The 115,498-nt window shown below is 40.9% G+C and overlaps 6 protein-coding genes and 15 non-coding genes across 25 annotated transcripts; 7 read left to right on the forward strand and 14 right to left on the reverse strand.

Moving 5' to 3' along the window:
* Positions 1 to 9,574: 9,574 nt before the first annotated feature.
* Positions 9,575 to 10,492, forward strand: LOC122111265 (putative vomeronasal receptor-like protein 4). The gene has a single exon (XM_042683984.1). The coding sequence runs from the start codon at positions 9,599 to 9,601 to the stop codon at positions 10,490 to 10,492; it is 894 nt and encodes a 297-aa protein (XP_042539918.1). The 5' UTR covers positions 9,575 to 9,598.
* Positions 10,493 to 17,940: 7,448 nt separating this feature from the next.
* Positions 17,941 to 18,843, forward strand: LOC122111266 (putative vomeronasal receptor-like protein 4). Its single transcript, XM_042683985.1, has one exon. The coding sequence runs from the start codon at positions 17,941 to 17,943 to the stop codon at positions 18,841 to 18,843; it is 903 nt and encodes a 300-aa protein (XP_042539919.1).
* An 805-nt stretch (positions 18,844 to 19,648) lies between these two features.
* Positions 19,649 to 19,742, reverse strand: Trnai-uau. The gene is made up of 2 exons: positions 19,705 to 19,742; positions 19,649 to 19,684 (listed from the first exon to the last, which is right to left on the reverse strand). It is a non-coding gene; the product is annotated as a tRNA-Ile (tRNA).
* A 2,800-nt stretch (positions 19,743 to 22,542) lies between these two features.
* On the forward strand, positions 22,543 to 22,615 carry Trnav-aac. The gene has a single exon. It is a non-coding gene; the product is annotated as a tRNA-Val (tRNA).
* A 4,018-nt stretch (positions 22,616 to 26,633) lies between these two features.
* Positions 26,634 to 26,706, forward strand: Trnam-cau. Its single transcript has one exon. It is a non-coding gene; the product is annotated as a tRNA-Met (tRNA).
* Positions 26,707 to 31,942: 5,236 nt separating this feature from the next.
* Positions 31,943 to 40,407, reverse strand: Znf322 (zinc finger protein 322). 3 transcript variants are annotated; one of them, XM_042684380.1, is made up of 3 exons: positions 40,142 to 40,407; positions 39,262 to 39,351; positions 31,943 to 36,337 (listed from the first exon to the last, which is right to left on the reverse strand). In XM_042684380.1, exon 3 carries the CDS (start codon positions 36,156 to 36,158, stop codon positions 34,947 to 34,949), a length of 1,212 nt encoding a protein of 403 aa, XP_042540314.1. In that variant the 5' UTR covers positions 36,159 to 36,337; positions 39,262 to 39,351; positions 40,142 to 40,407; the 3' UTR covers positions 31,943 to 34,946. The 3 variants fall into 3 exon arrangements, with proteins under 3 accessions (XP_042540314.1, XP_042540316.1, XP_042540315.1); XM_042684382.1 differs by lacking the exon at positions 40,142 to 40,407 and adding an exon at positions 39,973 to 40,095; XM_042684381.1 differs by lacking the exon at positions 40,142 to 40,407 and adding an exon at positions 39,899 to 39,968.
* Positions 40,408 to 46,496: 6,089 nt separating this feature from the next.
* Positions 46,497 to 49,420, reverse strand: Abt1 (activator of basal transcription 1). The gene is made up of 3 exons (XM_042684390.1): positions 49,169 to 49,420; positions 48,344 to 48,543; positions 46,497 to 47,408 (listed from the first exon to the last, which is right to left on the reverse strand). The coding sequence occupies exons 1-3, from the start codon at positions 49,404 to 49,406 to the stop codon at positions 47,046 to 47,048; spliced, it is 801 nt and encodes a 266-aa protein (XP_042540324.1). The 5' UTR covers positions 49,407 to 49,420; the 3' UTR covers positions 46,497 to 47,045.
* Positions 49,421 to 51,495: 2,075 nt separating this feature from the next.
* On the reverse strand, positions 51,496 to 51,587 carry Trnay-gua. Its single transcript is given in 2 exon segments — positions 51,496 to 51,531; positions 51,551 to 51,587. It is a non-coding gene; the product is annotated as a tRNA-Tyr (tRNA).
* A 1,506-nt stretch (positions 51,588 to 53,093) lies between these two features.
* On the reverse strand, positions 53,094 to 53,182 carry Trnay-gua. Its single transcript is given in 2 exon segments — positions 53,094 to 53,129; positions 53,146 to 53,182. It is a non-coding gene; the product is annotated as a tRNA-Tyr (tRNA).
* A 2,386-nt stretch (positions 53,183 to 55,568) lies between these two features.
* On the forward strand, positions 55,569 to 55,641 carry Trnaa-agc. The gene has a single exon. It is a non-coding gene; the product is annotated as a tRNA-Ala (tRNA).
* A 1,825-nt stretch (positions 55,642 to 57,466) lies between these two features.
* Positions 57,467 to 57,553, reverse strand: Trnay-gua. The gene is given in 2 exon segments: positions 57,467 to 57,502; positions 57,517 to 57,553. It is a non-coding gene; the product is annotated as a tRNA-Tyr (tRNA).
* A 1,967-nt stretch (positions 57,554 to 59,520) lies between these two features.
* Trnak-cuu lies at positions 59,521 to 59,593 on the forward strand. The gene has a single exon. It is a non-coding gene; the product is annotated as a tRNA-Lys (tRNA).
* A 587-nt stretch (positions 59,594 to 60,180) lies between these two features.
* Positions 60,181 to 60,252, reverse strand: Trnap-agg. Its single transcript has one exon. It is a non-coding gene; the product is annotated as a tRNA-Pro (tRNA).
* Positions 60,253 to 61,318: 1,066 nt separating this feature from the next.
* Trnai-aau lies at positions 61,319 to 61,392 on the reverse strand. The gene has a single exon. It is a non-coding gene; the product is annotated as a tRNA-Ile (tRNA).
* Positions 61,393 to 61,868: 476 nt separating this feature from the next.
* Positions 61,869 to 61,940, reverse strand: Trnaa-cgc. The gene has a single exon. It is a non-coding gene; the product is annotated as a tRNA-Ala (tRNA).
* A 4,991-nt stretch (positions 61,941 to 66,931) lies between these two features.
* On the reverse strand, positions 66,932 to 71,858 carry Hmgn4 (high mobility group nucleosomal binding domain 4). 3 transcript variants are annotated; one of them, XM_042684419.1, is made up of 2 exons: positions 71,639 to 71,858; positions 66,932 to 67,694 (listed from the first exon to the last, which is right to left on the reverse strand). In XM_042684419.1, exon 2 carries the CDS (start codon positions 67,640 to 67,642, stop codon positions 67,370 to 67,372), a length of 273 nt encoding a protein of 90 aa, XP_042540353.1. In that variant the 5' UTR covers positions 67,643 to 67,694; positions 71,639 to 71,858; the 3' UTR covers positions 66,932 to 67,369. The 3 variants fall into 3 exon arrangements, with proteins under 3 accessions (XP_042540353.1, XP_042540355.1, XP_042540354.1); XM_042684421.1 differs by lacking the exon at positions 71,639 to 71,858 and adding an exon at positions 71,466 to 71,523; XM_042684420.1 differs by lacking the exon at positions 71,639 to 71,858 and adding an exon at positions 70,474 to 70,543.
* A 145-nt stretch (positions 71,859 to 72,003) lies between these two features.
* On the reverse strand, positions 72,004 to 72,076 carry Trnav-cac. Its single transcript has one exon. It is a non-coding gene; the product is annotated as a tRNA-Val (tRNA).
* Positions 72,077 to 72,553: 477 nt separating this feature from the next.
* On the reverse strand, positions 72,554 to 72,626 carry Trnar-acg. Its single transcript has one exon. It is a non-coding gene; the product is annotated as a tRNA-Arg (tRNA).
* A 3,472-nt stretch (positions 72,627 to 76,098) lies between these two features.
* Trnat-agu lies at positions 76,099 to 76,172 on the forward strand. The gene has a single exon. It is a non-coding gene; the product is annotated as a tRNA-Thr (tRNA).
* Positions 76,173 to 80,830: 4,658 nt separating this feature from the next.
* Trnal-cag lies at positions 80,831 to 80,913 on the reverse strand. Its single transcript has one exon. It is a non-coding gene; the product is annotated as a tRNA-Leu (tRNA).
* A 9,709-nt stretch (positions 80,914 to 90,622) lies between these two features.
* LOC122111267 lies at positions 90,623 to 113,426 on the reverse strand. The gene is made up of 14 exons (XM_042683986.1): positions 112,695 to 113,426; positions 111,547 to 111,894; positions 107,072 to 107,353; positions 105,148 to 105,339; positions 104,442 to 104,462; positions 104,321 to 104,347; positions 102,528 to 103,146; positions 96,269 to 96,315; positions 95,661 to 96,008; positions 94,118 to 94,399; positions 92,539 to 92,682; positions 91,951 to 91,971; positions 91,833 to 91,859; positions 90,623 to 91,425 (listed from the first exon to the last, which is right to left on the reverse strand). The coding sequence occupies exons 1-14, from the start codon at positions 112,774 to 112,776 to the stop codon at positions 90,752 to 90,754; spliced, it is 3,114 nt and encodes a 1,037-aa protein (XP_042539920.1). The 5' UTR covers positions 112,777 to 113,426; the 3' UTR covers positions 90,623 to 90,751.
* Between the last annotated feature and the right edge of the window lie 2,072 nt (positions 113,427 to 115,498).

The raw sequence follows: 115,498 nt of genomic DNA on the forward strand, positions 1-115,498 counted from the left end.
AAGCACTATGAAACAAAAATTCCAAATATACTCAAGATGTTGAAGTGTGGTCACCAAATAAATACAAAGGAAAGCAAGAGGAGACGGATTTTCTTCCAAGGATGTTTTCTATCTTGAGTTTGAAAATAGTGTTCCAGGTGAGGTTTAAACTTGTGCATTACTCATGTAAATGGAAGTATAATTACAGCATGCCAACTGATGGTGCCCCTCTAGCAATCTCCCACTGCTGCTCACACTCATTACACAACAGAGTACAGAATAGATCCGTCTAGAATCACAAGGACAAGATCTCTTGCACATGTAACTGTCAGTCCTAAGACTATATTTTCCCTAGATGCCTGCAAAGGTTGACTGAGCAGCTCTGAAGCTCATGGTGACCTCAGGTTTTGAAGACAAGTTAGCATGCACTCTGTCTGAAAATGAAGCAGCTACTTCCTTCCTCCAAGGCAGCTGAGGAAAGTGAGAACACTGCCTCCAGAGACTACATGAGGATTCTCAGTGTGTCCATGTCCGTGAAAGGATCCCTAGGATGTGTGTTTGGGAGCCCTTCTCTTTTCTCTCTTCCTGGTACTTCTCTCTGTGTTGGATGGTGATTCTTTATCTGCACAAGGGGCAGGAATAGCCCTATGAGAGATGCAAATCCTCTTCAAATGTGGTTGACCAAAGTCCTTGCTTTCTGCTAACTCCCACTCCCACCTAACAAATATGTTGGAAGCTGAAGAACACAGGGGAACAAAGGATTTCACGATGGTAGATATGAAACACAGAACTTTCCTGTGTCTCTAGATATTTAATAACAATTAGGAAACAAAACACCAATTGCATACCTCAGGGAGAGTCACCTGGCATGGAAAAGCAAGGAAGGACAACAGTAAATTGTAGGCAGTAAAAAAGCAGATGAAATCTAGAAATACTGAACCTTACAGAGCACTGGGTAACATGACAGTAAAGGGAGAGAATCCCATCCTCCCCCCACCACTAGTGGGTTTACAAGGAAAAGAGAAAAGGAAAGCTTGGGGGGAAAAGCATGCAACAGATGTCACTCTACAAACATAAATTTTACAACAGATGATCAACAATACAGATAATGATAGCAGGGCTGCAAGGACTTCTTAGCTTATTGGTTGGTACTATGTGGGGAAGTTATTTCAGGAGCAATCTTAGCAAAACCTCTTGGATGAGGACACAGTGAACATTTTTATACATCCAAATTTCAAAGACTAATCATTAACTAAGCTAGTTATAACCACAAGAATGATTACGGGCCCAGGAAAGCTGTGACTTGGCCTCAGATTCCACAACATAATCTACTTGATGGGAAGTATGAGCTGAGAGCTGAACGGCAGACAGAAATGAAGACCAAAACACCAAAGGTGAAAACAATTACACTGCAGCAACACAAACTCTGAACAAATGTTGAAGGATAGAAACCAGTCAGTTATCTGCGAATATAAACCAGGATGTTAAGACAAAGAACTGGGAAGCTAGAGCACTCAGAATCAATCAGAGAACCATGCCTTAACAAGCTAACAGAGGCAGCTTTGGTTTGAAAAATCAGCTTTGAAGTGCTTTGTACACTTCCAGGTGGCCAGAGAGATTGATGGATAATAATTGCTGCTCAGGAATTTCTGCAAGGAAGCACCCAACCTGGGGAATCCCCAGGATCAACTGTCAGGACCATTCTGAATGCAGCTCCTGAACACCCTGCATCAACCCCTGCAGATCCCAATTCCCTACATACTTGTAGCACCTATTTTGAATTCAATCTAGTTAAGAAGACAGGACAGGCTCAAAGGAGTTAAAAATATTTCTGTCACACATGTAAGTAAGATGATTTTCATTCCTGATTGTAAGTAGGAAAATCCAGAGACACAAGGATATATGATGATATAATATGATATGATAAACACAAATTGAAAAGAACAGCAGTAACAATTTTTCCTTGGTGCAACAAGAAGCACTTCACTCACTTTTGTTACAGAAGTTTTTTTAGAAAACTAGTAAAAGTTTTTGATTGTTGGCATCTATATTCTTTTTTTTTCGGGGGATGGGGTCCGGTTGTGGGGCCTGAACTCTGGGCCTGGGCGCTGTCCCTCAGCTCTTCAGCTCAAGGCTAGCGCTCTACCACTTGAGCCACAGCACCACTTTCGGCTTTTTTCTTTTTGCTTATGTGGTGCTGAGGAATCGAACCCAGGGCCTCATGCATGCAAGGCAAGTGCTCTACCACTGCACCACCTTCCCAGCCCTGGCATCTATATTCTATGTACAGGTAATTTCATTGTTGCTGTTTTTGTTTCTTTTTCTTTTTGTCATGTTTGTTTGTTTGTACTGGGGAGGGTAAATAGTGGATACAGAAAAGGTGGAACAACACCTTACATGGAAAATTAACTGTACATCTTGTGGGTAGGGACCAGAAGAAAAAACAGAGAGATTTGTACTCATTACTTGTTACCCGATTCATGTAACAGTAATTCCCCTGTACCTTATGACAACAATAAATAAATAAATACAATACATACAATTAAAATTATTATGCTATTGCATCACACTTTTATCACATGATCACCATGTGGACACTACAGTGTGATCACGTGATCATCACATGGACACAGCATTTTGGGAACATGGATACCACACTTTGATCACATGATCACCATGGGGATACTGCACTTTGACAACATGATCACCACATGGACATAGTATTTTGGGCACATGGACACCACAGTAGGATCATGTGATCACCATGTGGACACCCACTTTTATCATAAGAGCAACACATGGATGCCACACTTTGATCCCATGACCACTATGTGCATACCACACTTTGATTGCATGGATGCCACACTTTGATCACGTGATCGACTCCTGGACACGGCATGTGGACACCATACTTGAATCACGTGACCACCACATGCACTCCCCACTTTGATCATGTGATTGCCACATGGACAGGGCACTTTGATCACATGATCACCATGTGGACACTGTACTTGGATCACATGACTGCCACGTGGACACTGTACTTTGAACCTGTGACCACCACGTGGACACTGCACTTTGATCATGTGATTACAACATGGACACAGTACTTTGATCACATGACTGCCAAGTGGGCAAGGTATTTGGGGCTCATGGACAGGGCCCTTTGATCACATGATCACCACATGGATAGGGCATTTTTAATCACGTGATCACCACATGAACACCACAGTTTGATCACGTGATCACTACATGGACAGGGCACTTTGATCACCAAGTGGACACCCCACTTTGATCACATGATCACCATTTAGACACTGCACTTTGAGTCATGTGGATACCATGTTTGATCATGTGATCACCACATGCACATCACTGTGATCACCTGATCACTTCGTGGACACTGCATTTTGAGCATGTGGACACCATATGTTGATCATGTGATCACCATGTGCAAACCACACTTTGATCACATGGACACCAGACTTTTACCACATGATCACCATGTGGATACAACATTTGGGGCACATAGGCATCACAGTTTGATCATGAGATAACCATGTGGACACTGCAATTTGTTCACATGGACACTGCTGTTGGATCACGTGATCACCACTTGGTTTTTGTTTTTTTGGGGGAGGGGTCCGGTCGTAGGGCCTGAACTCTGGGCCTGGGTGCTGTCCCTCAGCTCTTCAACTCAAGGCTAGCGCTCTACCACTTGAGCCACAGCGCCACTTTTGGCTTTTTTTTTTCTGCTTACGTCGTGCTGAGGAATCAAACACAGGGCCTCATGCATGCAAAGCAAGCGCTCTACCACTGAGCCACCTTCCCAGCCCACGTGATCACCACTTGGACACAGAATTTGGGGCATATGGACACCACACTTTGATCATATGATCAACACATAGAGACTGCATTTGGGGCACATGTTCATCACATGGCCATCACACTTTGATCATATGATTACCATCATATGGTTACCATTACTCATAATATGCTACCCTTATTTGTTAACTTCATTCTGGCATGATTATTTGATGGAGTGACTAACAACGCTGAAGACTAAACTTATCATTTCTCTCTCAAGAATTCTTGCTGTGAAGTTTCCAAGCTATGAATTACTATCGCCTGAAATAATTCACTGTGTTTATCATAGTTTTTTGTATCCAAAAGCAAAATCTTGGTTTCTACTTAAGAGAATTAGCTTGAAGGATGTCTTAGACTGCCTCAATAATTATGTGCTTGGTCCAGATAAGGTGTTGCCTATTTATCTGAATGCAAAGCGTGTCTTTTAAGCTGGTTTCCCAAAACAATCCTGGACAGTAGTCACTACTCCTTTCTGAAACATTCTCTAGTCAGAAAGAAAAAGAAGTTGCTTATTAGGTGTTTCAGAAGTTTTACCTAAAGATGCCTATAATTGGTAGGACTAGAGTAGCCTTATTGTTAACCAAATTGGGGAACTACATAGGTAAATCACCCTACAAAATCTAGTGAAATCATTATTTCATTTATAAAGAAATCATTTACATTGTACAATTTAATATATGCTAATAAGAAGGTACTAAACTGGATTTAATTTTTTCTTTTAAAAAAGTAATCAATAGGTGGGTGCCAGTGGCCCAGGCCTATAATCCTAACTACTCAAGAGTGTGAGATCTAAGCATTGTGATACAAAGCCCTGAGGAGAAAAAAAAAAAAATCTCAGGTCTAGAGTCCTGAGTTCAAACCCCAGGACTGGCATATATACAACAGTAAGAGGCAGTTTGAAAGTTAAAATGTGGCTACCAGTGGCCAGAGGAAAGCAAGGGGTCATTTATCCTATCCAAATCTATGTTTTGGACTTGCTGAGAAAGCAAGCTTCTCAGTAGTGATTTTCATTGATTACTTTCTTATGCTTCAAGAGACATAAGGAAAGAAAGAGCCTTATCCTGTGTTTCTGAAGCTAGTTTCCATTTTGATTCAAGAAAAGTTTTGACAAAGTGAAGGCAGGTTTGGGGAAATGGAAAACTCTAGATACAGAAACTTACCTAGTTGCTCACTGTCTCGCTGCACATCCTTTGATAATTAACTCCTAATTAACACTAAGACAACTTCTGGGATATACAAATATAGTAATTGTGGAGGGAGAGGGAAAGTTGCACTTTAGGGACTGAGATTCTGCAGAGGATTTCCTTTTCCCCAACAAAGTGACACTTGTGAAACTAAAATCTTCATGGTAAAATATATCCAAGCAAACAGCTCTTTAAATCAAAAGGTACAAATATGGCCTGAGAAGCCTCTGCTTAGCAGGACTAACCCAGGACTTCTCTGCACCACAGCTACCACAGTGAGTAGATCTGAAAATACTTTGATTGATTCATGTGTCCCATGTAAATATTTATCAGAAGCCTAAGTCTTGATTTCTTTTTTACTATGTTCAAGAGAGGGTCTATTAGTTTCAGGGTCTGCCCTTGTTTTGGGTATCTCAATGTATATACCTGGAAACAGAAGAATGAGACCATTTGGGGACAAACGCTTGAGCGTCTTTTTCTCTGGATTCAGAAACTGATAAGATTAGAAGGCTTTGGGTGAGACTTTGAATAAGATTTTACCTTTCCCTTCTTCTAAAAGTAAGAAAGACATAAGGACTTCAAGTTACTAGGAAAAGCTGAGGAGGGGAGCCTCAATTTCATATGCATTATACTTCTGTCCGCATTATTGCTTTTCATAAAATTTGCTCACCTAAATTTTGCTTCATTTCTATATTTCCATTATACACCATATGCTTCCTTTTCCATTGTGTTGTTCACCCCCTAATTGTATTTGTGCTTAATCTGAAGGCATTCTTTGTGAAATCACCTTTAAAGTTTTCCTATTCTAACTTACTATGAAACCATACATATAAATCAGCTTCACTGCATATGTACTTTTTTGATTAGTGGATCTATGGCAATTATTATGAATATCTAATTTTAGAAATTGCTAATAAGGCACCAGTGGCTCACAACTGTAATCCTAGCTACTCAGGAGGCTGAGACCTAAGGATCACCGTTCAAAGCCAGCCCGGGCAAGAAAGTCTGTGACACTCATCTCCAACTAACCACTAGAAAACAGGAAATGGTGCTGTGGCTCAAGCGGTAAAGTGCTAGCCTTGAGCTGAAGGGCTGAGGGACAATACCCCGGCCCAGAGTTCAAGACTCACAACTGACAACAACAACAACAAAAAAAAGAATTGCTAGTAATAATTTTCCAAGCTGCCACTAGAATGGAGGCATATTATTTTCATAGGACCCAAGTGTTATGCAATAAGGAGCAATAGTACCATTAGATTACTGGAGAAATTTGTATCTGCCTCACTTCCTGAGTTTTAGGTCCAGATGGGGTGTTACACATCAAGCTGAGTGCAAGCCTGTCTTTTAAAGCCATTTATGCTGCATTTTTAGATGTCTGAAAGAGTATTCATGTCATAGTCATTCCATTGCTCAGACAGTTCTTAATATATGGAACTACATCCTACAAACCCAAAAGCAGGCCTATGTTCGAACTATTCATGCTGCCAGGGACTTTCAGGATAGAAAAACTTAAAGTAACCTTTCAATATTTAGTAAAAAGTACAGGCAAAAGCTTTAAATTGTATTCCAAGTATTTCGAATGTACTCAAATCCTAAGAATTGGATTAAACTTCCAGTTTCTTTCATTCTGGACATGCTCTCTGTAGCTTGACAGATGTCCTTGGTTAGATGTGATGTTGAAGCTTTTATATGCGAAATAATAATAATCTATGCAGTCCTGAAGTATGAAAATTAGAGGTTTGTGCTGATAAAAATCAGAATATCTTTAGGGTTAACGAGAAAAAAAGGGGGAGAAGAGAGGAAGTGAGGAAGAAAAAAAAAGAAGAAAGGAAGAAATATTTGCATCATCCATCAGAAAGAATAATATTGTACCACTGGTAAGGAAATGGAAAGAATTGGAAAAAATTATATTAAGAGAAGTAAGCTAAGCCAGGTACCAGTGGCTCACACCTGTAACCTTGGCAATTTAGGAGGCTGAGATCTGAAGATTGTAGTTCAAAGCCAGCCTGGGCAGAGAAGTCCCTGTGAGATTCTTATCTCCAATTAATCACTCAAAAAACAGAAGTGGTGCTGTGGCTCAAAGTAGGAGAGCACTAGTCTTCAGCAAAAAAAGCTCAGGGACCGTGTCCAGGCCCTGGGTCCAAGCCCCATTACAGAATAGGGGGTATGGGGGGACAGGAGGAGAGAGAAGTACACCAGACCCAGAGAGACATATACATTTGCATGGTTTCCCTCATTTATGGGAACGAAAATGTGCCTGTGACTCTAGAAGTAAACATACCCAGTAGAACCAAAGTGGTTATAAATGAATTAATGAAAGTATAATAAACTTTATGGAGAGCACAACAAGTATAATTCTTTAGAAAGACTAAAGGTTTCCCTCATTTATGGGAACTTAAATGTGCAGTGACTCTAGAAGTAAACATACCCAGTAGAATCAAAGTGGTTATAAATGAATTAATGAAAGTATAATAAACTTTATAGAGAGCATAACAAGTATAATTCTTTAGAAAGACTAAATCAATGGCTAATAAAATAAGTACCAGGAAATGGGTACTTGCAGGGGGTGCACAAGGATAGAGGGGTAGAAGTATGAACAAGAGAAATGAGTAGAAATGCAGGCAAGAATGCGTTGTATTTGCCACAGAAGTGAGAAAAAATAAAGGAAGGGGTGGGTTGAAAGGTTGACACAGACCAACATACGTTCTATCCATTGACTGCTTTTTGTAATGGCAAAAATATTCAATACATAACTTAAAAATGAAGAAAAGCAAGGGAAGGGGTGAGATGGGAGGGGCGGGTGAGAATGTTCAAAGGGGTGACATTAATCAAGAGGCACTATATTCATTAGTTGCTCTGTTGAGTAGCAACTCTTTGTACAACTTCTTAAAGAAAATAAAAATATATGAAAATTTAAAAAGAAAGAAGAAGTGACAAAGTAAACCGTTACAAATTTAACTGAAAGCATTTTTTCCTCCAGCAGTTATAACATGCCCATCATGACCCCCTGAGTGATCTACAAATCAGTGATGCTACAACCGTCTCTGCTACTTGAAGATATTACTGCAGATTTCTGATTGGCAACTTTGTCTCATGACAAGTAACAATTAATTCTGTTCTCCGAATCCACCTTGATATATTTCATCACATTCAGAAGTGATCCAGGCTTCCTTTCAAAGACTCCTGAGTATCACTCAATGGAACTCAGATCTCTTCTTAAAGACTCTCCTAGGTAACATTACAGGATGCCCTAGGACACCATCCCTGACTGCAGCCAGTTAGTTATACAAGTTTCTCAAAGATTTGTTTCTGAATATCTTTGGCTGCTTTTTTTGGTCACTGGGATTTACAGCAAGAACTTAAACAATTTCAACTTCAGGCTACAGACTGAAAAAAATCACTGAATATTTGTTTTAAAAAATCACTGAATATTTGTAAGCATGGAAATTACAAATTTGTTTGAAGTTTAGATAAACTACATCTCCATACACATTAAGGTACAAGCATCAAAGATATAAAACTTAGATCCAAGACAAAAAAACTTGCTGGAAATTAGCATGCTCATCAAAATGTAAGATAAAGTAGAATATTGAAACCATAAAAGAATGTTGAACAAAACATAAGACACTATGACCGGCACTAGTGACTCACTCTTGTAATCCTAGCTGCTCAGGAGGTTAAGATCTGAGGGGCATAGTTCAAAGCCAGCCCTAGCAGCGTAGAAAAATCTGAGTCTCTTCCACCTTTAAAAAGCCAGAAGTGGAGTGGGCGCCGGTGTCTCATGCCTGTAATCCTAGCTACTCAGGAGTCTGAGATCTGAGGATCACAGGTCAAAACCAGCCCGGGGGAAAAAAGTCTACGAGACTCTAATCTCCAGTAAACCACCAGAAAACCAGAAGCAGAAGTGGCATTGTGGCTCAAATGGTAGAGTGCTCACCTTAGCTGAAGAGCTGAGGGACAGCACCCAAGCCCAGAGTTCAAGCCCCACGACTGACACAGACAGACAGACAGACACACACACACACACACACACACACACACACAAAGAAGATACTCTGGAAGCTGAAAAGTAGATAAAATTTGAGATATTAAAGTTGAAGCAACCTGATTTTACAAGTATACATGTATAGTCCATGAGAGTTACCTATGAACCTCAAGCTTTTCGAATTGGATGATGAGAATATGATACACTGTGACAAAAATAACAAAATATAACAGAAAAATTCAGATTGGGAGCAATTGTGGTTCCAATTCAATTATGAATGGATACGTTTGAAAAGGCTAGATAAAAATTTAGATAGTTTAATACTAGTAGTAAACATGATTTTTTGAAACCACATGTAGACTGTGAAAAAGGTCAGGAGAGAGACAGAGAGAGGAGAGAGAGAAAACAGAGAAAGAGAGAGTTTTCTTTGGATAAACTGCACCATTACATCCATCATGTATGTCACCTCTGTACTAGAAAACTTCTATGACAAGAAATATTTTTAGATACACAGAATCATTACTGATACTTTCTTCAAAAATGTGTTCACCAGGTCTACGTTTTTCTGCCTAAGAAGAAACAAATGGGGTTGAAATTGGTCGGAGGACTGCTTTTCCTCTTTCTAACAGTATTTGGCCTTGTAGGAAACATCTCTGTTTTTGTCATTTATATGTGTAGTTTTGGAGGAGGCACTGACAAGAAATCTATACAATTTATTCTCATGCATGTGATTTTTACAAATATTGTAATACTTCTTTCCAAAGGATTGCCAAGGACAATAGCAGCTTTTGGCCTGAAGAACTTCCTTAGTGATATAATCTGTAAAATAATTGTTTATATGTCAAGGGTGGCCCGGGGCTTTTCAATATGCACCAGCAGTCTGCTCACCATAGTCCAGGTCATCATCATCAGTCCCAGAGCTTCTGGATTGTACAGGTTCAAACCCAGGTCTGTTTGGCACATCTTTCCTTTGTTGGTCTTCTTTTGGGTAGTCAACTCCTTGATAAGCATAAACTTACTCTATATCCATTATGTCCCTATGAACACATCACAACTTAGCCAAAGTGACCACTATTGCTTTTTTATACAAGGAAAAATGAAGAAAGGAAACAATATTCCTTTCACTTTCATGGTTCTGAGAGATGTTTTGTTTCAGGGTATCATGGTTGCAACCAGTGGCTATATGGTATTTTTTCTCCATAAACATCACCAACGTGTTCTCTACCTTCAGAACGCCAAGCTTCTCTACACAACTCCTGAAATAAAAGCTGCAAAAAGTGTTCTTCTTCTGATGCTTTGTTTTCTTTTCTTCTATTGGACAGATTGCTTTATTTCTTTATATTTAATTTTCTCGTTAGAGAATTATTCCATAACTGTATATATTCAGGAATTTTTGACCATTGGTTATGCAATTTTCAGCCCCTATGTGCTGATTCACAGAGATGGACATCTGTCTGGATGTTGGTATACTCACTAGAACAGAAGGACATTGGGAGTATTTCTATTTCATTCCTGTTTTGAGTAAATGTGAAAAAAAGTCAGTTCTGTTATGCTATGTATAAGACAAAAATCACAATGAAGTAATCAAATATGTTATAGTTTATTTGTAAGTAACAATTCTCTTGAAAAAAATTATTCCCAACTAGTATACAGCAGAAATGACAGTTTCCACTGCCACCCTCCAGAAGTGGGTTTTTTTTTTGGGGGGGGCGGGGGGGAGTCAGTCATGGGGCTTGAATTCTAGGCTTGGGCGCTATCCCTGTGCTCAAGCTAGCGCTTTACCACTTGATCCACAATGCCACTTTTGGTTTTCTGGTGGTTAATTGGAGATGAGATTCTCACAGACTTTCCTGCCTGGGCTGGCTTTGAACAGTGATGCTCATATCTCAGCCTCCTGAGTAACTAGGATTACAGGCATGAGCCACTGGTGCCCAGCCAGAAATGTTTTTAATTCCATGAATGTGAGCATGCTCTTTCACTACCACTGTTCCAAAATTAGAGAACACAACAATAATTTGGTCCATTTTATATAATTTGGGGGGACCAGAAAAAAATATTCCTGTGAACTAGAGGAGGGCTTGCAGGATATTAGTGGGAAGAAACCGTGGATAATAAAGACAATGAAATTCCAGAAAGCAATATTAAATTTCAATGGTTAAGATTCTTTTTTTGGGGGTCCTGTCGTGAGGCCTGAACTCTGGGCCTGGGCGCTGTCCCTCAGCATTTCAGATCAAGGCTAGTGCTCTACCACTTGAGCCACAGCACCACTTCCGGCATTTTGCTTTTTGCTTATGTGGTGCTGAGGAATCGAACCCAGGGCCTCATGCATGCAAGGCAAGCACTCTGCCACTGAGCCACATTCCCAGCCCAAGATTCTTTCTAATCGAATTAAAAATAGCTCTATACACAGAGCTGGTTCTTGAAGTATTGTTTTCTTTAAAAATGTATGTACTGGTAACATGCACTTATCTTCAAGGCTGATATAAGTGTAAAACTCTTTGCAGTTGTATTTGTCTTTTAGTCTATTTTTTGAGGCTTGAATTCAGGGCATTTGGAGCAGTCCCTGAACTCAAGGCTAGCACTTGACCACTTCAGCCACAGCTATACTTGTGGCTTTTTTCTTTGGTGTGTGTGTGCAGGGGGGGGCGGGGGGGGGCGGCGGGGCGGGGTAGTTGCAGATAAGAGGTTCACAGATTTCCTGTCCAGGCTGGCTTTCAACCACAATCCTTAGGTCTCAGCATCCTAAAACGCTAGGATTACAGATGTGAGACATTTAGCACAAGGCAGTAAAATTGCTTTTTTAAACACTTCAAAATTAAAACATGTCTTTTATATTGCAAGAAAATTACAAATATATCTGTCCTTTTTGCCTAGGATTTCTGTTTTGAAGACCTGATACTATAATGCAAGACTAATTCAAACTGGAGTGTGTGTGTGTGTGTCTGTGTGTGTCTGTGTGTGTGTGTGTGTGTGTGTGTGTGTGTGTGTGTGTGTGTGTGTGTTACTGGGGATCAAGGTCAGGGCCTCTTATTTGTTAGGCACGTGCTCCACCAATGAGCCATAGTTCTACCCTCAACATACTATATAAATAAGAAATCTCTGGAGCAATATAAGATGACAACCTATAGACTTTGAGAGAATCTCGGTAAGTGAGTGCATAGTAGAGAAACTGAGTATTTTCCAAGTTGTCAAAAATGTGAGTATTTTTTGAAAATGAACAAATAAATTATGTTTAAAAACAAATTGCAATTTGTTTCTGGCTATCATTACTTACTGCCCAGGCACTTCCCACAAAGCTCAGTCTCTTATTATCAAAGAGCTACAAAATAACCTTGTTCTACATTAATTTAAATGGGGAATTTTGTTCTTTAGCTCTTATACAGAGATATGTGGGCTGAATCATGGCTGTAGCAATCAGATAGGTCATGAAGTAATTCTGAAAAAGAATGACAGTCTACTCATCATAAAGCACAAAAATCTTGGAATTAATACAGACAATTACACCTCATTTTTAAAAGAATGTTTCCATCTTTTCATTTTAGCAGTACTGGGGATTAAACTCAAGTGCCAAGCAGGCACTTTACCATTTGAACTATGTCTCTAGTCCCTTTGTACATTGGTTATTTTTAAGAGAGGATCTTGCTTTATGCCCAGGTAGGCCTAGCTAGTGACTCTGGGGGTAATTCTGGATAGTTATCCTTCCTTGTGGTGCCTAGGATAGCAGATGTGTACCAATGTGTAGACTTTCTGGAGCTGGGATAACCGGCATCCACCACTATATCACTACACACAGCTAGTAATATGAAATCCCACAAACTTCCATGAACCCATCTGTGCCTCACAAGTAACTAAGATTTCAGGTTTAAGCTACTCCCCGGGTACATATCTCACTGTGCCCTTCAATATTTAGGCTTACATTACTCTACTTAATAATGAGGGGGAAGGGAGAAGAGAAGAAAGAGGAGGAGAGACAGAGGGATGGGAGAGAATGAGAACTAAAGAGGATAGCAAGAAGAGAGATTAGTAGAAGGGTAGGAGGTAAGGTAATACTCTTTGGGGCTTCTCTCTGAAAAGTGAAAACTAAGTTAAGAAAATTAAAGTGAATCTAAAATCTTGAGCATAAACAAAAATAACTACATGATGATAATTGTTGAAAATCTAAGTGAGTGAAGGCTAGAGAAGAAAACCAGGACACATAAAAAATTAGATACACCAATGTGGCTAGTAGCTCTGATAAGTATCTTTCACCTGTCGATGTTCATAAATTTATAATGAAGACTATAAATATAAAAACATGAACTCTGCATTGATTTTACTCATGAAATCATACGAGACATTTTAAATTTACTGACATGAAACTTCAGATCAAAAAGTTAAGATTTAAGGGCCCAAATTCAAATTCCATCAATAACATGTAAGTGGTGCCAGAGGAACTCTTATTCACTTTCTCTTCAATATAAGTAACCACACGAATAAATATGTTTGCAAGCAGATCTACAAGGTTATTTTAAGTGGTAGATATTCTGTGGATATGGATGAGGTAGTAGCATATTTCCTGATGCTGAACTATTTCCCAAAAGGAAGCAGTGGAAAAAGTAGGCTCATGGGTGCATTTAGATAATGGATAGGATGTTGCAGTAAATATGTGGATGCTTTCATGTTATTCTCCCTCTAATTCTGAGTGCTTTTATATTGCAATAGTGAAATATTTAAAGTACCTTGCTTTTATATTTTTGTATAATTAACAAATATTCTATATAGTTCATGTAAACAATGTGATAATATATTCATTACAACCATTGATAATGAGCATATCTATTACTTCATATAGGTACCTTTCTAAGTTTTGTTTTCTTCATTTCCTTCCTTTCTCATTGACACTAATTATAAGTGGAACTTTTGGAGATTTTTGTTTTCTTTTGTTGGGATTTTTATTATTATTAATGTTTTCATTGTGAAAATACGGTACAAGGGATTACAATTACATGAGCAAGGTAATGAGTACATTTCTTATCAAGCATTGTTGCCTCCTCCTTTGTTTCCCCTTCCCATCCCTGCACTCCCATCCCCCTCACCCTTTTCATATCCATCTTTTTTTTGGGGGGGGGAATAGGTCGGTCATGGGGCCTGAGCTCTGGGCGTGGGCGTTGTCCTTCAGCTCTTCAACTCAAGGCTTGCACTCTACCACGTGAGCCACAGCGCCACTTCTGGTCTTTTCTGCTTATGTGGTATTAAGGAATCAAATCCAGGGACTCATGCAGGCAAGGCAAGCACTCTACCACTGAGCCACCCTCCCAGCCCCTCCCCAGCACCTTTTTCAACATAACATCTTATACATCTCATTTTTGCGATGGGTCCACATGTATCCTTATTTAAACAATTGGTTTTTTTCCCTTCCCCTCCCTAAATTATACCAACATCAGATACAGTGAAAACAGGGGTTATACCGTGCGGGAGAGACATACAAAGCAACAAAGAAATTATCTTATAAATATGTTAGAAACAATAACAAGAAAGAAAAACCATTTGAGTCCTTATCTTGAGGTTCATTTCGCCTAATATCAGCTTATCTGACCTTTTCTGCTTGTCTCAGACATATACTAGTTATTGCAAATAACGGACACCATGGGACCTATGCTTCTTTGGGCCTGACTTACTTCAGTTAATATAATTTTTTCCAAGTCTTGGGATTTTTTTTTTTGTTCCACTACTGGAGCTTGAATGTAGGGCCTGGGCCCTGTCTCTTAGCTTTTTTTCTCAGGACTGCTGCTCTGTTACTTAAGCCACAATTCTGCTTCTGGTTTTTGGTGGTTAATTAGAGATAAGAGTCTCACTGCTTTCTTGTCCAGCCTAGCTGAACTTTGATCAGATCTCAGCCTCCTGAGTAGTGAGGATTACAGACGTGAGCTATGATGCCTGGCTTTATTACTGGTCATTTTTTAAAAAACTCCATTCTATGGGGCTGGGAAGGTGGCTCAGTGGTAGAGCTCTTGCCTTGCATGCCTGAGACCCTGGATTCGATTCCTCAGCACCACATAAGCAAAAAGAAAAAAGCCAGAAGTGGCGCTGTGGCTCAAGTGGTAGAGCGCTAGCCTTGAGCTGAAGAGCTGAGGGACAGCACCCAGGCCAATAGTTCAGGCCCCACGGCTGGACCCAAAAAAAAAAAAATCTCCGTTCTAACAAAATGGTCAAGACAAAGGACAAAGGGTGAACCAATGCAACAGCAATACTCATAAGACACTATGTTGAAATAAACTTTACAACTTGGATTGGGGGGAGGGAAGTTGCAATAGGGGAGGGAAAGTGGAGAAAACGAGGGAGGGAGTAACAATGTTCTACAAGAAATGTATTCATTACCTTACTTATGTATCTGTAACCCCTCTGACATCACCCTTATAATAAAAGTAAATTAAAATTTTTAAATATACACTAAAGTTTGCCAGGAAAATAAATAAATAAATAAAATCTCAATTCTAATGAGTGAAAGAATATTTTGAAAATATTCAGCAAGCAACTAGTATGACCCCTTGGATGTTTGTTCCTTAGATGTTAGCTCTTGGTCTTGGTGGTGGTAAAAGAGATATGACAAGAATATAACAGTGCCAGGTGCCCATGGTTCACACCTGTAATCCTAGTTACTCAGGAGGCTGAGATCTGTGAATTGTGGTTCAAAGCTAGCCTGGGCAGAAAAGTCCATGAGTCTCTCATTTCCAATAAACTATTCAGAAAAGGCCAGAAGTGGCTCTTGGCTCAAGTTGTACAATGTTAGCCTTGAGCAGAAGCAGCTCAGGAACAGCACCCAAGCCCTGAATTCAGTCCCCGGACCTACAAAAAAGCAAAAAACAAAAACAAAAAAAACAAATATAACAAAGTCCAAAAACCTGAACCTTTTGGGAAACCATTCATTAGAATGCCTCAGTATTACACATTCACAGTGTAATTAGATTCAGCAAGTTTCTGGGCCCTGCGAATTATAGAGCAGCAGGGGAAAAGCAGAGTTGTGCCTCAGGGATACAGATGTATAGAAGGAGCCTTCCCCTTTGGTGAAGTCGAAACTCATGGAAGTGACATCTTGACAATAGCAAAGGTTGACTAAAGCATGGATACTTAGAAAAAGATAAAAAGGACCTGGCTGATGCTACTTGATCAGAACATCTACCCTGAGCCAGCCACAGAGACTATGCAGGTGAGTGATCCTTACACTGCAGACTAGAGCTGCATTTGACTTTGGAAGGAAAGCTGCTAAAGCAGTGGGACTCAGGGGCTGCCTGGTTAGAGTGGAATGTCTGAGCTCCTTTGTCACTTAGGGAAGCAGAAGGTGTCAGAACCCAGGGAAAAGACCACCTATTACTTCCCCACTACCACCCACATGCCTCTGTTTCAGTGGTCCATGAGGGACTGTGCAGCAATGTGTATGAGGCATGGTATCCAAAATGGCTCTTTCATCCCAGGACAGGAGGCCCCAATAGAATGTCATTCTAGATGTGGGGAAGCACTTACTCTCTGTGTTCTCCCTGAAGCCTTCGTATGCTTTTCCCTCTCAACAGTGAGGGAGTTTTGATTGAAGTTTGCATTTATTTCTTATGTCTTTAAGTATTTTCAGAATGGGACATTCTTGTCCTTTTTATGTTGATTTTATTTATTCCATTTTTTTAATTCCTAGAACTAAAATATAACAAAAGCTGTACCTACAGATAATTTTAGAGGAAAAAAAACAGACATCAGGACACTTCCTGTGTTGTTGTAGGGGGTTTTTGGAGGGTGGTGTATTTAATATTACCAGGCACTTACCTAAGCACTACGTATCTCAGCTCATTGAATTCTCCAGTTATACTTGGATACTGCAAAGCATCATTCCATTTATACATGAGAACACTGAGTCTTAGACCAAGTAATATATTCAGAGTCATGATTATAGGAATCGGGAAAGGCAAGACTTGAACTTCAGAGTGGCTGTCTGCAAAAGCTTGATCTTGTGACTCTTGAAGTTTATACTTCTCAAGTTTAAGGACAACATTGAAAAAAAATCTAGAATTCATATCCACATGCACACCTGCTGTAGAAAGCTCTGATATGGCTAGATTCACAGAGACGGCATTATTATATTTTATTGGGTAAAGGGAGGAGATGAAAGAGGTTCCCAGGAGAAACTGAGAGTAAGAATAAGAGATGAGGGAAGGAAAACAACAGAGCATCAATCTGATTGCACTCATGTGGAAGAATTTTACTGCTTTCCCACTCTATCTATTTAACCTCAAGGCTAGTTAGGACCAAGAGCTATACCCCATTTAATCAAAAACAGGTGAGGTGAGAAGCTATCATTCTTTAATATTCTCAATAGTCACTTGAGGAATGAATATATATTGGGTGACAAAAGGAATCTGGAAAGGTTACCAATAAACCCCACTAAAGTGAGAATTATTATTAGATGTGATGGTGGAAAGGGGAGAAGGCACCTAAACAAATACTTGGGATGGTGGCTTTGAAATTGACAAAATGATGTTGTCTTCTGTTCAGCTTTTGTCTGAGAATTAAATGGTCATGAATTTTAGAGATGAGATATTCAAAAAAGATCTCTTAGCTAATGGGCTATGCCTACAAGAGACAAAGGCAGGAGAATGGCAAGTTACAAGCCAGACTCAAGTCCAGCCTAGACTACATAGAAAAACTCTATTTCAAAACAGAGTAAATAAATCTCTTAGAAAGGTGGTTGGATGTGTTAGTATTTGTGTCCAACTGTGCTTATTATATCCATGCCAGAGGAAGCAACAGAGGAAGAAAAAGGGCAAAGAGTAAGGTACCTGCTAAGCCAAAAACTATATATGTTTAAATATTTCAGAAACTATTTTTTCATTATTCATTTGAATAAAGGCACTTACTTGGGTTTTTCCATTTTTTCCCTAGTTTGGGGAATGAAGTCAGAAGATGAATTGGAATAACTTCATTCAAAGAATAATCTTCTTTTTGCTTAATGTCCCTGGCATTATGGGGAACATTCTTATATTTGTAAGATATGTATATGTTTTTGTCACAGGTCCTGACAAAAAATCCATAGACCTTATCCTCATCCATTTGATGTTTTCAAATGCAATCATTATCTGTAGCTCAGGTCTCAGAGACATAGCCACTGTTTTTTATTTCAGAAATTTTGTGGATAATATTGGTTGTAAACTTTTGATTTATCTGGGAAGAGTGGCTCGGGGGCTCTCCATCTGCACCACCTGTCTCCTCAGTGTGGTCCAGGCCATCACCATCAGTCCCAGGACCACCCTGTGGAGAAAACTCAAACCACAGACTGCATGGCAAGTTCTTCCCTATCTCCTCCTCTTTTGGATCTCTAATTCTCTGATAAGCTCAAACCTGCTACACTACATCACAGCAGTCAATAACATGAATGGATCTGGGTTTGGAATGTACATTGGATATTGTTATATGCTACCATCTAGACAAGAGATTAGATGGCTTTTCCTCTCCCTCATGGCTCTCCGGGATGTGATCTTTCAGAGTCTCATGGGCTGGAGCAGTGGGTACATGGCTTTCCATCTGTATAAACATCACAAGAGAGTCCTTTATCTTCATAGCTCCAGGTTTACAAACAATTCCAGCCCAGAAATCAGAGCCACTCTAAGTACTCTTGTTCTCATGACCTGTTTCCTTGTCTTTTATTGGGCAGATTTCATGTTCTCCTTATATACAGGTTCTACCTTGAGAAGTGATTTCCTAACACAAAACATTAAAACATTTCTAGAACTTGGATATGCTGTTCTCAGCCCCTTGGTCCTGATCAATCGGGATGTCCATATTACTAAATCCCGGAGGGCTCACTGAGAAGTACTATACACCGTTTTGTAGGGCACAGACACCAATGGAGCATCATGCCCTTTTTACAATGTCCTTTGCTTTCTCCTGCCACAAAAGGGCTTTGCATTTCTTTCTGAGCTAATTCCACCAGCAATCAGCACAGAACAGCCATCCAGGTGAGTTGAAAAAAGCCAGGAAATGTGCATCAGCTGGTGTATATAGAACTCACTGAGAAATCACATTATACCCATTCCTTCGTAAACTATGTGCATACATATACATATACTCATATATGTATATGCATATACTATATATGTATATATACAGTATAGCTATATGGAATTGCTTTATGCTAATGTTCTAATGTAGCTGAACGTTAATCAAGGCTTATAATAATAGGTTTACTTTCTTAAAAATGGAGAGAGTCTGGGACTAGGTCACCTAAAATTTTTTTCCAACTTCCAGGAAATTGGACAGGATTCTTGCCACCCTCATTTCGTCATAACTATCTTGTGGCTTTTAGCTTTCAGGCTTCACTGGGAAAAATACTGGAGGCAAAGGTGTTTCCGGATATGAGTTTTATTTTCCCCCAAAGCCAGAGCAAAAGAGAGAAATAGGGATACTCCCTGAGGTAGGCTTGCAGGGCGGAATGGAGGTAACAATGGAAGCTTACCCTGCAGCACAACGGATCCATCTAGGGAATCGTGTGGCTTTGGGTTTCAAAAGCACTAATGAAACTAATAATAAATGCTTTTGGATAGTTTTAAACCTGTTAAGGACCTTGTCAGACAGTTTCTCCCTTCAAATGAGGCTAGATCGGAATTGAAAATGATGCTCCAGGTGAGGCTCGAACTCACAACCTCGGCATGGCCCGCTCACATACTGTTATATAAGTACCGCGCGCTAACCGATTGCGCCACTGGAGCACCCTGGCTGCACTTCCGGTCATTCTGTACACAGGCACTGTCGGCGTCTTGGCTTACGTCACAATGGTCCTGCATTCCCCCCGCCCGGCACCGGGGGAACCGGGACCACGTCTTCCCGGGACGCCCGAGGTGCGCGGCCTGCGTTCAGCTGCGGAGTCACCCGGCGCTCTGGCCCTGCCGGCGTGGAGCGGGCTCCGGCTGCAAGGCCGCCGGGAAAAGAAAAAAGTGCGGTTGCTAAGGAACCCACCGCCACCGCCGAGGTCCCCCGAAGACACTGAGTAACCACCCTTCGGTGGCGCGAGAGTCCGGCTGAGGCGCGGGTCCCCGCAGCCTGGATGGCTGGTCGGTGCCGAGAGCTGGTGGATGTGGCTCTGGAAGAAACGCGAAGCCCGTGTGTGGCGGGCGACTTCAGAGGACACTGTTGTCGAAAGGACATGGGCTGCGCTGTCTTCTGGGCCCTACAAAATGGAGTGTAGGCTGGGGGTGCACGAGCTCCATTTGATTCTAGATTTAAAAAAAGAAAAGAAAAGAAAAAATCTGGGTTAAAACCCCTGTGTGGCAGTGTTTTGAGGTGTGAGACGGAGGCGGGGCAAGGGGGAAGGGCACCCCAGTATGGATATATAAATATATGGTATATGGTATATATTTAAACATAGATGAGAGATCTACACAGTGAAATTACGTTTGATAAATATATACCAGGCGAAATGGCCCCTAAGGCAAGCCAGTTGATGTAACCATCTCCCCACCTAGCTATAATCTTGTGAGTGTAGTAGGAACACTTAAAATCTCTCTTAGCTAACTTTCAGTATTAAGTATAGTCATCAGTGCTGAGCGGTCGTTAGCTTAGTCATTCTGTGAAACCAATTTACATTCTACGAAACCAATTTATTATTTTTATTATCTTTAAGTAGTACAGAGGGGCTTCTATCCAACATGTCAGTTTGTGAGTACAATGCATCTATCATCCGTTGACCAACACCTCATTTACCCACCTCCTTACACCTGGTACACACAGATCTACTCTCTGCATTTATGCATTCAGCTTTTTAAGGATCAACAGAATGACCTTATGAAGTTGCTTTTTCTTTCCCACCTGGTCTGTTCCACTTAGCAGAATAGCACTACCTTTGGCAAAACCTCCATTTCTAAGAATAAATAATGTTTTATTATATATTTGCTTTATTCATCAGTTAATAAGGCTTGCTCTGTGTCTTGGCTATTATGAATAATGTTTCAATGAGTATAGAAGTGTAGGTATCACATTCTGATTTTATTTCCTTTGAAAATATAAAATCCTTTATTTCCTCTTATCCTTCATGAAGCAGCATCACCGGATCCTATAGCAATTCTATTTTTAACTCTAGGAATTTTTATATTGCTTCTTATAACCGTTGCACTGGCTTGCATTTCATCCCAACAGTGTACAAGAATTTCTTTTTCTCCACATCCTCTCTAGCACTTACCTTCTGTTTTGAAATAATAGTTAAGTGTAGCGATCTCACTGTAGTTTTGATTCCCATATCTCTGGTGATTAGTGATGAACACTTTTTCATACACCTCCACTCCCTCTTTCTAGAGGTGCTCTACCACTTAAGCCATGTTCCTAGCCTTTTTTGCTTTGGCTATTTTTCTAAATAGGACCTTCTCCCCCAGGGTATTTTTGCCCAGGGTGGCCTCCTATTACCACCCATGCAGCTGGAATCGTATTGATGCATACCACCTCATCTGGCTTATTGGTTGAAGTGGGAATCCTGACTTTTTTTTTTTTTTTTTTGCCAGAACCTTACCAGAGTTGAAATTCTCCCTGCCTCACATCTCCACATCCTCAGCCGCTGAGATTATAGGCATAAGTCACTGCTTCCAACTCTCTAAAAATGTCTATTCATACTCTATTTTTAAAATCATATTATTTGATTTCTTCGGTTCTGAGTTGTGTATGTGTCATGTATTTTGGATATTATCCTTTATAAAATACAGTTTCCAAATTGGGTGTTGGTGGCTCACGCCTGTAATCCTAGCTACTCAGGTGGCTGAGTTCTGAGGATCGCGGTTCAAAGCCAGCCTGGACAGAAAAACCCTTGAGACTCTCATCTCCAATAAACCACCAGAAAACCGGAAGTGGCGCTGTGTCTCTAGCGGTAGAGCGCTCACCTTGAGCTAAAGAGCATAGGGACCGCGTTCCAGCGACCGACAAAACAAATAAGTAAAATGCAGTTTGCAGATGTTTACTTCCATTTTGTCTCATGTCATTTATTGGTCCCTCCCCCGACCCCCGGCTTGGGCAGAAGCTTTATAGTTTGATCCTTTTATATGTTTTTGTTTGTATTACCTGAGTTTTTAGTGTCCTGTCCAAAATTTATGCAGTTTCAAGGACATTTCTCCTATTTTTTTTTCTTATTCTCAAGGTTTTAGTTTCAAGTCTTTCAGTATTTTATGCATTTTGAGTTGCTTTTTCTGCATGGCATAAGGGCCCAATGTCATTCTTTTGCATATAAATACCATTTCCCAATCCCATTTGTTGAAGGCCATATCCTTTCCCTGTGTGTATTTTTTAGGTTTGTTTGTAAAAATATTTCGACTGTGTATGCATGAATTTACTTCTAGACTATCAAGAAAAGCATGATATATATGTGTGTGTGAGAGAGAGAGGTAAGGATTATATTCAATTCACTTGGTACAAATATTAAACATTTCACAAATACATTACTACTAATGTAAAAATATATTAAGCGTATTTTTTTTAGAATAGGTATGTGTTGAATACATCTGAAATTCAGAAAAGTGCCTCTCAGAGCTGGTTTCCGTAGTGTAGTGGTTATCACGCTCGCCTAACACGCGAAAGGTCCTCGGTTCGAAACCGAGCGGAAACAGAGCTTTTTTTCCCCTCCCACTCCCCAGCTTAGTTTTGGGCTTTTGAGCAGCTATCAGAATGAACTGGGAGTTGACCTCCCGGATTGGCCACGCCCACTGTTTTCTCATAGGCTAGCACAGCTCTTTGGATCCAATTATAATCCAGCTTCTTCCAAGAGCAAGATTTAGTGTTGCCTTTTAGAGAAGGGTTTCCCTTACTGGGCCTGCGCTCTTCACCCAGGAAATCTGTAAAATGAAATTTGGCGAAACTGTTTCCAATGTCTTTTAATTTTCTAATTATCTTTTCTTAGATAATTTCTCAGTTATTTTTGCATAGATAATTTTTGTCCTGGGCTATTTTTTATTAAATTCATCCTTAGTGGAGTGTATTTAATGGCCTTCATTTACTGTGTAAAGATTGCTGGAAATAGCAGATAATGAAACTGGCTCAGCACATGGAGATTTTGGTGGAGAATTAGCTCACATGGAAGAGTCTAGTTAGCTTCTGAGAAGTAGTGGAATCAATACCCACTTTGTCCAGAGTTTACTATTGGGACATACCATTCTACTGGACAACCTCAGATTTTCTGATCTCTCAGGGAAAAGAAAAAAATTTTCAGACATCTTTATTAAAGATCTATGGGAACAAGAAGACAAGGCTGATAATGGACCCAGAAAGCCAGGAAAACAAAATGTAAAAATAGAGATTATTAGGGACTAGGAAATAAAAATGGGGAATTATTATTTAGTAAGCACATACTTTCTGTAAGATAATGAGAAAGCTCTGGAAATAAGAGCTACTCAATATTATGAAGTTTCTTACTAAATTGAACGCTTAACTTTTATGTTCTTATACTTCTATCACAATGAAAAATTATAAACTTTTGTTCTTCCTTTAACTTTGCCCATATCCTTAGCAGTTTTTCTCCATTCCAGCTTATTTTCTTAATGAATACTTAAAACCATCCAAACTTATGCTTTCACTCATCAGACTCAGAAATTCTTCTGTATCATCTAGGTTTATTATTTCCCCACAAATCTCTACACTTAATATTTATAAATTTTAGATACTTCCTTCACAGATTTTCTGGAATCTTTCATCTTCTCCATTCTCCATCTCTTTATCCATTCTACTGTTTGGGATGATGGATTCCGCACCACACACTGAAGTGGGAAGTGGCCAAAAGACTTCACTGTTCAATGACAGACTTAACAAAAGCAATATGAACCAACCTCCATCCTTAAATATATTTGTAATTTCACTACCTTTCTCTCTAGTTTCAGGTTCCCATCTCCAAGCTCTGCAAAATTCAAAACTAAAAATTGTGTCCTAAAATATTGCTTTAATTAGTTAGGCCATCTGCTCAGCTTCCACCCCCCCCTCCCAAAAAAAGTCTTCAGCTTTTCACACACACACACACACACACACACACACAGCCACTCTAACTGAAGAGATATATTTCTTCACACAAAGACTTCTTCCTGAATTTTGTTCACTCCTCATGTGCAACCTTCATTTTGCTATTATCTTGACTCTTTTTCTTTACAGCCTTTATCTGTAATTTGTTTTTGCTGTTCCCTCGTTAATTCTATATGTGTAACTTCTACATGACATGACTTACTTAGCAAGAAGCGGATACCTAGCTTGTATAGAAGGGAATAACAAAAGTAGGCATGGTGGTTTCTTAGTATAGTGGTTATGCTTGCCCTGCACATGAGAGGTGTCTGGTTTCAAACCAAGTGGAAACAGGTGGGCTTGGTCTTTTGTCTCTTCCTTTTCCTTTTTCTTTTTTCCAGAATTCAGGAGAAATCACACACACACACACACACACACACACACACACACACACACACACACACACACAGAGCTCTCACTAGTCCAGTCTAGGGCTCTAACTACAGGAAACCAGTGATAGTTCCACACCACCCCCTCCTGTTTTGCTAAAGAAGCATTTAATCCTACCAGAATCTCTTTCCCCTTTAGCCCAACCTTCTGGTAGATTTTTTTCAGCCTGGAGCATGCTTTCTTCAGATCTGGAATATAAGTCTTGAGGTCATGGCTACTCCAGAGTTTTCCTGCTGTGACTTTTTCCTTTTACCTTCTCCCTCCTCTCTCCTATCTCCCGTCTCCTCTCTCTGTACTCTTTCCTATCCTCTCCTCTCCTTTCCTCTCCTCATGCACAGCGTCACCACCATGCTCTGGTCCTGGGTCATGTTATTGAGGAAGATTTGCCCTCGATCCAGCCAGTACCTTTGCAGTCTTCTGTTCTGGACACTCAGGAGAAGGGGAAAAGCAGAAAGCTCAATGGGGAATTAGCTCAAGTGGTAGAGCGCTCGCTTAGCATGCGAGAGGTATCTCCAAATGACAGCAAGTTCTCTAATATCTTATAATGCAATGGCAATTTGGATGCTTTTCTGCTTTATGATGTGCAGATACAACACAGGTCTGGTGATGGACCTGATGATATATGGTTTGTAGACCTATCAATGTGTTTTCTAGACCTGTGGCACCATTAATGTGTTTCTGCTTTTTCAAGAAGTGATCCCAAAACAAAGAGAAATAATTTTCCAAACTCAATAGTCAACAGGTATAGTCTGTAGGAAGTGACATATACCAGTGTTTCTGCTTTTTTATTTCCTTTAAAATTGCTCTTCAGTCCAACCGAGGCAACAATTGTATTTTCACTTTAAGTTCCCTCACAACTGCAGTCATGACTTACCCCGTTGTTATGTTTGGAAAGAGGATAATCAATCTTCCAGAAATGGGGGCTCTCGTAGAAGACAAGAAAGGATGTTCACCTTCTGACCACAGACCTGTTAAGAATGGATTGAGACTGCCTGGGAGACACCAATCTTTGTTACTGGTAAGAAGCAGATAAGGAGTTGCAGGCTGCAATAGCTGTGCTAGTTCTAATTTATTTTGCTTTTGCTTTGTTCTTTCTCCATCTTCCTTTAACGTCTTTACATTTGACTGATAATTGACTTTTTTTTTTCAAATGACTAACCAGATTTTGCTATTTTATAAGTAACTCATCTGTTTGTTTTTCTTGTGTCTTTTATTCTTATGTTGATTGCATTGACTTTTTTCAGTGCTTTGCAAATAAAGACATAATTTTAGAGATCAGTTTTTGCAAAATCCTAAAAAGCATGCTATTTATAGATATTCATTTTCATTATCTTCTAAGAAAACAAAATGTGGTTTTGTTTTTTTTTTCCTAAAGTGAATAAAAACTAATCTCTTTGGGATGCTTTTGTGTCCATTATTTCAATAATACCTTTAAATTTTACTTAATTGTATTGATCTTATGTATTAACATTTTATATATGTGTGTATGCACAATTGAACCCATATGCCAGTGTCATTAATGGCTACCATATTGAAGAGTACATACAATCCCATACAGTTTATTTCTCCTGGCTTCAACTACAGCTGCTGTCTGTACTCTGAAAGGCCATCTCACCAGTGTTCCAGTCTTCTTCCTGCCTCCCTTAGTGATATCTGCACTTGCAGATTGCATGAGTATTTCAGAACAGGATATCATAATAACCCAGAACTTTATCTCTTCAAACTTGCTTTAGTAGAAAAAAAAATCTACTTCTGCCAAAAGGCACCATCATTGATACAATTACCCAAGCCAGAGATGTATTTAAATTAAGAAATGTATATTTCAATTAATGTATCTGTAACCCTATTTAGGCATGTTGGAAAGCTATTCATTCAACTGCTATTCAGTGGCAACCTACAATTCTAGCAGAGCATAATTATGCATGGTAAAAATATTTATTGATAAATGTCAGAGGACAAAGATCCAGATTAGTTAAAAGGGGACAACATAATATAGATTAGAATATATCATAACTTCAGCATGAGGCTCTTCTGAGTGCAAGATTTCAAAAGGAATACATTGTCTTCTTTGGAAATATCTCTGAGGACTACTGAGCCAGAGCCAAGAAAATTAGATATCCAGAAAAAATAACCTGGTTAGAGAAAGAAATTAGATGATTCTTGTAAATTCTGCCCAGGCCTTATGTCCTGTTGTCCTCTTAGCGCAGTGGGCAGCGCGTCAGTCTCATAATCTGAAGGTCCTGAGTTCGAGCCTCAGAGAGGGCACTTTTGAAGTCAGATTTTGTTTTCTTTGTACATAAATGGTACACATAGCTTCTCTTAGCAATAAGATCACCAGAATATTCTACAATACCTCCCTTGGTTAGAGCTGGGACTTAATGCCTTCTTTCCTAAAACATGGAAACAGTACAGTTGGGTCAACCCAGAGCCTTCATGGTTGGGGAGGGAGTCTGGATTTGACTTGCTTTAGGATCCAATCCTTGTTGAAAATCTACAGATTTCTCTGCTTTCAGTCTGGTGCTGGATTATGCCTTGGTGGTAGTGGAGCTCTGGAGTATTAAACAGTCCCCAAAAGCCAGGTGAGGTGTACAATACACTAAACCAGAAATAACCAAAAGAACAAAAGCAGGACCGCAAGTCGCTAGCACTGCGGGATGAGCCTGGAATGCCCAAGTCGGTGGCTCGCCGCTGAGCTCCTCCATCCTTGGGTGGAAAGGTTGGTTGATTTACCTCCGTTATGCGCCTGGATAAAGATGTAGAAAACACTGAATTTTTAATTTTATGGCACACAGAACAGGAAATACTGGACTTGTTTGACGTACAGAAAATCCGATCGTTTCTGGTTTTCCTTCCAATGAGTCCGTCCGTACTGCAGGGCTGGAAACGTCTTGATGGACCCAGCAACAGACTGTAAGCAGGGAGATGCAGAGGGCCAGAAAAGGGCAATGGAAGGGAACTGAGCAGGCAGAAATGGTCGTAGGGGAAGGGCTATCCCCGGCTTGTCATTTCCATCTCAGTGATGTTCCATGCTTTGGGCATCTGGGAGGACAAGCCCCCAACTCCCTATTATAGAACTCATTGTAGAAGTTCATTTTAATGATGACTGAAGGAGCCCCATGCTAGCTGGAACTGAGATTTACTGACCCCGGAAACAAGGAAAGCCAGCGACGCGAATCTAGAGTGTGGGAGAATATGTGCATTGCAATCTCAGGGTAGTTCTGAGCTTGAAGGGAGATTGATTGCAAAGCTTCATAGGTTCTCACACTCGGTGACATATTTATAGGAGATAAATTCACCCAGGAACAAGTTGGGGAGGGCTGGGAAGCCTGTCCTTAAGGAGGAAATATAGCCCACCTGCTGGGTTCCCGTCATCACCAGTCTTGTCACCTGGAATGCTAGTCCAGCAATAATCTCAGAAACTCTCCAGGAGGATAAAAGGAAATGTTATAAAGTCAGGACTATCTGGGAAAAGTGCTGATGGTGCCCGGAAAACAGGGATGGCTAAAACTACCAATGCTTCATGTGGATGAAGGCAGCGACATCTTGTGGTACTAGTTGTTACTTGTCCTTGTCCTTAAATGTCATGCACTCAAAACACACACACACACACACACACACACACATACACACACAGATAAAACAATCAAAAATAATGTTCTTTATTAAATCTCCATTCTTAGGTGGCGATCTATGATCCTGTGTGAACAAATGGAAAGTGAAATTAAAGCACTTCAACTATCTACTTAAATAAGACAGTTGTTTCTAGGAAAAGGTCGTGGGTAGTTCTGTGTGTGTGTGCGAGAGAGAGAGAGAGAGAGAGAGAGAGAGAGAGAGAGAGAGAGAGAGAGAGAGAGAGAGAGAGAGAGAGAGAGAGCGCACGTGTGCGTGCGTGCCCACACACACACACACACACACACACACACACACACACACACACACACACACACACACACACACACACACACACACACACACACACACACACACACACACACACACACACACACACCAGTACTGGGGCTTGACCTCAGAACAACTCAAGGCTGAAGACATACCACTTAAGCCACAACTCCACTTCCAGCTTTTTGCTGGTTAATTGGAGGTAAGTCTCATGGATATTTCTGTCTGGAATGACTTCAAATAACAATCCTAAAATCATGCCCTCCACAATAGTTAAGATTACTGGTGTGAGCTACCAGCACACAGCCTTGGGTGATTTTTGAGCTGCAAACTGCTCAAGCTGAGTTTTTTAGTTGTTTTCAAGTGAAAAATTAGCATTTGGAAAATTTAATGAGTTTCTAGCTTCACAATCATTAGACAACTGATGATCCTGTGTGGTATTAATGAGCGTTCTGTTTTTTGATACTATATACTGAAATGTTTCAACACCCTGAAGAACTAAGTATCAGTGGAACAATATTACCAAAATGTCACAAAATCACACCTGGGTAAAAGCCTTGATCACTACTATAATCCAACCTTTAAAGACTAACACCTATCACGTTTTGTTGTAAAATTAAAGAATGTCCTCAATCACTCAAAAAAGTAAATAATTTTAATATCATATATATGTAGATGTTTTGCTTAAACCAAAACCTATCTATCTCAACAATTTGAATGTGTAAACAGGCATAAAAATCTGTCTTACAGAAAGTTAATCATTCAATATAATTAAAAATATATAGTACCACGATGTTGGTGGCTCACACCTGTAAATCCTAATTAGTCAGGAGGCTGAGACCTGAAGATTGTGATTCCAAGCCAGTCCAGGCAGGAAAGTTCATGAGACACTTATTTATAATTAACCACAAGAAAAGCCGAAAGTGGAGCTGTGGCACAAGTGGTAGAGCTCCAGCCTTGAGTGAAAATGGAAAGCCCTGTGTTCAATAGCCAGGCCCTGTGTTCAAGTCCAGTACTGGTACAAACTTTGTATATTTGTGTGTGTGTGTGTGTATGATCATAAGACCTATGAGAGACACAGACCTTATTGGAGTTAGAAGAGAGCCAATTCTTTTTTTTTTTTTTTTTTTGTCGGTTGTGGGGCTTGAACTCTGGGCCTGGGCGCTGTCCCTCAGCTCTTCAGCTCAAGGCAAGCGCTCTACCACTTGAGCTACAGCGCCACTTCCGGTTTTCTGGTGGTTTATTGGAGATAGGAGTCTCACAGTCTCTCCTGCCCGGGCTGGCTTTGAACTGCGATCCTCAGGTCTCAGCCTCCTGAGTAGCTAGGATTACAGGCGTGAGCCACCAGCGCCCGGCTTAGAGAGCCAATTCTTAAAATGTGTTTTTCTAGGGATTGAACACAGGGGCTTGGACATGGTAGTCAAGTGCTGTATAGTGCACTGACAACATCCTCAGCTTAGCATTAACACATCTTTAATGTCTCTGCTTTCATGAGCATAATTCTCCACTGAAATACCAAATACAAATACCAACAGCTGGGAGCCAGTGGCTTAATGCCTGTAATCCTAGCTACACAGGAGACTGAGATCTAAGGATCAGTTTAAAGCCAGCCCAGGTGAGATGATCTCCAATCAACTACCCCCCCCCCCCCAAAAAAAAAAGATGGAAGAGGAACTGCAGCTTAAAGTGGTAAGAGCACTAGCCTTCAGCACAAGAGTTCCAGGACAGAGCTCAGGTTCTGAGTTCAAGCCCCAGGACTGACACCAAAAATAAAAGCCCACAACAAATGCAGTTGTTATATTTTATATGTACCTTGTAAAAGATTAACTATGCAACTTGTGAATAGAGACAGAAGGAGGGTAATCGGAGAAAGTGAAAGGCTGGCATTGTCTAAGAAGCACTGTAGTCATTACCTGGCTTATGGAATTGTAACCCCTTGGCACAACTCCTTAATAATTTTTTAAAGCCCATAGCAGGTTTTTTCATAGTACACAGAATTTCCCAAGTAGTACAATGATTTGTAGGACCCCAGTAGAACCCCAGGACCAGTATCACCTTCACTGAGGAACTCCTTAAAGATGTAGAATCCACACAACCCAAACCTACTGAATAAGAAACAAGGAATCTTAACCCTCTAGTCTTAAAACTAGTCTTAGAGACCAGGCAAGTAAGTCCATGAGACTCTTCTCTCCAATAAACTACTCAAGCCTCAGTACCAGAAGAAAAAAAATCTTACTCTTCACACTTTGAAGCAGAGGTTTGAACTCGGGGCCTGGTGCTTGCTTAACAAGTGCTTTAACTACATAAGCCATGTCCTCAGTTTTTGCTTTTCAGTTAGGGTCCCATATTTTTCAGTTGTGGGGCTTGAACTCCTGACATGAGCGCTGTCCCTGGCCCTCTTTGTGCTCAAGGCTAGTGCTCTACCGCTTGATCCATAGCTAGTTTTTGAGTGGCTAACTGGAGATGTGTCACAGGGGACTTTTCCACCCAGGCTGGCTTTAAGCCACAATCCTCAGATCTCAGCCTCCTGAGTAGCTAGGATTACAGGCGTGAGCCACAGGCACCCAACCTCTCACATTTACTTTGCCCAGGGACAACCTCATATTACAATCAAGTATCAAGTATCAAGTAGCTTGATACTTTATAGTATGAACCAACACACTCAAGCTTGTCCTTGAAGACACAGTCTTGCTAATGTTTTTGCCTATCTGCCTCCATGTTGCTGGGATTACAGGCATGATACACTGGTCTTGGCCCAATGGCTAATATTGAATTCTTTCTCATCTCAATGTTGGAAAGTAATATTATTTTAAAATAGGAAAAGCAGCATTAGGGCTGCAGAATTTAATAAGCCATACCATTGTATGAATGTCAGAAGGATTTGCAATTATCACTTCCTCTTCTTTTCATCTAGCCAACTGTCACAAGTCCCTCTCTCCTCACAGTGGACGCCACTTAAAATCCTAGAACCTGTCTTCTAGCAAAGCACATACATACTAACTGGGGAAAAACATGAGTGTTTGCATTTGTGTGTGCTAGTGCAACCATTTTTATATCACCTCCCTTGACTCCAACTCAACAAATAAGGAGATGGGTTGGGAAGGTGGCTCAGTGATAGAGCTCTTGCCTTGCATGTATGAGGCCCTGGGTTTGATTCCTCAGCACCACATAAGCAAAAAGAAAAAGGCTGGAAGTGGTGCTGTGGCTCAAGTGGTAGAGCGCTAGCCTTGAGCTGAAGAGCTGAGGGACAGCGCCCAGGCCCAGAGTTCAGGCCCCACAACTGGACCCCCCAAAAAAAAAAAGAATTGAAGCCAAGTATAGAATTTACTAGAAACTGCAACTTAAGATTCTTCCTTAATTTTGAACATGTCAGATATGCACATAAACAGATGTTTTATTAGCTACTGAATTTCAGAACCCCAAACATACTCAGTTTGAGCTTCTGCTCCTTTCTATACTAGTTATATAACACACTAAAAGGATTTGATGTCCAAAGAAAAGTCTAGACAACATTTCAGGTCTTCAGTCCTCTTTGCTTCAGTATGACAAACTGAAATTGTAGAGATGGTCCAATGATTACCCACATCATGGGGCCTAAGCATCACATGAACATCTGCTTTATTCTAATGCAGGTATAGGGAAATGCTATTTTTTCACAGTACAACAGAGACAAAAAAAAAGGAGCTTTTCAGAACAAATGTTTATTTAAGGATTAAAGGAAAACAAAAATATTAAAGCATAAGGAGTACAACTGAATACAATTTACCTCATTTGGTCGGAATCTTGAAAAAGTTACTCTAACTACTTACCTGAGGTAGATTTAGGTTGGCACTGCTTCAAGGGAACCTCCATCCATCCCAGAAGTTACCATCTAGCTTTAGTTACAGGCTCCCAAGTGGTCCTCTCCAACCTCAGGTTATGCTATATGAGTAATACCAATACCTTTCCTTCCATGGTTAAAAAGCACTCAGACCTGTTTCATATCCCCAAAGTTCTCCATTTGAGGGATGGTTCATTGTTAATTTACAGACTAGAGACAATTATCAGTAAAATTAGTTGAAAGAAGGGGCAAATCATTGCCCTGCTAATGATAGCAACTGTCCCCTTATTTAAAGTCTCTCTAGTGATTAATACACAGCCATAAGGCTAATCTTCATTACCAATATGCCACACACCCAATATTCTTTTTAAGTATAACAATCGTCATAACTTATATGAATGATAAAGCATGAATTTTCACTAAAGAAAAAAATACAACTTGTATTTATAACAATGGGCAATTTTTTCATGGTATAAACTAGTTATAAAAAGTATTGAAACATATCAAATTAACTTACAGTACCTGTGTTCTAAAAGAAATCCTAGAATCAGATTATTTACTATTATTATAAGCTATATCCACTGACCCTAAGATTATTATGATCATGACATCATTAGGATCAAAGCTCACAGCCAGATATAAGGTAGCAGCAGCCAACTCCATGAATCCAAATACCAATAATTCTTCTCTGGAGTTCAGGTATATGTTGGATAAATCAAAGCCATCAGAGTCTGACTAGCAACAAAATATATATTCACATCTACAGTCACATATGCTAAAGGAACCCGAAATGTATTTTAAAATGTCTTTTAATCTGAGGGAAGAAAAAAAAAAACAGAAGTAACCATTTACACACGCAGATTACAAAATTTCTAGAGAATGTTCAAAACCATAATTACACTGTTAAATTGGAGTCATATGCTTATCCTTACAACTCCAGGGAATCTGCTAACTTTTTTTCCCTTATAGCACTTAGAATCCTTATTCCAAGCCAAATATATACCTTATTATTGTGGTGACTGCAATCCTTCCCCTGGGATTAAAGGGTATTGTTCTCTTTTCTTGGCAGAACTGAAATAAATGAAAAATGTGTCATTATGTGGCTTAATTTGCTATAAATATTAGCAGGAGAATGGAATGAAAAGGACACCATCTTTGGAGTCAAGATGCTCAAAGTCTTACTCTGATACTAATAATGTATTATGCATCTTTTCTCTGTGCTAATAGTTAAATTTCCCTTATTTCACAGGAGACAAGTGAGGGTACTAATCATTGAAAGAGATGATAAATCAAGTCATAAAAGTCTGCATATGAACACTATAACCTTTATCCTGGAATTTGTATTTTGAGTTGCAAAGAAATAAATCTCTCTAGTTTGATATCTCAAGTACCAATAATAACTTGGAAGACATCTTAGGGAAAAGAAAATATTTGGGAGTAGGCCTCAAACTATACTACATAAAAAAAACAAACAAACAACTGAGTATTCTGCTGTTTTATGAGACTGATTCTAAAAGGGGAAACCATTGGAATAGTTCTGACCTATTATAACTACTCCTAGCTTTTCATTCATTCTTTTCACAGCCTGCAAGAGTCCCATGTTATTATCAATACACTATTCCTACTGTAGCCAAGAATAAAAAGGAAATAACCAAGAAGCAAAATCGATAGTCCTTTTCCCCAACAGTAACACATGCCATATCTTATATCACAAGATTCCAGTCCCTTCCTTTACTGGATGATTGAATTTTAAAAAGTGAAAGTAAAACAATCATTAAGTGGTTCAGATAAAAGAAAAGCATCTTTACCTGAGTAACCCATCAGGTCTACTTTGACCTGCCTTAACTCCTTCCAGAACAAGTGTCTGGGTATAAGAAAAATTATTTCCATACTGACTGCATTTCAAGTTATCTGTATCACATGGTTCAACTATGAGAACAGTTCTCATACAAATATGTACATAATTTCTCACCCACAATTAGATCTCACTGGAGCAAATTTTTCCAGAGAACAGGTTCTTTGGGGGCTCAATTAAGTAAGACAGGAGTTTCTAGCAAAGCTTTTTTCAGACTCAAAGTGTATATGGATTTTTCCCCCACTTATTAGAGTTCCCTGATGTACCACCACAAGAGCTGATCATTAACAAGCTTTTCTCTTTCAGATACTTCTAAGGTCTTCAGATTTTTTTCTTTTGGTACAAACAAGTAAGGCTTTCCAACAAATGTTTTTGTCACACTCAAGACAAATATATAATTTTTCACCATTACGGCTTCTCTGATGGGTAACAAAGTCAGAGTTCTGTTGGAAGCTTTTTCCAAATTGATTGGGTTTTGTCCTAAGGGTGGGTTTTCAGATGTCCAATGAGATGTACATACTGTCTGAAGCACTGTTGACACTGAAGGTATTTTGTTTTCTGGTATGAATTCTTTTACGAGGAGGGCTGAGCACTGCTAGAAAGCTCTCTCATACACACACAATCAGGGTTCCCTACCTGTATGAATTTTTCTGTGAGTGATCAAGTTTGAACTCAGACTAATGGTTTTCCAAAACTCAGAGTATTTCTGGAGTTTCACTGGACTAATGATAAGGTGTTGTTAGGACAGCTCTGTAGGTAAAGCCTTTCTGACACTTCCTACAAGTGCAAGTTCTCTGGTCCCCACTGAAGTCTGAGAGCTGAGGAAAGTCTGAGATTCACCAGAGATCTTCATCTTATTGAGTTCTATGGCATGTAAATGCATTTTGTGTGTGTTTATATGTATGCATGGTGGTGTAACTTATTTTCTGGTCAAGATATCTGTGACACTTCAGATGCATGTGGTGGGCTGAGCTCAAGATCTGTCTCACCCATGTTACAGACATACGGCTTTTCGCCAATGTGTACTGTCTGATGTTGAAGAAGGGCAGAGCTCTGGTGGAAGCTTTTTTCACATACACTGTATTTGTAACATAGCTCCTCTGTTTGAGTTCTCATTTTCTGTTGGGAAACAAAGTCCATACCTAGGAGGAAGCCACTCTCACATGTAGACCATTGATGATGTGGTTTCTCTTCCATGTGAATTCTCTGATGTACTATAAGGTCTGAGCTACAGTTGAAACTTTTTTCATATTCAAGGCATTTAAAAGTATGAGTGTGAGTGGCCTGGTGTCTAATTAGGTTGGCACTCCGAGTAAAACTTCTCATACATTCCAAGCATTTATACGGCTTCTCACCTGTGTGGACTCTCTGGTGGACAATGAGGTCTGACTTCTGGCCAAAGCATTTCTCACAGGCACCACACTTATAGGGCTTCTCCCCAGTATGGACTCTTTTATGTACAATGAAGGCTGAACGGTGTCGATAACTTTTCTCACACTTATTACATTTGTAGGGCCTTTCACCAGTGTGAGTTCTCTGGTGGCTAATAAGATCAGATTTCCCACTAAAAGCTTTTTCACACTCCAAACACTTAAATGGTTTCTCACCTGTGTGAGTTCTTCGGTGCCTTATGAGGTTGGTACTGCGACTGAAACACTTATCACACTCACTACACAGATACGGTTTCTCGCCTGTATGGCTTCGCTGGTGTACAAGCAGATCCGAGCTCTGACCAAAATTCTTGCCACAAATGTCACATGTATAGAACTTTTTACCTGCATGGGTTCTCTGGTGACCTGAAAGGGCTAAATGGTGCCAAAAGCTCTTCTCACATTTGCTACATTTGTAAGGTTTCTCATAATTGTGGATCCTCTGGTGTGAAATAAGATCTGAGCTTTGGACGAAGGTTTTCTCACACATATCACATCTATAAGGTTTCTCCCCAGTATGGATTCTTTCACACATAATAAGTGCTAAGTTTTCACAAAATTTTTGTTCACGTTCAAGGCACTGGTATATTTGATGATCTATTTGAGTAATCTCATGTACATGAATAAAAATCTTTTTACCCTTCTGAGGGCATACATGATATAATTTCCTTTTTGGAGTTCTCTGATTATATCTCTCTTCTGAAGTGTACATTTTCTATGGCTCTCTCCTAGGGACTTTTCCACTGGTCCTCTTGACCCATCATTGCTTTCATAGTCATTTTCTCGATAAGAACCTGGAAGATACATCTGTTTCAAGCTTTTCAGTCATAACTTCACTTTTACCAGTTTCCAGCATCATCCACATTATTTTCTTATTTGGTGTCTCCAAATCTGTGAGACAAAGTAAAAACATTAATATTCCTAAAACTAAGAAAAGAGTTCTCAAAATTAAAATCACTGTAGAAAAGACATAAACTTTTAGTGTCCGTAAGTGTTCTATGTTTTGCATGGGCTCGTTACCCAAAATGCTTGGAAATGGAAGAGTCTTGAATTTCAGAATATCTACATAAACATTAAATGCCTCTCCCATTCAAGTCCTCACAATTGTCCCAGAGGCCAGATGGTGAATAAAAAAATAAACCAAAAAAAAAAAAACAAAAACCTAGGGCTAGAAAAAAAATACCGGAAATACTGTTTTTAACCAATTGACACACATTCAAAGGAATGACTACATACATACACACACACACACACACACACACACACACACACACACACACACACACACACGGAAGCAAACATTCACATGTTGCTGGAGGAAATGCAAATTGGTACAACCTGTCCAGAGGGGACAGAATACTTTTAACACTTGACTCAGCAATAATAAGTATACTTTTAACACTTGACTCAGCAATCCCATTGTGACTGAATATACACTTCCAATAACATACAACACAAATGCACAGTTATTCACCAGGTTTATATCTGAAAAAACTTAATGTAGTAGTTTAAATAAACCATAGGATATAATTGAATAACCTTTGCATATCTAATGTAATGGAGTACCAGGTAGCTATAAAAGTATAAAGGGAAATTTCATAAATTGACATAATTTCCAGGAAAAAAAATCATAAATTTTAAGGTGTAGCCAGCCTGGGCAGGAAAGTCTCTGAGACTCTTTTTTTTTTGCCCACCATGAGGCTTGAACTCTGGGCCTGGGCGCTGTCCCTCAGCTCTTCAGCTCAAGGCTAGCGCTCTACCACTGGAGCCACAGCGCCACTTCCGGCTTTTTCTGCTTATGTGGTGCTGAGGAATCGAACCCAGGGCCTCATGCTTGCAAGGCATGCACTCTACCGCTGAGCTACCTTCCCAGCCCCTCTCTGAGACTCTTATCTCTACTTAACCACCAAAAAGCCAGAAGTGGAGCTGTGGCTCAAGTAGTAGAGTGCTGGCTTTGAGCAATAAAAGCCAGGAACTATTTGTTTCCTGGCCCTGAGTTTAAACCTCAAGTCTGGCATGCACGTGTGCGCACACGCGTGCGCACATACACACATACACAAGGATTTTTAATGCTATATTTTGTGTAATAAAGTAAAATTAAAGCTATGTAAGAATTTATTTAGCCCTTTGGCCAAAAAGAAATTAAGAGACTCAGATCTCAACCTCCAGAGTAACTAGGATTACAACCATGAACCAATAACTGTGCAGGAAAGTCTGTGAAATTTTTATCTCCAAGTAAATACCAAAAAGTCAGAAATGGTGCCGTGGCTCAAAGTGGTAGAATACTAGCCTTGAGCATAAAAGCTCAGAGACAGAGCCCAGGCCCAAGTTCAAGTGCCAGGCCTGGGGCTAATTATTTTAAAAGAAACATGAGCAAGTCTTTGCACAACAGGCAAGTACAGAGGATAGGCTCAGTATATATTCGTGGTTTTATGCATGTGACAACAGAATTAAGAATAAAACCTGTTGCTTATTGAGCATCTCATGAGAGCAGGCATTGAACTTTGTCTTTTACCCCAAGTTGTCACTTATAATAGTAACTCCATGAAGCACGTAACTTATCTAGTTTTGCAAAGGAAACATTGCAAATGAAGGAAGTTAATTTCTCCCCAATAACACATCAGTATCCAACTATGTGGTATGAAATTTACATATGCTCATTTTTCTCTCCTACTAAAAATATAATATCTATTAGGATTAGGACTCCAATGTCCCTAACATTTTTTGAATGAACAAAAATACAAATATTAAAACAAGAAATTGGCCATAATTATCCTCAGATCTCCAGTAGTTACACATGATGCTAAGCCAGTTGCCCTGAACAGGTCCATCTGACAAAACCAAATATAATCCTTTAAGTTTTTGATCAAAGGTACTCTCCACCATAATGCTTCTCTTACCCCATTCTAGGAAGAGATTAGTATTCTCTTATTTTTTTTTTTTTTGTAGGTCATGGGGCTTGAACTCTGGGCCTGGGCGCTGTCCCTCAGCTCTTCAGCTCAAGGCGAGCGCTCTACCACTTGAGCTACAGCACCACTTCCGGTTTTCTGGTGGTTTTTATTGGAGCTAGGAGTCTCACGGTCTCTCCTGCCCGGGCTGGCTTTGAACCGTGATCCTCAGATCTCAGCCTCCTGAGTAGCTAGGATTACAGGCGTGAGCCACCAGCGCCCGACTAGTATTCTCTTTTCATTTGTAAGGTCAGTGAGCACCAGAATAAACAGGCAATAAAAATCCAACCTGTTAAAATGAGCCATAGAATTTAAGATGTCACAGTTATCTTTATAGTTAAAGGATGTATAGAACAATCAAAATCAGCATTTTAAGCATTATCTGAAAAACAACTAATGGTAACTATAGATAATAATCACTATTACGGATTATCATCTCACTTCTTTTTTCATTGATTACAGAAACTATCTTATTTAGTCCTCCTAAGAAGGCTGTAAAATAGAAAGCATGATACTTAGGACAGGTATCAATTTACCTAAAAACGCACAGCTAGTTAGGTAGAGAACTAGGGTTTAAAAATTCATCTGACTTCAGAGCCTGACTCCACATTGGGCATACTGCCTTCTTTGGGTGTCAATCAGCAAGCAATTGCTGCAAGCCTATCTGTGAATATATATGTGCTCACTGAAAAAGAGTAAACAGTATATTTACTTTGGTAGAATAGGGTCCAGTTTTATTACTGCTGTGTAAGAGCCTAACAAAGAACTGTTCCTGTTTTCCATGTATCTTCTCCCATTCCTTTTGATAGCATCCCTATCCCTAAACCCACAGTTTTGTAAAAATGTACAGCCTAGAATATCACTTACCATAACAAGAAACTGAAGACTGACTCTTTTACTTTGGATGTCAAAAGGTCTCTAGTCCAGAACTATCACAACACTCAATTCTTCCCTCTCCTAGAAGAAAAAAAAAAATCAGTAATATGGAAGACAATTTTGTTGAGTTCATTTGTTTTTCTACAGCTGGCCATTTAAATATTGGTCCCATTTACTCTTTAGTCTTGTTAGCATTCTTTATACTTTACCTCTTTCTACCATTATTTACATGGTTTCCCTGGCAAAAAGTTCATTCCTTATCTGCTCTACACAAAACGTCAAGAACCCTTCTAGATGACAAAATGTAACTAACAAAGCCTTAAGCCTTGTTTTGTGTTCATTTTTCTCCTTCAGCTAATTGCTTTTGTTTGTGTTATCTCAACTGCTGCAGCCAATAATCCATTCCTGGCCTACAAACAGTTAGTGCATGTGATAAGTGTATATAATACAAAATTATACTTACTACAGGAACCCCTCCCCCAGGGAAAAATTAGCATGAAACCATTAAATAAATGGTTCTGCAAATAGATTACACTGTAACAAAACTAATCCCTTCATAGAAGACTGAGGAAGGCTCTGTTCAATGTCGTCCCCCCCCTTCCCAATATATACGAAAGCTCTATTTTACCTAGAAGATTAATATCATCTCTGGGATCCACTGAACTAAAATATCTCCTTTTAACTTCCCACTGGACATCTTACAGTCAGGTCCTCTATCCCCAGGGCGCCGGATCCAGGTCCTTACAGACTCCGAGAACTGAGCTACTCTCTTCCGGGGGTCTTGGGTGCTGCCACGCATTTCTACCCCGACCCAGACAAGTGTCTAGGCTTTGTAGGCCGCATCCCTTCCAGCCCCAAGCGCTGCGCTTACCCGGGCAGCGGCCAGAGCCGCCTAGGGAGGGCACTTCCGGTTACTCTCCGGACTCTCGAATCTGAGCTTTCCGGCGGCCACAGACTCCGCGGCGGTGGACCAAAGGGCCCGGCTTTCGAAAGACAAGGAAAGAGAAGTTTGGAAAGCTGATGTCAACTAGGAGCAGCTCCTTTTGCACGCCTCGGCTAGAGGCAGGCCGCTCAGAGGGCGCTTTAAGGGCCTCCCAGGCCAGCAACGCTAGCCCTCACAAGCCAGCTGAGAAACCACCGACGCAACCCCGCCTCCGAAAGTCACGTGACAAACCCCGCTTCAGCGACCTGGGCGGGCCACCCTCAGGTTTTGGGCCAATAGGGTCCGAGATTCCTAAAGGGGGTTGGGCCTAGGGACGCCTGCGCCCCAGGGTCTTGTCTTGTGCGCTGGGGGCTGTAATTGCGCAGTGAAAGATGGAGATGAAGGGAGGTCTTTGCGGCTACCCTGAGAAGCAACGACGCCACAACTCCATGTCCAGATTTTTGGTGGTTAATTGGAGAATCTCTCATATTTGTCTACCTGGGCTGGCCTTAAAACCTAAAGGTCTTTGGTAAGTTTTTACTGGAGAAGTCAACGGTACAAATACTGACCTCAGAAGAAAAAAAATGAGAAAGTCTTGAAATGAGTAGGAAAACTAAAAGAAAAATGTATTTACAGGGGTTCCCTGGTCAAATAAATACCAGTAAGGACACCATTTTCTTACTTTCAAAAAGTTAAATGAGGGCTGGGAAGGTGGCTCAGGGGTAGAGTGCTTGCCTTGTATGCACGAGGCCTCACGAGTTCGATTCCTCAGCACCACATAAAAAGAAAAAGCCGCAGAAGTGGACCTGTGGCTCAATTGGTAGAGGGCTAGCCTTGCGCTGAAGAGCTGAGGAACAGCACCCAGGCCCAGAGTTCAGGCCCATGACCGACAAAAAAGAAAAAAGAAAGTAGTCAAATTAAACAATAAAATTCATGTGTTTAGATTTTTCAACAAATGTATCAAGAAAACTGATGGATTAAAAAGGTATTATAGAAGCAAACAATGAAAATACAATTACAACATGATGCTGCACACCTGTAATCTTAGCATCTGGGGGATAGAGGCAGGAGGACTCTAAGTTCAAGGGCAACTTGGGCTACATTGTGAAACATTTCCCTTTTTCTTTTTCTTCTGGGTATCCTCTATCCTTTCAGTCACCTAAAATGTTGTCATTATCTGTTTTGCTCCTGCCATACTAAGTTTATCATACTATTATTTTTTAAGTACACATTCAAGTTATACATTCCATATTTCTTTTGATTTATGTCATTTTTATGTAACAAAATGATTTTAAAAGTGCTGATTAAAATAATGCATGACTTTGGAAATGTATTAAATATTTTTAAAAGGTTTAATAAAAGAACTCCTGCAACTTAATGAATACAATAAAATCAAAAGTATGCTGAGTGGGGAGAATGCAATCATAATACCCAATTATATCCCACAAAACTAGAAAATTGAAAGGGGTTAGGACTAGGGAGAATGATGAAAAGTGTGCTATGGAACAAGATGCACATGTTGAATGGTAACCCCTTTCTACAAATACTTAGATCTAATAAAAATATAATTCAAAAGAAATAGTGAGCTCAGTGCTGATGGTTCATGCTTGTAATCTTAAACTACTTAGGAGGCTGAGATCTGAGGATTGTGGTTTAAAGCCAGTCCCAGCAGGAAAGGCCATGAGAATCTTATCTCCAATTAACAGAAAACTGCAAGTGGAGCTGTGGCTCAAAGCAGTAGAGTGCTAGCCTTGAGCACAAAAGCTCAGGGACAGCACCCAGGCCCAGAGTTCAAGCCCCACAACTGACAAAAATAAAATAAATTAATAGTGAGTTGATAGAATAAATTATTTCTCAGAAGTGGCACTGTGGCTCAAGCGGAAGAGCGCTTGCCTTGAGCTGAAGAGTGCAGGGACAGCGCTCAAGCCCAGAGTTCAAGTCCCACGACCGACAAAAAAAGAAAAAAAATTATTTCTCATAGTCTAACTGTAAAATCAATTAATAGGTTACTTCCTATTTAATATATAATTGACTTATCAGAAGGTGTTTTTAATATGTACATACATTCTTAGGAATAAAATTCTAACATGTTGTTAAAGCATAGAGGTCCTAGCATATTATCTATAATTTGTATTAATTAGAATAAAATGGCTATCTGTTGGCTGGCTTGCTACATCATTTTGATGGATATATATATTACCACTAATAGAATTCTTTGTCAGATGTCACCAAGGTAACCAAATGGCTTTGTCCTTTGGAGTCTGCTAATCATAGCAATTTCTACCTCACTACTTGGTACTTGGCTTCTAGGTCCCAGGGAAACACATGCAGTTTTACACTTTCCCAATTAAGTAGTTATTTAACTAGGCTCCCTGGGTCTTCAACTTTGTCATACTCATTAAAAGTTTTCAGCTCCCACAAGGTACTTCATTTAATGAACCACTGAACACTGTTCTTACCAAGAGTGTCATTCTTTACTGACCCATGTTTCTAGCAGTCATCCATCTGAGATGATCACCTTTTTGATGTCACAACAATAGGACAACTTGGCTTCTGGAAAGTTTGAAACATACATATAACCAATCTCATTATGAAAGATATAATCAGAGATGACAGTACTTAACCTATAATGGGCTGGTACAATTTACAAGTTCAGACAAATCTTTAAGAAATCACTTTTCCGCCGGGCGCTGGTGGCTCACGCCTGTAATCCTAGCTACTCAGGAGGCTGAGATCTGAGGATCACGGTTCAAAGCCAGCCAGGGCAGGAAAGACCGTGAGACTCCTATCTCCAATAAACCACCAGAAAACCGGAAGTGGCGCTGTAGCTCAAGTGGTAGAGCGCTCGCCTTGAGCTGAAGAGCTGAGGGACAGCGCCCAGGCCCAGAGTTCAAGCCCCACGACCGACAAAAAAAAAAAAAAAAGAAATCACTTTTCCCTTTATTATATTCAAATAGTTGTACAAAGGGTTTCAATTTAACATCCACTTACATATACATCTAGTCACCTAGTCCATCATTCTTCCTCTCCCTTTTCTGTGTTAATTTTTTTCTCAATATTATGTTCTTTCAAACTTTTAATTTTCCTTTTATTTACCCTATTGCCTGAGTTCTCTTCCTCTTTGCCTTTTCTTCCGCGATTACTTTCCTACTAAAGTTTTTCCCTTCTACAGCTGTTTTTTCCGTCTTTTTCTTCCTCTCTCCCATACTTGCTTGACTTTTAATTCCCATGCTTGTATCTCCATCACACTTCTACTCTGTTGCCTGTTTCACAAACTTTCATTAACAGCTAAACTAAAAAGCTGATACTGTCACCCTTTAGCTACTTTGAAGCAAAAATTATGTTAAAAGAACAGTCTCTCAAATCACAGTGGCAGGAATTTTCACACATAAATCCAGATGAGAAAAACAGAAGACAAAAAAAAAAGCACGAAAGCATTGTTACATATCAGGATAATATAACAAATGGGAAAGTTGAACCTCACCTAACAAAGCAATAAATTCAAGAATCAAAGTAATGAACACCAGTTTCTAAACTGCTTAGAGACAAACAGCAGCAGATTAACTCTTGAAGTGGAGGGAGTAAGGATGAAGGATGCGGTGCTAAAAACCAGAATTGTATCTTCAAACCCTTCCCATTCCTTCCATGTGCCTTCTGCTATCCTGGCAGAAAGCTGAAAGCTTATTATGGGCAGAGAAAAGCAAAAGATTTGTGGAGTGGGAGACACACTAGAGGTATTAAGTAGAACACAGAAAGAATTCAGTTTATCCATTGTGCATAGTAGGCACAGAAGATTCCCAAGCTTATAGCCTACAATCTTTTTGTTGTTGTTGTTGGTCATGGGACTTGAACTCTGGGCCTGGGCGCTGTCCCTCAGCTCTTCAGCTCATGGTGAGTGCTCTACCACTTGAACCACAGCACCACTTCTGGTTTTCTGGTGGTTTATTGGAGATAAAAGTCTCACACAGCCGGGCGCTAGTGGCTCACGCCTGTAATCCTAGCTACTCAGGAGGCTGAGATCTGAGGATCACGGTTCAAAGCCAGCCCGGGCAGGAAAGACTGTGAGACTCCTATCTCCAATAAACCACCAGAAAACCGGAAGTGGTGCTGTAGCTCAAGTGGTAGAGTGCTCACCTTGAGCTGAAGAGCTGAAGGACAGCGCCCAGGCCCAGAGTTCAAGCCCCACGACCGACAAAAAAAAAAAAAAAAGTCTCACACATCCTTTTCTGCCCAGGCTGGCTTTGAACCGCAATTCTCAGATCTCAGCCTCCTGAGTAGCTAAGATTACAGTCGTGAGCCACCAGTGCCCAGCAAGTCTATAATCATTTTATAGCTCATTAAAAATTTTTAATTCCAATAAATGCAAGAAAAAATACTAAACATGTAAATATTAAAAACATTTTAATAACCAACATATAATTAATCCAGCCTGAACTATATTTCTTAACTGGTTACAAGAATTAACATTGTCAAAAACTTACAAAACTCCTATAACTATGGGTGCCAGGACCACAGTAAACAGGGATGTTACATGTTCATGTGTCTACATTTTGGAGGAACTTTTTTTTGCCAGCCCTGGAACTTGAACTTTGGTAATGGGTGCTATCCCTGGGCTTCTTTTGCTCAAGGCAAGTGCTCTACCATGAGCCACAGCACCACTTCCAGCTCTTCTGAGTAGTTCATTGGAGTTAACAGTCCCAAAGTTTCCTGCCTGGGATAACTTCAAACTGCAATCTCAGCTCTCAGCTTCCTGAGTAGCTATGATTACAGGCATGAACTGGCTTGGAGGAAATTTTTTTGATTATCATGGAGAAAGATTCTTAGCCAGATCACCCTAGGTTAAAATTCTGTTGCCATCCCTAAAAATGTACTTGGTTTTTCCAAGTACAAGTTATTGTACTTGGTGTTGGTCGCTCATGCTTGTGATCCTATGACTCAAGACACAGAGATGTGAGAATATTGGTTTGAAGCCAGCCTGTGTAGTAAAGTCCATGCAACTCTTATCTCCAATTAACCACCAGAAAACTGTTAGTGGAGCTGTAGCTCAAAGTGCTGGAGTGCTAGTCTTGAGCAGAAAATCTCAGGGACAGTGCCCAGGCCCTGAGTTAAAGCCCCACAACTGACATAAAGGAAAAAAAAGTCCCATATAGGTTCATTAAAAAAAAAAAAAAAATCCCACAAAATTTTATGCTTATTTTGGAGGGGAAAACATGGAGTATGTAGATTTGGTCAGATTGAACCCATAAATTTTTTAAAAAACAAAAGTTTGCTTTCAGAACTATTCTGATTTTTGTTAGCAATCACATATTACAGTTTTGATTCTGCAGACTCAACAGAAAACAGGTAATGTGCTCAAATTAGGATTCATAGAGGAAAAAGAATCAAAGTGAAACTCAAATATTTATAATCATAGTCTACTACTTCCACTATGGATAATTTAATCTACATGAGATTTCTTAGTTTATAATGACACCCAAGTTTTTAGCTCCTTTTATTAAAAATATTTATTATAAAAGTGAGGTACAGAGGGCTAAGTTACATAAGTGAGGTAAAGAGTACATTTCTTTTTGGACAATGTCACCCTTTCATTCCTTTTAATAGCTTACCCTGACCCAGTGAAGCCATCAGGACTGTTTAGATGCTTGCTTGTGAACCCCTTATCTAAGCCACAACACAAGTGTCCCTCAGAACACTATTCCCAACTCCCTTCCTAGGCTTTTCTCACCTTTACACACTTTATTTGACGCACTTTATACACAAAGTACTGTTCAACTGTTGGGGCACATATGGATCTTTAAGATTTCTACTGTCATTTTCTCAGCTCAGTTTCCAGGAATGAACTAGGAAAATTTCAAATCTAACCCATCCCTGAAGGCTAATCACAAAGCAAAAACATACTGAAAGCATTCCACTCCTACCACGGGCCCCTACTCTATCCCTTACATGTTTCTATCCCATTGCCACTGTTTCCTCACAGAGTGGCTTAATATATGTTGAATTACATGATTGACAAACTGAGCTAAGAAATTTGGTGGGAAAAAAAATCTGGATTTAGAACGATGGACTAAATATCTCCAAGACAAGAAGATAGAATGAGGGATCAGAAATATGGCTTAGTGGTAAGAGTGCTTCCTAGCATGATGAAGCCCTGGGTTTGATTCCTCAGTACCACATAAACAGAAAAGGCCAGAAGTGATGCTGTGGCTCAAGTGGTAGAGCGCTAGCCTTGAACACAGAGAGGCTCAGGAACAGTGCCCAGGCCCTGAGTTCAAGCCCCAGAACTAGGGGGGAGAATTAATATAAATGACTGGAACAAGATCAAAGTTGAAACATTCAATGACTCTCACCCCTAAAGCTAAAAAAGCATCTATAAACATATTTTAATTTTTTTCTTCTATAAATACATCTTGGAAAAAGGTTCCCCAACCCAATAACTACAATACCTGAAAACCTTTTCTAAATACAATAGACGTTGCTGCTACCCTTACCTGTAGTCAATATACAGACTAATGTTAGTCACTTTAGTTGAAAACAAAGGCCATTTGGGAGGCCAGAAGTGACCCCAGTGAAAAAGGGGTAAAGAACCACAAGTCAAACAAAATGAAACAGGCATTTACTATAGTCATAACCATGTTAGTATGAAATAAGTTATTTCATCCTGGCACTTAAGAGTGTTGGAGCAGCAAAGAGGTTTAACAAAAGCTCCATGTCTGAGACTTCACCAGCAACTCCTGGACTGAGAAAAACAGAAAATGTGAGCATGGGCAGTCATTCATCATTCTAGCATGAGGTAGACAAGAAGCAGGGCTGTGCTAGGTGAAGACCACTCTGTCTCTTAGAAGTCCCTGGCTTGCTAGGATTCCTCCACATTCTCTGAAGATGAGGGGGCTCCAAAAATCCTGGCAAGGAGACCTCGGTTAGAACGGGCCTGGTCCTCGGCATTAGCCAGTCGAGCCCTTTCCCGTCCTCCTGGGCGTGCAGCTTTCTTGGCCCTTAGCTCCTGTTCTGTGGGACGCTGGGCAAACGCCCAGGAGCTATCAGGACGAGCTGTATCACCATCAGCAGCAAGGAAGCGTTTTCCTCTTTCCACACTTTGAAGATAGAAGTCAGTCTCACGCTTGGCCTGAGCCACCTCTGCTCTCAGACGCTGCCGGCGCACCTGGCGCTCAAAGGCAAGGTGTTCACTGAGATGGGACCATGTGAAACGGTGCAAATACTGTTGGCAAGAAAATTTAAGGAAAAAATGTTCACATATTTTCCCATTTCCCTCTGATTCTGTATCATCCTCCTAGCTTCCCTCAGATATGCACATATATGTATATATACGCATATATATGCACATATATATATATGTCATATATGTGGTCAAGAACATGGAGTCATTTAGAAATGAAATGATAAAGTGAGTGGAGGTCCTTCGTTTCTCCAGTCCTGTTTGTCATATCAACAGAGGGGACTAGCAGCTGTACTGGACATTGATGAAAATGAACTAAGAAATTCAAGAGCAGTAATGGGAGGGAGGGAATGAGAGGGAAAAGGAATAGTTTACACTAAGCAAAAGGAAAGAAATGTACATATCATCTGATGTGGAAGAAATAGTTCTATTGTGAAAGCTCATAGAATTCACACACATTATAGACCATGATTATGACAATTTCCTATGTAGATTAAAATGTTTGCGACTTTAAGTATCACTATCTCACTATCTAACAATACTGTGAAATTTATGTAATCACTTAATCTCAATAAAAAAATTATTTAAAAAAAAATAAGTAAAGCTCCTGCCAGGCGCTGGTGGCTCACACCTGTAATCCTAGCTACTCAGGAGGCTGAGATCTGAGGTTAAGTCCGTGAGACTCATCTCCAATTAACCAACAGAAAACCAGAAGTGGTGCTGTGGCTCAAGTGATAGAGCGTTCACCTTGGGCTGAAAAGCTGAGGGGCAGTGCCCACGCTCAGAGTTCAACCCCACGACCGACAAAAAAAATAAAAATAAAAAATAAAGCTCTTGTAGAATTCAGCTGTGGGGAAAAAAAAGTTCTAAATAGTGTAGATCAAGAAGGGAGAATGAGCCAACAAGAGATCACAGGATCAGGATCTCTTGGGGAAGAGGGGAGATTAGAAGTATAGCACTCTGACCTATAGTCTCACCTTAAGATTCCAAAGATCGTAACGGAAGGGGCTGCGCTTGCGGGCACCCATAGGCGTGTTGTGTAGACTGGCTGCCACCCGCTTGGCTATGCGTTTGTCTCGGAATTCCACCCAGCCCTCAGTATAGTCTTTGCTGTACTTGGATCCCTTTTTTCCTCCCGAAGCAGCTGCCGCCTTCTTCTTGCGTCTCACAAACTGATCTGGGGAATCAAAGACAAAACAGTGGTCTAGAAGTCCCAGGCAATACCTGCTCCCACGCATGTTCCACTGGCCATGATGTTTTCCAAACCTGACAGCGGAGGTCCCAATTTTCCAATTTGATGGAAAGGAATAATCTGTAAGGTCTCATTCAACCCTCTCTTCAAATAATATCCCTTCATCAGGCCTCTGAATGGACCCGAATCAGCACCTAACCCCAATTCCGTATAAGGTCTGCAAATGGGGGCTGGAAGAGGGCAATCACACGCTCTCTTTTAACAGAGATGTACGTGTTCAGCTTGGTAGAAATACCAGAGGCTTATTCCAGTTGTACTCATTGAACAAATTGTGAAAAACCGTTCCGGAGAGGTGTGAGGAGCCAGAATTAGAACCCAAGCGTTAACAATCCAAGAATGAAGGCCCCACAAGGCACACCTGCGACCCGCCCGCCCCTTTTCCCTCTGCCCCACGCCTTCTCCTCCTAGGCTGCACACAACCGGTTTACCTGCCAGAACCAGGGAACCAGCCCCTCAACGCGGCATCGCAGACGGGGCAGCGAAGGTGTGCACCCCCTGGCCTTGGTGCCACCCACCCGCCGCCCTTCCCCATCTGGGCCTGTGAGCTTACCTTCAGCCTGGAAAAAGACGCGTCCGACCTCACCGTAGGCGCTGAGAAGGTTGCGGACGTGCAAGGGCCGGAATCGCGGCGGGATGTGGCCCAAGTACACAATCCCTGGAACGATCCGCTTCTTGCTGCCGCGAGCCGCTTCGTCGGGTTCACTCTGCTCCTCCTCCAACTCTGGCTTCTGGTCTGTCCCTTCCAGAAGGTCCGGCTCGGTGGGGCGCAGCGACTCCTCTCCCTCCATGTTGGCCGGTACGAGTTAACACGACACCCGTAAAGCAGTCAGTGCCGACTGACGCGCGTCGTGTGCGACGGCCTTTGGGGGCGGAACCGAGGGATAATTACCCAATGAAAGAAAACGATACTGCTGCCTGCGGCGAGGGGCGGGGCCTAGGAGGTAATTACCCAATGAAATAAAATGATACTCCCGGGTCCCGGAAAAGGCAAGAACATTGGTAGCCAAAGGAGGGGGAGTCTCCCGGCGGTGAGGAAGTTCAGAGTGCTGGGGACAGTGTGAGAAGTTCTCCAGAGACAAACCCACGTAGTTCTCGAGTTGGAGTAGCAGAGGTGGAAGTAGATATTGGGATGTTACCAAAGGCGGAATGCCTTGTGACGTAAAAAGGGCGCCGCGGAATGCCTTGTGACGTAAAAAGGGCGCCACAGGGTCTTCCAGGAACTCTAGAACTTCACTTTGGAGTGTCTGTTCTAACGGCCAGGGGTCCTGGTACGAGTGCGAATGTGGCTGACTCACGTCTCGACGTTCATAAGTTTCAACTTACAAATTTAAGTGCTGATGTTGTACTTGGTTGGTTTTTTTTCCAAGTTCGAGTTGTGAGGATCGTGGTTCCAAGCCATCCCGTGGCTGTGAGGCCTGGGATTAACCACCGACAGTACTGGACGTGAAGTTATATTATGGCTCAACGAAGTCCAGAGTTCAAGCCCCAGGACCTGAACCAGAGAGAGACAGAGATTTAATGTAGTTTGTCTTTTGCAATTGTAGTTCCCTTTGGGGAATTTAATTGAATTTTTGTTTTTAACTTAAAATGTAGAGAGAGGGGAGAGAGGTTTAATGTGGTTAGTCTTTGCAATTGTAGTTGGTGATTTTACCTTTTGGGAAATTAAGTTTTTGCTTTTAATTTAAGGTTTTTAATTTGACCCTGTGGCCTTTTTTAATGTAGCCTGAGTGATCTAAAGAACTAGTTTGGCTCCTGTTACGCTTATGGGTTGCTATAGTGTCCACATAAATACATATATATTGAAAATACTCGAGCTTTCCTCCCACAGCGGTTTCGCTTTCCTCTTTTCCCGGGGTCTGACTTTGTTAGCCGACAAGACTAGACTGTAAATCCTTTTTCCCGCCCCGCCCTAAGCAGCCGCAGTCCTCACCAGGCTTCAAGGGCAGCGATCTTCTCCGGGGAAGGATCGGAGGGCGTACCGGCACACACATAACCCAACCCCACCCTACCCTTCTACAAAGGTGGGGGTTCCGCCCCTTTTGGAAGCTCTGGGTCTCTTCTACGGGCCCCAACTGCTTGGCCAATGCAGAGACAGACAGCATTGGGAACTATGTATTTATATAGTCTATTTTCGCGTGCTGGCCTAGGATATTTAAGAACCATCGAAGCACACCGCCCCTTGCTGTGGCTTAACTTTCCTCCCATCTCCAGCCAAGTAGCCCAGAGTACAAAAATGTGTTCAAAGTTAAGAGAGGAAATATTAGCAGGAAGGACCCTGAGCGCATTTCTAAAGCACCAGGGGCCCAGCGCTCTTTCGTGGAGTATCTAAAGGTTCTCAGATGGCTGGTTGCATTCATTTTACTGAGAACTTTCCAGCAGTTGCCCTGGATTCCTTTCAAGACGGTACGTTTTTAAATTCGTAACACTGAACGTCTTCAAACAATATCCATGAGTAAAACGGCACATCTTGGGGTTACTTCAAAAGATCGGAAACTTAAGGGGCGGGAGATGGGGGAGGGGGATGGAGACACATAGAGACCGATAGTGCGAAAGTGTGTCCTGTGTGTCGGTGTGATGCTAAATGGTAGCCTTCGATGATGGTTTTTTTAAACATTTGTGTATGTTTGAAATTATTAGTAATAACATGTTTATTAACGTTAAATAGTAATGTGACTGAAGGTCCTAAAGGACCATCCAATCTCCAAAAGAAAGTGAAGAAAGTATCTTGATGTCAAGATGTCTTTCATTCCCATTCCTGCTGTTGTTTCTCTACCCGGAAAACCTACCTGGTTTTCGAGACTCCTTCCTTAACAATAGTGGGCAGGGATTCTTGATTTTAGTCTGTAAACTTAGCTGAAAGCCATTCAAAACATTTGTTCCTTCGAGCCGGATTCGAACCAGCGACCTAAGGATGACCACTGGTCAGGAAATTCTACAGTCCTCCGCTCTACCAACTGAGCTATCGAAGGATCCACAATTGACTGTTTTTAAAACAGACTAAAGCAGTTTAGTAATTTAGTTTCTTTTGCTAGATAAACTTCAAAAGTCCTTTAGGATGTTAGAAATGTTTAAAAACTGATCGGACTAGTAATTGTACAATCATTTAAAAAACTTTCCCCATGTAATTGTAACCCCTCTGTACAGTATTTTCACAGTAAAAAATAAACAAAATAAAAACTTTCCTCAAACATTTAAGATGTGTGCTTTTTAGTGTGTTTCACATAGGTCTTTAATATGTTCCCTGTTTGTATAGTATAAATAGAACTATCTCCGGTATTGTACTTGTCCTCCCGACTTGCCTCCTGAGCAAAAGTGAGGCCTCAGCCTTCCATGCTTGCCCCAGAAGCTCCCGTGCTCCCGCTCCTTCGCCCTCACTGTGGAGCCCACTGAGAGGATCCCCTTAGTGCCCCCCACCCTTCTTTTCGAATTCATGCCTACATCGTTCATATCTATTGCCGTTGCTGGAGTGTGGTTGAGGCTCCTATAGAATGTTTCACTCCGTTGTAATCACGAAACTACTAAAATATTCAAATATCTACATTATAAAAACACCGTTGTGGGTTTTTTCGTTGTTTTTTTTTTCTTTTTAGTTTTGAGACACGGTCTGGTTATGTAGCTGTGAACTCATAATCCTCCAGCCCCAGTCTCCACAGGCAGGACTGGGACTGGGATTACACATGTACACCAACGTTTTCAATTTTTGCCCCCCCCCCACACTCCTAGTAAGGAGGAGGGACAGGACTGTGAAAAAATGGATTTCATCCCCCTTTTCATGGTTATCCCTGACCTTTTCTAAACAATGCAACAAGGGGCGGAGAATAAATCTTGAATAGGATTGGGGAAAGATGAGGGTCACGTGACGTCAGTGGGCTGAACCGAGGTTAGCGCAGCGGTGGACTCGCCCAACTTTCTTTTGGTTATTTTTGAAATGGTCTTTAATAAAATGTATTCAAAAGACACCATGATTACAAAGGATCCCAAAGGCTGTGCTGTCTCATATCTTAATCTTGAGTAAAGAAAAAAAGAAGTGAGACTCTTACCAGGCGTACGCCTTTCGTATTTCTGAACTTTTCAGGCTCCTCTCTAAACTCGTCCACCAGGCATTGGCTCTCGGTTGCTTGATCCATTGTTAACTCAGTTGGAGGAAGGAGAAGGAAAGAAAAAAAAACTACATCTGGTTCACTGCAGAGAGAAGGGAGCTGAAGGGGGCGGGGGGCTGTAGGGGGGATGGTTTAAGGAGGGAGGGTGCTGTGAGAAATGAAAGAAGTTAACACCTCCTTCGAAAATATCTTTTTCAAAACAAACTACCCTTTCCGTATTTCTGGTTTATTCTGGACATAGACATAAATTTAAAAGGCCAGTTTATGTTTGAAAATATCTGAATGATAATTCACTTCTTAGTTCATTCTAGTTTTATTTTAAACAGTTTTGGACTACGGGTTTTTATAAAAAAAAAAAAAAAAAAAAGGTCTGTGTCCTTCGAGCCGGATTCGAACCAGCGACCTAAGGATAGCCATGACAATCCTACTACAGTCCTCCGCTCTACCAACTGAGCTATCGAAGGGCACACATCAAGCCCTCCTCTGGAATGTCCTAAAATAAAGTCTATCTGGTGACTGTTGCTTGATTATATACAAAGTATAGGTAAACACTTTTAAATAAGTGTTCTCTATAAATATGCTGATAGTTTATTTCACAGGTTCACATAGGTAAAACCCATTTTGGTTTTGTAAAATTCTTCATTTTAGACCTCAAGATATCTAATGTACATCTTAAAAATCCTAATAAGATCCTCCTCCTCCTCCTCCTCCTCTTCCTCCTCCTCCTGCTCCTCCTGCTCCTGCTCCTCCTCCTCCTCCTCCTCCTCCTCCTCCTCCTCCTCCTCCTCTTCTCATATTTTCTAGAGTGAATCTCTCAGGTGACACCAAGGTCCTGCTGTGCTGATTACTTCTCATTTGTCCCTCAGAAGTACCTGAGTTTGATAAGTGATGTGTTTGTCCTAAATTCAGACAACTAAGGTGAAGAGGATTCCAGAACTGTGAACAAATATTGGCAGGTGTGTTTTGGTACCTCTCTCTTCCCGAAATTCAAATGGAAAACAATTATTAACAATTAATAAAACTTGAATGTGAATTGTAAAATGCTCCAGTTTTTCACATACTTCTGGACATCCAAGAGGTTGGAGAATTTAATACTTAATCCAATGTTAAGGAAAATCAGAACTCCCAACTCATGGCTACAAGACTCAAACTAGCCAGTTTAGTCAGACCAAGCTATGGGATTGGGCTAATATTCTTTCACTAAACCTCTGATAGATTCTAGAAAGAGAGTAAACAAAGCCTACACCAGGTAAAATTCATTGAAGGACAAGTAAGGAGAAATTTTAGTTGGTTAACAACTTTTGGTAAGTATTAAAAAATAAGATTTTCCAACATTTTATAATTTATAATTTCTTCACTACAGTAACAATGTATCTCTGCCTATGAAAACTACTAAATTGGTGGGAGAGAAGTGGGGAAGGTGGGAAGGGAAGGCATAGTGTGAGAAAAAGAAGGGAGATACAGAGCTCAACAAGAAATGTACTCATTACCTTACTCATGTAATTGTATCCACTCTGTATGGCATCTTTACAATAAAATAAAAATTTATATGTTAAAAAAAAATCAGAAATGGTGCTGTGGCTCAAGTGGTAGAGCACTACCCATGAATACAAAGAGGCTCAGGGACAGCACCCAGACCCTCAGTTCAGGCCTTAGAACAGAAAAAACATAATATTTGAACAATTTTTTAAAACTACTAAATTAAAGGAAATATTCTCTATATTCAGCACAAGACAAAGACATCATTTTACTAAAATTATTTAACCCTTCCACATTCTTATTTACTAACTTTCCCTGTTGAATCGCACCTTACAGTGAAAACATTAACTATAAAGCATTTTTTGAAACATCAAGGACATATATGTCAGTCTGATACACACTTTTCTAGGTGGTTTTTAATGGGGGACTTTATTGTCAGTCATTCTTCCTTTAAACATGAGTTTCGAACTCTTTCTGTGAAGGAAAGGAAGGGCTTCTTTCCACGGAGAATTATACTCTGCTTGTCAGCCCTGTTTGTAATGAAAAAGGAAAACAGAGGAGAAAGAAGAAAAGGAAAGAAAGATGACCAACCACCAACTATTAAGGGCAGTCTAAAACTCTTTGAAAGTCGTCTAAGAATGATGCCCTGCACAGCATAAAGGCATGTAGTTGTTTTCTTACATAAACTTCACCTCGATTTCGATTTTATCATCTTGCTCCAATTTCACTAAACCCAAAAAAGGAAGTCGCTTTTGATGCAATTTCAGGAAAAGAAGCAATTGAGATGTCAAATCTGCTTAAATCTCAAGCCATAAATAGACTAGCTTGTTTGTCTTTTGATCTGTTTGTATACTCTTGAACTGTGGATATAGTTGTACACCCTTGAAACTTGGCCTACAAAAGCCAGAATGAAGAGAAATTAAATGGTGAAGCGCGCCCCCTCGTGGCTATGCGGCCCACGAAAGGCAGGTCTTCAGAGGCTGGTAGTTAACTCGAAAATCTGCTTCCGGGAGCAGTTTAACTAGTAGACATTTTAGGGGTTCGAGGTTTGATGGAAATGTATGATGTGGGCCAAAGCCAAGCCTCGTTGCGTGAGAATTTTTTTTTCTTGGTTGACTCCACTGTTTCCTTCCAGGACCTGGTTTCCATTCATAGGACCCCGGCATTGAATTCTTATCTAAGATTCTAGCTCCCACCCACTGGGTGAGCAACCGACACTTTTAAAGATTTCGGGTGGCGTTGATTGTCGAAGATCTGCACTTAACCCTTCTTCTTATTGGTCAGTGGTAAGTGTCAATCAAAGTGTCAGCGAGTCCTGAATTACTTCCTGATATCAAAAAGGGTAAAGGCTGCAGCCTAGCGTACTCAGGTGGGGAATTAGCTCAAATGGTAGAGCGCTCGCTTAGCATGCGAGAGGTAGCGGGATCGATGCCCGCATTCTCCAATTTTGTATCCTTTACTTCCGTATTTTTGCTACTGTCTTCTGAAACACAAACAACAACGGGAACCCATCTTCCAAAACAGATGGTTCATTTTTCCTTGAAGACCTAGAATTTCCCCTCAGTAGCCGTGAAGAGCTAGGGGCTAGTGGATGTTTTTCTCATCTTAAGTTTTACTATGAACCAAGCTGAGTTCTTTGGGATTTCTTTTATGCTTTGCCGATGCAGATCTGAATTTTGGTTCCTGACAACTGAATTTGCGAAGTACACGTCCGTTATTTGCGTGTTAATATTACATTTTTTATTCACAGACTCTATTCATAGACTTCAAATTCTTATAAGTAGCAAATGCACTCACGTTACCTTATGAGATGGTGGGAAAGCAAAGATTATGTATGTGTGAATTTTGTTTTATTTTGTTTTCCCGTACACTATCCCTAGTTCCTAGTTGCGTCTGTGTGGTGGTGGTAGTGGTGGTGATTCATGTTTGCTACAGGCAGAATGCTACCCAGATGTGGCCAAGAATTTTATCTGGGTTGTTATTTATTTCTCCTTGAACAGAAAGCCTAGTCAGGACTATCTAATGACATTCATATTCATGACCCAAAAATTGCCTATGAAAAATAAATATAGCCATTTTCTTTTGCCCTCAACTGGCTTTCAAAGAGCAAGCTGCCAGGTTAGACCATTCTCTAGCCTAGTGTAAACAGGAATAGTGTGCAATGCATTTTAGGAGAGTTCTCAAACCACAACCCTAATTCAACAAGCTTGGGCTTCTTTCTATATTCATTATTAATTCTCAAGATGAGTATGATGCACTACAAAATAAGATAATTATTTGCTTACAAAGTAAAAGTTATACACCATGGGAAGGAAAAGAACAAAACTGCTAGATACAAAAATCTTTATACAACTTTTCTGTATTTTGATCTAGTATATTTAGCGTTACTTTCATGTAATACCTGCATCATCAAGGATTCTTCCATAGTATTTAAGATCACATTTTAAAGTGAGGCGTTAGATTAATTCGAAATTGGCACAAAATTAGCAAGTGGATTCTACTATTTAGAGATCTCTATTTTTTCCTCAAATCATCCCCTTGTGGGTAGGAAATCCGCTTATGAATTATTTTCTTAAATTGTTGTTTTCTCTTCCAGCAGGATTATTGAAAATCCACCTGTGCTATTTGAACTACCACCACCTGTCTCAAATCCAAAGTGGCCCAAGCACAGAAGGGCTGTGAAAAAGAAATCTCCCCCAGGTGATTCTGATGTGCACCATTTTTCACAAATGCCACCCCCGACCCCCACCAAAAAAAGACATAATTAAACAAAACAAAACAAAAAAAGGCAAATAGACCTCCTGGATTTTATTCCTGCCCCAGGCCCTGTGCGAGGCGCGTGCACTGGCGTTCCAGCCACTCAGAATTTACTAGCCACAAGGGGGCACGCGAATACCACCTATTACCGGCTGGCCCGAGGGTTTTTCCCACCTGTAGTCTCCACCGCCTGGCTGTGGACCCAAGGTTAAGGTGTGAAGACGGTTCTCTGGACCCCATAACACAGTGGGAACCGCCTCCGATTCGCTTTGTCAGGACTGGGGGCCTTCCTGAAGATTGAATTGTGTGAACTTCAGGGTCGAAGTCGGATAGCGAGTATGAAGATCTGTTAGAGGCTTCATGTTTTAAATTAGTTTCGTTGCAGATCGATAACAGTTTCGAAGCCATTCTTTGGACGATCGGTGCAACTGGAATACATCTGAGGGCGAAAACCCTCCTTAGAAGGGAAATGTTCTATAAAAACAAAGAGAAACGGCCAAAAGGATGGGAGTTCCTTCGAGCCGGATTCGAACCAGCGACCTAAGGATGACTGAGCTCTCCTCTACAGTCCTCCGCTCTACCAACTGAGCTATCGAAGGACTCACGCGGAAGGCCTCTCCCGCTGGGGATGCCATCTCTGTGCGAAGCTGGGAACTCGCGAGCACTCTTCGACCAGCGACGGTTATCTCGCTCTTTAATTTCTCTTTTTCACGTGTTTTCTTATGACCCAGCCCCACTTTGAAACACGATCACTAGTCCGAGTGCTGCGGCGGGGGACGATTCTGCTAGGGAGGCAACCGACAGACTCAGCCATGCGTTTTGGGGGTGATGAGAGAACCCCCTTTTACTCCGTTTCAATGATTTAATCTACAGTTTCAGCGAGACTCACTGGAAAGAGGGTTCAGAGGAGGAGCATGAAAAAGGCTGACGAAAGTCTTCGATACCTACTGATGTCCTTTCCTCGGTCTTAGTTCCTGTAAATCAAATGATCACAGTGGTTCTTCCCGCAGCCAAATCCTACCCAGGTGGGGCTAAAACAGTATCTTTTTAAGGAGAACACTTCAAGTAGTTGTCAAACCTTAGTTGACCTTGGCCTGTATTAGTCGATTAGTATTAGTAAATACCGATTGGTTGATGGTTGCATCTCGCTTTGCTTCTGGTTTTCTGTGGCTCTCAAAATGGCTACTTCTCCCTGCAGACCGTTGATGAAGAAGGCGTCTCCATGAACTATTTTAGTAAGACCGGGGTAGAAAGACAGTTGCTTGTGGCACATCACAAACCCAGCAAGTTTGTTCCTTGATATTAAAAGGACATATGTCTTATTAAAATTAGCAATAATTTTCTCTTATTTGGGGCACTTCTTTAGAGTGCTTAGAATCCTCAGAAAATAAATATTAAGCAGAGATTACCGCGTGTGTAGTGAGTTTTGAACTCTACAATGAGACATAGAATTTATTAGTAACTACAACACAGATTAGTTATGGAATAACTGTAGTAAGTACAATATTCCTATGAGTCAAATATATTGCATTTGCTTCTTAGATTTTACTAGGTAGACATGGAAGTTTTAAACTATCCAATCTCATCATTATCTTTCCCTCCCCAGCTACTCCCTCCAAACATCATTATTTCCCAAGGCCAGCGAGTTAGAATGCATCTGGGGATTTAATTTTTATTGGATATTATCAGTTGATTGCCTTAGGCATTATCTTGAAATCAGGGGCTAAGTTATATTCATTTACAATATCCAGTACAGAAAAGATACTTAATAAAAATGTGTTCAACTGACAAAATGTCAGAAGACACCTTGGCTTCTTTAAAGGAGTCTTGGAAAGCAAGTGTCAGTGAACTCTAGCAAAGTTACGTCTGTGGTTAAATTCGTTTCTATATTGGCTCGTGATTTTTGTGTGTATTTACCAGTAATACCTTCAAATACTAGAGAGGCTATCCATCTAGTTTAAAACATCTAATTCTCTTTGCTAAACTATGGGTGCCATTTATCTAATAGGTAGCTCTGCAATCGTTTTTTATTTTCTCTGAAGGAATTGTTTTTAAACTGGATACAATACACCCCTTGAAGCAAATTATATGTGAATCTAATTTGTCATCTTTTATCACAAGCAACTTCTCCCTTCCTCCCCCAGCAAGTTCTTAACTGGGACCTTGTTTGTATTATTGTCCCCTTAAGCTATGTTCTAAACACAAAAGGCAGGAGGGGGCAAAGTTGACAAGTGGTGGAAGAACAGATGCAGAAAGCCGCAGTGGATCACAAAAGGGGCCAGGGGCTTGATGAGGGGCCTGTTTGGGGCTTTATTACGAGCCAGATTAGCCCCGGAAATACCGTTGTTGGGGACACTTTTGTGGCACCCAGAATCCTATCTTAAATCTTGTCTATTCAAAGCGGCGATAAGTAAGATGTAAATTAAAGTAGGCTACATGTACTAGGTTATTATTTTAGTTTTATTTCATTTCACCTATAAAACTAATGAAATTACCATACTTGCACGCTGACGACAATAGATTACATAGTCTCCTAATATACTAAGGACAAGGTACGAGAGCGGGTGCCCGGCTAGCTCAGTCGGTAGAGCATGAGACTCTTAATCTCAGGGTCGTGGGTTCGAGCCCCACGTTGGGCGCTAAGTCTTTTTGGCCTTTGATAAAAAGTTTCCAGAACGGCTGCCAAAGAAGAACTTTTTAAAGCCGTTGGTTCCTTGATGGAGTGAGTCTTGGAAATGTCCTGATCGGCTCCTGAAACAATTGTACTTCTACAGCCTGCTCTTTCACTTGTACAGAATGTAACCTCAACCGTCCCTGGTGGATAGGCACTTGGCTGGCCGCTTAGAACTTTCACCACCAGACGCTCGTCGGATCTCTATCGGGTATAGCTCATCAGGTAGCGCTGTGGTAAGGGATGAACGAACCCTTTATGTTGAACAAGTTCTTCAGGTAACTATGAAGGATAAATCTGCCGAAAAGATTACGATGCGGGGAAAGTCAGAACTCCCCAAGACAAGAAGCGGTCGTGTAAAAATGGACAATACTCGCCTTTCAACTAGAAGAGATGTCAAGAAAAAAATGGAACCAAAGTGCGAGGCGAAACAGTACTTTAAATTCCAACTAGTGTGCTGGGATTCGTTAGTTTTATGGAAGCTACTGTAATTAAGACGATGAGAGAATTGCTTTAGTTTGGTGGTAAGAATCCGCGAGAAGCGATGAAAAGTTTGGGCTCGTCCGGGATTTGAACCCGGGACCTCTCGCACCCTAAGCGAGAATCATACCCCTAGACCAACGAGCCATACAGAAAAGGCTGTTCCTTAAGGCCTTTAAATATGTAATGAAATTTTTCTCCCTAGTGCCTCTGAGTACAGTTCTAACTGTATTCCTTACTAAGGTAATATAAGCCTTAGAATTTTCCTGGATAATGCTCCAATATAATTTAAAGGACTATGTGAATACTCATTTTACAAAAGGGGCCTGGCCTATTCTTGTAAAAGACACAACCCTGGCATTTATTAAAATAAGGAAACCCGAGTTCTCTAAAATCTACGGAGTCAACGCCTCTGGAGTGTTTCTGATCGGATGCGTAACTGACCCACAGAGGTGAACCTGAGACCGGTCGGAGGCCCCCTCGGACGTTGCACCTGAGCCTCGTGATTTCATCTCGGCAGATTTTGTGGACAACAGTAAACGATGAAAATTCACTCAACAGGATAGAGCGATGAGACTGAGTTAATAGGGAGGGCTCGATGGACAGGGAATAAGCCGATATATAAGTAGGATTGCATAATTAGGGTTTACAATGCAGAAATTGGATTTGAATAAAGCATGCGCTTTCTACAAAGGCGAGAAGCAGTGGGCCGAGCGAAGGAGCCAACGCGTACGTGACGGACGCTAAAGTAGGGGTTCTGCAAAGGCTGCGTTCTCTCTCGCCTGAGAAGATAAAGATACACACATTTTTAAGTTTTTGAATATTTTTCTCTATCGGACTCGTGCTGGTAAGTGCAGAGAATCTTTAACTAGAAGACTGGAGACGAATAGGAAGTGCCTTCGGACACAACCCCATACTTCATAGTTACTCTCGGTTTTCAGGGTACTTCGAGGGCAGTGTTTGACCACTACACAGACTGACGACGCCTTTCTCCTACAGAATTTCCGTCTAGGCCTGCTTCTGCTAACTCAGCTCTGTGACAGTAGGAAGTGCATCCCTTAAACACCCCCAGTGAATGTGACGTGAGCTCGTTTTTCTCTTTGTAAAAATAATCTGTTTGAAAGTGGTAAGATGTTGAATATGAATGTTTTACTTTTTCTTAGTGAAGATTTGTGAGAGGATGGTGGGAAGGGTGAGGCGTGCAAAAGTTATCTGGCCCGTACGGGGATCGAACCCGCGACCTTGGCGTTATTAGCACCACGCTCTAACCAACTGAGCTAACCGGCCAGCGCGCTAGGAGAGCTTAAAAAAGGGTTACTGCTGCTCTACACTTTTTAGTAAATTATTTTGTTGATAAATGTAATACATTGTATTTGCCCTTACTAAGCTACACTTCATCCTTTCCCAACATCTGTCCTAATTTTTTCGATCTATGACTTAAGAAACTAAACGATTTCCCCTCATGTGTTTTCAGTTTCCTCCAGCCAAGATTATTTCCAGCCGTACTCCGCAAATGTTCATTCATTCGTGCGTTCGGGTCAATTTTCCAGACTGCTCCACTTCTTATCATCTCTGCACTAGATCTGGTTTTCTAAGTTCCGAAATCCGTTTGTTTCACATACGATGGCGTAAAATGCCTAGAGAGCAATCCCATTTCCCTATTTACTTGCGTTATTCTGTACACGGCAGCAGAAAAAGAGCACTATAGAAAATAATGAAGCGAAGGATATAGAAATAGCAATTCTTTAGTGACAAAAGAACCCTGGAGATGCCGGGGATCGAACCCGGGGCCTCATACATGCGAAGCATGCGCTCTACCACTGAGCTACATCCCCAGTGCCTCCATAAAGTCTTTACTGATCTCCACACTTCTTCGAAACTGGCTTACTCCTTTCTCCTTCCCACGCCCCCTTCTGAAATTTAAATATGTGAGCATTGAAGTTCAAATGTCCTTTAGCTGCACAAAAAATCCTAATATAATGAGACCTATCTAGTCATTGGATATTTGTCAAAAACTTAGGATATTAGGGAGAGAACTACCTGAAAATATGGCCAGACAAAAAAGGAGAGTGAGCCTCAAGAATTATTTCTTTCCTTTTTCCTTTTCTTCAAAAGCAGCTGAAACCAAGCACCTACTAAACTGAACAGCTCCTTCTGTTTTTCATTTTACATTGAGGTCCAAAATGTGTTTAAGTTACTTCCAAAAATCGTAGCAACAGATCAATTTTTGAAAATGCCCAAATGTAGTGTGTGTGTGTATGAAATTTAGGAATTGTGTCTTCTATTAGGTCTTGATTAGGCAGAATCCTATATATTGTATGTATTTATATATGATATATGTGGTATAGCAGTATAGCATCTGCACATATCTACTGTTTATCATATCCAATTTCTTTTTTTTTATTGTAAAGATACTATACAGAGGGTCACAGTTACATGAGTGAGGTAATGAGTACACTTCCTCTTGAACATTGTTACCCCCTCCATTGTTTTCCCCCTACCATCCCCTCCCTCCCTCCCTTTCATATCCAATTTCTACAGGCAAACAATTTATATATTAGTCAGCCATTAACTAACAACAGATTAAACAAATAAACATTGTTTCCATTTCTCACTATTCTCTTCATCTCTAGTCCTTTGTCCTGTCTTTAAACCCATCTCTAAACCATTTATCTTCATTACCTTGGATATCTTCAAAAACCTAAAAACTACTGACAAAAAATTTATTGTGGAGAATTATTGGGAAATTTCGTGGTGTTTCTTAACTTTGAGGCTGGTGAAGCTGGATGCGGGGGAGGGAGGGAATTTTAAAATATTTATCCTGTAATGAAATTTAATGTTTCCTTCGCTTATGAATTTAAGACAAAAACCACAGTCCAAAGAGAAGTACCTACCTCTTTGTTACCAAAAACAACCACACCTTTTATTCCACAATACAGTTCACAAATATGGAGTAAGATAGTTCTAGGAAAAGTCTCGGTGTTTGATATCAATGTGTTAATGAAGTACACAGATACTTGTACCTTGTTTGATTACTTTTTTCAAGTATAATTGTCTTCTTTAAAATTCTTGGTATTTTTTAAAAGTATGATTCTTGAAAAGGACCCTGGAGTATTATCCTGATGGGTTACCTGGAACTTTAAAACTTAAGACGGCCCGCAGACATCCCCCACCCTAACCCTCACCCCAAACACTACCGTTTCCCTGGTGTGCCTTCTGCTGTAACTCCACTGAAGAGTGCTTGGCGTTACCAGGCAATGAAACCTGATTCACGTTTCTGATGGGGCTGAGAAGCAATAATACCTGGGGAGAAGTCAGAGTCCTAGCCACTCCTATCAAACTAGGGAACCAGGACGCCAACCAGAGTCATCCGCCGAGGTCACATCCAGAGGTCTAGATCTGCCAGTGCCCTAGAGGAGAGAAGAGATCTAGCCTGAAGGAGACAGTTTTTCCCACTGCACCCTGGGGCAACTCAAGAAAGGAGCGAATGGGTCCATTTTTATGAGCTAAGATGAACCATGGGAGCATTTTGAGACAGGAGTGTCAGGATTTTACCAGGATCATTGTAACCAGAGTTGAGGGGGAAAAAAAATGGAGTGGGACAAAGACAGATACAGAAAGATAGGTTTCCTTCCCTCTTTAACTCCTCCAGGGCCAGTGCCTGAGATGCATAGGTCACTAATTTTTTTTTAATCTAATTCATTTTAGAATTTAATTATTAAAAACTCTGGATCTCTTCAGGTTGATTCATAACAAGTACCTGGTGATTATAAGCCAGGATGTGAATTATGAGTTTACAGATAGGACTATTGATCAAAGAGATATGAAAGGAGATTTATGTTCCTAATTTAATCTTCCTCACCTCAGGAATATTTCCTGTGTAGGTATATTTTTATTCTTAGTAGACACATAATTGTAGATATTTATAAGTCACATTTCAGGAAATGCACATCAATGTGTTATGATTAGATGGGGTAATTGGAATTTTGATCATTTCAGACATTTTGCCACTTCTTTCTGTTAGGAACATTAAAATCCTATTATTTTGAAATATCAAATTAAAGATTATCAACTTATCTGTGCTATAGAACACTGTAAGTCTATCCTTCTATCTATCTCCCCCTTCAAAAATACAACATCTGAGGGTTGTGGCTTGAAGCCAGGCAGGAAAAGTCCAGAGACTCTTATCTTCAATTAACCTCAAAAAGTCAGAAGTAGAGCTGTGGCTCTAGGGCTAGAGTGTTAACCTTGAGCAAAAACAGATCAGGGACAGGAGACAGCACCCAGGCCCTGAGTTGAACTTCCAGTACTGCCACACACACACACATACACACACACACCCCATTATGATCCTTAAGCAGAAATCAAAATTTGTGTTGCTGGAGAAAAACTAAAATCATAACTTCCATAACTATGTTTCCACTGCCATTTCACTACTGCCCTTTTTAACTAGAAATTACTATTGTTTAGTTTATAGAGTACTGTCATTCTATTTGATGGTTTCCTAATGCTGTCTTGGAAGTTTCTTAACTTACTCAAACACATCGTATATAAATACAAGTATGTATTTGTTGTTTACTGAGTAGGGATAATTGAACACAGAAAAGATGGTAAAACAATGTTTAAGTAGAATTTCCAGAAACTCACTATTATAAAGGAAAATATTATAAGCCGGGCGCTGGTGGCTCACGCCTGTAATCCTAGCTACTCAGGAGGCTGAGATCTGAGAATCGCGGTTCAAAGCCAGCCCGGGCAGGAGAGACCGTGAGACTCCTATCTCCAATAAACCACCAGAAAACCGGAAGTGGTGCTGTAGCTCAAGTGGTAGAGCGCTCGCCTTGAGCTGAAGAGCTGAGGGCCAGCGCCCAGGCCCAGAGTTCAAGCCCCACGACCGACAAAAAAAAAAAATATTATATAATGCTAGTTTTAGTATATGCAACAGTGGCTTTAATAAAGGACCCTTTTCACATAAATTTGTAAATGTTCTTTACACCTTCCTCCCATCTGGAACATAAGCTTCAAAAAAACAGGGACACTGTTGTTAACTACTGTATCTCTAGCACCTGGAGTATACTGAGCAGTAGAAAAAAGAAAACAAAGTATAAAGACTGAAACTAATTGATATACAAAGAATATATGGTTGTGAGTAGAAGCTCACAAGAATACAGAGATAAAGTTTAGTAAGGTTGCTAGATACACAAAGTACAATCAGCAATTAGCTTAACGCAAAAAAAAAAGTAATATGTATCAGATATAACATCAAATAGTATAAACTCTCCAGGAAATATTAACACAGGAATTTATGGATTATATATTTTATTAAATTTATTTAAAGATTTAAAAGGCTTAGAGCATTCTACCATGTTCATATATTGGAAGACTCAACATTATAAAAATGACATGGCTCACCAATTTATAAGTTCAGAAAAAAAATCTATCAAAATTCCATGTGATTTAGAACTTGTTATTCTAAGTAATGAGTTAGAATTTGTTAATCTAATATAAGTAGTATGGAAGAGCAAGTAAAATTGCCAACATACTCCTTAGGAAGAAAAATTTGATAGTGACATTAAAGGTAGAACTGGTTAACATTGTGATAAAAATGTACAGACATCTTTTTTATTGTTTTTACGAAGATGATGTACAAAGGATTATTGTTTCATAAATCAAGTAATGAATACATTTCTTTTCTGGTTTTTTTTTTTTTTTTGCTTTCTGTCAGTTGCAGGACTTGAACTCAGGGCCTGGGTGCTATCCCTGAGCTCTTCAGCTCAATCACTTCCGGTTTTCTGGGGGTTAATTGGAGATAAGATTCTCTGGGACTTTCCTACCCAGGTTGGCTTTGAATCATGATCTCAGATCTCAGCCTTCTCAGTAGTTAGGATTATTGGTATGAGCCACCAGTGCCCTTATTTCCTGCATCTTGGTTTTTGCTAAGATTTTTTTAAAGCTGTAATAATTAGGAGTGAGATTAGACAAGATTAGACAAATTGGCCGGCAGTGAGCTAGATAGGAACCATCAGCAAACTCATAATTACATAGAAAGTGGATTTACAAAAGATCAGTAAGGGGAAACATGAACTTTTCAGTTAATATCATATGGAAAATTATGAAATTGAATTTTTACTTCACACTTTGCACAAAATCAAGAAAAAGTATTCTAAAGAAGTATAAAAAGGAAAAACTATCAACTTTTACAAGGCAGTAAAGAATATTTCTCAACTTTGAGTATAGAAATAATATCCCTCCCCACAATCCAACTTGTTTTGAGCTTTGTAAGATACTTTTCAGAAGTTACTTCCTGTAGTACTTAGGCAACTTTTTTTTTTTTTTTTTTGGTCGGTTGTGGGGCTCGAACTCTAGGCCTGGATACTGTCCCTGAGCTCTTCAGCTCAAGGCCAGTGCTCTATCACTTGAGCCACTTCCAGTTTTCTGGTAGTTAATTGGAGATAAGAGTCTCATGGCCTGTCTTGCCCGGGCTGGCTTTGAACCCTGATCCTCAGATCTCAGCCTCCTGAGTAGCTAGGATTGTAGGAATCAGTCACCGGTGCCTGGCTTTGGACAAGTTTTTATATCTTCAAAGCTCCAATTTCCCATAATATCACTGTCAAAGACAACAAAAAGTCCTTTGTTGCTGCTTGGAACAGGACAAGGTTACTGAAGGGGTGGGGGGTGGGGGGCGGGGCATGCCACATGAAGCAAACATATAATTGCTTATCACAAGCAATAGAAGAAATGGACTAAAACCTTCAGGATTCTCACTCATCAGGATGATTCTACTAAAAGCCAGAATCTTCGCTCTTTTGAGCTACACCAGCTTGATATCATTAGAAAGCTTGAGTGTTGTTCCTAACACGGCTGATTTCAGGGGTGCCAAGGCCACATCAAGACTGCCGGCTCAATGCAGGTATGACCTATGCTCATGGAATGAAAGAAAAGTCAAGTTCTGCCCCCCACACTGTAAGGCTTATTTGTCAATGGCTAAAATGAGAGACTCTTAAGAGACTCTTTCCCAGGAACTGAGGACAATCTTCAAAGACCAAGATAGGAAATTCTAGTTTCTCTCATTTCAGTTCAGCTTCTGAGACACACTTTATTAGTGGTGTTTTCCCTTTCCACAAAAGACAACAACAAAGTGTTCTGTGTACTAATAACATAAATTTGAAAAAAACCCAAAATTTAACTTTTTTATAAAATTTTTTAAAATGACAACAGTATTTCAATGGTAGAGTTACTAAGTACAAAGCTATCAAAAATATACACTTCACTTGGCATCCCCAGTGCCTTCTGCTTTCTGTGACTGGACTGTGGACGCCTCTTGGGTTTTTGCAGGGTTGTTCCCATCTTTGCCAGCATCTGCTTTCCCCTTTCTCCCTTTAGGCAGCTTTTCTCCTTTCTTTGCAGGAGCCTTTTTAGGCCTGGGCTCTGGTTTGGGAGGGGCAGGCTTAGCAGACAACCTTGCTGATCTCCTCTGTGGCTCATCCTTCACCTTGACTTTATCACCTTTAGCATCTCCTTTGACCTTTCTCTTGGGCATGATGGCAGCAGGTGGCTTACCAATTGACAGGATGCTTCCTTTTCCCACGTTTCTGTGAAGGGTTATTGAGCAAAACATAACATGTAAACCATAAAGGGAAATTGTGGTCAAATTTAACATTAAAAGTCAAATTAGAAGGTGGAGGCATAGTTTTGCAGTAGAAAGCATGCCTAGCAAGTGTGAAGCCAAATTCAAACTCCAGTAACATAAAAAATTAAAAATATACATATATATTATATAATATTATATAATAAATAGTTATATGACATATAATTATATATTAGATATTTATATATTAGGGTTGGGATGTAGCTCAGTGGCAAAGCACCTGCCTAACAAGTGCAGCATCCTGGGTTTGATCCCTAGTATCAAAGAAAGAAAAGACAACAAAAAAAAAACAACAATTAGACTAAATTTGAAACCTAAAGAAAAAGTGACAAGGGGTTGGAGGCGTGGCTCAGTTGGTAGAGTGGTAGCCAATGAGTCAAAGCTTCACATACTAAGTTCAAGTCTTGGTCTCGCACCTTAAAAAAAAAAAAAAAGATGACAAAAAGTATTTTCTTAGAAGCATAAATGGTGAACACACACACACAAAACATGTAGTTGGGAAATGACATTGAAGCAATGGTATACATTTCACCTCCATCAGACATGAAAATTTATTGGTTTAACAATATAAAGGGGTCATCAGATGCAGAACAATCAAAACATATACACACTGCTGCTGGGGCTATAGGTGTGCAAATTAGTGTATTCACGTTAGAAACAGTGAAATTATGTAAAGCAATTTTATTGGAGCCATGCCTACTGAGAGACCCCTCTAAAAATTAAGGCAGTATTATAATTGTAGTGTGTGTGTGTGTGTGTGTGTGTATGTGTGTCTGTGTACATGAGTACTGGAGATGAGGCTCTATCATTTAGATTTTTTGCTCAAGGCTGTTGCTCTACCACTTAAACCATGGCTCTACTTCTGTTTTTTTCCTGGTTAATTGGAAGTAAGAGTCTCTTAGCCTTTTCTGTCTAAGCTTGCTGGCTGTGAGCAGTGATTCTTAAATCTCATTCCCCTGAGTACCTAAGATTACAGATGTGAGGCACGGCACACAACTAGCAATATTATAATTTAAAAAGAAAAACAACAACTAGAAACAACCCAACTGTCTTTCAGTGGAATGGATAAATACATTTCAGCAATATTTATAGAAAAGAATACTATTCAGTAGCAGAAACAGATTACAGCTACATGCAAAAACAAGGATACAAAATACAAACATGATGCTGAGTATTGCAAATTGCAGAAGAATGACAAGATAGATCCATTTATAAGTGTGACACTATGGCAAGTTTAGACTATAGACAATTAATAAAGGTAAAATGAAGCCAAAGACAAATATAAAATTTGGAATAGTGATCAATTTTTACAGGGTTAGAAAGGGCATGGGGATTAGTTCAGGAATATGATGAGGGGGTAGAGAGTCACCTAGCTGGTGTACTCTCCATATACTACCCAGAAAAAAAGTTGTGTTTACTCAAGAATATAAGTACTAAAAATTATGTATAGTCTGTAGTATAGATTAATAGCCCCAGAGGCAGGAATCAAATATGTTCCTTCTTCCCTGTAGCTGCTGATGGTAGAAATACCTTTCCATATTAAAAATTAGCAGACTAGGGCTGGGAAGGTAGCTCAGCGGTAGACTGCATGCCTTGCAAGCATGAGGCCCTGGGTTCGATTCCTCAGCACCACATAAGCAAAAAGAAAAAAAAGCTGGAAGTGGCACTGTGGCTCAAGTGGTAGAGCACTAGCCTTGAGCTGAAGAGCTGAGGAACAGCGCCCAGGCCCAGAGTTCAGGCCCCACGACTGGACCCAAAAAAAAAAAAAATTAGCAGACTAGCTGAGCGTGTGTGGCTGAGGAGGGGGTAACTTAGTAGTGGAGCATTTACAGGGGGAAGGGAGGAGAGAGGAAGAAAAAGAAAGAACATGAGTTCAATTGGAGAATTTCACAAGAAATATCCAGCTCTATGTAATGTGATGATACATGATTAAAACTCTCACTCACTTTTACTTTTCTCTGTCAACAGAATTTTTCCCTTGAATTATTGTTACAAATTTTTGGTTAGTCCTAAAAACTGGAAAGTTGTTGCCATGTCTTTGAAAAATAACTTCAGTATCTCAAAGTTTCTTGCCCTTATACTCTGTTCTCAGGTTGAGGCAGGAAGACATGAGAACATACTAGTTTGTATTCTCAAGTCTATCTCAAGAGACTATGGACTAATTCTATCTTATCTGACACACTCACTCACTCTTTTTCCAGCAAGGCTTATTTTACACTTGCAAGGCTTATTTTAGCATCATCCTTATGCTCTTTGATGGTTACTGAACTGGGTATGGGGGAGGTAGTTTTATCTTGGATTCTATCCTCAATCCTACTCCAATATCAGAATGCTACCCTCTTCCTGCCAGTCTCTTAATAAGGGAAACAATGCTCTGAGCTTAGAGGAAACACCTGGAAGACGTTAATCAATGCCAAACTTAGGAAGAAGAGAATAAATGACACAATGAAAATGAATTTTTTAAAATTCATATGCATGATATAAGTATGTTTCAGGAGAATGAGGCTCATAAAGTCAATCATCTCCAGGGCTTATTTGTTGTTCTTCTGAAGCATTAAAACATCAGGAAATCTTCTCATGGAGTTGAGAAAGATTGGGGAAGGTATGGTAGTTAAGAAATGGGTGAAGAAGAGCAAGGTGGCTAAAAGGATTGGAATGCCGCAGTACTTTGCACAAATACATATCGATTTTGAAGAGTGAACCACAGGTACCCAGTCACCCACCTGCAATTGCTGGTTAGGAGCACACAGCTTCCTAGCTGAAGTACTCCTGTCCACTGCCATTAGAGAAAGAAAGACTGGGAAACATACATTGTTGACACATTTTTAGGTTCTGGGACTTTTGTCCCCTTTCAGACCACCACATTAATTTGTATTTCTGGATGACACAAAAGGAGTTCAAGTGAAAATATACTAAATAAAACTGCTAAGGAGTATAACCCCAAACTTATTGTCTTGTTAACCAAGATATGATCTTAAAAGAAAAAAACCAACGGGACAACAAATGTGTATTTTTCAGAAAAGGTATGTCAACAAAGACTAATAACGCAGGGTAAAGTAATGACTATCCAAGATACCAATTTAAGATAAAATGATAATTTTAAAAATTCATTAGATAAGAATTTCCCCCTCCTTTTTTGCTTATGGTCCTAAAATCATCACACATTCTTATCAGTTACGAGGAAATTCTAAGTTGACACCTGAGGCAGTTAGATGACGACATAACAAAGCATTTTTGTCATCAGTTGTTTGTTCATCCAATGAAGATGAGAGCCAGCCATCTGTCAAGGCGGGGGTCGCAGGGCCAACACCAGAGTGTTCTCAAACCCCAAAATCCCTGAGTGGTTTTTCTCAAGGCGCAAGTTAAGCCACAGAATCCACAGTTGTTCTATTTTTAACTTGGGGGGGGGTCTGTCTTTGTGTATGTATGTATGTGTTTGTTTTCATGGGAAAACAGAAGACCAAAATGAAATAAGACTTAGGCCCCTTTCGGTCAGTGTCTCCTGGGGGGCTTCCTAAAGCAGTTTGCAGGGCCTAGGCTCGGCTCCCCCAGTCCTCCCCCCAGGACCTCTTCCAGGTCACAGCTTTGAGGGCTCGATCCTTTCAGATTTCTTCCTGTCCTCCTCCTCCTCTGCCCTATGACGGCCAGGAGGGTTCCTCACTCCCCCCGGATCGACTGATCCGCCCTGTGGCCTCTGCCTGGCGCACAGACTCACCACGGAGCTCAGGATGGATCCCGCGGTTGCTCTGCCCGGCGGAGGCCAAGGAGGGAAGGGCGGTCCGGGGCCCAGCAGGGGTCCAGGTTCACCGAGGGCGGGGCCCCGGCTCCAGATCCCCCCCATTTTTAATGATTTTTGTGCAAGAGCACCCTACCCCCCCCCACGCCTACCTGAGCCTCGTGGGCGCCGAGGGATCCGAGCTACTGGTAAGGCCGCGCCTGCGCCTCGGCAAGGTGGGTCGGCGCCCTCACGGATCGCGGAGATGGCAAAGGCCACGGAGGCCCAGCCAGGCGGGCAGGAAGACGAGGGCGAGCGAGGATGCTCTTCCGGGGCTGAGGCCCGCAGGGCCACTCGAGCGAGCCCGGCCGAGGCCGCTTCTCCGCGCGCGAAACGCCGCCGCTGCCTCGGCACGGAGGCCTCGAGCCGGCCACCCAGGAGGCCGAGGCCGACGTGTCGCTGAAAGAGGAGGGAAATTATTCCTACCGTTTTATTACAGTTCAGTATAAGGAGGGGGGAAAAAAGAGACCGCAACTTGTGTTTCCGCCCGGTTTCGAACCGGGGACCTTTCGCGTGTGAGGCGAACGTGATAACCACTACACTACGGAAACCCGCTGGAAGAAGGCCTCCTCTAGCTCATAGTTCACGCAACAAGACACTCCCTCTGTCCGCTAACGTGTGTATTGTTATAGGCTCATGCGTCCTCAACAGTCTCTAAAATTAGCAACTACGGAGAAGAGCGTTGTAATGCCTTTACTACTTCGTTCTACAAATCGCTCAGTGAAATGCAACTAAAGACCTTTCGTTGTTATGATCGCTTAATCTGAATGCCCAGATTTTCATGTCTTCCCTTTGCTTACTTTATTATTCAATCAAAATGGACCAGCAACTTGGAGACAGCGCGCATTTCTTTATCGAATAGTGGCACAGAGAACTTGCGCTACCAAGAAGTAATGATTCCCGCTCTGGTCCAAAGAGCACAGCACTTACGTTTCTGAGAATTCGGGCTAAAACTTGATCGTGTATGAATTTTCCTACGCTATTAAACTGCTGTGGCATCTAGAGGGAAACAAAAGGGCCGCTTGTGCCGAGCCAGCCAGGAGTCGAACCTGGAATCTTCTGATCCGTAGTCAGACGCGTTATCCATTGCGCCACTGGCCCCACACGTGAACGGCCTGCTGGCGGATGTCAGGTTATAAGAAATCAACAAGCTACACCTGCACTGTCTGACCTTGGAATTTCAAGCTACCAAGCCCACCTGGCCTAAGCTCGTAGATTCCCAGCTACGTTTGCAACAAACGCTATCTTTACTCATTTCTTGCCTTGTTTCTGCCAAAAATGGACTGAGTGGCAAAACTAGCATCCTCTCTGCTCCATGATCACCTCTCCATTTATGCCTGTAGTAATTCCACCAAAATCGCTGCTCAAAGCCCTGCAGATAAAACCTCAAAGAGATGATACGCTTGTCCTCTAACAACAATAATAACAACAATAACGACACGGCAGTGGGTGAAACAGGTTGTAAGACACTAGATAAATAAAACAGCCGTGAAAAGACTTGGAGGAAAAGATAATAAAACAAGGAAAGGTTTAGGAAATTGGAAGTCGTCAGAGTGGTTTGATCTTACTTTTTTCCTTGTATCTCTGTATTTTGTTAAATCCTCCCAAAGTTTACTAAGCAAGACTTGGCTAGGAACTATCGTTGCCTGATCTTCCTTATCACAGGACCTTTGTCTGATAGCTTTAAAAACAGCATAGTCAATTTTCACACATACACACACACGAATTCTTTCAAACAAAAATGTTTGTCAAATGTGCATATTCCAGTCGGTGTTTCTGAAGAGGCATTATCTCTGTGCCTGGTAAGCATTGGAAATAACTTAAGGGCAAAACTGATGCAGAGAGCATACACGTTAATATTAGAACAATATTTGCTTTGGGTTCATAGTTTCAACAACCCTTTCCCCTCTCCCTTAAAAAAGTGCATAAGCATTGAGGTAGAGCTCATTCCTCCTCAGATAATAAAATAGGGGTCTTCTAACCAGGTTTTATACCATGGAGCTCTATGGCAGTTTGGTGATTATGGATGCCATCTCAGTATAACACTTTTAAATACAAAGAAAAAAATTAACTATCTGCTAGTCTATCATCTATTTTATTTATCTATCTATGATTTCAGATAGAAACTAATTACATTGAAATATATTACTGAATATTTCTGTGATATTTGGGCTCCTTTATTAATGTACTAGATATATAGTCTCCTCTAATAAATATAGATTTTAAGTTAGTAATACCATAATTGACATTTTAAGAAGTTGGTAACAATTATATGTTAGTGTGAAAATGTTTATGATTTCCAGTAGTGATACTCCTGAGGGCTGAAATACTGTTGTGCTTTGATGCTGGCATTCACAAAGGAAGAGAACACAAAATTATAGGAATAAGTTAGTCAGATATGTATCTTGCCATTAGCTTAGCAGATTAATCTCTACCTATTAAAAACAAAAAGGAGATTTCTATTCTGAAAAGGGAGCTTGTGCTTGAAGTTTCAGAAATGAAGCAAATTTGAGGTAATTCCTGGGCCTATTATCTCCTCATTGCATAGCAGGATGAGGAAGGCATCTCTAAAGTCACAGGTCCTATTCTGCTTTTAACACTGTCCACATTTGCTGTCCTCAGTGTTTAAATTTAAAAAAAATCCTCGTTATTTTGCATATTTTGAAGGCTGACTTAAATTTTGCAACCATGTTCACAATAAGATATGTTTTTCTTAAGTTAGTGTTATTAAGTAGTTGTACAATTCCATAAGTCAGGTTCTAAGTATAAAAAATCTTGATCAATACCATCTTATTCTGTGAATCCTTCCTTCCTTCCTTGCTTCCTTCCTTCCTTGCTTCCTTCCTTCCTTCCTTCTTTCCTTCCTTCCTTCCTTCCTTTTCCCCCCTTGTTGGTTGTTGGGCCTAAACTCAGAGCCTGGGCACTGTCCCTAAGCTCTTTGGCTGAAGGATCGCCCTCTACTTTCGGGTTTTCTGGTGGTTAATTGGAGATGAGTTTCACTGACTTTCCTGCTCTGGTTGGGCGATCCTCATATCTCAACCTCCTGAGTGAGTCACCAGTGCTCAGCCTGTGAGTCCTTCTACACAAGTATTTACGTAATTGAAATTGGTTTATAGGATTAGCAGGCCTGAAACTTGTGTTGAGTCAATCTCTTGAGCAGCTGCACTACTACACCTGACTAGATTAGTGTTTAATTGAATAATCATGTACTACAGTCTAGTCACTCTGATATACAAAACTATGAAAATAATGGATTCCTTTCCTGCAGTGCATTGGGTTTTTGTTGTTGTTGTTACTGATGTTGCTTGCTTGCTTTTGTTTTTTAAGTTTTGCTCCCATGTAAAAACTCTCTGCCACTCCCACGTTACTATCAGCAGTACAGGACCCAGATCTCCAAATTCAGATGTGTGGGACGGAGCCAATATAATATTTCCATGGTCCTTTCTGGTCATAGTGGAAACTGAATAGAAAATAGGATTCACATTCAAAATTACGTGTAGGATTCAATTATCTCCAAGACTTATATCTGGCTAAACAATTCCTTTGATTCTTGGAAATTCTGTGCAAACATGTCAGCAGCTAGTGAAATGAAGAATGAACCCAAATATTAGTTCTGTTGTTTGATATATGCCACTATTGGGTGAAAGTTATATTAGGTGTGACTATGCTGTTTATAATAATACTACCTACTAATACATTACTAATATTACAGGCCTCAAGTCAAACAGTTAATCTCATTGAAATTTCACTTGGGAAAAGCTTGTGAAAAAAGTTTCACTAAATTCTTTGTTAAAATTACATCCTAATAACTAATTTAATAGAGACCTGAATAAATTGGGAACAAATACAAATAATCCCATAAGCCCCCTTGATAATTTAGAAATTCTAGAGAATGTTCTCAACTTGACATCAAATCAGATCTTTGAGCAAGCATCAGGACAAGAAGCCCTCTGTCCCTTTATAGTTGTGATGTAATTAACAATGTTAATTGTGAAGTATTCTTAAAACAAGACTCTAGAATTCCATTCATCTTAGTCTTAGAAGCAAAACCAGGTAGATGAAACCCAACTGGGGTAAGGAATGGTCGGAATATTTAAATCCAGTGTGATTTACAAGTCACATAAGGAACAGCTTGCTTCTTGCAGGGATCGGTGTTCCATGCGGGGAGTTTTCCGATACAAATGGGAGTGTTCTTATAAAAAGGTGACGACCTCTTCTCGCCCACACACTCACACCCACGCCCACCTCCTACTTCCACCTCCCCGGAAGCTCCAGGTCAGTCTTTACTTACCTAAACGTGACCTGCAGAACTCAGGCCCTTCGGGGCAATTTCTCCGCTCAACTCGGAGTTTCAGACCGAAGCGCGTGCTTCTCCTAGCCCACTCGGAGCGGACTCAGTGTGCCTACACGTGGGAACCGTCTCCCAAGTCTAAGGGAGGGAGGCCAAACTGAGTACATCTTTAGCATTTAGGGAAACATCTGCTCTGCTCTTCAGTAACAAGATAGTAAGTGCTCACAACAAAAGCAAAGATCATTCCTTTTCTGTGTTGATTTGAAAAGCAGGGAGCGTGCTGGCTCCGTGGCTTAGCTGGTTAAAGCGCCTGTCTAGTAAACAGGAGATCCTGGGTTCGAATCCCAGCGGGGCCTTTTTGTGGTTTCCTGGCTTCGTCTTAAATATAATCTCAGAGATGAATTTATTCCCATGGAGAGAATTCACCAAACCATTTTGTATGGATCGGGTATTTTCAAATGTTCGTTCTACATGCAATTCTTTTATGCAAATCCAAAAACTAAAATAAAAAGGAAAACAATGTCTTAAACTACAAAGAATATCATAACCTGTGGTCATTCTGTTTTCTTTCCTGATGAATTCCCAACTAAATGCGCTCTCACAATCTGTAGGCTTAAAAAAAAGAAAGAAAAGCCAGCCTTTGGAATTGATAGATCTATTGCTAAGTAATTGGAAGCATCTCTGACATTTCCTAACTTCTATCAAAATAGAACCATATAAACCAAACCACGATCAACTCTTTGAAAAGATTATATTATTGGGAAGGAGGAATTAAGGTGAGGTATATGGACAAATGAGTAAAGGTAGGCAAATATAGTCATAATACTCAATGTACATATAGGAAAATGGAACTAGGTAACCAGTGGATGGGCAGAGTTGATATAGATGCAGAAGGAAGAATAATAGAAAGGGTGGTAATAAACAAGATGGATGTTACTATCAATTGACCTGTTGAATTGAAACCTTATGTACAGATAATAAAAATAAATAATATTTTAAAAGATTATATTGTGCTCAGAGTGTTGGAATGAAAAAATATAAGTGAAAACCAATACTTGTCACCATGACTTCATGAAACCTGTCAAGGACAATCTATCTGATTGTCTATCACAGATTGTGATTGTCTATAATATATTAGAAAAGGCAAAATTGAAGAACTAGAAAGGACTAAGCCTTCTCCCAAACTCTTCAAGAGGCAAAAAATGAGAAGTTCCCCACAAGAAGTCAGTTTTACTCTTAGCTGAGCTTCTTCACAAAGAAACACAAGACCAGAAAAATAGACATTCCCCATAATAATTACTAACCACCTAGTTATTTTTTAATATCTAGCCTTTACCACCTAGCACAGAAATTTCCATTAGCTTGGCTTTTATCTTCCGAGTGTTTATTATATGGGGATTGTGATGAGTTAAAATAGGATCTCTAATTCTTTCTATGGAAACAAAGCATCTCAATATTTTGTGTAGTTTCTCAGGAAGCCACTCTACTTTTATGGAGACATTCTGCACCCATTTTACAGCTTAATTTACCACTTTTCTTTGTGAGCATCAGGCAGCAATGGAAAGACAGACTCTTTTTCACTAGATGTTTCTCTCTTCTGCTTATGAAACCTTTTCTTCTAGGCTCAGAGTACAGACCTCTCTCAAATTAGTCAGACTGGGTCACTGGTATAAGTGTCATCCTGTTACAAAACTTGCTTTATCTCCACTCTACTACTCCTTCAGGCTGGTAGAAATTGAAAACACATGTAGCATTCTTTTCATACTCATTGAAATAGAGTTCAGAGGTTATAGGAAGAAAACATTCTGGACAAGAATGATCTTTCAGAACTGCTCTGCTAAGCCAATACAGTGCAATAGCCTACTCTATTTTTAGGATTATTATTTATTGTTTCTAAGCAACTGTTAATGAATTTTCCAATTTGCCTTTAGTTTACTACTTCTAGGATTAAGGTATGGCTCAAATGTTGGGACCTAGCAAGTATGAGGCCTTGATTTTAAACTCCAGTACCACAGAAAATAGACTGCTGCCCAATGACAATCAGAGCTTGTCAGTTTACTAAAGCATTGAAAGTGTCCGTGAAGTTTCTTTCACAATAATTTGTATAGATCTCTCTGACCTAATAAAACCCTTAAACTTTCCTTCATTCCAGAAGCTACTCTGTTCCATGCATATGTGTTCTGAATAGCTTTCTAGTCTTCATTCCCAAATAAGTTTCTTCACTGGTGGGTCTTCTCAATATTTTTTTGAAAAACATCTTTATAGGGATACTTCTATCCAAGCGTTCCCCCACAGATTACATGACCTCTATCATTGAGAAAGTGGTGGCCACTGAAGCTATAATGAGAATTTTCATCCTCTTTTGACAAAACCAATAATTCTTCCTTTCTCTCCATACATCAGTAAATCATGGAAGCAATATCTGTGTAAAAGTGGAAAAAGGTATGGTGTTTTTCCCCCCCATTCAGTGGCTGTTTGTTGAGGGCTTATATATAACCATCACTATGTTAATCATCCCATATAAGTTGTGTTCCAGTCTAAGGAGGCTGGTAGGAAAATGAAACAATTCAACAACATTACAGTATAGTAATATACTATAGTTCACAGTACTGGATGCTATGAACCACACTTGGATAATCTACACTGGGTGGAGATAAAGAGGTAGAAAAGACTTGATAGAAAAAGTGACACCCAAACTAAGCCATTAGAGGGATGCAGAATTTATCAGGCAAGAGAGTAGGCTAGGAGTTGGGGTGGGAAAGGAAAGCATGTAAATAAAAAAGCGAGAAAGAAGCTGCTCAGTCTAGATAAGGTGAACCAGTTCAGAGAGAGCATGTGCAGTTCTTGAAATTTTTATTTGTCTGAATATAACCATAGGACTGAAACCATATTCATCATGTGCAGCCTTCTATAATACACAATGATAGTTGATCAGAATCAAGTGTTTCATGCTTTCTTTAAAAAAAGATGATGTACACCCTAAGCAGATGCAGATGGTATTTGAATTTACTAATTACAGGTTTATTGGACCTCAAGCTGGTCTACCAAGGTTCTACTAGGGGCATATGAAGGTAGATTGGTCTGTGTGTCTCATTCTGTCTTAGATAGTAATACTATTTGTCTCATATCTGTCTTTGTACCAGCCTGTTTACTCCTGGAGAAAGAGGCTCTCTGTCCTGTTTACATTTATATCTCTAGAAACCAGCACAGGAACTGATCACCAGCTGTGGGATTGTTAATTTAATATGTCAAGAGGCCTCAGGATCTATAGATTAAACACTATTTCTGGGTACATCTCTGAGGCCAAAATTAGCCTTTAAATCAGTGGACTTAGTAAAGTAGGATTCCCCGCCACATTCTGGGTGTGTATCATCCCACCTATGGTTAGGGCTGAAAGACTGAAGAAATAATAAATTTCCTTCCATGTCCTTCAACTTCACTTTGGCCAGTCATTTATTAATCAGCAGACACTTTTATAGAACATTATATAGAATAAGTTAAGCAAACCTCATAGCATACTTCTGAAGTAAGGTACAAGTATTTCCTGCATTTTAAAGTAGAGGGCATTGGGCACAGATGGAGTCAGTAGCTTGGGAGGTCATATATCTCTCATAAGTGACCAGTTGAGTTCACAGCTGAGTCCAGCCAGGATATCTCAATTGAATCTCAATTGAATTGCACCAACCTGCCAGCTTTCCAAATTGCTTTTTATTTTATTTTTTTTCCTTGTCAGTCTTGGGGCTTGAACTCTGGGCTGGGTGCTGTTCTTGAGCTCTTCAACTCAAGGTGAGTGCTCTACCACTAGAGCCACAACACTACTTTCGGTTTTCTAGTGGTTTATTGGTGATAAGAATCTCAGGGACTTTCCTGCCATGGCTGGCTTTGAACTGCCATCCTCAGATCTCAGCCTCCTGAGTAACTAGGATTACAGGCGTGAGCCATGGGGGGGGGGGGGGGGCATTCATCTTAGGTTTGGGGTTACTGAGGCTTTGCAATAATTAATTCAAAATGGATACATTACATACTTTTTTTGTAATTACAGCTATTTATACTTGAGATGAACAGGTGAGGCATTAGAAAAAACTTGAATTTGAGGGATATTTCTGGAGTCATCATCTACTATGAACTTCTGTGCCTTTAAATGATCCTCTTATTCTAAACTATAAAATTAGAGGATTGTCAAGAGTCCATCACCTGAAATTCATTCCTATTGTTCTTTTGCTCAAGTAAAATCCTTGTACAATCTCAATAGAAAATACAGGAAGATGTATATAGATAAAACCCTACTTTGTAGTGACAAAGCATTGGACCCAATCTGGGAGCCATTCTTGGGGAAGTAGATGATTTCACACAGTAGACCTCTCTGTAGAAATTAAACGCAATTTGTTTAGATCATACTCAGCAATATAGCTCAGAACAATAGTGCCAAAGGAATAAAGTAAAAAGAGGAATAAATCTATAACACTATAAATTATCCATCTTAAAGACACTTGAACATAAACCAATAAATATATGTTCTACAAAAACAAAATAAGTATAGCCATTTCTGGGTAGTGGGGGCTTGGTGTTGCTATTGTTAAAGGCTGTCGGGGGTAGAAGGGGGGAATGAGACTGAGGAAAGTGAATTAAAAAAAGGAGAATATAAGTAAATTTAAAAAAAAAAAAAAAGGGGGTGACCTGTGGTCATCAATAATGAGTATGGACCCTAAACGCCAATTAACATTCACTCAACATTGCATGTTCAAGAGAGAAAGAGAAATAGAGATAATAGAAAGGAGAAATGATTAAAATGACTACTTTTCAAATGAGTGAGTACAGAATACTTTCACTCAATTGCTTAAATAATGAATTTGTTTTTTTTTTATTTTTTTTTATTGTAAAGCTACTATACAGAGGGTTACAGTTACATGAGTGAGGTTATGAGTACACTTCCTCTTGAACTAAATAATGAATTTGTAATGAGCACATATTAAATAATAGTTCTAAGAACTAGACAAAGAAAATAAAAGCTTGCTGTCAGGAGTGGGATTCGAACCCACGCCTCCAGGGGAGACTGCGACCTGAACGCAGCGCCTTAGACCGCTCGGCCATCCTGACTTCTGTAGCACCCCGTTTTCAAAACTCCCTTTTGTCTCTTTCTGTTATTACAGCGTGAGCTACCACCTGGCGCAGAGGGCCCGAGGGCAACGCGGGATGGACTGGGGTAGTCCGGGCGGCTGGGCGGCCTGGTGTGAACGCCGGCTAGAGTGCGGGCACCGGGCCGCTTTGGCACTGGGAGCCCGGGCTGCACCGAGCCCCCACGGTGCATGAGGATGCTTTCTCTCCACTCTACCGAGTTCTCCTTGAAACTCCGATCCCCAGGCTGAATTCAAATTGCTAGAAGCCTTGCTTAAATCGACACCTACTCCGGGGAGGTTTTCTGCTTATTCCTCTCCGTACTGAAATGGATGCTCTCCTGCCCCAGCTGCTGTTGACCCTAACCAAGGGCATTTAGGGACGAGCTTGTCTTCCTTGTATATACTATTTGTGCCTTTTCGATGCGGAGGTCATCGTGTATTAAAAAAGAAAGAAAAACACTTTTGAAAAAGCGAAACCAAAACAATAAGTGGTTTTCGTTATCTACTCCATCTAGAGCTGGGTGCCCTGGATACTAAGCTTTGATGGCAGCAGATCTAAATCCGAGGTGACCTACTTCAATTTAGCAGAAGCCGTCAGGACCCAGTAGCTGCGAACGCCTAGGGAGCCCGCGTTCGGGTTTCAAACAGTCTTACCTCTAGATGACCAACTGCCTGGAGGATCTTAGATAAGTCATTTGCTTCGGTGAACTTGAGAAACCGCTTTTTAAAGACACTTTCCAATTGTTAATTCAGTTGATCATTACATGGCTTAATCCCTTAGATTGTGCATCAAACGTTCATCTCCGGAGAATTAGATCGATGCAAATTCTCTGCTCTTCCTGGAACTACTGGGTCTGGTAATTACGGTTCCCATTCTACTTGAAAAACTTTCTCCCCACAGTAGCCAGTGAGAAAAGTCACCGAGAATGCTTTGGGCACTGTCCCTGAACCTCGGTGCTCAAGGTGAGAGAGAGCTCCACCACTTGAGCCACAGAGCCACTTCCTGCTCTTTCTCAGTAGTTGGTTGGAGATTAAAGTCTCTCGGACTTTTCTGCCCTGGATCCTCAGATCTCAGCCTCCTAAACAGCTAGGATTGCAGGCGTGAGCCTGGCCCATAATGCTTTTCATAATCCTCTAAAACAGTAGTTCTCTTCTGAAGTTTTTTTTTGGGGGGGGGGGGGATGCGGTCCTAGGGCTTGAACTCAGGACCTAGGCACTGTCCTTGAGCTTCTTTTGCTCAACGCTAGCACCCTACGACTTGAGCTACAGTGCTATGAAGAGATTTTTTAAAATACCATCTTCCCTACCTCAGACCAATGAAATAATGTCTGGGAGAGCCACTTGAAGTCGATTTTTTTTTTTTTTTGTGAAAATACTGTACAGAGGGGTTACAATTACATGGGCAAGATAGTGTCGTTTTTTTTTTTTTTAAGTAGCCCTTGCTACTTCCTTGTATTTCTAATAGTAAGACCATAATAATAGGGTTCATTTTTGAGAAAAGTCTTTCTTTTAAGGATGAGTGTAGCCACATTCATTAAAAAAAAAATACCCTAAGCCTATATAATACAGAACTCCAACCCCAAATATTTGTAAAACATGGTATAGAGCAGTAAAAACCATAACTTACAGTGGTTGCTCAAAGTCTGCACATACCTGTGCATCAACATTGAAGTGCCTGGATATGAATCACTGTAAAAAATCAGACATGACCACAACCAAAGGAAAGTGTTTCTTACTGCCTGAAACAGTAGAGTCTGGATGATGATGTTTTTCTGGGAGATAAAATGGAAATTATCCACAGAGATACCAAAATCCAATTGTTAGATTCAATTAGGGAGGATGTGTGATAATGTTTCTCTTAATCTGAATGTTTGGTCTCTCTTAGATAAGGCAGGCATCTTCTAAACACATGACTACCAGAATTGGCATTTGTCAGGGTGAAATAGCTGATTTCACAGCTATTATTATTTTAGTGATATATTCAATTAGTCTGATAGTATAGTCTGGTAGTAGAGTGGAAATGCTTTTGTCTCTGGTTTAACTGGATTATTAGAAATTAGCAACTACTTCAGGTAATCTTTTGTTGAAGTGACAGATGCCTTTAAAGTGCTTCTGTCATCATAATATTGACTGCCTCAAGAGACAGTGACAATTCTTTTCTTTTAGGAGACTTGGAAATAGAACCAGACTACCGAGTTGATTATTTCCTCATCATTGGGCCACAGCTCTGATACCTGGTGCCAGCTGGACAAGGAACCACTGGCAGGTTCATGTATCTGATAACTTCTTCCTCTGGGGTGTGACATCCAAAGGGGCTAGAACTGGGATACAAAGAGGAAGAAACACAGTGTTCCCTAAGATTCTATCACACACTTAGTCTTTTTCCCAGTGATAATTTTCTTGGAAGGTCATGGGGAAAGGGAAAGAGAGGAGGAGTTGCAAACTTCATTGAAACCTGCCTTCCTCGCAAGTACAAGACCCTGAGTTTAAACTCTAGTACCACCAAAAATGAATGAATGAATGAGTTAAGTAAAACCTGAGATCCTTTTCACCCATTTCTACTGGCTGAAGGTAAAGAAGCAATTAGCTCTGTGGATCTTCCTTCCTTCCTTCTTTCTTCCCTCCCCCCTCTTTCTCTCTCCCTCTCTTTCTCTTTCTCTTTCTTTCCTTCTACTTGTTAGTTTAAGGTAGTTTGATTTTCATGGGCAGCAACCACCTAACAGTCACCTGTTCTGGTAATCCATAGCATTCAGGTCCAGGGAGGAGCCTTGGATCATCCAGAACAGCACTGCTTGGCCAGTTGTATTCCCTACGTAGGTCTGTCTTCCCTGTTTTGCATTGTTTCAGTCCCACTTGTTGGGATAAAGGAAGGAAAGTTCAGAGATTGCCTTGATCAATCAGACTTATTTATTAGGTAAACATCATGGATATAACATCCAACTTGAAAGCTAGAAAAATACCTTGGAATTGGGAGTTAGGAGCCTGAATACATTCAGTCACTGGCAAAAACAAATGAACAAAAAACACCCTCAGGTATACAGAAAAAGCTCAGGGACAAATGTTAACAGGTTTGATCAATCCAACTGTGCTGAGCACATAGTGCAGCATTTGGGGACCCTTAAGTGAAGCAGCATGTAAAAGGAGGGTAGAGAGCTGGGAGAGGAGAAAGTAAGCAGTGGCACAGTGTGGAAATGGATGGCAACCGAGACTAACTGAAGGTATGACAAGTTTGGACATTGGACTGAGGACTGAGAGGCAAGGGGTTGATTGCCGCGGACCCGCTCTGTCGGGACAACGGAGGACACCTAGAGGAGGAACTGGAATAGGTGGGGAGATGGCAAACAGACAACTCACACACAAGAGGAGTGGATGCTGAGTGCAATTTAATGCAGAGGATAACAAGCTTTTATAGCAAAAAGTCTCCATGAGAAAGGGCAAAAGGTTACACAATCTTGCTGCAAGGCTTCATTCTTGGGTGGTCACCAGCTGGTCGCCTGATAGGCACTTGTTTCCGGCTTATCTCTAAGAAATACAATGGGTTTCGATGTTTGTCACCAATTAACCATTACCTATTTTTATAGAGGCCTTAACTGTCCCATAAGATCTTTCCTGTTCCTTCTTTAATAGTAAGCGCCACAGAGGCCTAGATCTAGCAAGTCTCTTAGTAAATGAAAGAGAGTAACAGGAAATTCTTTCTCCTAAGTAGTTATCTCAGCAATTGCCATACATTCTTTCTGTTCTAGCCGAGCCAACAGCTTCTTGTAAATCTCTTACAAACAATTCCTTCTGCTGAAGTGACATCGTGAAACCCCCAATACTTTTGTATTTACTTATGACTTGTCTACTAGCCTCCATAAGAGGGGCTTCAGGGTAGCACTTAACTCTGGTGAGTTAGTCATATTTTTAAGACACTCATCAGATATTGGAGTCGTCAACACTCTTAAGAAAGAGCTTTAAATAAAGGAATGTTGAGCATGAGTAAGTACAATGAGCAGCAGAAACAGTAAAAGATTAATAGGCACTCTTATACAGTGAAGAAAAGAAAAACAGAAACACACCTTTCCCAGGGGTTTGCCAGCCTTTCCAGGAGTAGGCCTCTTTGAAGCCCTATTCTCCGAGGTAGACTTCGGTGAAGTCCCAGAACTCAGAGATAGGTCTCTGAAGCCCCTATCTTGGTCTGATAGATGGTTTCCCATGCTAAGCAGACTCCACTGGAGTAGGCGTGGCATTTGCCCCTTTTTTATTTTTTAGATGTGCCAGAGAAATTTCTTCTCGTATAGAGGAGATGGAGTGGAAGACTAGTTTGAAGAGGACTGGAAAGACAACAAGAATACATATAACAATTAGTGTTATGACTCCAAATGTAACCAAATAGTGCCACCAATCTAAAGGATTAAGACTTTTTAATCCTTTCTGTAAGTCTTCTGCCAAAGAATTTATCCCCACGGTTTCCAAATGAGCTTGACTAAGGGCTGAGATGTCTTCCTGTAGCTGTCCTATATCATGAGTTAATCTATTGTCCTTCCAGATTCCTTGTAAATGCACTTTGGTAGCTTCCCAATCTAAGCTCTCATTATAAGGCAATGGAGTAACACAAATATATTTAAATGACTGATGACATCTAGTTGTCAGCTGGGTTTTAAGATTATTGACTTCAGTCCCTAACTTTAAGACTACTTTCTCCAAAGCCTCTAGTTTGCTTTCTAATTTTTGATCAATAATTTGCTGCTCTGTCAATGCTAGAGAAACATTCTTATTTAACTCATTGACAAAATGTGCCCAGTGCACTTGTTGTACTAACGCAGTGGTGGATACGGCAAGTAGAGAGAGAGTCTTCATCTTCTGCACCAGTTTTCTCTTCTGATGTATTTTCATTTTCTTCCTGGCTCTTTTTTGGGCCCAAGAAAGGCCTGATGAGTCTGTCTGGGACCCAAATGGGGGATTCTGCATCCTGTGGGAAAACACAAGCATAGCCTCTCCCGGATGTTAACAGGATGTCTGGCCCACGCCAGGTTCCAGTGAGTAGATCCTTCCATTTTACTAAAGGAAAAGTTGTAGTTTTCTCCATGCCCCAATGTCTCATCATCGGGGTTATTCCTTGCTCATCAGCATTGAAATGATTAAGGACAAGTAAAGCATGGTTAAGAGTGTAATGGGGGGAGTATTGCTTCCCTCCTCCCTGTCTAATTCTTGTCAATTGATTTTTTTTTTTTTTTTTAAATTTTATTTTATTTTATTTGAGAACATACTGTACAGAGGGGTTACAATTACATGGGCAGGATAATGCATACATATCTTACCAAGCATTGTCAATTGATTTTTTAAGGTCTGATGAGCCCGTTCTATGATTGCTTGGCCTTGTGGATTATACGGAATCCCTGTTTTGTGCACGATTTTCCATTGTGCACAAAATTTAGCAAAAGCTTTGGAGGTGTATGCTGGTCCATTGTCTGTTTTTATTTCCTTAGGAATTCCTAGGTCCACAAAGGCTTTAACCAAATGTTGAATAACATCTTTCACAGCCTCTCCAGAATGGGCTGTAGCAACCATGGCATGATAATAAGTATCTATAGTAACATGGACAAAGGCGAGTTTCCCAAATTCTGTTATATGGGTAACATCCATTTGCCACAACACTCTAGGCTTTAAGCCTCTAGGATTAACTCCCATTTTCTGTGGATGAAAAACTTCTGGGCATGCCTCACATTCCCTGATAATTTGTCTTGCCTGTTCTCTGGACACTTGAAACATCTTTCTTAAGGCATTAGCATTTTGATGATGTAGTCTATGATTTTCCTGAGCTTCTTCTAAAGCTGACATTACATGACTTCCCTTAGTTAATAAGTCTGCAAACTTGTTCCCTTGAGAAGAAGGTCCAGGGAGATTGCTATGCCCCCTGATGTGTCCCACAAATACCTTTGCCGTTCTTTGTTGTAATAGCTGTTGTAATTTTACTAAGTATTCTTTTACTTTAGATTGACCAGTAACTAGGGCTGTTTCAATGGCAGGAAACAAGGAAACCACATAGCGGGAATCTGTGTAAAGGTTAAACTCCTCTGAATAATTTTGAAAGGCTAGCAGAACTGCAATAAGTTCTGCCTGTTGTGCAGATACAGTTGAATCATAAGATATTAATGGTGGTCTTGTACTGCAATAAACCACAGACTTTCCGCTAGAAGATCCATCTGTAAAAATAGTTAATGCCCCGCCCAAAGGCTCTGTAACCACAACCTTTGGAAATATCACAGGGGTTTCAGTATAAAAATGTAATAAAGGATGTTGGGGCATATGAAAGCTTATTTTACCTGTATAAGTTAATACAGCAATTTTCCAATCATCATCAAATTGTATCAAATGATCTAATTGTTTCTTATTCTCTTGGGGAGGGGCTGAGAGGTTGCCCCTCTGTCCGTTTTTTGTTTCCTCTTGAAGAGGAGTTCCGTCTTTATGGAACTTAGATTTACATTCACTTTTCCAATGGTTCCCTTTTTGACACCGAGGACATAAGCCTGGTGCTTTTCCTGATCCTTTCTGCTGCTTTTGAGCTTTACACTCCTTTTGAATGTGACCTGGTTTGCCACAATTATGACATACTCTTTGTCCAGGATTAAATCCTGAGCCTCTGGTTACCTTTTTCACATATGTTTGAAAAGGCATTTCTTTCATGGCAGCAGCATACGCAAGTCCCTGTGTCATAGCAGGAGAAGCATCTATGCAAGCCTTAACATAGTCTTGTAGGCTTCCTGTTTTTCTTACTGGTCTGATTAACTTCTGACACACAGTATTAGCATTCTCCCATGCCAATTGTTTGAGAATGATTTGTGATCCCTCAGAAGGAGGGAACATTCTTGTAATAGCTTCCTCCAACCTAGCTATGAATTCCTCATATGGTTCCTCAGGCCGTTGCTTAATTCCTGATAAAACAGTGGTCTTTCCTTCCCCTGATGGTAACTTTTTCCAGGCCATAACAGCAAGCTTAGTGATGGTTTCTAAAATATCCTTTGAGAGTTTAAGTTGTTTTCTAATGTCTGCATAATCCTCCTGACCAGTTAACATGGAGACTGTAGGCTTAGGGCCTGAAGTAGTGAATAATCGCCGTTGCACCTCTCGTTTAACAAGGTCCTCATATTCTGTTCTCCACAATACGTATTGCCCCGGGGTTAGCACCGATTTTGCAGTTTGATACCAATCATAAGGAGTTAGCCAATCAGTTGCTATGGAGTCAAGGATTGTTAAAGTAAAAGGGGCAGAAGGACCCATAGTTTTTACTGCTGTTTGTAATTCTTTTAGCACTTTTAAGGATAATGGCTCCCACTGAGGTGCGCCATGGTCTAGGTCAATGACAGGGAAAGTGAACGTAGTATCACCTATCACCGAGCTTTTTTGCCTCTAACATAGCTGCTCGAAAACCTGTGGGCGGAAGTGCGGGCGTTTTCACTTTTTCAGTATTATTGTCTCCGTCTCCATCCAAATCTATACATGGTTTTTCCTTATTATCTAAGTTTGTAGCTTCCATCGTTGTGCCATAGTTTGGGCACTGATTGGAACTCTTTAACTCAGAGGTTTCTTCGACTGAGGAACCTGCTTCCTCGGCTAAGCATTTTAGCTCAGTCTTCTCCATAAGATCTCTTATCTGAGTTCATAGTGAATAGGCTGTCATAGGGACTGCTGCTGAGCCATGAGCTTGGTAGAACTCTTTTATCCCTGGTCCTACCTTTTTCCAATCTTGTAGAGAAAGGCTTCCTTCCTCCGGGAACCAAGGATTAGTTTGTAACACAAAATCATAAAATTCTCTCACTGTTGCTGTGGAGGCTTTAATGCCTCGTGCTTTTAGCATATGTTTTAAAATAGAGACAAAACTATCCTTATTCTTAGAAGATGAACTCCCCATGATTTACTTGTTATCTTTCCCAGCCGCAGCTGAGGGGCCTGCAGCACCCCAACGAGTCTTAGACTAACTATTCCAGGTGAAAAGAAAAGAGAAAGATATTTACCTCCCAAGGTTCCTTGACTGAAGAGACTCCTTCGGGCCCCACGTTGCCGCAGACCCGCTCTGTCGGGACGACGGAGGACACCTAGACGAGGAACTGGAATAGGTGGGGAGATGGCAAACAAACTCACACACAAGAGGAGTGGATGCTGAGTGCGATTTAATGCAGAGGATAACAAACTTTTATAGCAAAAAGTCTCCATAAGAAAGGGCAAAAGGTTACACAATCTTGCTGCAAGGCTTCATTCTTGGGAGGTCACCAGCTGGTCGCCTGATAGGCACTTGTTTCCGGCTTATCTCTAAGAAATACAATGGGTTTCGATGTTTGTCACCAATTAACCATTACCTTATTTTTATAGAGGCCTTAACTGTCCCATAAGATCTTTCCTGTTCCTTCTTTAATAGTAAGGTCACGGGGGCCTAGATCTAGCAAGTCTCTTAGTAAATGAAAGAGAGTAACAGGAAATTCTTTCTCCTAAGTAGTTATCTCAGCAATTGCCATACATTCTTTCTGTTCTAGCCGAGCCTACAGCTTCTTGTAAATCTCTTACAAACAATTCCTTCTGCTGAAGTGACATCGTGAAACCCCCAATACTTTTGTATTTACTTATGACTTGTCTACTAGCCTCCATAAGAGGGGTTTCAGGGTAGCACTTAACTCTGGTGAGTTAGTCATATTTTTAAGACACTCATCAGATATTGGAGTCGTCAACACTCTTAAGAAAGAGCTTTAAATAAAGGAATGTTGAGCATGAGTAAGTACAATGAGCAGCAGAAACAGTAAAAGATTAATAGGCACTCTTATACAGTGAAGAAAAGAAAAACAGAAACACACCTTTCCCAGGGGTTTGCCAGCCTTTCCAGGAGTAGGCCTCTTTGAAGCCCTATTCTCCGAGGTAGACTTCGGTGAAGTCCCAATACTCAGAGATAGGTCTCTTTGAAGCCTCATTCTCAGGTCTGAAAGCTGGTTTCCCATGCTAAGCAGACTCCACTAGAGTAGGCATGGCAGTTGATGTCACTATAGGATGCTAAACCAGAAAGGAGAGCTAGAAATTTGTTGCATCAACCAAGTGAGGATGGGTTGACCCTCAAGCCAGGGAGAATAGGAGGGTGTAGAGGCAAGGCTGTGCAGACAATCTGTGGACTTTTGTTAAAAATTCTTTCCTCTTTCCCTTTCTGACTAGTCCTCCAGCCCTGCTCACTGTGTTCTTCTCTCTTCCCTATTCCCCACAGCTCAGTTCCAGATGTAGAAAAAAATCGATCATGTAGGATATGGCTTAGAAAATGTGATATATATATATGTGTGTGTGTGTGTGTGTGTGTGTGTGTGTGTGTGTGTGTATATATATACATACATATATACATACTAGAAAATTTCTAGAAACAGAACAGTGTACCTCATTTTTCTTTATCATAGTGTCCTTAAAGGGATTTTAGACTAAGCTCTTCCTTTTCCAGTACTTTTTGGGTTTTCTGCTTGCTTAAAACTTCTTTCTCTTCATACCTTTATTCCAGACACAGAGACCTTTCTGCCTCAACTCCATGTTGACCTAATCTCTGAGCTATTTGCGTCAAATCCTTCTCTGTGGGTTCTGGCCTTAAGGAATCAGAAAGAATCTTTTAGGTATCACCTCCTCTCCCTTCTCCCTCCCCCCCCTCCCAATTATTGGTACAGAAACAGATTAGCAGTAGCAACACACCTTCCTAAAATGAAGTAATCAAAACCCAACAGGAAGAAACAGGGACTATGTGAAGCTGTCAGCTGAAACCTTGGGGTGATGGAGGAGAGGAATTAGAGCAAAAGAAAACAGTTGAACAGGGATTTTTCTTAAGGTAGCCCTTGGTTGGATTGGGAAGGGATTAGTTTAGAATGGAGGGTGTCGGTATCTCCAGAGGCAGAATCCTCCCCCATAGGGGACAAAGGGATATCCTTAGAAAGGTCCTGGCTGTTAGCAACGACTATAACCCCCTCAGGCCTATCAACAACTGGACAGATGGTCAAGGGCTTTTCACCACAGGACCATAGGCAAAAGAATGGCCGGAGGGGGCCAGAGAAAGAAATGCTGGGGAAAGTATAGATATGAGATCCATCAGTCATGTTATAGAAAGAGATGTTTCCTGATTCATAGTCCAGGAAAATTCCAACACGGCGCGGCGATCCTGTTAATGGGAGAGGGGTACGCAGTGCTGTAAGGGCCCAGTATCTATTTCCATACAATTCCACAGCCCAGAACCCATTTTCAGGAGTCATGGGATCAGATCCTTTCTTTATCACATTCTCTCTACACACACCGATTGCCCAATCGGTCCTGTCTCCCACTTCCACCTCCCAGTAATGACTTCCCGAAGTGAAAGTCTCACGGCCTAACACACAGGGCCAGGAGTCAAATCTCTCTGGTTTGTCAGGCAGTTTCTGGCGTGAATCTTCCAGTCGAACAGATTTTGAGTCTTCATACAGAAAGAGGTGAGGATGGGCTGTGTCTGGATCTAGAGTCACATCAACTGGAAATGAGAGAGAGAGAGAGAGAGAGAGAGAGAGAGAATACATGAGCACCAGTAAATACTGAGGGATCTACTAGATTTTTCTCCATAAAAATGGAAGTGTAGGTGTCAGGGGAGAGCTGCCTTCCTGGCTTAAATTTCCATATTCCACCTAGGCTCCAAACTCATTAGCAGTAATTTAAGGGTTGAACATTACTAATGGGATGTTAACAGAAGGGACTTGTCTCCTATCCATCCTCCAAAGGTCTTCTGGGAGCTTCAAGCAAAATATTAACATATTTGTTATCACCTTGTCCCCTTCTTATCCAAGTGACTACAATGCTTTATTCTCATGTCCGTGCTTCATGGGACTTTGAATTACTGGGAGACAGGGCCTCCAAGGCCTTGAGAAGTTCAGAGCCACTAACCTGCATGCAATGTAGCCTTTTTCCATTCTGCAATGAAAGACAGAGATTGTCAGTGACCGGTTATAAAATACAAGAGAGAAAACTCTGTGAGTGAAATAATAACAAAGACAGAACTTACTGAGTTCTTCTAGTAGTTTCTCTGGAAAACAAACAATATTACTTTAGTGGCTTTTTACAATAAACACAAATGGTAAAGGAAACACATAAAAGAGGAACTGTTGATTCATGACTACCTGATTGTTGAAACATTACCAATAAATAAGGAATAGTATTTAGTCTTGGTTTTTTTTTTTTCCAAGAAATACTCAGGGAAGTTCCTTCTGACTTGGTATTAGCTCTTTAATAGTAAATCATTACTGGGAAACTAAGAGAGTCAAAGTAGTGAGTAAATATCAATTAGAACTGGCTTTCAGAGTTGGAAGCATGGCTTAGTTGATTTAGACTGGTAGCAAAGGAGAGAAAGTGTCAGGTACCAAGTTTGAGTCCTGGCTTAGGCCAAAAGAAAAAAAAAAGAACCAGTTTTGACCCTTATTACACCCTAGAGCTCTCTTCATTAAGCATCTGCCATTTCAGAAGACATAATTCCATTTGCACAATTCTAGAATCAAATATCTTCCAGTTAAAAGTCATCTTAAAGACCATGAATCCAAATGTCTTCTGAAGCACTCCTGACAAGTAACTAGTCCCTGTGGATTTCATGACTTACCTGTAGAACTGAATTTACTCGTCCTCTCTCTTTCCTTGTACAATCTCCAAATAAAAAATATAGAGCCAATGGTGAGAAGTCCTAAGACGATTAGCACAACAGCCACACACACTATCCAGGGAGTCAGTCTTGGGAAGAAGGGAGCTGAAACAAAATCCCAAAGAACACTGGTTGGGAAACTCTGAGTAAGTACAGCTTTTCTCCTAATGCTAAAAACAGATGGAAGAGATGACGGTGACCACTTCCAACCCAACCATGGCAAAATCATGCCTATAATACCACTGTAAGCTTTTCAGAAAAAATGGCCTTGGGAAATGCATAGAAGACAAAGAGAGGTATGAAGAGTCATTTGTGGTAGAACATGTGGAATAAAGGATATCATGAACTGAAACATGTTATAGAAATTCCTGTTTTCCTCAGGGTGAGATTTTATTTTTACTCTTTTAATTTTTTAAAATTAGTTATTCAAAGGAGTTACCATTCAACATGTCACCACTTTCATCATTCTCCCTTTCCCTTCAAACCTAACTTCTCCCCTCAATTTCCCCAGTTTTTTTAGGATATGCATTTCCCCCTTCCTTCCTCCCTTCATTTGTAAGAGGGTAGCTCCTCTCCTTAACCTCCTCCCAGAACATTTCAAGCACCAGCTTCCTGGTACTGATGTTGTTGGTCTGTGAGTTGGTGTTTCTAAGGAGCTATATTTGAATTCCCTGCATAAATCATACTATGGTTAATATATTTGTGTACATTTGCATATGACTCTGTATGGGTGTGTCTGTATCTTTATAAATTAGATCTACTTTCTGCATAGGAGAGAAAAACATGCATCCTTTGTCTCTCTGGGCTGACTTCATTTAATGTTTTTCAGGTCTTTCTAAACAATTTCTTCTTAACTAGCAATGCAGAATGGGAGCCGAGAGGATCCTGGAGATTAATAATGAAGAGGAAATATCACATGTGTGTGTAACAGAATAAGAAGCATTGACCATAAATAAAGAAAGGTTTCTGCGTATAGCAGAGGTAATTCCTAGGGAATGAGAGGATTTCTTTCCCTGAAGACTCTGGAAATCTATACTGAGACCTAGCATGGAATGAAAAGGGGATGAGCAGGTAAATAGAAATAGGTGGAAATAGTAAAACAAGAAAAATTTATCTCTAGAGCTCTGTCTTGTTGTCTCAGACACCTTTGAAATTTCTTTTTTTTTTTTGCATTCATGGGGCCTGAACTCTGGGCCTGGGCGCTGTCCCTCAGCTCTTCAGCTCAAGGCGAGCGCTTTACCACTGGATCCACAGCGCCACTTTTGGCTTTTTTTTTCTGTTTATGTGGTGCTGAGGAATCGAACCCAGGGCCTCATACTTGCAAGGCATGTACTCTACCACTGAGCTACACCTTCCCAGCCCCCACCTTTGAAATTTCTATATGTGTTCAGAATCCTTATTCTTCTTCAAGTCAGTGAACAAGCTCTTAGGTAGGAAGAGTGGACAACCCGGCTATGAGATCACACCTGAGTAAATGTCCCAGATCATATGTGGTCCTGAAACTGTGTCAACACAAGAATCCAACATTGGTTGCACTGACCTGGTATGGAAATTCTTGCTTCCTTCTCCTGTCCAAGAAGGAGATTCTGGATAGAGCAGGACACATTCTCTATGGAGTCACTTCCAATGATCACTGAAGCTACCACAGTGAATAGGCCTTCTTCATCAGGATTCTTGGACACTGACCTGGATAATAACGTCTCTCCTGTGGAAGTTCTCCACTGCACCTGGGGTTCTGGATACCACCCCACTGAGGTGCACTCTAGCTGCACTTGTCCACTGTCTTGAACTTCCATACTGATATGAGGATCGGAGCCTAGAGCTATAAAGAGAGGAGCTAGACTTAATCTTTCAGTGGATGAACTTTTAGGAGCCTCATAATCATAGAAGAAAAAGAGAGCAAGAGACAAAAATTAAAAAAGGAATGGGAATAGGAGGGATTCCTTTCAATATTTTATTATGCAGGGAAAAGAATTTTATATACATTATTATAGAGATATGACTTATTGTAATTTAACCTTTAAAATGAGAGGGGGTGGCAGAAGTCAGATGGGCAGACACGGGGCAAAAGCAGCAAGACCAGTTGCTTTGAGGTGTGTCAATGGTCTATCCTGGGAACGTCAGAGATGAGCAAAAGTTCTATGGTAGAAAGTATTATGAGATGGCTTTGAGGGGGAGAACTAGAATTGAGCTATTTAAGAGTATTCTTCAGGAGAAAGTTATTTTCTCTTAGATCATAACTGAGAATTAAATATTTTGTGTGTGCCAGTACTGAGACTTGAATTTGAGCTATGGGTGCTTAACTTCTCTCAAGGCTGTTCTAACACCTGAGCCACAACTCCACTTGTGGGTTTTTACTGGCTAATTGGAGATAAGAATTTCACAGATTTTCATGCTTAAGCTGGCTTTGAACCTCAATTCGCAGATCTCAGCCTCCTGAGTAGCTAGGATTACAGGCATGAGCCACCAAAGAAGCCCAGCCTGTTACTTTAAATTTCACAGTGGAAAACATGGCTCCGGAGATTTATTTGATGCTCATCACTAGTCAATGAGAATATCAGACTGCAATGCAATGTACACTTTCATCCAGAATGACAAGCATTTTCCTTGTGATTGCACCCAGAGTTTTCTTTTGAAGAAGGAAAAAAAACTCAAAGCAAAAAAAAAAAAAAAAGGCTTTTCCTGGATAGACCAGGAACATTAGCAAAGAACTATGCTCTATGTGACCTTAGGCACTCAGCCCTTAGAGTCATATCCACAAATAGCCTCAAGTATGTGAGATTCTCACCACGACTTTGCAAGATTGTGAAAAATAGACATGGCTTACCTAATTCTGGGAATTGCTCAATTATGATATAATTGTATAAAAACAAGGGGAAAGGGCAGAAGATAATTGAAATAAAGCTCTATGAAAAAGATATTTCACTTTGTGGGAACTCTTTCCCAGTTATCTCAACTGCAGACCTGCCAACCCTCTGCAACAGATTCGGAGATGAATCTGGTGGTTTCCATAGTAAGAGACCCATAGGCAGATAAATTCAGCATGGTAGTCAGGGAATGTGAGAATTCTTCAGTGCACTCACCAGCCACTTTCAGATGCACAATAGCCTCTTCATAGCTTTCATTCTCCCTGAAAAAGCATCGGTACTCCCCATCATCTGAGGCCCTGACACCATGTATCCTCACAGCAGCATGTCCAGTGGTGATGTTGTCCTTCACCAGGGTCACCCTCCCTTGGTACTCAGGCATCTGCTCCCTGACCTGCTCCTGCTGGTTTTGGTACAGAAACACTGCCGGTGACAACGTTTGTCTGAACCATCGTAGCTCCATGTGCTCTGCACTCACGTTTGGGGAGAGATGACAAGGCAGCTGGGTGTCTGTACCCACCACAGCAAGGATGGGTTCCTGGGGTCCAATCACATCAAAGGAAGCTGCCAAAACAAGCAGAGTGAGACCAGATGAGGGGATGGGAATTGAGGACCCGTTGAGACTAGGCCCCTATTAAGAGGTAGCATTCCTTGCACTATTTTTTTCTGTGGTAGTTTGAGGAAGTCCACCTAGACCCTATTGGAGGTCTCTAGAGACCAGTTTAATGTATTGGGATATTTCTGAGATAGACAGAGACAAAGACAGAGACAGAGACAGAGAGAGACAGAGGGACAGAGAGACAAAGAAAGCGGGGGAGACCTACCTGAATCCAGCTTGGGCAGCTGCAGGAGCATGAAGGTGAGCAGATACCTGGAGAGGCAGGAATGTGGAGAAACAGCCATGTCTCACCTTTCTGGGGCAGAAGGACACGGATGTTGGTCTGCCAGGAGCTTCAGCCTAGATGAATAGACAGGAAGTAAAGGTGGATTCTGCAGACCCAGTGTTCTGCATATTCAGCAACAGTTCTTGCTCACCAGGAGGGCTCTGGTAATTTGTATCTGAAGACCCTCTGTGCCTCCTCACCAGCAGTTTCCTATCCATGCTATCTATCAACTATCAGGGCCAGTTGTTCATCTTCCTGTAAGGTCAAGCATATACAAAACAGCAAATAGGGCCCTGTTGTACCAAAATAGACACCGTCTATTTTAGGAATTGTAAGGTACTATAGGTCTTAATGAGTTGTATGAAAATGAACAAATCTTGGAATCACAGCATTAAAGATTTTAAAAAGGGCCTGTTCATAATAGAACAATTCCTTATTTGTTTTTAGAAATGATATTAAAAGCCAGGAGCGGGTGTCTCTTGCCTGTAATCCTAGTTACTCAGGAGGCTGAGATCTGAGGATCATGGTTTGAAGTTAGTCCGGGGAAGAAAGTCTGTGAGACTCTTATCTCCAATTAAACACCAGAAAACTGGAAGTGGAGCTATGGCTCAAAGTAGGCAAATGCTAGCTTTGAGCAGAAAAGCTCAGGGACAGTGCCCAGAGTTCAAGATCCATAACCGACCTACCCTCGCCCCCCTAAAAGAAAAGTGGTAATAAAGAAAAATCAATGAAGGTTGAAATGGAAGCAAATAAAATTAGAAAAAAAAAAAGAGAGAGAAAATGATGCGAGGAGATGGAACAAGAGGAACTGTGGATTGTGAATAGAAGGCCCAGTACGAGTGAAAAATTGGAAAGAGGTAACTATACCTTCCTGCTGTTCACTTGCAGGGGGACTAATGATGATCTGAGAGAAGGCACAAGGAGTCACTGCCACCAAGTGAAAAAGCTGGTTCTGATCCCAGGGGCAAAAGTTAAAGGCCAGCAGAAAGAGGAAGGAGGAAGTGCTCTCTGGAAAGCTGCCTTAGGTGGCCTGGTATATTTACTTTGGGGGCAAAAGTTTCCCACAGAGATAGAGAACTATGGATTTGTAGTCTTCTGCTCAGACATCAGGATATACATCAATGAGCTCAACTAAATGAAAAGAATGGAGAAAAAAGAAAGATGGCCTCTGTCTTCCTTTTACTACTGCCCACCTTGCTAACTACTGGTGTGCCTGCTAATTACTTGGGGAAGGAGAAATGAATCAGCTAAACTTGTGGTCAACTTTCAATAGATTTTATTTCCCAAGGAAAAGTGGGAAACAATTATCATCATATCTTTTTTTTATCCTCATAATTAAAATGCTGTATTTTTTTCATTCTTATGTATCTTGAAACTTTAATTCCTTTGTAGGCAGAAACTCAGAATTCTGGAGAAATGAAGATCCAGTGGTCCACATACAATAGTGTGTGTGTGTGTGTGTGTGTGTGTGTGCATTCTGCAGTAACAGAAGGCTCATAAAAGGTTGTTTTTGGAGTAGTGGCAAGGCAGACAGATTTTCGAAGCCCTTTTATGAATTTCTTTGGGAAATCAGCAAAATCAAATTATCATTTAATTCAAATAATGTGGGAAGCAGTTACCATTGAATGTATGCTGGGAATGTGTATATAAAACATAGAGTGAGGGGGCTGGGAAGGTGGCTCAGTGATAGAGCGCTTGCCTTGCATGCCTGAGACCCTGCGTTTGATTCCTCAGCACGACATAAGCAAAAAGAAAAAAAGCCAGAAGTAGTGTTATGGCTCAAGTGACAGAGCTCTAGCCTTGAGCTAAATAGCTGAGGGACAGTGCCCAGGCCCAGAGTTCGGGCCCCACGACCGACCCAAAAAAAAAAAAAAAAAAAAAAAAAAAAAATAGAGTGAGGGCTGGGAAGGTGGCTCAGTGGTAGAGTATTTGCCTTGCATGCCTGAGGCCCTGGGTTCAATTCCTCAGCACCACCACATAAGCAAAAACAAAAAAAGCCGGAAGTGGCGCTGTGGCTCAAGTGGTAGAGTGCTAGCCTTGAGCTGAAGAGCTGAGGGACAGCACCCAGGCCCAGAGTTCAGGCCCCAAGACCGGACCCAAAAAAAAATAAAAAAATAAAAATGAAACATAGAGTGAAACAACTGTTTCTTTCTGAGAAAATTGATTACTGAAATAAAAAATCAATAAGTCATGAACTTTCTTTTTGTTTCAGGTTTTTTTTGGTTGTTGTTCTGAGCATTGAACAGGAAGTTCCTTTTGGCTTTAGATGTTAAGAGAGTTTCCTGTACTGGGAAACTGAAAGTCAGGGGCCAAGTTTAAGTGAATACTGGGAGGCTGGGAGTCAAGTCTGACTATGGTCAAACTGTTAGCCAAGCTCACCAGCTATCCAACCATATGAATTTACTGGTACTTTTTACAGCATGGATGTCTACAATATAAAGCAATTACACATTCTAAGGAGAATTCAAAGGTGAGCACATATCAGAAAGAAAATATTAGAGACTCTCATTGAGGCTCCATAATTACTTGTTATAGGAGTTAGGCTTATATTAGAAGAGTTGGGGAAAGTTCCATTAAAAAGAAAAAAGAGCTTGTTTCTGAATGTTGGGAAGTGGAGGATAAGTCTATGATTGGGCATTTTACTAGTGTTTGGAAGTGGGAGGAACAAAGTGAGCTAAAGTTATAAGTGGTAAAGAAGCAACAATCACATTGGTTAGCTGGGAGGAAGAGATGGTCGTTTGGTTTTGCAGTGTTGTCTGTGATGTTACATGGTTATGGAATGGTAGTATTTTACGTATTCCAATCACAATGTCAGAATAACCTTGCTTTTTAATTGGTGCATAAAATTGTTTAAATAGGAAACATATAACTTAGCTGTGAGTGCCTGGCCAGCCTCCGGCTCACCTGGCCTACTTTTGTTTTTTTCAGTCAGAGACTGTAATACCTTTCAGATCTATAGTTAGTTGATGGTGACTTTTTATTGCTTCTTTGTTGTTTTGCTTTATCTTGTTTTGAGACAGGGTTTCATAGCTCAGACTGGCCTGGAACTCACTATGTAGTCCAGGCTAGGATCAAACTTACAGTCCTACTGCTTATTTTCCTAGTGATGAGATTAAGAATGTACTACCATGCATGACTTCACCATACTTCTTCATAGGTGGAATATATGCACTTCCTTTTGCCTTGAGTTTTGGCCAGTGGCATGTGAGTAGAAATAGCAGTAGCAGTTCTAATTCAAAGGCCTTATGAGAGTCACTTTTCCTATACTTCTTCCTCTGCCATCACTGGGATAAGATAGGCTGGCTTGCTACATGATATGAAGGGGATGATATATCCACAGAGCAGGGGCACCATAGTTGATTCTGAAACTTGGAAAAACACTCTGATCTTAATTTAGATTAGCTAACTGTAGTTACCTTGCAGAAATGTGAGCTATGTGCATGCTTCCTTTTTTTGTTTTTAAAGCTACTAAGCTTAAAAGTAGCAACAAAAGCTAATTAATATGGATGAATAGGAATTTGAAAAAACTTTTTCTATTTTATCCAAAAATCCTCAGAGAAAAGATAATTAGCTTTTCTAGTCTTTAGTTTTATAGAACTTAATAGGAGTTAAACATCTGTCTCACAGGGCTGTTACGAGAACTCTGTAAGGCTAAAGAGAAACATTTTAAACTTTTTTTGAAATTAAGTTTTATTTATTTATTAATTTTAAAGTCACAAACACCTTTTAATCTTCACAATGATAGTTATCATTATCTTAATGGTGGCTCATGCCTGTAATCCTAGCTGCTCTGGAGGCTGATTTCTTAGGATCAAGGTTCAGGCAGAACCTCAATGAGACTCTTCTCTCCAATTAATCACCAGAAAACTAGAAGTGGTAGTAGAATGCTCCCCTTGAGCTGAAGAGCTCAGGGAAGTGCCCAAGCCCAGTCCTATTACTGACAAAAAAAAGTAAATAAATCATTAAAAATTATATAAATATATGTATGGCAATAGACTAAGTATGTACTGTTAAAATTTTATCTTCAATATGAAAGCTTTTAGAGGTGGAGCCTTTGGGAGGGATTAGATCCTAGAGGGTAAATACACAGTAAATGAAATGTGCTTTTATAAGAGAGATCTTAGAGAAACTCCTTTTCCCTTCTGTGAGGACACAGCCAAAACTATGAGCCAGAAAGTAGGCCCTCACTAGGCATTGAATTTGCTTGCACCCTGACTTGGGCTTTCCAACTTAAAGAACGCTAAGAAATTTCTCTTGTTTGTAAGCCATCCAGCCTATGGTATATTGCTATAGCAGCTTGAATGATCTGACTCTGGCATATCAATATAAACAATTCTGACCTCTTGTCTTTACAAATCAGTATGTTCCTGGTTTGCTCCAGAGTGTATCCATGTATAACTATCTAATAGCAATTTTGACTTATAATGTTTTCAGTCTCTCTTTAGAATTGGACTACTGAATTGTCTAAAATCAAAAATATTGTCTCAAGTTCTCAAAATATGAATTGAGGATTCCTGCAGGGGAGAATGTCTGACATAGTTTCAAGGAATTTGTAAATTTAATATGCTTTCATTACAATAATATTATTATTGCCTTTACTCTCATTCTTTCACTAGTACACATTATATACTTTTGTAGATCCTATAAATTCTTTTGTTTTTGTTTTTCCTATATGTTCTTTTATCCCAACAGCTTAAATGCAAAAAGATTTGAGAAACTAGCCATGTTATTAAACCAGGTATTAGATTTTCAAAAACAGATAATCCCACACTCCTCAATAAAATGTATTTTGCTTTTGATATAATATTTTATAAGACCTGCTACTTATATTAAACTATAGCTGGTTTATTATTATTTTCTTTTTTATTTTTATTTTTGTCAGTCATGGGGCTTGAACTCTGTGCCTGGGCGCTGTCCCTCAGCTCTTCAGCTCAAGGCTAGTGCCCTACCACTTGAGCCACAGCATCACTTCTGGCCTTTTCTGTTTATGTGGTGCTGAGGAATCAAACCCAGGGCCTCATGCATGAGAGGCAAGCACTCTACCACTGAGCCACCTTCCCAGCCCATTATTATTATTATTATTTTATTATTTGTCGGTCGTGGGGCCTGAACTAGGCCTGGCCTGGGCATTGTCTCTGAGCAATTCAGCTCAAGGCTAGCACTCTACCACTTCAGCCACAGCACCAATTCTGGTTTTTTGTTTTTTGCTTATGTGGTGCTGAGGAATCAAACCCAGGGCCTTGTGAATACAAGGCAAGCACTCTACCACTGAGCCACCTTCCCAGTCCCTGGTTTATTATTTTAATAGAAATAAATCTATTTTAAAAGATTTTCAGTTTCAATCTCAAATAACATGAATAACAGATATTAACTCAAACAAACGCCTTATGGATCGATTAATCATTTTTAAGTATCCAAAGGCATCCTGAGACCAAGAAGCTTGAAACTTCTACTGTCTCCCCTGACCCTCAGCCCTGTGGTAAACTTGGCATAATACTCACCTGCTCACTAGTCTTTAAATACCAAGCTTTTCTCAATGACTGAGTGCTGACTCGTTGTTTATTGCATTGATGCCTGTGACAGGCCAAATCCAGATGCATCATTGTTTATTCTTTTACATCTTAGGCCTAGGCCTGAATATGTGTGGTCTAAAAAATCTTTATGGTATGGTCTGGAAATTGGGGGGAGGGGGGGTGTTAAATGGAAATGGGCCATCAGCTCCTGTGACTCCTTAGTAGTCACAATGGGACTTAACTACAGGGTTGGTTTTCTTCCCAGCTTTCTAGTCCACTTCTACTTCTGACCTCCATTTATTGTTCTCCCTTCCTCTGTGATTCCCTCCTTCCTCTTACATCCTGTGGCATCTGATTATCCTCATCCCAAGTTCTCTAAGTCTGGAGTCTTGGCTTCAATCTTGCTCAAGGTTGCTTTATGCTGAAACAACAGATTTTCTGCCCTTCGCCCTCTTGCACTGTTCTTGCCTGAGAGAGGTGGAATAGTAGTTGTTTCTTAAGATTGGCCCCTGCTCCACAGTTACAAATAAATGAATGACTAAAGCCACAGCCTAGTGAGGGAGTGAACTGCTGGAGCCTGAAGTGAGTATGAAGGAAGCAGTATGTGTTCTGTGATCACAGGGAAGAAGGGCCCGTTTTCCACCAGGGCTCTGTGTAGTGGTAGCTGAGGGCCATGGCATCCCTACATGAGTCTGAGACCAAGAAATTGGTTCTGTGGGTGATGGTGGGTCCCTGCTCTGTGTAAAATGAGCCCCCCTTCAGGCACTGTGACCCCCTGAGCCCCTCTGAACGCTGGGCAGATGAAGAGTGGACTGTCATCAGAACCCAGCCTAAAAAAGGGTCTCAGAGGACCAGAAAAGTTTGAACGGGGACATGTGTAGATGTGTGACCTGTCCCGCATGTTGTAGAAGGAAACATCTCCAGCTTCATAGTCCAGGAAGATGGCCACACGGCGGAGGCGCTCTTTCAGAGGAAGAATCTTCTCAGGGGAGGACAGAGCCCGGTACTGGTTCCCAAACATCTCGAGGGTCCAAAAGCCATTCTGAGGAAGCAGCAAGGCCTCTCCTTTCCTCTCCACACTGTCTCTACAAACTCCAACAGCCCACACCATTACATTTTCAACCTCCACCTCCCAGTAATGTCTCCCGGATGAGAAGATCTCCTGGCCCAAGACACAAGGCCGACAATCAAACCTCTCTGGGTTATCAGGCAAGCTCTGCCGAGAAAGACCCCGTCTCACACTTCTCCAGTCCTCTGACAGAAAGAGCTCAGGATGAGCAGTATCTGGATCCAGAACCACATCAGCTGTGGAAGAAATCTTAAGGTTAGTTGCTGAGGTCTCAAGATCCCTGAAGACTGTATAAGCTTTTATCCCTGGAAAGGTCCAGAGAGTGGATGGGGGATTCTCTTATGTATTAGCTTTTTCTATGAAGACTACTCAACCTAGGCAGCTTCTAGGCTGGGAAACACTATGGTTGATATTCTGTCAGTGACAAGCACATTGCCTTCAGTAGAGGTGCACTGGAGCTCTAAGAAACCCAGAAACTGTAGCAAATGTATCATAATTAAAATTCCTACTTTCAGCATTGTCAGTTCCACCCCTTGTCTATTAATGATCTTTGGAACTCTCTTTAGTCAGAAACCATGCGACTTACTTAAACCATCAAAAAGATGTTCCGTCCCACTCTCCCCAATCTTAAATCATGATTTACTAACCAGCCAATAAGACTTTTCAGAAAACACAGACTCTTCCACATTCACATCTCCTCTTCCTCTCAAAAGTTATACACAGAATATCAGTGTGCTTATGAGAGCAGGAGGGCATTTCTGGACACATAATGGTGTACTCTTCAACTTTCTTGCTTTTTCTATTGCATTTTTTCCACTTTGGCATTTGACTGTGCAATGTAACCATCTCCTACATTATAAATTAGCTAAGATGGAATGTTCTTCTTCCCAACCAATCCAAGATTCAAGAGCATCAACTTCTTTAAAAGTTACTCTTGAGGCAGTCTTTTCTGGTAAGTATGGATCATTCTAAAGAAAGGATTGTGGAATGTGAAACATAGGACTGACGAAAATATATGGAAAATTCCCTGAGAGAAAAACTGGGGTCCATAGGCTGGGAAAGTGGCTCAGTGGTAGAGGGCTTGTCCCTCATGCATGAGGACCTTGGTTCGATTCCTCAGCACCATATAAGCAGAAAATGCCAGAAGTGGTTCTGTGGCCTAACTGGTAGAGTGCTAACCTTGAGCTGAAGAGTTGAGGGACAGCGCCAGGCCGAGTTTAGGCCCCATGACTGACCAAAAACAAAACAAGCTGGGGTCCAATTTTGGTGGACCATTGCTGACAAACCACCTGCAGCTTCTTGCTTCCTCACTGCAGCCAGCTTGGCCCCTTGTTCATGTCTTCTGAAGAGTCCTGTTGGCTGGTTAGAGAGGGAAGCACAAGACCCCAGGGGAATAGCAGAGGCACTCACCAGCAATTAAGAGAGTTCTTCTCCATCCTGCATTTGACAGAGAGGTGAATGTCAGGAGATAATGGCTAGCCAAGCAGAACACAAATAGTACAAGTAGTAATTCAGGAAAGGCTAAACTTACGCAGTTCCTCTTGAAGTTGTTCTGAGAAAAGAAACAAAAATAAAGTAATGGGTCTGTGTTCAATGATGTAGATGCAGAATTTTTCTTATTTAAATGATACCACTCCCACCCCAACCCCACTCCCCGCTACCCCCTAGCACACCTGGAAACTGTCAGAAACCAGAAAGGATATGTAATCAAGGCCCTGGATAGTATCAATACTTTTTTTTTTTTTTCCTATCCTGAGGCTTAAACTCAGGGCCTGGGTTCTGTTCCTGAGCCTCTGGGCTCAAGGCTAGAAATGAATCATAGCATTTGAATCATAGCACCACTTCTGGCTTTTTCTGAGTAGTTTATTGGAGATAAGAGTCTCATGGACTTTCCTGCCTGGGCTGGCTTTGAACACAATCCTCACATGGCAGCCTCCTGTAGGATTACAGGTGTGAGCCACCAGAGCCTGGCAGTATCAATAATTTTGTAGGCCTACTTTTGTTGAAAATTTTAATATTGTTGAAGCTGGGTAAATAAACATTTGCAAGTCAGAAGAAAGCACGATCATAGGGATAAGGATGTGTGAGGTTTGAGAGTTTCAAGCTTCTGTTGCTGCCTTTCTTCCCTATTCTTCAATCTTCTATCTAGCAGAACAGCATCCTTTCTATGACAATAAATTGTCTTTCCACCTTTTTACTTTTTATTTGATTCTTTCTCTTCTTACACACACCCTTACCCAGTTCCTTATGTGCAATTTCTTTTTCTTCATATTCAACCTCTTTTTCTGCTGACAGACTTTCCTTTCTGCTGTGTAGTTTCTTGATGAAACAGATGCTTCCAGATATTAGGAGGATCAGAACAGGCAAGATGACAGTCAGGACCACCATCCAGGAAGATAGGCTGGGCATGAAGGATTCTGAAAGTGGAGCTGGAAAGTACCATTTAGTGGGAAACAGGACACCAGGAGCAAGGATGTGCTTCAGGAGTATATCTAAAGAGCTCCCGCAGGTCCCCTTTCTCTAGGAGGAGAAAGATGGCAGCTCTGTGCTGGCAGACCCCATAACAAGTATGGAGGCTAGAGTTCAAGAGACAGAAAAGCAGACCACCTGAGATCACCATGGAAAGAATTCCATTGAATAAAGCTAACCAGCTATGTTTAATCACCACAGCCACCACCCTGGATATAAGCCACTCACTCATCTTTGCCTAGAATGTTTCATTCCCTTCATCTTTATCCCACCCTTCCTTTGTGCAGTCTGTTCTGCCCTTGTCGTGTCAGTTGATTCTCAATAGAGGAGCCTGAGATCATGTTCATTCTTTGCTAAACCCCCACCCCCCAATGTTTTCTTAACTTATCAGACTAAATGCCAAAGTCTGTGGCCTATATGGCTATATATAATGTGGCCTCTGTGAATTCATCTCCTCCCATTGCTTGTATTCACTCAGCTCCAGCCACATAGCTGGGCTGAAACTCCTAGGCACACTCATACCTTAGTCCTTGGCATGTATTTTTCCTATTACCTATGGTGCTTAAATCTTTAAATATCTGTTTGGCTCATTCTCTTATTTGTTTAGTTCCCTTATTTCTCTTTACAGACCTTTCTGACCATCATGGGGCTTGAAGTCTGGGGGGCAGGGGCTCTGTCCCTCAGTTCTTCAGCTTAAGGTTAATGTTCTACCACTTGAACCACAGCACCACTTCTAGTTTTCTGGTGGTTTATTGGAGATAGGAGTCTCACCGACTTTCCTGCCCAGGCTGGCTTTGAACCACGATCCTCAGATCTCAGCCTCACAGGCATGACCAGTGCCCAGCCATCCTGTTAATAATGTAAACATTCTACATTCCTGTTACTTCCTGGATCCTCCTTGTTTAATTTTTCCCACAGTGTTCATAACAATCTTATAGAACATTCAGTTTATTTGGCTACTTGTTTTCAATCATCATTGAATTTATTGCTCTCTAAGAATGTAAACTCCATGAGATCATGCATCTTCATGTGTTATGTTCAGTGATTTAACCTTGGACTCTAGACTAGTGTCTTTAACATGGAAGATACTTTTGAGTATTTGTTGAAGAATCTATGGAAGACAGAGAATTTCCCTAGAGGTGTCCCTTGGGAAATCCCCTGGCCCTAAAAGGAGATCTTCAACAGGAGAGTTCCACAGGGTATAGAGTCATTTTTCCATACCTCTGTCCATGGTTTATAATTGTTCTTTTGGGGTTTCTTTTGCAGGGGTAGTTTTTCTTTCTTATAAGAAATATCTTGTTATGTATCCTAGTCTGTTCTGGAGCTTGTTATGTGGCATAGGCTGCCCTCAAATCTATAATCCTTCTGCCTTCACTTCCCAAGTGTTAGAAATATAGGCATATACCATCATACCTGGCATATGGTTGCTCTTAATGTTTAAACTTTGCTGCAGCACTGGGTGGGAAAAACAGATATACCCTAAGTGAAGAAGCTTCTACATATGTATTTTGAGATGACTTGATTTCTTCTTGTGCCAAAGAAAAGGCCTCAGCTTAGCTTTAGCTTTCTGCTCTTAAGGGTTCAGCTTCCACTAACACTCTTCTCTCACTCAGGTCCTATTCACTACCACTTCAATGTGTCTGCTGAGAACCCTACCTTCAAATGTGAGTCTTCACAGGGCAGAAAACTGACCTGGAATGAAAATCACACTTCTCATCTCCTGTCTAAGCAGAGTGTTGTTGATGGAGCATGTCATATTCCTCACAGAACAGTCTCTGATGATCACAGTCATGGTGACCATGAAGAGACCATCACTGTCAGCAGCATAAGACTCCTCCAAGGAAGGTATGACCTCATCATATGGGTCTCTCCATACCGCATGGGGTTCTGGGTACCACCCTCCAGATGTGCACTCCAGCAGGATGCCTCCATCTTCATGGCCATTCATTTCAATGAGAGGCTTAGAGCCCATGCCTACAAGGGAGAGGAGGGCTCAGTTAAAAATGCAGTGGTTGAGCTGATGATATAGCTCAGTGTACATGCTCAGTACCATGCCTGGTATGTACAAAGCCCTGGATTCAATCCCCAAAACTACAAAACAGGCAGTGCTGTTTTAGTCATTATGTCTTAGAGGATCAGCTCTTTATAGTAGAAGCCAAGGCAAAAGGTATAGTGCAATTGAGCACTGGATACTGAATATGCAAATTCCGTGCATTGCTGTAGTATGCCATCTGTGAAAAAAGGAAGACAAAAAGGGATAGAGGGAGGAAGAAACAGGAAAAGAGAAAAAAGAAGAAAGAAGGAAGCTTGATGTTGGAGAAGACCAATATATCAAATAAAATGAGAGCTCTGAGAGCACAGGATTACATCATAATCTTTTCCTTGTACTCCACATTCAGGCACCATCACAGCATTGTGGTTCTGTGATGTCTGCTGTAAATGCTAGTTGATTTATTCTTCCAGAGAGTTTAATTTTTCACTCCAATCTAAAACAGATAGGCGGGGCTGGGAAGGTGGCTCAGTGGTAGAGCACTTGCCTTGCATGCATGAGGTACTGGGTTTGATTCCTCAACACCACATAAGCAAAAAGAAAAAAGCCGGAAGTGGCGCTGTGGCTCAAGTGGTAGAGCGCTAGCCTTGAGCTGAAGAGCTGAGGGACAGCGCCCAGGCCCAGAGTTCAGGCCCCAGGATTAGGGATTCATTTTCTGTTCCTTATCAGGAACCTTAGCCTCTTGAAATTCTAGAATAATATAACAAGGATGGAAACTTGCCAGGCTTCCATAATCTTAATATCTCAAGATACTGTCTTCTCTTCAAGCTCAGGACTTCACACCACAGTTTCTTTCTTACTGGCCAAGTAAAGAAAAGCTCCCAGCCGGGCGCTGGTGGCTCACACTTGTAATCCTAGCTACTCAGGAGGCTGAGATATGAGGATTGCAGTTCAAAGCCACCCCAGGCAGGAAAGACTGTGAGACTCTCCAATAAACCACTCAGAAAACAGGAAGTGGTACTGTGGCTCAAGTGCTAGAGTGCTAGCCTTGAGCTGGAGAGCACAAGGACAGCGCCCAGGCCCTGAGTTCAAGCCCCATGACTGACAAAACAAACAAACAAAAGAAAAGCTCCCAGTTATCTACTAACTATAGAAGCTGATATTTTTTTTTTTTTGTCCTTTAACAAAGCAGTTTATGAATACAATGCATTTTGATCCATATCACCCCTTTCAACATTCTCACCCATCCATTCCCTTCCCACCCCTTCCCTCACTCATCTTTCTTGTGTAAGATATACATGGAATTCTTGACTGCATTCTCCTCCTCTTCATCTACCTTTTCCCTAGACCTCACACTATCCCCTTTCAAGTACCCCTTTCCTGGTGTTTTGTTTTGTTGAACTTTGACTTTGAGAAGCTGATATTTTTAGGAGAGTGAGTAAAGAGATCCTGTAAAGCTGGTCTTTGTCCCAATTCAGAGATGTTTACCTCTGAGAAGTTCAACTAATTAGGTAGTTTTGTATAAGCCTCCCCTGTTAGGAAGATCTGAATGCATTATAGCTACAATAACAATATCATTCCCCAGCATATGTCATCAGAAGACTATCCTAAAAAAAATACTGTGGATCTAAACTCTTCCTCATCATATTATATGTTTAAAAGAGTCTTCAATTAAGGCTTCCTGACTGGATGTGAGGACACTGCAGACACGTTCCTGGGAGATTTCTGTCCCTTTGGTCATATGCCCAATGATCATACAATTTTTTTTAATTCATAAAATCGCAACAATATCACCTTGAGTCAACCCCAAACCCATAGAACTCAACTCATTCCTCTTTCCTTTCAACTGCCTGCTCATATCCAAATGGACTGTGGCAAATTATATTGGGAATTGGTAATTCTTTGTATCTTGGTAGAATGTATTATAAAACATTTGTTCCCGGTTTCTCTGCACCCATAACAGTGATAAATAGGTAGCTGGCTTAGAAGACAGGGCAGATTGTGAGAAAAAAATGGTATTGTTCTAAGAAGCAAAACATTAATGTTCCTCTTACCTAATAGCCAAACCTGTGCTGTGCAATGAAAGAAGGTATGGTCTGAATGCTGAAAAATGTGCTATTAGGAAGGCTTGAGAGGCAAAATACTTACACAAAGGAGGGGCCATGGAATCAGGAAAATTCAGATTTAAATCTTTGCTCTACTTCTTGCTAATGTGGATTATCCATGTTGATATATTTCCTTATCTAAAATTGTTGGGAGAAGTTAATGAGGTACTGCACAGATTGCATTTAGTGGACAGGGATTGCCCAATAAATGGTAGCTATTATAATAAGAGTATGATTTTTATCACTTTCATCACTACCATATATCTTTTTTTTTTTTTTTGGGTCTGGTCATGGGGCCTGAACTCTGGGCCTGGGCACTGTCCCTCAGCTCTTCAGCTCAAGGCTAGCGTTCTACCACTTGAACCACAGCACTACTTCCGGCTTTTTTCTTATGTGGTGCTGAGGAATCAAACCCAGGGCCTCTGGCATGCAAGGCAAGCGCTCTACCACTGAGCCATCTTCCCAGCCCCACTACCATATATCTTTACCACCTCACACTCCATAACATTTTAGTCTACACACCAGTGAAGTGTCCTGTTTGCCCCATGATCCACACTTCTTTACCTTAAACCTTAAACCTTACCTGATTTTGACTCAATCCCTTTGGGTGACATTTTCTATTACATGGCAGTTGACTCTACTACTTATCAATGAAGTAACCTCTATGAACCTTATAGCTTCAACTGTAAAAGTAAAATGAAATTGCTTTCTTTATGTGGTTGTTAACATGATCAACTAAAATAATCTGTGTGAAGGGATTAGTACAGGGCCTGATCTGTCTGATCATACAAATTTTTATTATACAGTAGTTCCTCTATTAAGCCTACTCAATAAATTCTACTAAAGACAGGAAATTAAAGCACTTACTTCAATGGACTCCAATGCCAAAATGCCACCATCAATTCTTCTATGTCTTAAAGGCTCTTCCAGTGTCCAAAAGTTTCTTTTAAACTAGATTATACTAGCTTTGGGGAATGAGGTTCCTCAAATTCATTATTAATACACTCTAGAAATCTTGGCTTTGGGGCTGGGAATGTGGCTTAGTGGTAGAATGCTTGCCTAGCATGCACGAAACCTTGAGTTCAATTCCTAAGTACCAAATAAATAGAAAAAGCCAGAAGTGGCACTGTGGCTCAAGTGGTAGAGTACTAGCCTTGAGCAAAAGAAGCTTAGGGACAGTGCCCAGGCCCTGAGTTCAAGGCCCAGGACTGGCAAAAAAAGAAAAAAGAAAAGAAATTCTGGCTTTATTGTCATTTCTATTCTAAAGCCCATCAAATTTCTCCTGGAGCCTGGTGCTGGGCGCTGGTGGCTCACGTCTATAATCCTAGCTACTTAGGAGGCTGAGATTTGAGGATTGTGGTTCAAAGCTAGCCTAGGCAGAAAAGGCTGTGAGACTTTTACTTTTATCTCCAAGAAACCACTCAAAAAACCAGAAGTGGTGCTGTAGTTCCAGTGGTAGAACACTAGTCTTGAGCTGAAGAGCTGAAGGACAGCACCCAGGCTCAGATTTCAAACCCCATGACTGACCAAAAAAAAAAAATTTCTCCTGGCAGAATCTCAGTCGGTGTCTCTGTGAATCTACCAAACTGAGTACATAATTTTGCCTCTTAATCATGCTTTATTAAATTATCTATGTACATGTTCTACAATCAGTATTTGGGGAAAAGGGGGAAAAAGGCAAGATTAATCTTGCTCAATAAATTATATGTATTTATGTTGTAGTTCATTAGACAGACCTGTTATCAGTTGTCCCAGTGTAATTAATGACAATGCTGTCTGCACTTTCAAAAGTAACCAGTTTCAATGATAAAGCAAAAGTAAGCATTATCTTCAGGGATTAACTGTACTCCTTTACTCAAGGTCACAACTAAGTTTTGTGTGTGCTTCTCAAGAACCAATGTCTACAGCTTAACAGAACAAACCCACTTAAAGGTTACCCTCTCTATGTAAAGGATTGTAGAAATAAACACACAAGTAAATCTGCTGCTATACAATAGGCCTGCAGTTAGGAGAAACACTTTCCCCAAAAGTCATGCTGGAGAAAAGCAATAGAGCAATTTGAAGTGACTTACTGGTCACCACAAGGCGCATGACAGCCTCATCATAGGACCAGCCTTCTTGGAAGTAACAGTGATAGATGCCATTGTCATGGGCTGTGACACTGTGAATAATCAATGCCACGCTTCCCTTGTTGATGTCTTTGCTTACAAAGGTGGTTCTTCCTTGATATTCCTCCATCTGTTCCTCTGTTCTCTCTTGCCTGCCCTTATACACCAGCACGGCAGAGGAGAACTGAGACCGAAACCACCGTACCTCCATGTCCTCAGCATTTTTCTCAGGTGACAGGTGGCAGTGTAATGTGGTGTTTTCTCCCACCATAGTCTGGATGGGATCAGTTGGCCCCACAACAGAAAACTGGCCTGTTCAACAAAGACAGAAAATTAGCACCACTTCTGGTTTTCTGGTGGTAGTTAATTAGAGATAAGAGTTTTACGGACCTGAATTTGAATTGTGATCTTCAGATCGCCTCCTGAGTAGCTAGGATTACAGGCATGAGCCACTGGAACCCAGCAATCCCTTAACTTTTTTGCTCAAGGATGGTGCTCTATAGCTTTACTTAATTGACAGCTCTACTTCTGCCTTTTTGGTGGTTAATTGGATATAAGAGTCTCATGAACTTTCTTGTCTGTACTGGCTTCAAACCTCAATCCTCAGATCTCAGCCTCTTGAGTAGCAAAGATTACAGTCATGAGCCAGCACCTGGAACTTCTAACATTTATAAGGAACTTATTTTTAATTAAAGACTTGATGTAGCCTTTATCACTGCAAACTGGAATTTTATTACTGGCGTGAGCCACTTGGGCCAGGTGTAAAAAGTTAGAATTTAAAATATTAAATATTTTCTTAGTAATATTTTGCATTAAGTAGTACTTCAATAATAATATTTAGTTATTGGCAAGTAAACAAACTATTAAACATTGTTTCATCTGCTTCTTATTTTCTGAAACGTTGCTGCTTTAAAATTTACAGCTCTGTGTGCAGCTCTCTTTCGTGGGTCTCGATACTTTTCTGCTGAACCACACTAGTCTAAATCCAGAATTCAGAATTCAAGGATGAGTCTACACAGTTTGCAGTCCTCCCTCGGGCTCTTGTTCACAGACTTAAGTTTTGAGGCTGCTTTTTGAGAAGTTGATTAGGAGCAAGCGGTATACAAACCTACCTGAGACCAGTGCACACAGGCTGAGGAAGGGGGAGAGAAGAGAGGCCGCCAGGCTGAGGTGCAGTGAAGCAACTGACTCCATACGTCTCCAGGATGGGATTCACCTAGGCCAGGCAGGGACCCAACGCCTAAGGTTACATAGGAGGAGAAATCGGCCAAGTCGTTTTCATCTAGGGCAGACTTTCATCCTAACTCCTGTCTTGGGCAGATCCCTTCATTTTGTGGTTCCGGTATACCCTGATAGATAGGTTCATTTTACATTCCATGAAACAAAAGAACAAAAACATCAGGCAGACAGTTTTCTCCCCTGTTCGGCTCGTTTTTCTTTCCAGAGTCCGGTTTCTTCGGTTGTCACTTGATATTCTTCCACACCTTCCTTCCCTTTTCCCCGTGAGCCTGGCCGATCGACTCCTGGTAAAGCAGGGGCGGCTGTGCCTCCCCACCGTGGGCTTCGCCTGGCCAGGGACCCGGCCCTTCCTCCAGAGAAGATTCCGTTCTACGGCTCACCACCCCGGATCCACCGGGCGATTCCCTTCCCTTCCTTCCCTTCCGGAATTAACCTCTCGGCTTTCGTTTCTTCTCTCTCCCACAAAGGACAATTTTACCATCATTGCTCTTTTCTCCAACAAGTTCATGGTCACAATTTCCACCTGAGAACAAGCCGCTCGAAAAGAACTTTTCTTCGCCTTGCATTATTTACAGGATACGAGGATACCGGACGCCAGTCCTCGGATCCGGTCCATTCGCTTTCCTAACCCCAAATTTCCAATGAGTGCTCTAGAGCTCACGATTGGTCCGCTGTGGCTCGGTAGCCAATGGCATTCCTCGGCTTTTCTATCATCAGTTACTAGGGAGAATACCTAGAAAAACTGAAAGGGGCGGGGGGGGGGGGCGGGGAGGGGGGGAATACCAAACGGCAAATAGCCTTTTGAGAGTATCTTTTATTTCCTTTTTGCGTGTTCAGAACAAGGTAATACTTTTCTTTGTTGTTGTTAAAGCTGAGATTTCAAGCTAATTGTGGCTGCTGACCATTATATGTGGGTTCTGTGTGGAAGTATCTCATGGTTAGGACTGGAAGGGCAAGGATATTATGTGAACAAGAGTCACCCTCTTTCCATAGTAAGAAGAATCTTATTCAAGTTATTAGCCTTTGAGATGGTGCAGTGAAAGAGATTTCAGAAACAAGAAATAGGGAGGAGGCTGCTGTATCTGTTAGGATGGCCTTGTCTTTCATGTAAAAACTATTGGGGCCTGTCGTCAGTGATCCACACCTGTAAGCCTCTCAGGAGGCTGAGATCTGGAGCTTGGAGTTCAGAGTTGCTATCATGTGGTATATGATGTAAAATTAAGTCCCAGAATAGCAGGATGCCCTGGAAAGTAACTTCTCTACGAGCTTCATTTAGTACCTTGCAAGGTTTTCTATGACTCAAAATAAAATGAAGTTTTCATGTGGAACTGAAATGTTTTGACTTTGGTCCTATTTACATCGTATTTCCTACTGTTGTTCCAGGTATTAAAGATGACCACTGCTAGCTGGGAGCCAGAAGTTCATGCCTGTAATCCTAGCTACTCAGGAGGCTGAGATTTGAGTGAGGATTGTGGTTGGAAGCCAGTGGGGAGAAGAAAGTCCGTAAGACTCTTATCTCCAGTAAACTACTCAGAAAAGCCAGAGGTGGCACTGTGACTCAAGCAGTAGAACACTATCCTTGAGCAAAAGTAGCTCAGAGAGTGCCCAGGCCTACTCAAGCCCCAGGACTGGCAAAAAAAAAAAAAAAAAACAGCATCTATCTTTAATTTCTCCATGATACTAAGATGGTCATTTTAAGTAAAAGAAGATCAGATAGACATTCCTTTCTATATTTCTTATCTTTGTCATCTTTGTATCCATATTTCTTGCCTCTGCTTTTTGTTTTTCAGTTTCCAGCTGGGATGACAATTCCTGACAAGACTCTGTGGTATTGGACTGTTATTCCTTGGCCCTCTGTACCACTCAGCTCTGGAACAACATGCACTAGCCCTTTTTCCCAGACCCCCAGAAGATACAGAAAGAAAATACTGCGTATCTGATTGTAAAAGTCAAAAGAACTGAGACTCCATGTTGACTAGGATGGAGCTTAAGAGTAGTTGAAGCTGGGCGCCAGTGGCTCAAGCCTGTAATGCTAGCTACTCAGGAGGTTGAGATCTGAGGATCATGGTTCAAAGCCAGCCGGGCAGAAAAGTCCATAAGACTCTGATCTCCAATAAACTACTAGAAAATCGGAAGTGGCTCAAGAGGTAGAATGCTCGCCTTGAGCTGAAGAGCACAAGGACAGCGCCCAGGCCCAGAGTTCAAGTCCCATGACTGACCAAAAAAAAAAAAAAAGAGTAGTTGAACTTAAAGATATGTCTATCTAATTTTTTATTATTATAAAGGTGATATACAGAGGTGGTACAGTTACATAAGTCAGACCAAGAGTACACTCCCCCACTCTCTCCCAGTTTTTCCCTCCCATCCCCATCCACAAGTTGTATAGTTTATTTTCAACATAGTGTCTAGTGAGTACCACTGCTGCATTTGTTTACCCTTTGTCCCTCTGTTTCTGTGCCTCCTCTTACATTCCTGGACATAAACAAGACAAAAAGAAAAAAAAAAACCAAAGAAAAAACACTTTTGTTTCCATTTCCTAGAGGCCATTTTGATAAATTTCATTTAGTATGATCAGATGCACATAGTTCCTTTTTTTTTCAGTAGAAAGAAATGTTAGAGAGAATATGTACTTAACTGTTGATGAAATATAAAAGATTTCCTGAAGTCCAGTGAAGAG

This window comes from Dipodomys spectabilis, unplaced genomic scaffold, assembly GCF_019054845.1.
Source record: "Dipodomys spectabilis isolate Male_0828 unplaced genomic scaffold, ASM1905484v1 ptg000085l, whole genome shotgun sequence".
NCBI lineage: Eukaryota > Metazoa > Chordata > Mammalia > Rodentia > Heteromyidae > Dipodomys > Dipodomys spectabilis.

Excerpts from the sequence above, each read along its gene's own strand:
- LOC122111265 (XM_042683984.1), top strand. The coding sequence starts at position 9,599 with ATGGGGTTGAAATTGGTCGGAGGACTGCTTTTCCTCTTTCTAACAGTA.
- LOC122111266 (XM_042683985.1), top strand. The coding sequence starts at position 17,941 with ATGAATTGGAATAACTTCATTCAAAGAATAATCTTCTTTTTGCTTAAT.
- Hmgn4 (XM_042684419.1), bottom strand. The coding sequence starts at position 67,642 with ATGCCCAAGAGAAAGGTCAAAGGAGATGCTAAAGGTGATAAAGTCAAG.
- Znf322 (XM_042684380.1), bottom strand. The coding sequence starts at position 36,158 with ATGTACACTTCAGAAGAGAGATATAATCAGAGAACTCCAAAAAGGAAA.
- LOC122111267 (XM_042683986.1), bottom strand. The coding sequence starts at position 112,776 with ATGGAGTCAGTTGCTTCACTGCACCTCAGCCTGGCGGCCTCTCTTCTC. Across the intron at positions 103,147-104,320 it reads AAGAACTCTCTTAATTGCTG|CTGATGTGGTTCTGGATCCA; the intron begins GTGAGTGCCTCT and ends TTTCTTCCACAG. Across the intron at positions 91,426-91,832 it reads AAAGGCTACATTGCATGCAG|TTGATGTGACTCTAGATCCA; the intron begins GTTAGTGGCTCT and ends TCTCATTTCCAG.
- Abt1 (XM_042684390.1), bottom strand. The coding sequence starts at position 49,406 with ATGGAGGGAGAGGAGTCGCTGCGCCCCACCGAGCCGGACCTTCTGGAA. Across the intron at positions 48,544-49,168 it reads CGTCTTTTTCCAGGCTGAAG|ATCAGTTTGTGAGACGCAAG; the intron begins GTAAGCTCACAG and ends TTGATTCCCCAG. Across the intron at positions 47,409-48,343 it reads ACGATCTTTGGAATCTTAAG|TATTTGCACCGTTTCACATG; the intron begins GTGAGACTATAG and ends TCTTGCCAACAG.